Source organism: Aythya marila (genome assembly GCF_965140915.1).
Source record: "Aythya marila genome assembly, chromosome: 9".
NCBI classification, from domain to species: Eukaryota; Metazoa; Chordata; class Aves; order Anseriformes; family Anatidae; genus Aythya; species Aythya marila.
In genome coordinates this window covers 17,613,435-17,729,020 of record NC_139050.1, presented here as the reverse complement: position 1 = coordinate 17,729,020, position 115,586 = coordinate 17,613,435, and the positions used below count along the sequence as shown (strand labels likewise).

At 48.0% G+C, this 115,586-nt stretch overlaps 1 protein-coding gene across 3 annotated transcripts; it reads left to right on the top strand.

Moving 5' to 3' along the window:
* The first annotated feature begins 52,648 nt into the window (after positions 1–52,648).
* SENP5 (SUMO specific peptidase 5) lies at positions 52,649–103,272 on the top strand. Of its 3 annotated transcripts, none has more exons than XM_082767473.1 (9): positions 52,649–53,752; positions 57,174–57,279; positions 57,433–57,580; positions 58,215–58,262; positions 60,167–60,244; positions 62,868–63,005; positions 64,710–64,793; positions 66,185–66,235; positions 102,933–103,272. In XM_082767473.1, the coding sequence occupies exons 1-9, from the start codon at positions 52,795–52,797 to the stop codon at positions 103,005–103,007; spliced, it is 1,686 nt and encodes a 561-aa protein (XP_082623599.1). In that variant the 5' UTR covers positions 52,649–52,794; the 3' UTR covers positions 103,008–103,272. The 3 variants fall into 3 exon arrangements, with proteins under 3 accessions (XP_082623599.1, XP_082623598.1, XP_082623597.1); XM_082767472.1 differs by lacking the exon at positions 102,933–103,272 and adding an exon at positions 66,329–66,879; XM_082767471.1 differs by lacking the exon at positions 102,933–103,272 and adding an exon at positions 66,311–66,879.
* The last annotated feature ends 12,314 nt before the right edge of the window (positions 103,273–115,586 follow it).

The following is a 115,586-nucleotide window of genomic DNA, read 5'->3' as shown; positions in this document are numbered from 1 at the left end:
AAGGCATATTGTGAATTCAGGGCTTTGTAACATCAGTGAGGTGGTGAACGTGTTGTGAGAGGACTGAGGAGACGGGGCTGGTAGCAGCTATTTAGCAACTGGCTCCACAGCTGCCACTGCGAGGTGTTCTGCAGCCACTGCTCCGTGCCTGCGGACCAATGCCAGGAACCATGCCTAACGCTTCCCACTCGCAGCAAGCTCAGGGCAGCCTGGCAGGTGTCCATCAGAGGTGCTCAACCACATCTGTGACGCTGTGACAGGTTGGGGAAAGCAGGGCAGGCACGGAGAACGGAGCAGGCACAATTCCCACGTCTGCCCCTAAGGCATGGCTTGACGTTGCCGGTCGGCTGATGTAGGGGAGGTCCCATCCCCTGTTCCTAGCCACGGCCTCTCACCCTTCCCTGGCATTCGTCCGTCATTCGTCTTGCCATGCGGTGAAGTGATGCAGGGAGCCGTGCCAGCAGCACTTGAATCATTCATTATGGTAAGGTTAGTGCTTTGGCAGACCGAATCCATGAGTTGGGCTCACAGAGGTCCAGTGAGCAGCTCTGCTGGCACAAGGGAAATGACAGCGGCCAGCTGGAACCTGGATAATCTACCCACTGAGTCACCGAATCATAAAAATTCGTTTGGAAGGGGTCTCCGGAGATCATCAGGGCAAAGCGCCGACTCGAAGCAAGGATATCACCAGCACTACAATGGTGGTTGGAAGCACCAGCTCTTCTCAACTTGAGTTTCTTTGCGTGTGAAGCAGGGGAAGCTGAGGGACTGTTCGGTGATGTATCCGGAGACCTGTGGGTGAAAATACTGCCTTAGCGTGAAGAACTTCTAAGACCATGCAATAATGTTGGCTGCTAAGTGTTGGAATTGTGTTTTCCCTGGCCTTCGTATAAGTTTTGTGATATATGGACTAATGTGTTAGGTGCAAGGCTGAATTTGTTTGAGTATTGAGATTTCTAAGCAAGGCCTTTGAAAAAAATACAGTGATGTGTCATTGAAGAAGGGGTGATAAACAGCCCCATATATTCATCTGTGCCTCAGTAGGTTTAACATTAGTGGTTGCCTGGAAGCTGTTCCTAATGGCTGTCATATTTATCTACCTAAACACAGTGATGTCAGAAAAGAGGGACCTTCTTTGCTCCTTTATAGTAGCCGTTTCAGACTGGAGCAGTTATAACCAGTTCCTTTAAAAAAATATTTACTTTTCATCAGACGTTTACATAACATGTTCTCCAAGGGAACAAATACTGTGTTTCAACATAGTTTGAAACATGAGAGATGGAAAAGAAGTTAATGAACAACATTTAAGTCAACATCAAAGCGCTTTCTTTCTCTAGTAAATACCCAGACCATCACATTATGATGCAATAACAAGAAGTTCATGGTCAGCCTCTTTCAGCTCACTCTTTAGTACATTTTTGGGACCACGTGCAAAAATCCTGAACTGCCCATGAAAGAGTTAACTGGAGTCAGGGAGCATTAATGCAGACATACACCTTCAGCTGACCCCCATCTTCTTTGAGAGGTTCAGAGAAGACTTATGTTAAGATATTATAAATTATTTTTTATTTTTATTTTGTTTTAATTTGTATTTATTATTTATATTTTATTATTTTTATTATTATAAATACATAAGAAGGGAGAGCCCTAGAAGCCCCTCCAGAGGAGGGAAGAGCCTGGTGAAAAATACTGTGGGATTCTTGTGAAAAAAAGACTGCCAGGCTGGCAAGAAGACAAAGGGTTGGAAAGGAAGAAGTACTATAAGGCTGAGGACACTTCTGGTATCCTCAGCCCATGGCATGGGTCTTGCCTTGGAGTGTTGGGGAAGCAACAAAGCTTGTTTTCCTGTCTGGGGATGAAGATCTGCCCCTACAAATCTGTAGTCTTTGAATCACAACTGGCTGGTGTGAGGACACTTCATTAGCTGAGCAGACCTGAGGCTGAGTTAAGTAGATGACTGAGTCCTGAGAAGAGCTACATCTTTGTAGACGTGCAGGTGGAGTTTGTGATCCATACATGGACAGTCCCAAGCCATATAAGCCTGCCTTGAGTAGTACACAAACCTTTTGCTGCGGCTTTTCATTTTATAAGAAGCTGTAGCCTTGCTCCGACTGCAGCAGGAATTAGCAGCAAATTGCCTGCATTCCCCTTCCCTGAAGAATATAAAAGCTACTGGCAGAGGTAGAAAAGAAATTACCACAGCAAAATCTGGAGAGCTCTGTGCACTTTCATGGGGGGAAGCAGGATTTGGGGACAAGGTGCTTTTTGACCCAGAACTCCAAGAGACTGAACAAGTGAAATTGTTTATCCCAGGCATATCTAACAAATGGGACATTGGGCTTGTGGTTGGAGAACAGCAAATAAAAATTAACAATATTTAAAAGTACAAACCACAGGGCTGCTGAACTTGTACCAGTAGCATGTAAGGAATAGCATGAGAGAGGGAGGGAAGGGGAACAAGAGGAAAGTGAAATAAAATACAAGTTTTTACCAACATTGGGTCATGTCACACTGTTATTTTTAAGATACTCCATTTTGATAGCCAGAGAAAATGTAGTAGGTGTCCTAGGTTTTAATGAAGTGTTTGATAGCTGCCACATGGGGAATTACTGAAGATGTTACTTATGTGTTACAATTCTGGCTAAATGGCAGACAAAAATATGCTCTACAGGAAGGAATAATACCAGCTTGGAGGAGAGCTAATAGTAAAGTTTCCCGGTTATCTCAGGTTAGTCTTAAAACAGATCCTACTTTAATATATTCATTAATATCTTCAGCACACAGGTAGCGATGCACTTATGCAAGTTGCTTGTAATATTTAGAGGGTACATGAATAAGGAGGATCAGGATATTCTACGTGATGGGCCAGGTGACCTTGAGAATAGGAGTAACAGAAGTGGAATGAAATTTGACAAAGAAAAGAGGAAAGCTGAGCCATGTGGTTGGGGAGTTAGTGCTGTAAGCTCATCAGAAGCATAAATGAAAGTACAGGAAAATGTGGGCATTTGGCCTGATTTTGGGATGATTGGACTGTCAGCAGGAGGCGTCTGAAAAGAAATTCCATGTCTGATGATGTCTTGAGGAGCAGCAGACAGGGAAGTGTGAAGGCTACTGTTGAAGGAACTGGCATGACACCTGCAGCACCATATACTGGCTGCAGCCTAGGTGGGTGTAGGAAAAGGCTTCTAAGATGGACAGAGTCCCTTAGGGTCACTTATGCACAAGCAGACTAGGGAAGTACAGTTCTTTTATTCTTGTGAAATGAAGAAAAGGGTGAGTAAGAGCAAAGAAAGCTTTTTTTTTTTTTTTTTTTCTTTGTGGCATGGTATATCCTTTCAGACATTCTTAGTCACTAAAAGCTGGACAGATTGTACAGTCTGTCTGTCTGAAGCAGAGCAGTTCACCCATGCTTCCTCAGCCCGTGTTTGCGTTGTGCAGTCATCTGGAAGCTCCAGGCACAGGCCTGTCCCTGTAGGCCCAACAACAGCCCTCGTTAGAGCAAAGAGTCCTAATCAGACCCATCTTAAAAAAAAAAAAAAAAGGAAGAAGAAATTGTGGAGACCGGGAATGGCAATGTGGTGATAATTCCATCTCCCCTGTGTGGGAGGCCGGCGTGCAGTGACTGCAGAGCTATTAGGTATTTGTCTATGTATCCCTTAAAAAGGAGGGGTGGTAGATGCAGATAAAAAAAAAATCTCGTCGAAGATCTGCCATCACAGATGGAAAAAACAAATGGCTGTAAAGTCATGTGAGTGTATACCCCGTGCAGATCCTATGGCAAGGCAGATTTATGTACTGTGTCAGTAGGGATATGTACCTAAGTGCAATGGCTCCGAGTTGCAGGGGAAGGCAGGCCTGCGGCCTCCATTTTACAGACATGGGCCCGGAGCGACTGCCGGAGTTGGTGCCATTGTACCAGTTGGCTTTCGGCCCAGTATTTTGGTTTGCTCGACCAACTATCTTTTCACCTTTGCTCACAAACAGCAGCAGATAAAAGTTGGCCGTCTCTGTGCTCTTGCTGGGGACTTAATCCCCAGCACAGGCTCACTTATCGGACCTCTGTACCCGAGGCAGTGTTAATTGGCGCGGATCCACCCGAGCGGAGGTCCCTGGAGCTATGCTGATTTCTACCAGAGAGTGTTCTGACCTAGCCACTCCATTTCTGTATGGAAAAGAGCTAATCAGATGTTTCAGCGAGCTTAAATTAGTGATAAAAGATAACTCTCTGCTCTATTCATGAGCTGGAACCATATTTGTTGTGTGAGTATGTGCTGGGGAGGTGAGAAAGTTGTTCCCAAGACACCGCGATGGATTTATTCCATCTCCCCGGCTCTCTCAGGCCAGGCCGTGTTTTGTCTACACGCCGTGTTCACGTGTGAGATCCTGAGTGTCGGTGTCACAACCCCTGCTTAAGTGGCCTCTATTTTTATTAGCCTTGCCTTACAAGATAAATAAATAACCTAGAAAGATAAATAAGCGGCAGCACAAAAAGCACAAAACCCACAGATTTGTCAAGGTGCAGTACCGACTCACCAACAGTAGATGGTACTAACACATCTCCGGTAACAGCATTTTTCTGATGGATTTGAAAGGCCAAAAGAGGCTTAGATCTGAATCCGCTAAAAATCATACAAGCCAAAGGCTGTAGAATATCATCTCCTCAACATCAGAGGGTGTTTAGCAGCCCAGTCACGGCCATATGTCAGTCTGTTGAGCTTTGCTGAGTTCTCAGCTGAAAAACGACCATACAGGAGAGTGGCAGGAAGCAGAGCGGTTGTTATGAGACTTTGTGAATTTTAAATCTATTTTCAGGAGTTCATAAAAAATTCTCTCTAGCCTGCACTGGAGAAGCACTCTGAAAAATTATTGCAGAGATATGAAAGGCCAGGGTGGAAGACTTCTGAAATGCAGCAGCATAGGTTTTTACTCCTTGCTTTAACCTTTTTTTTACCCTAATGATGTCTTCATTCTCAATCTTAATTATCTCTGAAGGAAGTCCTGGTCTTTCCTTCCTATGCATATAGGATCCTGCAAATGTCATAAAGTCACATTGTTTCGCTACACTGGGGAGCCCAGGGAGCATTTCTGCCATCCTCCTGCATGTGATTGACACAGATTTTTGTAACGGGTAGCAGTTCACCTGGACCGGTTTCCATGGTGCCGTTAAGCTGGAAGTGTGGGATCTGGCACTCGTTTGCTCAGAGCCGATGAGGAGTTGAAAGGGATTTTTCCCCTTGACCTCTTTGCTGAAGGTCATTAGTGCTAATCAATTTCCTTATTGGATTTCAAACAGTGAGGTCCTCTTCTTAGCTGCACCCTCTGAAATTTGCAATAAGGGCAGATACAAGAGATCAGCTCTGCAATATGACAATTTCTTTCAGCAGCCACTGAAAGGAAAACCCAATACTTGCTAACCAGTATGAACTGCTAGACACCTCTGCTTCTCCAGAGATAAGGTGAACTATGTTCTGTTGCAACCAGCTAGCGACATTCATGCACAGTATAAATAGAAAGGGATGAAAATGCTAAAGAATAGCTTTGGTTTTGGCCAGGAATGGTTTCAGTATAGCTGGCCCAGCCTTTGGGCAGGGAGCTTATATCAGATTCTCTCTCATAGCCTGTTTTATAAGTTTAAAGTAACCTTCAACTATTCATTAAAATATGAGACGCATATTTTCTGTGGCAGTGATAGGAACAAAAAGCATATTTTGTTTGCCTGTCTATCACTGTAGGCTAATAAAGCTTTGCACTGTGAAGAGATGCACCATTTATGTGCACAGTAATTGACAGAGATGTGGTAAAAGCCAGTTTGCCAGTGTCTGTTGACTGATGTTTTGATCATGTTTTTGTATTGTCCTTGAAGTTAAGATTACCGAGCACTTACAGTATTGTGTGCTAGCCATTACATATATCCAGGTACGTGTGGCAAAAAAATCTAGTGCTTAAAATCAAAGCTAGCCATCAGTCCAGATCCCAATGAAACCAATGAAAGGTTCCTGTAGACTGTGGGAGAGGTTGGGCTTTCAGAGTCTGACCAAATATACCATTGCAAATATACCATGCAAGGTTGTTTATCCACTTCAGTGGGTGAACACAGCCAGGCTCTCTGCTTTCTCTGTACATATGCACCCTCTCTTCTGTACCCACACATATGTGTGTGTGTGTGCACATATACAGCTGCAAAAGACAGATCCCTGAAATCTATTCAAAAACATTTTTGAGGTTAGGACTCGTCTTCAAGGAGTTTTGCTTCCTCCTAGAACAGTCAAAATTAATAAACTTTTAGTCTAAGAACATACACCAGGTTTCAGTTTAGCAGTATCTGTCAGAAACAAATGCACTTCGTTAGATTTTTTTTTTCCAGATAGCTGTGAAATAAATAATGTAAATATCCTTACTTCCAGACAGGCAAAACATATTAAAGAAATGGTTAAATATACCCGTGAGAGAGCTACCAATCAACACTTTTTTTACTAGTTTTGTTTTGCATTCTTTTCTGACTAGTATATTCATGACCAGCTGTTTTTAGAGCTAGTAAAAATTCTCAAGCTCACATTAGGAAGGGTTTCAGTTACATGATCTGTAGCTACAGTTGTTAGAACACTTGGCATGGCATTTAAAAATGAGAAAATTGTTTTTATTGAGTAAAGCACCAAAGCTCTGAAACAATATTTCACTGGACTTACAGAAAATGTTTTTGAACTTTGCCATTAATGACCAACTGACAGGCAATTTGGTAGGCAGGGAGTTTTCAAACGTGACTTCAAGTAATGCCCATTTAATCTGGGCGAACGTTAGAAATTTCAGTGCACTTATATGGGAAGGACTTGTACCAAATTGCCCTTGACCAGTATTTCCTTATCCGCACTAATGTGATCGCTCTTCTGTCCCAAGAGTTGCCTTCATATGGCGGTGAAGCATACATGCAACAAAAGCCTCCCTTGTCTTTGTAGGTCACCTTAAATAGCGAGAATAGCAAAGTTTAGTCAAATTCTAGCAATTTTTGCTCTTCAATGTGCACTGGCTAATAACGTTTCTTGTTTCCTGGGCAGAAAGTACCTATCTGGTGTACCATCAGTCTGTCTCTGCCAGGCAGCTTGTGCAAGCCTCTGTCTCCATTACGGAGGGGAGCACAATAAGAAGCGTGTTTGGGCTGTGCTGATAGAGGAACTGGGGCCTATAACGGTGCAGAGGCTTGTTGCTCTCTCAGATTACTTCAGACTCCAGAGAGAAAATAAATACTGAGAGTTAAAAGAATGTATGAAATTCAGAAAGGCTACAGGAAAAACTAGCCTGCCATTCTCCGAGCAGCAAAACTAATGAAATAAGGATGGATGATTTTATCTACCACTGAGATTCATTAGGCAGGATCATTTCAGGATTCCTGAAACCATGAGGAGGGCACAAATGTCGGTGTTGTGTACCACTGCTTCCCCTGGGAGGGGCTGGGGGCTGGAAAAAGGGGGAAGGAGAAGGCAGTAAGGAACCTGCCCAGCTGAGGATGTGTGGGAAGGGTCCCTTGCTCCTTGCCAAAGGACTCTCCTTGCTCTCCTCTCCTTGCTAAATTATCTCTTTGTCCCCTCAGCCCTGGATTTCCATGCTGCCTGCAGCCCCTCTAGCATTGAGCACCCCTTCAGTCCTGAGCATCTGCCCCCCATCCTGCTGCCTGAAACACTGGATGCTCCCAGCCGAGGGCACACCAGCCTCCAAGCACTTCTTGCTGGAGTCCCAAGCTCCATCTCCATCCACAATCCCAGCAATCTGCAGGCACTAGCAGCCTCTCAGGTGGTGCTTGCCCCTGGGTGGACTGGCAGAGCTCCAACACTAAGGGGCTGGGATGGAGACGGGCAGCCCTGCAGAGCTCACTGGTGGTGAAGGGAACCTTACTGGCACGTCTCAAATGCCCTGTGATCAAATCCCAGCCACGGTATTTCCTCCTTGAAAATCATCCCTGGTTTTATGTCATAGTCAACATCTCCAAATGAAAATTAGGAAAATAAAGCCACAGAACCAAAACAGATCGGGGGAAGTAGTGTCAAAGAATCTGGGTGATAGTTTTATTTTTAGGGTGGAGGTGACCATGGCTTTGCATGTGAGCGAGCAGAGGATGCACGATCCATAAGGAAACCAAACACTTGGCTTCACGCTCAGACATCACGCTGTGTCTGCTCTTAACCAATATTGCAGCTAAAGGGATTGAGGAGTCAAATATTGGTGGGGCAGGGTGAGATGTTTTGGTGGTTGTGTAATGAGAATTGTGGCATACTCCTGCCTTTTTTTTTTTTTTGCACTCAGCTGGAGTGTAACTAACGTCTGTCATGGTACCACTAGTCGAGTTAAATACGCTGGAGTGGAACTGAGGGTGGGGGTGGGTGGGGAATCGGGAGGAATAATTCGGTCCTACAACCATCACTTCCAGGCTGGAAGCAGGACAGTATGGAGATGTGACAGTTCCCTGACAGTTGCTTTTGTCCTGCCAGAGACAGTTGTAACAATTATGCTTGCACTTAATTACTGCGCTTCGACTGTGGTAGGCTAAAGCATTCAGCAGGATGGGAGGTGTTAAGAAGCAGAATGCATTTTAAATTTAGAAAATCCCCTTGAGAAATATCCTTATTTCACACTTATTATTAGTAAAGCCAGCTTTGGAGAGAAAATCTTTGCTTCCGTGACTGGAACCAGTGTCTTCAGCAAGAAGCAGGTGTATAGAAATCTCTCGTGTGGGGACATCAATATTCCATCTGTTCTGCAAATCTAGGAGCTGCTGAGTCATCTCGTGCCGTGTGTATTTGACATAATTTTTAAAGGTTATCAATACTGAGACACCGAGTGCTTAACTGATATATAAATACAGGTTTTTATCCTACTTCATTTTCCTGTGAGCCTGAATGGAAATACTTGTCTGATCCTGCCACTGTTAAATTCAATGACTAAACTCCTTGTTTGTTCCAGTGGTGGGGGATTCAATGTTGCAGGCTTAAATAATTGAAATAAGTGACCCGTAGTGATACAAGGCACAGATCCAACAGACAGAAGGTCATTTTCTTCTTAAGCTGTTTAAAGGTGTGAATTAAGATGCCTACGAAAAATGCTTAACCATTTCTTCCATATTCACCCAGGTAGCAAAATACATGCAGAGCAAGCAGAGTCTGTAGCAGGAGGGCTGAAGCAAAAAAAAAAAAAAAAAAATCACCAGTAACATATTGTGCAGCTCACAGGCTTGGCTGAAGCTGTCAGCACCCAGCAGTTTCTGTTGGGCTGCTCACGGGCTGAGTTCTTGTTTCCTGTACTCGTTGTGCACCTTGTGTGTTAGGCTCCTTTGAAAATTTGGGTACTTGTTTTGCTGCCTAATTGGAAGCAGAAGTCGTTTGAAAACATATTTGCTTTCCCTCCAGGGATGGTACTACCCCAAAATACAGAGTATGCTTTGGCTTAATTTAATAAGTCATAATCTCTTCTGGTATTTTATTGCATTTTAGTGCGAGGTGATTTTTTCCAGAGATGACTCAAAATAATACAAAAGAAACAACCTTGTCCTGTGAACAACACATGAATTATAGCTGATAAAATCAAGATAGTTTGAAGGCTTGCCAGCACAAGGAATGAACTCCCTCAGATTCCTGACTTACAGAGTAATGTTAGCAGCCCCAGATTTCCCTAGTAATTTTGAAGTTTAAAGGAACCTTAAGGACACTCCAAGGAAATCAGTCGAAAGAGAAGGTTTCCTATTAACACAGAAAAGAATCACTGTGAAATGAGGGAAGGAACAAAGTGATTTCTGCCGTCCTGATGAAGACTCGCGGCTTACGATGCTCTTGGACACACTTAACCTGTGCCTTTTGGATGTGGATGTTGTTATGCTCATTGGGAACTGCCATCTCAAGGAAGCGTGTAATGCTGTGTGTAGAAATGTCAGCATAAGCAGAACGAGGTGTTCGCTTGGTTTTCTGAGTTTCTTGCACAGGGGATATTGTACTGAGGCACCACAGACTGCATTATCTCCCAGCTCCTTGCCAGGTGCTGTTCAAGATGTGAGCTCTGGCTTTTAAAGCCGTTTATGGGTGGAATACAGCATATTGTGCTGGCTCCAGTCTGTGAGCCTTCAGACGGGAGGTATAAATTCAGCGTGTAGCTATAACTGAGCATTCAGAGGTTTGCGTCGTGAATCTCATCTATTTGGTAGCCTGGTGGAGCTGCTGTTTATTTTTATGTTGGAGAGCATCCTTCAGTCAGGCTTTTCTACAAAGAGAAGTGGAACTGATTCAAAGAATGAATATATGGGGTTTTATAATATACTGAACTCATGTTTAAGGATCCCAATAAATTCATAAAAATTCCTCCTATAAAGATCTGTAGAGGAGTCTCTCTATAACCTCAGCAGTTTCTCTGTACCAGAATGCAAAAAATGAACTGATTTCAGTGGGGAGTATCACGTGTGCTGAAACCAGCCCCAGCTCAGTACAGAACAAAATAACGTGTGCAAACACTTCTACATTAAGGATGTGCTTCAAGGTTTTGGATGTAGGTGGGCTTGTGCATAAAGTGCAACTTGCACTTTGCTAAATAAGCTTATGTATGAAAGAAAATGGCACAAAGCACGTGAGACTGCCTCAGCAAAGCGCTTTGGTAAGGCTTCAGGAACTTTGTTTCACACTGGCATTTTTTTCTCACAGCACACGTGATGCATGGCCCTGGTATTTCTGGAATGACAAATAATGCTCAAAGCTGCTCTTAGGCCACAGCGGATTATTCATTTCTCTTGATGCCTTGCACAAGAGTTTTCAGAAGCTGCCCACCAGCTCTGAACCTCAGAGCTGCGTGCTCTGTTAGGATTTGTAATCACAGTGCTCCTCTGCCTTGGACTTCAGAGTTATGTTCTTGAATGTTCCCCGCCCATCTACTCTCCGCTGGTGATTTTTTGGTGCTTTCTAGAGAAGGGCCTCTCCAAAACTGTAATTCTCAGAAATGAGACACCTTGTGCCACTGGCAATATTTAAAAATGCCTGAAGATCCTATTCTAGATTCCCTTCATAGCCCTGGAATGTTATTTGGCCTCTCAGCAGCTTCAGTTTCTTCACTTGTGAAGGAAGCAGAATTAGATATGGTGCCACAGAAGCACAGAATCACAGACTGGGTTGGGTTGTGTTGGAAGGGACTTTAAAACCACCTATTCCAGCCCCCTGCCATAGGCAGGGACACCTCCCACCAGCCCAGTCTGCCCAGGCCCCATCCAGCCTGGCCTTGAGCACCTCCACGGATGGGGCACCCACAGCTTCTCTGGGCAGCCTGTGCCAGGGCCTCACCACCCTCTGAGCAAAGAATTTCCTCCTTCTATCTAATGTAAATCTACAGTCCTTCAGTTTAAAACCATTACCCCTTGCTCTATTGCTACAAGCCCTGGTAAAATGTCTCTCTCCATCTTTCTTGTAATCCCCTTTTAAGTATCAAAAGGCTGCAATAAGGCCTCCCTGGAGCTTTCCATGTTGTAGGCACGCTGTGCAGCTTAATTCAGAGACATGAGCAAGAGGTGCTCTGAGCTCCTGGGGTGCGGAATGCAATTAAACTATGCAATATTAGTAGTGCTGGAGTTTAACTAACAATAACGCTCATTCTAAGTATCCTGATCCTCTACTTTATGCAGAACTATCCGAAGGACCATTCACATCACAAAGAAACGTGCCCAGTGTGGTATGGGTGAGGGCTTACCTTCACGAAAATGTTACATTTGGGGACAGAATTCCACTTGATGGTTAATCTTCAACCTGTGTAAATCTGTGCAAGATCAAGGCTTCTATATTATGAAAATATGAGTTGTCCTTGATTTTTATAAGCCCTACAGATCCATTTATTAGGCATAAAATATATTTAAAAGGAGAAAAGCATAAATGTACATTTCAAAACAGTTACATGTTGCTGGCATATGTTAGTCTTATAAATAATTTGGAAAGATTATTTCAGAGGAAAGATTAATCAAAGTTCAGCAGTATCCCGGAGTTAATGATACTCATTACAACCACTGTCTGAAATCAGTATGTACTTTCTGAACTCTTCAAAGGACTGCTCCCTACTCCAAAATACTCAAAGCCTAAGTTGAGGAGAGAGAAACCCCTGAAAAAGAAAAAATGAAAAAAGAAAAAGCTTCTCGGTGTTTTTCAGCTGCTGAGATTGGAATTGGTTGAGGTTGATGGCAGTCTGCTAATGACTCTCTTATCCTTGAGGATTTTTTAAAAAATGAAGACTGCAACGCAAATGAGATGGAGAGATTGCAAAATCTGTGTGGAGGAATCAGTTCCCCGCTGCCACATTCTTAGCCTGAGAAGCACATCGCTACAATCTGAGGCAGACTTTTCGGTTCTCCCCGTGTAAGTGTAATAGTGGTTATTTTAAATGCATGCATCATACTGAAAGGTTGGTGGAATGGATGCTTTCTAGTTCAAGGTCTGCTGCTGAAAACATTTTCTGCTTTATTAGCTTTATGTGTGCTGTGTTGTCTCGCAGCGCTCGGGGGACTACTCTTGGGTGCCAGGATTTGCAGGATTCAGGCCAGAACAGGAATGTGAACTTAGTCTCTGAACCAGCACTTGAGGACACGCTGCAGACGTGCAGAAGGCAGCAAAACCACACTGGGTGCTGTTTGCCCCCTCCTGATGTCACTCGGAGGTTTCCCCTCCAGTCTGCTGCTGTACCACCAGCTCTAACAAATCACTTCTTTCCATCATCTGCACCAACTGGGGCCGTGCTCCCTTAGTTCACTAGCAGTTAATATTAGTGAGTAATTTTCTGTAACAAAGAGAGCCGCTTTTTCACGGGGAAACTCTTTATCAGCCTGGCAGCTTGTGAACTCCTTAGCATTTGATCTGCTGCAGCCAGTGCTCCTGCTGGAATCGATAGCTGTATTGATTGAGGAGCAACCCGAGGGCCGGGGCCTCAGGCTGGGCTAACGCAGCTGAGAGATGAAGTCGGTGATTGAATTGCTTTCAGCAGAGTTAGGAGCCATCCCCTAAGACAGGAGATTTTCTGCAGACTAGAGATTTTAGATGTCCTCGTATGAACTGCCATGTGTAGACAAGTGACCTCCCAATCAATCTTTGCATCCTAGGAGCATGGCTCTCCAAGTTCTCGCTGTGGCTCCATTCCCAAGACTGGCTCGGAGGTGCTGCCTCTCGTGCTTCTGCAGGCATTTTCCCCATTAAGGCTGACTCCCCTCGGCACAGAGCAGCGTGTTTCAGCTTGCTGTCTGCTCTGGCAGAGAAGCTGTGGAGTGACCGGGCACAGCAGGACCCCAGAGCTACCCCGGGTCATGCTACCAGGGACGTTACAGCCCTTTGCTCCCTTCGCCATGAAGGAACGTGGCTCTCCTTGCTGCATCTCCACATCTTTTCAGTGCCTGTCCAGTGCTTTCGCCTTTTTGTCTTTCAGAAGTAGCCCAAAAAATGAGCACTGCCAAGCCAGGAGAAACAAAGCGTTAATCGCCACGGTCATCTCAGGGACAATCCAAGCCTGGAGCACTTCAATAGCCGGGCTTCATAACCTCTCTGCTTGGTGCCAACGTGGCCAGCCTCTGGAGAGCTCACAGACTCATTCATCACCTTGGTTAACCAGCTTTATCTAGCAGCGTGGCTGGGGCCAGTTAAAGCTCCTGGCTTTGGATGAAGCTTCCCTGACCTCCCCTCAGCAGGACAACATCCTTTTTCAATACTGATAAAGGCCTTATTCTGCACACAATTACAGTTTTCCACTGGGTTGTTCTTGACTAACACCAGTGTTAGGAAGACACGGCAGATTTCTGACATGTTTACACGGGTTATTATTTTGTTTTGCTTCTTAAATTGATCCCAATTGATCGATACTTTTCCCATGGCACAGTGAGATTCAAAGCTAGAACTGTGCCTGTCTGTTTACCAATGCTACTTTTGTAGAGGAAGACAATATTGTTTGTTGCAAAGTACATGATATCTACAGGGTACCTAAGGCTTGTCTGTGTGAGAATTAAGCTGATGCACAAGTTTAAAGTTGGGTGAAAATTTCTGTGTACATACTTATTCTGGTGTATGAGAGGTTTGTCTGAGTTTAGCTTAAAGGGAAAATCAGACTTAATCTTTGGGTATTTTTCTGCCCTGAATAAAAATACTAATTTACTTAACTGCGTTTTCTGACTTAGTTAACTGCGTTTTCTCTGCTCAGGGCTCCAAATTCTGACCTCGTGTGAGGTCCACAGGAAATCTTCAGTTACCTGAGATCAAGTAAGTGCTCTTTTCCTCCACGGGGCTTTTCTTGCCCAAGTGGTTCAGGTCAGCTACTGTGATAAGCTGTGATCAGATATCTGCTTCTGGGTGCAATTGTACTTAAAAAAAAAAAAAAAGTGAGGTTATTGTCTCCCAGGCTTTCCTCCCGTCCCCGACTCCTCCCAGCGGTTTGTTGCTGTCTCCCTGCCAGATGTTATCACATCCCCAGATTGTTTGCAGAGATGTTCAGAGGAGTGCCTTTAAGATGCTTCTACTCAAATCCTCTGGGCTAGCAAAGAGCTCTTACTTAAGCCGTTTTAGGTAAACCTGTCTTGTTTTGATTAATAGGGATTGGGAAAGCTCAAATGATCAGCTCTTAGGGGCTGTGTGTCCTGCTACCTGGTGGCGGGGCAGTGGCAGGTAACTGGAGACAGTAACCACACACAGGTCTGCAGAGACCACCTCTGCCCAGCGTCCCAGAGTGACTCCTCAGCCTCGGTGACACCAGCGATGCTGGGCTGGGACTCCTGGGCTCTGCTCCTGATTCTGCTCTGCAGTCTCCAGCAGCACACTGCCTGCCTGTGCCTCAGTTTCTGCACCAAGGCACCATCATCTTCTCAGCAGGAGGACAGGGAGAGCTAATTATAAAGTGATGTGATCTCCTTGGTGCTGAGTTACAGGCAATCGGTGCTACTTTGGCGCTTCATAACAATTAACTTTCTTTTTGATGTCTTGAGTAAATGAGAAGCAAAATTTGTGTTCACAACGGGAAACTATACTTCGATTTGAAGAATGGTGTTTTCTTCTGATGACTCACTATCAGGGTTGTTGCTCTGTGAAAGGGCCCAGCGAGGAATACTCCTTTCCAGCTCTCAACAGAACAAGCACACAATTCCCAGGAACAATGTGTCAAACTATGTAGCTGTCCATGCGGAGGGCTAAAATCTTTTGTCTAGGTGCCCCTGAAATTCCCTTCAACTTTGTATGGATGGGTATGGTTAACATGAGTTCATTCTTCTGTGTATTCAATTAAAACTCACATCAGCTTCTCAGAGACACCAACAAAAGTAACACTAGAGTAAGCAATAGCAGCCCGAGCTCTTTAGCTGAAATCATTCTGACTTTTATTATTTAGCCCACAGGGTGATGTTAGTTGTTACTATGCAGAAGAAAAAAAAAAAAAGATAAAAAAGGAAAAAAAAAAAAAAAAGGTTGTAATGTGCTAGCTAAGTTGCTAAGGCTCTAATGTGTATGCAAGACAAATTGTTGATAAAACAACCCTACATGTTGGTGAGAACAGCAGAAAAGGAGTCCCTTCCCAACGTTACTACAAGTTAGGAACATTTTTTTTTCATTAAGACAGGCACATAAAGGCACGGTGCAGTATGAAATACCTGTCAGCAATGCCAGCAGGAGGAGTTCCCATCCCCGGGTGACTTGAGTGACACAGCATCATCCCTCGAGTGGCCACCTCTGTCGGCAGCAGGCTGCGGGGCTGAGGTGGGAATGAGCAGTCAGGGGTCATTTCACTGCTGAAGGAGGCAGAGGAGGTAACTACCCAAAGGTGGCTGCTAAAGCGGCGCACGGCCGTGCTGCTCCTCACTTTGATGTGCCTTCTCATAGCGCTCTGGCTTTGCAGAGCAACCTTGCATACATGTGGATGTCTGCAGCGTGCATGTGGTCTAAGTGCGTTCCACTGGAACAGCTGGGAGTGCAACACAGCTTGTCTGGCTGGAAGAATCTAGAATTGAGCCCTTAAAACAAAAATTAACAACTATCCCTTGGCGCTGGCAGAGGGTCAGTGTTCAAAGTGAGTGATTTGGTAAAACTGTTGTAGCGCAGGAATTAAAAATCTATTTTAAAGCAGGTATCCTTGCAGAAAATTCCCACTTTTCAAATTATTATAAGATGCTTTCAGCTCTCCCAGGATGATATGATGGATGGCAAGAAAAGCAAATTAAACATACTGAATTTAAGCTGGTTTACTGCTTAACTGTGTCTTTTACTGGGTTTACTGTTTTTTATTTTAAGCTGCAGAAGGGTTATTACCATCTTAAAGCTGTGAGCTCTAGGCTCCAAATCCGTATAACATCATGCAAAAGTAAATGGGACAGTTAACTGACAGACGCTGTCTAACTTACTGCTGGAAGCTCACACGAGTTTCTGGCATTACAATCCTGCCTGTGAAGGCACGGGCCAAATCCTGCCGTCACGCGAGGCAAGCACGGTTTGAGCACAGTCCCCCGGGTTACAGGACGTGGTTATAGGGCCAATGCTGTGCACCCTAAGGGCACCTTGGCCTCTGGTGCTCATCTGAGCAGTCACAGTGTGCCAGCCCCTCATGGCTGAAATTGTTAAAAGGAAAGATGGAGATGGGGGGTGTGGTGGGAGATGGGGTCTCCCGGAGCAGTCTGACCCAAGTCATTCCCCCAAGGGCTGGCTGGGGTTGCAGGACTCCCTCCTGGCAGCCTCCTGACGGTGGATACCATCCACTCTGGCCTCACGGCATCTCTCCCTCCCTCATCTCCCCCCTGCCAGGGCTCCTTTATAGAGCGCTGCCAGACGCCTGCTGGCTCCTGCTCCCTCTCTGCTCACTGCTCCGCTTGCCATGCAGCAGGGGCCAGCAGCACCTCGCACCACCTCAAGTGACGTTAGTAAATTGTCCTTTTTTCCTCTCCGTGGCTGTCTCCGTGGCCCCGTCATGTGGGTTTGCTGTGGCACCAGGATTCCTCCTTCCCCAGCAGGATGGAGCCACAGGGCAGGACCTGGGGCAGGGAGGACAGTGCAAGAAGCCTTTCCCCTGCTCTGCTTTCCTGACACATTTCTCCCTGCTCCCTACAAAGGCTCATTTTCTCAGGCTGGTTTCAGAAGCAGTGGGAGATGCCGTTGTGAAGCCAGCACTGTGAAAGCACGCTGAAACCTAGCTTAGACTTGGAGCCTGGCCTAGCCAGATCAGCAATAAAATTTTCAAAAAGAAAGAGGAAAAAAGCTATTTCCCATCACAGGAGCAGTGGGGTGTTTTCCATGGGAACAATGATGTTCTGGTTAAGTTCTAAGAACTTTTCTAATTATTAGGCAAAACCAATGCGAAAGCTGATGTCAGCAGGAAGAGCTGATGGGAGGAATTATAATTGTGTCTGGGGCCATATGAAAGCATTATACCATGTCTTGCTCCAGACTTTGCATGACTCATTTTCCTCCTGGTCAGGATCTCGTATTGAAGTGCAGACTGGCAGTTGTCTGGATCTTTCCTAATGCCAAAACTGCTGTTAAGTTGGTTTTGTTAGGGGTTTTTATTTTTTTTTTTTTTTTTTCCAGTGCCACTGCGAGAAGTGCCATCAATAGAATGTCTTTGCTGCGGAGGGAGCATCAAGCAAAGCACCACACTGCATGGGGCAGTAATTGCAACACTTGCTGCTGATTTATTGTCAGCAAGTTCTTTTGTGGAAGGAGTCCTTACTCAGTTCCAGCCATAAAACTCCGCTGGTTTCAGGAGGAATTGTGGCAGCTTGCCACTTCTGAGTGTCTGCCTCTGAGCATTTAGATCTTTGTTGTATGTAGATTTTCTCTAGAAGCCCATTTGCTGCTGAGACCTGTGTTAGACATCACAGCTTACAACTGTTCAAAATTGAAGTGTAATTTCCATCTGCAAAGCTGAGGTAACAGTTGTACCCTTCCCTGGATTAGAAAGCATTTTTTTTAAGAGCAGATCCACCAAGTGATCTACCTCTTTCCTCCCTTTCAGCTCATCGTAGCTCCCCGTGGTGTCACTGGAGAAGCACCAACTCCTTTCAGGTGGAGCTGGACTGGACTCCAGGATGCTCTGAAGAGCCAGTCACTAATTTAAATTTATTGATGTCGTCAACAGGTGGAACAGGTTATAAGACTGTGCAAATCTAAATTTTGTAGGAAGCAACCGAGCAAGCAGTTATGTTAGAGAAAACGGGCGAAACCTGAGAATAATCCGACAGTTGTGTCAAGCACTTCTCGCCACTGCCTTCAAATCAGAGAGAAAAACCTTCAGCTACCTTGTGATCCGTGTCGTTCACGTCCATCTGAGGAGTTCAGTCACCGCACCAGCGGCAGCCGCGTTCATTCACAGCTGCGTGGTGCTTGCTGAATCCTCGTGCTGTCTTTCTGGTGCATAATCTAGAAGGCTTTGTTGTATGTCAAGCCTGCTTAAATGTTTGTGCGCTTCAAATATTCAAATGCTTCTGTCACACCCACAGAGCACTGGCAGAGCTTCTCTGCCTCAAACCTCTCCTGGGCTGCTGTGGGAGAGGCTTGACTTTTTGGCCGTTGTGGGTGTTAAGTGCCTGCTCTGAAGTCTGGGCTCAGCCCTGCTATGAGGTCTCCGTTCACACTTGAGCAAAAATTTTCCCAGCCTCAGATGTGTGGGTATTCAGAACTTCTCAGTTTGTGCATTCAGGGATATGTAATTGCAAAAAAACCCACCAGCTTCACACAGGGCTTAAAAACACAAATGCTTTTTAGTTAGTAGAACAAAAATACACGAATATACAAACAAGAAAAAATAAACACCAACAGAATACCTATATTTCCTGCCTCTGTTTCTTTACCATCATGGGCATTACTCGGAGTCCTGTGAGGTGATCAGGTTTTCTTTGCAGTTCTTTTGACCCTGCAGCCTCTTTCAGCTCTGCCTTTTGGCTTGTACCTCAGCTAAACCAGAATATGTGCAGTGCAAAACATTCCCTTCTTCCTTGTCTTCTGCTCCAAATTGTGTGTGTATTGCTGCAAGTCTGTTTCCATTTCCCAAAGACTGATATATCTTGATTTATGGGTTTGGTTTTGATAAGTTTCTCTGCTGCAAACAGCACTCCTCTGTACAAGGGCTGGAAGAAGTGACTCTTCCTGCTCTGTCACATCTTCTGACGATACCTCCTCAAACAGATAAGCCTCTTTCCATCAGTCCTTCCCTTTTTTTTTTTTTCCGATGCAAATTCATAAAACTGGAATTAAAATTCATCCTGCTGCAGTATGTGGTGGTTTCCCTCTCGACAGTTTTCTGAGTGAGAGCAGCAAGTGTGAAGGTGTTGAAAAGCAGCCTGCGGCGCGCCATGTCAGCTGTACTTCTCTCGCAGGAAACACTGCCGTAGTGAGATCAAAAACTGATATTAGCATGGTGTCCGGGGCAATGCTGCCTGTTCTTTTTGTTCCGTTGGAGAACATGCTATTTTCTTGCTTCGTCGCTTCATCTGTAGCACACTGGCTGTGGCAACTGTCATCAGTAAGGGATAGTCTATCATGCTTTTCAGTGGAAAATTGGATTCTTGACAAAATGATTTTGGGGGGAAATCTTCACTTTTTATCAAAAGTCATTCAACAAAAGAGATTTTTTTTTTTTCCTGAAACTTTTAGTGATTATTCCTTCAGTGCATTGTTGATTTTTATGGGGCGTAAGGACGGATGTGTTAATATTTTCTGTCTGTTTTTACGGCACTGATTCTTGTGGTTCTTCAGAATACCTTTCAAGTGCCAAAGAACGAGCAGAGGGCCAGTATCTATTTCACACTTGTATCAGGATAAATCCATACTAGCGCCACTGAAGTCAGGGGAGTTTCTCTGTGTGTATGTCAGTCTGTCCGCAGGGCTTCTTGACTGCTGGAGCAGCGGGGGCAGAGCTCCCTCGTGGAGACACGGCTTGTATTGGCAGAAGAGCAGCGAGCCTTTGCCAATATACTTCAAACTAGTTTCTTGTACTGCATAAACTATGTCTGGATGAAAACTGGTTTCTGCTGACACTGCTTTTCTCAGCAGAAGAATATCCATCCTCTGCCCAGGACAGTCAAATGAGCAGGCACGGGGCTCAGGTGCAGAACCTGCTCCTGAAGGCCACCTGGCAGCCCTGTAAAGCCTTTTTTTTTCTCTTGTTGCTCACTTGTGGTAAAACCAGGTAGCACCACGGCCTCCCCGCTGTTTCCCCCAGTGGGTACTTGGGTCAGAGCTGTAAAGGTGAGAGCAGATTCGGGAGGTAAACCAATCCCCCCTGTGACTAGCTGGGTTCATCGCCGCAGCCTGCCAGCAGAACAGCCGTCTGTCTGCTGGGGGATAAACCACAAACCCTGGAGGTGCTCCTGGCACCTTCTGAAGTGCAATCTAAGGTGCATGTCAGCACTGATTAAATGGAAGCTTTATAGGAGGCGGTCTGGGCCTTGATTATTTCAGAAGCACCGGTAGGCAGGGAAGTGGATCGCTTGAGCTGTCAGCTGGGTGATTTACTGTGACTCCTATAGGGAATAATGAAGGTTGTGATAAACTGCAGTGTAAGAAGCCGGTAAATAACTTTTATGGTGAGACTGTATTTGGAAACACTGAATAACAGCAACTGGTGTCACAGATCTTATTGAAAGGCGCTTTCCAGAGTTAGGTATTTAAATGGACCTGGTGGCTCTAAGCTATGCCCGAGAACTCTGCTGCCATCGATAGGATGACCTTAGGCTTGATTGAAGAAAAGGAAATGCCATCTGTAACATTACATTTTTATTGAGAATATAAAACAATTAACTCATTTGGAGAAGAGGAGGAGATGTGTTTATGTTAATGCTGATTTATTATTTTATGGCTTTTATAGCAAAACAAGACCTCCAAACCATAGCATCCACTTTTTTTTCAATCTTGGCCTATTTATCATCAGTTCTTTTTATCATGAAGCCCACACAAATGAAGAGAGACATTTATTATGTTCTTTTATTTCACAGTGCATAATTCAAATCTGGAAATGCTGTTTTCCAGAAGAAATACACATTTATTTTTAATACTTTTCTATAATTTTATTTTCAATGCTTTATTTTAAGAAGTCATCACATTTGGATGTTTATTTTTATTGTTTTTAAATTCAGCCAACTCTCTAATGTCGAGAAGAAAAATAAATCTCATGTTCTAGTATTAGGTAGAATTAGATCAATGGATTCTTACTAAAAATTATACATGAGATTCCTTTTATGATTTCACGTGGCTTTCAGCCAACTTTCTTTGCTACTCTAGCAAAGTTTTCAGAGTAACTAACTGAAGTGACGCTGAAATGCCATTTGCTTTTGGCATGTTAGACCATGGCTGCTATACAATGGACGGGTGCTTGTACTGAGTGCAATTAGAATTTGGTTTGACGACAAAGTGGAGATAATGGTCCCAGAAATTTCTATGCACAGATCATAGGGACCGCTTCTCTGCTTCCCTGTGCTTTGGTCACTTAGGCAGCGTAGGAAGCTGACATTTTAGTTACTTGGTAGCTGTACTGACTGTGATGCATCACTGTGACATGCTGACAGAGTAAAAATTAGGAAAAATCCTAATTTGTCAAAATTGAAATGATTCATAAAGCAGGATCCTTTCCCACTACTCTTAACTCAGCCAAAGCATGGAGCTGCTTTGTCAGAATGTGCATGACAGGGTATTTTGGCATTTTTGAAACAGAAATCTTCATGTTTTTATATTAGTTGAAGCTACTTCCCACTGTGAGGTTTCAGAAAATGGAGACCAGAAAAATTAAATGAAAAAGGAAAAAAATAAATAGGAACAAAATGTTTGAAAATAATGACAACCAAGTGCTCTGAGTGACCTAACCTGAATGTTTTGTTCAGCTTCCAGTTTGACAAATTCCCATGTTTTCCTTACCTGACTGCAGCACAGAGAGCAAAGGAATGACAAGGCAGGATCCTTCGATTAGTGCAGAGGTTCCTCTTGCTGTGCAACAAGCATGTGAAATGGGGATGTAGCAACTCATCCCTGAGGACTAGGACTTAGACTGGGGCCCAGGGTGTGTTCTGACCTTTCCAGCAATTTTGTGAAGGAGCAAGTTTTGCTTCTCTATTCCTGCCTTCCTTGAACTACTGCAAATAAAATTTTTTCAGTTGAATTAGCAAAAGGCTTTTCATATGTGCAGGAAGGGATTCAGACAGTGGTAATATATATAAAATGTATATAAAAATAGAATAAGAGCAGGTTGAAAAATGGGCAATTGCAGGCCTATTGTTCTTCATCTGTTCCCTTTCTAAGAACTGCCTGGTTTTGGTCTCCTCTGCTGTATCGCTCAGTGGTGCTGGTGCTCTCTGTGGAGCCAGCCCCGTGCCTGACCAGCTGTGAGTTTCTGAGCTCCCTTCTCATCACTAAGCTGGGCGAGGCAGCAGCTTTTGCCTCTGCTCGTGCTCAGAGCTGCTAAGTGGATGCAAAATGTCCTGCAGAAAGATGTGCTGCTCCTGCAGTGTGAGCGTATTCGCCAGCCCCAGAAAACCTGTACACAGGTAAAGTGATGTAGTTACCCACTACTCTGGGTTATGCTGTCATTCTGTATTAAGACAAATTAGTGTACTCGGAAGCAATCAGAAGTAATTACTCTTTAAGAAACAATAGGCGTCACTCTGTGGCTTCTATGTGACAGCTAAAGAACTTGGCTTCCTGTGAAAAACCCATACAGCTTAATCTTCTTGTGTCAGATCATATTTCCCTGTCTTCTCTCAGTAAATGTTTACATTGCTGTGGTAAAAGGGGCACTGTGTGATCTTGGCTAACAGGGGACTTGTGTGTTTAGAGATAGTAATGGGATCCAGTATCTTTCAGCCATCACTCTCAAGATGAACGCAAAGAGGGTTTGTAGGTTCAGAATAGCTCCACTGCAGGGGCTTGAGTGGTCCCACTCTTAGGAGGAAATCCCGATTCCACGAACCCAGCTCCTGCTGTTACATGAGCTGACACCGCGACAAAACAATGATGGGAAACAAAATGATAGGAAATGAGCACAGAGTCCTGGCTGTTCTTTTGCTCTCCAGGTAAGACTGTGAATGATGCTTCAACTGGTTCACGTTAGGCATGTAAATATTTGCAATGAATCGTGCTTTTGCCACCCCTACTGCTGCATTTCCATCCCCATCACCTGCCTGTCATTTTCAGATGTTCCCTTAAAAATCAAACCCTTTCTGAGAGCTCCTGTGGGATCTTTGAACTGTTAGAGAAATTCGAAGTCAGTGTGTGAGTAAAGCCCAAATTTTATATTCTCTGGGAGGAAACATGGGATTCATCTCAGTGAAGACGGTGCCAAATAGTGGTAGATTGAGATCCAGGTGAGCTCCACAGTTGTAGTGATTGTCAAGTGTGCTTCTTTCTTAGGTAGCAAAGAGTCTAAACTTCAGATCCTGACAAATGCCATTATCTCTGTACTTCCTTTTTATTAAACAGTTTGCTCTCACCACTGATGCTGCCCACAGAGGGTTGTTTCAGCCTTTTGTAACTTATATTTGTGGTAGCTTGTGGAAAGGGAAGACTGAGTAACAACAGAGTGGTCCTGTGGTTAAAGCAGCTAGGTAGCGTGTAGGAAGTCTGGGTTCAGCTCCTGGCTTTGTTGTGGATGTGCTCTGTAATTGAATACACAGTTGCTGTTCACCTCAGTTCTCCTCCCATCAGATAGAACCATCAGAAGGTTATTGTGAGGATGCATTCGCTGGTGAGAGATTGAAATATTGCATGTTGTTGGGAATGTGGAGATAAAACAGTGATAAGCCAGTCGCATGCTGTCCGTAATTGGGTTTTGCTGTATCTGTGAGAACTAACAGTGAGACAAGACATTTAGGGAGAGTCTCTGTCGTCAGACTAAACTTAGTTGACCTTTATTGGTCTCCAGTAGATAGTACAACTCTCAAGAAACTTTGTTTTCCTTGATTTCTTCATAATGAGGGTAGTGTAGCACTGGAATGGCCAAAGAGGCTGTGAAATCTCCATCTTTGGGCATTTTTAAGATGCAGCCAGCCCAAGCCATGGCTGACCCGGTCTGGTGTTGGCAGCAGTCCTGCTTTGAACGGGTTGGTAGGCTGGGGATCTCCAGAGGTCCCCCTCCAACCACTGGTTCTGCGATTCTGTGATTCCAATGATCTTTGTCTGACATGGAAGTACCAGTTATTTTAGGAAATATCTGTATCTTTGCGCAGTCAAAGCAAACAAGATAGCAGTTTATTATCATTTATTACTAGTGCTAAGTGAGTATTCTAAAAAAGGCAAACACTTGCATAGCCTTGTTTTCTGTCTCTCTCAAAGCAAAATTAAGGGTAGACATTATATTTGATATAGTATTCACTATTCAAATTACTTTTTATATTTTATCTATTGGTTATATGTATTACCTAATACTTAATTTGATAACTGCATACTGTTATCACTTCTGTATAGTAATACCAAGACAAAAAATGTTCAAACATTAACTTTACAACCTTATTGCAAAATATAGCTTACATGAGTGACTTAGGAGGATACTTGAGGCTGAAATATCTTCTTTACCTACAGACATTTCAAAATAACACATATATGCTCTGCAGAGTTAACAGCTGTTACTATTCCACTAATGGGAGGTATTTACTCTTTCTTATGTAGAAGATAAAGCGTTATGCACTTCTGTCTTAAGCTCAAGGTCCATGTAGTCCTATCTCTATAAAAGAAACCAGCAGAACTTAATTAGTCCTCGCAAAACTTGGAGTGACTTGTGTGTATCCTCCTCTAGCTATTAGCACTAAAAGCTCTCCCATAAAGCACAAAAACTGTAGTGTAGTAATAACATGAGGTTCTCGTTTTATATTTTTATGTTTACTACTTGTTACTATTTCATGTACATGAAATGATATAAAAAGATGGTGTGCATGCATATTTACAAGAGCGCACGATGTAATGAATTCTGCATGTTCTATTAATGAGCTCTTAAATCCGGGTTTTGTCTGTGGAGGAAAATCGGTGCGTTTGCATCCGTCATTTTGTCCTGATGCTTATATGAAAAGGGCATGAATGACAAGTGCCAGGAATTAGGGAAATGAATGACACTGGAAGTCAAGATGCTGAGTGGATGTTTGTTTGTCTCGGCTTAGTCCTCCTTACATCTTACATCTTACACCATACATCCACATGAAATACCTGCATTCTCCACTACTACCGTCTTTGTCCTGAAAAGAAATGTAATAACTGTATTACAATGTGTTGTTTTTTTTTTTTCCTTTGATGTTAATCTGATAATTTCTTTTTAAGCACAAAGACTGGCTTGTTACTCTGCAATGTGTGTGCTGGGACAAAGTGGAAGGAACCTCGCCTCGCCCAGCCGTCCCTGCTGGGTACTGATGGGGTGCCTCTGGTGGGTGCGAGAGAAGAGGAGCAATGACAGTGACATTTTGCTGATGTTCTGGGAGCTCCAGAGCTGACTGCATGAGCTGCCATAGCATGAGCTCCAGCACCACAACTCCCAAGTGGATTTGTTTCATCTGTTTCGGGCTGGTAATGCACCACCTGTGGGACCCCGTCATCAGCTCCTAGAACTCAGGCAGTGCCCGCTGCTGGCCTGCGAAGTACCCAACGGAGGGCGTTCTCCTGGGGTATGTAGATCCCCAAGGAGGGAGACAGGGCTGTGAGCAGGACGTATTATGGGATTAAACTGAGATTCAGCCAAGACCAGTCACCTGTGGGTTGCCCTACGTGCTGTGGCTGGGTGCTCTGGCTGGGCTGCAGGAGGCAGCAGTCTCCTCCCTTATACAGCCTGCTGTCAGTGTGGGGCAGGGGAGGACAATATTTGGCAAAGAGGCAGAAGACCAAGCAGAGATACCAAGTCATAGTAGGCTCCATTCTTTTACCATGGGTTCTCCCCCACCCACCTTTTTTTTTTTTTCAAGGTGAATTCAGTAGACTGATCCCAGTTTCAAGAGGCAGGCAGCAGTGCAGGGTACTATGGCTGCTACAGCAACTTGGGCTGGCTCTGGAAGGATTCCTGAACGCAGAAACCTGAGTTATTCTGTTTTGTAAAGGTCCTTGCACCGTGCTTTCTGCCACAACATCCAAAGGCTGTGGTTTCAGCAGCAGAGCTAACAGCTGCCTCGTGTCATTTGCTTTCTTGTTCTCTGCCCAGGCGGGGAGTAGAGCAGCTTGTTTCAGCAGGGACTGTCTGTCTAAATGTGTACTCTGCTCCGTGTTTATGTTGGAAAAAGAAAGATCAAAGTGTGTGCTTTGAGCTAAAAATGGAGGCTGCGTGATGAGGGACCTCATCTCACTCCTGGTCACATACATATGTACATGTATGTCCCTGTACGTGCCCCTCATCACCACTGGAACCCAGGCTGGGAGCCATGGCCCTGAAATCAGGCTGTTCCTTTAGATGGAGATGCCTCCCTGAAAATCAGGCTGTTCCTTTAGATGGCCATCAGAGGTCAGGGCTGCCTTTGCAGGGAAGTAGACTTAACCTTATCTGTGACTAATTAGTTTTCTGTTTGCAATGAGGAGAGACTCAAGATCAGCTGATGATAGTGAGCCTGTTGAGTCAGAACAAAGCCCTGTCCAGCCTGGTGGCCTGTCTCGGAGAGTGCTGGTACTGGAAGGGTAAGAAAAGAGCACAAAAGGGGACACAAAGACCAGAATACTTTTTCTGATGTGTCTTTCCAGCTTCTGCTACACTGCATGGAGGCAATTCCTGAGCACCACGCTGCATCTGGACTGCCATATTTAATGGCTGTCAGTGGATTCCTTGAATTTATCTAAATTTTTGAACCCATTTATTCCTTTGGACTCTCTAACACTGAAACACTGACCTCCACATTCCACTACCCATTGTGTAAAAAGGGTTGCCTTTTTTTTTTTTTTTTTTTTTTTTAAGGCATGCTTTCCGATAATTTTATTGGGTGTTATAAAGATCAAAGAGTAATTATTCCCTGTTTGCTTTCTCCATTCCGCTCCTTGTTAAATATCTCAATCACATCCAAGTTGAGCTGTCTGATAAGCAATCAAGTCCTTGCCTGTGACACCCCTTCAGTTTTAGGAGCCATTTGCTACCTCTGAAGATCTTGCTGCCTCTCTTAACTCTACCTCTTTGAGATGGCATGACCAGAATCGCATGCACTGCTCGAGACATGGGCTCACCAGGGACTGACAAAATTGCAGAGTGATGTTTTCCATTTTGTTGTCTCTTCCTTTCCCATTTGTCCTTAGCATTGTGCGGGAGTTAACAAGCAGCTCTATTGTTAGAAGAGCCTACAGGGAGAGCCTCACAGGCTCCTCCTGGAGGAAGGATGCGGGTAACAGGACATGATTTATCTGTTTAATTTATGTTGGACTGTTTGATTTTGCAAAATTAACTTCCTCCCTGAAGAAGGATGTCAGATGAAATTTTCAGTTGAAAGGTGCAAGGGGAGAGCGAGAGATTAGCGTTCATAGCAGTGCAAAGCTGCATGCTTTGATCCTTCTTCATCCTTGCTGCTCTGCTCCACTGTGTATCTTGCCTACAGGACAAAGTTTGGGGGCAGGACTGGGGAGACTGCCTTATCCTGAAACTGCCAGCCAGATTGTTTCCCTTGGATCAGGCCCTATCTCGGCAGTTATGTCCTTGGCTTTTCACATGCAAAAGAAGCACTTTATTAAAAGAAACTGAATACTTCCCAGAGTCTGACGGCTTGCATTTTGAACTATCACCCCTAACAAGGGACCTTAAAACTGACCCCAAGACGTTAATTTAACCATTACAATTCCATTAGTCTAATTTGTCATGAAACATCTTTAACTAATTACCTGCATTTGTAAGTTAGTCCACATGTCATGAGATAAGAAGTCAAGCGTAGTCATAGGTCACTGCTCTCGGCTGCCATCACATAACACAGACCCTAGATGAAAGGGAATTTAGACTTGATAGGAGGAATCTAAATGACAGCTCCTCAGTCAGTAAAGGCAGTCGTGGCTGTAATGTAAAAATTGGACCACTGTTTTAGAAGGGGCGTTTTGGAAAGGAGGGGGCATGCCCTCATTAGCAGAATTAGGGCTAGGCAGACAGAGAGCATAATGTGTTCCCTACGAGCATTTGTCTTGAAGGTGGCAATTTGATAAATACAGGTCCCCACTAAAACCATTTGCTAAATGTGGTAGACAATAGTATCAAACATTTACAGCTGAATTTAGAACTGTCCCTTTTCAAAGAGACCTGATTATGTCCTAAATGTTGCTTTAAAAAGCTCATTTGGGAGCTGCTGTTGGTTTCCTTACATGACAAATGCCGAAACAGAGGGAAAGACCAATTAGGAGTCTGATTAAAGGTTGCTCAAGCCTTTCATTGAGTATTATGTTTGGATTCAGCTCCCTATTACTCGTTGGAAATCTGCCCGTGAGTTTATAGCAGGAGCTCCAATGTGCTGCGTGCCACAAACACTTCTCTCGCTCAGATTTAGGCAACCGTAAACTTCCCCTCATTTCTCTTGTTCCTGTGCCCATAACGTTCCCCTAGAGACCAGATGAAGAGAAGGATATGGTATATGATTAAAGCAAGACAAAGCGTTTGGAAAATTCTCTCACTCTTGTTTCTGCTCCCTTTTACACCAAGAGAGGGGGGTGCAGAGGGAGGTGGTTGAGAGAGGGTCCCCCTGCCAGCATGCCAAGTGTCATTGTCATATTGCTGGCTGCCTGTGCTGGGCATGAGGAGTAATTAAATCCCGGCCTCCCCCACCCCTCCATCCCTTAGCTGATCCTTACAGACAGCAAATGCAATTGAATTCCTCACTTCCATCACTCATTTGGTCAATACAAAGGGCCAGGACGACACAGCTCTACCGGTCCGGCCAGCCCTACCTTTGTAGTCCCTAAGTACAGGCTCTGTCCGAGCCATAAATCACAGCTCCTCTAAATTAGAGAGGCTGCCAACACATCAGAGGGCTGGAGCAGGAGCTCCCTGTGATCACAGCAGGGAGGGGAGGATAAGGAAGGCCCTGACCAAGCTGTCTTTGCTCTAGTCAGGAGCTTTATTCAAACAGCAAGGAACAGCGTGGGCCTGGGAGCCTCTGTGCTCCTCTCCCGGGCACCAACCTGCTGCCATGGCTCAGCAGTGCTCTGCTGTTACCTGCTGGCCTCAGGAAAAGCCAAAATCCTCTTTGTGCAGGCTGTAAGGCTGTCGCTGAGATTAGGAGGAAACTTCTGGTGCTGCAGACTTTATGCCTTCCTCCAGATGCCTTTCTTAGCATCCCTGTGCCGAGGAGGGGCTGACTGGTTTGTGCCCACCCCTGCCACCAGCCAGCACCGGGTGTGCTCTCTCTGCAGAAAGAAAAAGCAACTGCCTCGCCAGGCTGTCCCCAGCCCCTGCCACGTGGCAGCAACAGCCCTGCACTTTCACGTGATGTGGAGGTATGAACACCATGGTGCTCCTTCCTCTCCTCTGTTCCCCTGTTACTCTTCTACCAATATTCCTCCAGGTCTTTAAACGTAAATGAATCTTCAGGTCTGCAGATCTTTAGCCTGTCGGTGATGGGCATAAGGTATCTCCTGGGCTGAAATGAAAAATCACAGACAATCCATCCTTTCGATCTCCTGCTTTTATCCTAAGCTGATAAGAGAGGCCCTCCTGTGCTTGTCAGCTTTGCATTCTTGGTGTGTGCTGCATAGCTGGGTATTGCAGATTAAAGGTGAAGAGTTGAACATGGAAAAAAAGCAGGAGTGAAGCAACTGTTTAATGAGATAGAGAGGCTTTCCTCTTGAAAACTGCTTATCCATATCCTGTCTGTTGGTAATTGCCCAGAGTATTTTCTTTATGGAGCATGTTAGCACTGTTTTCACAGTTTAATATATTTTACCCTCTTGCAGGATCATCTTTTCACCTTGGTAGCATTAAATCATTCTTTACACAGATTGTAAAAAAAAAAAAAAAAAAAAAAAAGTCACCCACCACATTTTTTCAAGCTGTTTAGTTCTGCCCTGTGCATCTTTTGTCTTTTAATTACAAGTGTTCATGTATGCTGAGGAGCCAAAGCTGAGATGGTCTCAATCTGTCTCTAAGTTTAAGCCCATGCAGTTCCATGTTTGGAGACTCTTTTCCACCCAAGCCTGTAACACAACCTCTGAAGTTACAAAACCAGATATTGTGGAACTCACAATGCTAGGATGTGCAATGCTGACACAATCAAACCTTGGAAATATGAGGTTTTGGCAGTTCTTTTGGCTCAGTTATGTCACTGTAGGTCTGTCTGTCTTCCTGCTAGAGTTATTTTCATTTTTTGCAACTTCCTCCACGTGCCTTGCTCTGTTTTTCAGGTCGATCTTTGCCTCCTAGCGCCTTTAAGAGTCTCAGGTGGGACAGCGGCACCACCAGATCCCATGGCTCGCTGATGTTTTCATGTGCCGGGATTCACCTCCAGGAAGAGATCTAAGAAAGCATCATTAAAAATCTGCATAAGCTTATGGGAGCCAGAACATCTGGGAGCAGAAAGTTGACTGGAAAATGGCTCACGTATGTATGCTGCCACTGCCCATACTGCTGTCTTTGTTGGTCCCTGGAGAGGTGCTGGGAGAGTACAACGGTTGCTGACAGTGAAAAGTGAGAGAAGAGAAGGGATGCATTTATCAGGAAAAGATGCAGTCATGACTCTGGCTTGGCGTGATAAACAGCATGCGCTGCTCAGAGATCTGATTGCAGACAGGTCAAATTCCCCTGCTCTCTCCCCTGCTTGCTGCTGGATTCCGCTGCGATTGATGCGAAGCAGCCTGGCTCTGTGTCCCCTCTGCGCTGTGGGGCTCGGGAACAGGGACACTTTGGGGTTGGGAAGAGACCAAACTGGGATTTTTCTGATGCCAAAAGTTCCTGATCTCACTGGTATAGATGATGTCAGTGCTTATAGATGTATAAATGATTATTTATCATTCTATGATGATTATAAGGGGTGGAGAAATGGGGGGATCTTGGGTAGGGTCTAGGAGGGGTCTGAGGTGAGGTGGGGGCTTCTGGTATGGCAGAGGCTTGGGAGTGTGCTTGGGAGAAGATGGCAGCACTGGCTTGAAACGCATTGCCACAGTCTGGAGTAGGTGAGGACGCTGGGTTTAAGATCTAGGACAGAAGAGAGAGAATGTGTCTCACAAGGGATTGAAGGCGCTTATTTTGGGGATATCCAAGCAACTGTCCCTCCCCCGTCCTGTGCACTTGAGTGCACATCACAGTCAGTTTTGCTGATGGAAATGCGGTGGCTTTGTTTTCTGCCCCACCTTCACCTCCTTGCCTCTTTACTTGTCCGCACAGTATCATATATCCTGTGGCATCATATAATTAAAATAGATGATTATGCAGATGCAAATGAATCCCTACAGAAACCTAGCACATGGACAAAACACCACGAGCAAGTTCTAACTGATTATGCAGCTACAGAGAAGATTCTTTTTTAAATTAAATATACTTTTACATTTTTTTCATCTTTTTTAATGCTAACAACGGAACATTTTCCTCTCCAGGTAAAATCTGAAATAGATGAAAGGGAGGAAAGACAGCACAGAGTTACTTGGGGAAGTACAGGCTGTAGGTTTCTGGGCTCCAAAGAGCACAAAATCTTTCCTCCCATTTGCAACACCCCTCGCCACTGCATGCAGACTGCAAACCCTCTGTGCGTTTGGCTTCCATGTCTGTGATTCCCACTCCCTTTTTTAATATTGTTAATTTTCTTCCCAGACCCCCCAAATATTTTGGCCCTGCAAGTGCGCTGGATTTTTTATTACTGTGGAAACTCCTTCTTTTATTCCATTTCTGCACTGCTGCCTTCAGTTCGTGATTTCTGTTCCTCTGTGGCCTCAGCGAGTGCATACTGCGGCCTGAACGGGGGCGGTTTTCTCTGCAGTTTCAGTGAAACGCAGCTGTGTGTTGCAGGCACAGATAAGGGTGGTGGAGGGACTGCAGCCCTCTCGTTTGCGCCATTTCTTGTTACGTAGTGGAGAAGAGATGCTGCTTTTTCCTTCTCCATCATCAATCTGCTTTTATTCAGCATTTACAATTGCCAGGATGTGATGCTAACACTACCGATGTTTCCTTGTCCCGAGGCTTGATGGATACATTCAGTGCCCCTGTTAACCTCTCTCCTTTCTCAGTAACACCTTTGTGATGATTTTGCCTTTCCAAGCCACAGTTGATATCACAAGCCTTCACAGCAGTGCATCCAGCCTCTTTTGACTTCTTTCCCAAAGGTGTTGAGTTCTGAAAGGGGAAAACTTGTTGAGGATACTTTCCATTGATATCAGTGGATCCAGAATTTCTTCTTTCTTATCTACAGTGCTGCTCATTCCTTCTCCATTGCTTTCAGCAGGGAGGGGCAGATTCTGCGTACAGAATACGACCATCATTTTTAAGGGAAGTAAGAAAGAAAATAAAGAATCAAAAGCAAAACTATCAACATTTTCTGTCTCAGGATACAAATCCGGTGGAGCTGCCTTGACACTTGTGCTGCCAATTAAAGGACAGCATGTTATGTGAAGAGCAATACAGAGGCTTCTCTAAGAGGGAGTTTGCAGCATAGCAGGAGATGCCACGTCTGTGGGAGAACCAAGGATCAGCTGCTGCCTGAAGCAGAGACTGTGCAGACAGCATCTTTGACAGCATTCCTCAGAGCAACATCCAGAACCCTGGCAGACCATAGCACAACTTTTCTACCTCATTATGTGCTGAGAAACAACTGGTTTGTACTCATTAGACACTAATCAAGGTCACCCCTTTGTTGCTGAATGCTCTCCATTCACTACACTGTTGGCAGGAGGGCTTGCTCTGCTCCTGTGTGCTCAGGAAAGAAAAAAACACACACACAAAATAAAAGGACAAGAAATCCTTTGGTCAACCATCTGTTGGAGCACAGGCTGTGGACACAGTGCAGATACAAACGCCTCGATGCATTTTGCAGGTGTGCCCTGTGACCCATCTTTCCATGGAGGAATTCAGTGGGAAAACAGATTGCACTAGACTGTTCCTGCAACTGCAGTTAATCGCGCCTTTTCTATATTACTGCTACAGGATTAACACAAACATTGCTCCTATTTTCAGGCTTATCAAAGGCAGCAGCACATCTCTCTAATCTCCTATTTCCCTGCTCTCTTTAAAGTGTTGAAATGAATGGAGCGCTGATGAGCAGGGATGTGGTGCCAGCAGGGATGGTGTCATTTAATGCCTCGCTATTTATGCTATTTAATGCCTGTGTGGCTTTATGTGTCCTGAGTGACTTGCTAACCATCTGGCACCCTCCACCCTTTCATAGGGCAGACGGAGGTGTAGACAGCATCTTCATTTGTCTCCAGTCCAGAGTGACCAGCAGCAATAAAGCAGCATAGTTCTGATGTGCCCGTTTCAGCATAGCCTGCACCTGCTGCCGCTGAAGGATGAAGCTTGGCGGTTGTGGTCTGGCGATCCTCGCTACCAGGCAGTTTGAATGTGGATGAGCTATAGGCACACACCTCTATTTTTCTTGAATCGGTTGGCACGTGCAACCTGAATTTTATTTCTGGCTGTGAAAGGCCCAACACTGTCTGATCCGCAGGAGCACCTGTTTGTACAGGGTTAACTCGTGAAAAGCTTTTTGGGGGAGCTGGAATCAGCAGAATTGTATGTATCACATCAGCTTCTTGTCCTAAGAGCCCTACAGCTGGATTTACAGTGCCATTGAATCACAGCCTGAATCTTTAGCTTTAGTACTTTTGCTAATCACAAATAGTTGGGTTGTGTCCTCCAATCTACGAGGAAGTGGGCTGAGATCCACCCTACTGTTTTCACACCACTGTCAGCTGGCGTTAACTTTCAGTCATTTCTCTTTTCATGCCAGACTGAAATCAGTGACCTAGAAGTAAAATACTCTGTATTTTGTTAGCAAGCAGTCCCTGGAGTTGTGCAGTCTAAGTGGGCATGTTTTCTCAGCTAGCTCTTTTGTATATCTTGCAAATGTGGCAATTCTCCTGTAATTACCACCAGGCCTCTTTAGTAGCAGAATTTATTATTTCCTTTCCACTTTCTCCTATGTATTTCTGCTTGGATCACAGTAAATTAAGGACTTCCTTTAGTATTTGAGGGATCATGATATCCTACTCTAAAGCATTCGTTTTCAACGATGACATTCTGAGAGGTTATTTTACAGATTCACTGATATTTTTGCAAGGAGGGCAAACTGGATTCTGTCTGTTTGGCACTTACTGGGCTGTCTGTTAGCGGTACAGCTGTGGGATCTGACCCTGAAAGCGCTGAAGCCTGTGAGAGTATTTGCAGAAGTAAGGACTAGTCATGTGTGGAGCATTTTCACAATCAGCCTTCGTGTTTATTCGGAGCACTTGTGGACAGTGCTGATAGTCTGTGGGGAGGTGCTGGCTGCCCTTTCCAGAGATATTGCTGAAGGTTCACTTTATTCATCGTTTTATGGAAGTCTCCAGTTCACGTTGTGACTTTAATGCAGGCTGTTAATATGAGTAAGTTATATCACCATGGTTTTTTGGCATTCAGATTCAAGGTCAGATCCAGTGGGCCAATTTATGGGAGTATCTAATGAATTGCCAGCATCCCAGGAAGTACACAATTTGAGATTAGAAGCAGCACCATCTTATTACTGTGATAGTCAATTGTGAGTGAAAGTGCAGTGGAAGTAAGGACAGGGTAATGTAACATGTGAGTGGAACAGCACTCAATCCGTGTATTATGGAATTGTCATTCTCTGCCACGGTTCAGCATAAATGGACTAATCTTCAGCTTGAAAATGAGGAGAGCTTGACTGTTAAAGAATAGGTCATTTGGCTTCTGGCAAGTCGAAGATGCTGTAATATTAGCTGTAAGAACTTGTGCATTCTTAGTAGGGAGATAAAAATGATTAAATTGCACTACTTGCTTCTCTGTCTTCTGAAGTAATTCGTATTTGGCCCTGGATTCATCTAAGCATTTGCATAATTCCTAGGGCCATTCCTATTCAGAAATGCATTTCAGCTTGTGCTTAAACTTAAGCAAGGGCTGAAGTTCTGTTCGGTTCCTGAGGCTTAAACTTTGCTGAACAAGGTATTGGCCATTAGCTTCAAACATGTCAGGAACTTCTGAGATTGCTGTGATGTAGCAAAGGAAGGTTTGCTGTGCTCGTTGTATTATGGGCTGAATATTCTTTCGTGACTCAGTAAGGTTAGGGGTGAACATCTTGGAGCCCTAGAGAGGATCATTTTCAATAGAGTCCTCTGTTAGAAATCCAAGAGCCAGAGAGCTGGGGTCATGGCTCCCAAGAGTTTTATGGACTCTGCAAAACTGGCAGTCACACTGGCTGCCTTCCTTCCGCTGGGTCCTTCCTCAAAAGGAATGAGTGGAGCCAAGGGGAAGGTTTTGTTGGGCTCCTTGGGACGTGGAGTTCTGCAGGCCAAATTCTGTTCCGAATTATGTTTTATTATTGCAGAGTAACTTAACTTTGGTAGGGCCAAGCCAGGTGGTAGCCATTGTCGATGCAAATTGTAGTACAGTTAAAAATTTTTTGAAAAATTCCAGTATTTCCATATGTATTTCTGTCCGAGCTTGGGAGGAGGGTGGAAAAGAACCTCAAAATGCTGAATTTCTTTTTTTTTTTGTGGGTATGGGGAGCTCAAAACATATTGCCTGGCATTATCAGGCTATTATGTGTCAGTTGAGTTTAGCATCAGAACGTGTCAGCCACTGCAGCTCCACTGCTTCAGGAGGATGTGTGTGGGAACTGGAAATTTTAAACTAGGGTTGACCCCAATCAAAAATGAAATGTTCGGTTACAGCTCTTTAAAGAAAATACAATGAAACAATTGACTTTTTTTTTTCTCTCTTTTTTTTTTTTTTTTTTTTTTCCGTTGGAGAAAATCATTTTCAAACATTTGGTAGAAAATCCTCCACAGAATAGACTTATGGCCTGAAGTCTTGTTCACAGTAAAACTGGTGGGAATTTTGCTGTTAACTTTCATGTAGCCAGGATTTCACTGAGGTTTCTGTTGCAGCAGGAGGGATAGTGTGGCCCTTTATCTGGAGGCATTAGTGTAGCTTCAAAGCCTCTTGGCCCACTTAAGAAATAAAAAGCATTCTTATGTATCTCATTGATTTGTCAGAGGTCTTGGTCCACTGAAAGTAACACAGTTTTTGTCTCTATTCCAGGGAGCCACAAGGAGCTTAATCTATATTTGTTAAAATGAAGACCTGTAGTATGTTCTTCTAACGCACCAGTAGCAGGAGAAAGGGCAAATGTCCAGGTTGGTGCTCAATTTCACTGGGCTCTGTTCAGAACATTGCTGTAAAATGTTTGTTCTGTGAAGAGGAATCACCGCGGGTTCCAGATGTAGGTGTTTACAGTGGGACCGTGTTTCTGTTTTAATGTAGTGCTGTGCATCATGCTGTCACTGTTTGCCTGATCCCTGTGTACGAGATGATTCACCTGCTGCAGAATTTTTGTCTGTATAGCAGATTTTATTAACCCCCAGAGAGGCTTATTTGGAAGCTGATTTTCCATCCCAGACTGGGGTCCTGCTATTAACAATCTTTCGTGAGTAAGGAGCGGTTCGTTTCATTGCTTTGTTACCTCTTAACCTGGGACAAGGGTGTCAACAGTCATGAGAGAGGGAGGAGAAAGGGCTGGAAGAATCAGAGGAGAGGAGGAAATAAATGCTTCTAAGGGAAAAGGAGTTTTCAGTGAGCAATTATCATCTGGAAATTTGCTAAGAGGCTTTTGCAATGCTTTTTATAAGCAACATTAAATGTAATTTTAGTTAATTCTGGACTTAACCTGCCCACTCATCCTTGGATTTAGGGCTCACTCGAAGCAATTTACCAGTTTTGCACTTCAAGCTAATCTGTACCTGTTTTACCGGCAGGTTTCACTGCACTGAGGACAGTGACACAAAATAAAGCAGTACTTTTCAGGGAAGAAACGGTTCCTAGGAGGGGCCTAACAGCAGAGTTTGAAAAGCACCGTGTTCCCAAAGAAGGGCCAAGTTTTTCAGAAGGGCTGAACACCAAGCACTCCTGCTGTGACAGATGGCTGAGTATTTCAAAAGATCATGCCATTAAAGCTGGCTGGAAATTGTCTATTCTCTTGTTTTTGACAGGAACTTGGGTTTTCTATTAAAAATAATAATGGTGCAGAATGGGCAGATTTCCTTTCAGCATTCTATTTTTATGTGAGCGTTTTAATTGTTTTGGTCAGGGAAACTCTCCCTCCCATGGTACATTCCTCTGCAGCTTGCTGTGCTTGGAGAGACATGTGGTAGCAGCCCTGCAGAGAGGGACTTGGGGGTACTGATGGATGAAAAGCTCGACAAAAGCTGGCAACGTGTGCTTGCAGCCCAGAAAGCCAACCATGTTCTGGGCTGCTTCAGAAGAAGTATAGCTAGCAGATTGAGGGAGGTGATTCTCCTTCTCTGCTCTTGTGAGGCCCTACCTGGAGTGCTGCATTCAGCTCTGGGGCCCCCAGTAGGAGAGGGGCACAAACGTGTCGGAAAGATGGGGAGGGACTCTTTGTCATGGGGTGTGGTGAGAGGACAAGGGAGAATGCCTTTAAACTAAAGAAGGGTAGGTTTAGATACATAAGGAAGAAATTCTTCACTCAGAGGGTGGCAAGGCACTGGAACAAGTTCCCCAGAGAAGCTGTGGGTGCCCCATCCCTGAAATGTTGAAGGCCAGGCTGGATGGGGCTTTGAGCAACTTGGACTGGTGGGAGGTGTCCCTACCCATGGCAGGGGGTTGGAATGAGATGAGCTTTAAGGTCCTTTCCAACCCAAGCCATTCGGTGATAAATGTTTCTGAAAGTCTGATCACCTGTTCTGGTACCTCAGTGACAAAAAGCTTTTCTGAAGCTCTAGCCAAACACAAGTACACTGTGATGTGGTGGACAGAACATCACAGTGTGCTACTTGCCATTCAGGTTTTCTTGGTTCAGTTCCCATTTCAGTTTTTCAGAGTGGGATAGGGTTTGAAATATTCAGTTTGGAATCCTGAGCATATGAACTTCAGTGGGTGAATGCCCGTACTTGTGGCTGTTCACATTCAGGACTGGGTGTGCTCGGCCCTCTGGAAGGGCAGCTGTGTTTGTATGTAGCTGTGCACTCAGAAGATGTGTCTGGCAACTTGAAACCATTTCTCAAAATCTGTGCTTTAAGATTTCCTTGGTATAACTTTCTGATCTGTAAACTGGAAGTAATTTTCTATCCTCAGCAAAGGACTTATAAATACCAGTGTTTATGCATGCAACTTTGGAGAAGCAGAAATACAAAAAAATCCTTCTTTTCCATCGAATGTCTTGGAGCTCTTTTAAACTGCTAATTAATTGAGCAATCATAATGATACACCCGTGGGGATGAAGGGGGAGGAATAATTTACAGGTGGGTGAAATGAGGCATGAATGACTTCCTAGCCTTACCTGTGCCATGCCGTTAGTCTGTGTCAGATCCAGACAAATACCTTCTGTCCTGTCTCCTTTTTCATCTGTGATAAGTGGCTGGGAACATCAGCTTCCTCCCCCATTCCTCTTCTTCTGCAGAGGACTCGTTTCCTTATCACCATTCTGCTGTTTCATTGTGAGCACGAGGAGTCCATGTGGCCCATCTCTTGGGGGGAGCAGGCTTAGAAGCTGGGACATTTTAAGTCCCAAGTGCCAACCACTGGGTGGGACACAGCCGAAGCTCCACAGCATGGGAGAAAGGGAGTCAAAAAAAAAAAACACTCCAGGTGTTCTTAGCACAACCACACATCCTGCCCTGTCTCCCTCCTCCTGACTTTACGTGCAGCTGGATTATGATGTGCCATCCTCTGCACATCTCCCATGGTGATTCAGGTTCTATCCGTGCTGCACTGAGCAAAGTGCCTGAGGAATACCTGACCTGACTCTGAAATGGCAGCTGATCTCCAAGGAGAACACAGCCTCTCTTTGTTGTCCTCTCTCTCCTGTCTGCATCCTTGTGTCTGAGGTCAGTAGACTTCTGTACAGAAAACAGTGTGAATCTTCAGGAATATGTAGAATAAATGAGCACAGGGATGAAAATTTGTGGGAAGGGCAGGGTAAAATACTGCTTAGGCAAAGACCTGTCACACAATTTCACCTACAGCTTGGCTGTGGATCCTGCTTAAATTTAGTTCTTAAACACAGCTGTGAAGCTCATGAAGATGCCACGTTGGTTGCTCACCAAGCAACATTTATACCCTCCTGGGAAGGTAATAAAAACAGCAATAGTGAGCAGCAATTCTAACACAGGCTGGTTTGCCTCATTCTTCTGGCTGCTTCTTGTCATGCTCCTGCAACTCAAGTCATTAAGTTCTTCTTCTAGCCAACCTGGGTGCGGACTACATCTACCCTGTCAGTTATTCTTATGTGTAGAGGAAGAGAAAAATACTGATATAATTTACTGGTCTCTGTAACACAAGTTTTTTTTATTTAACTGACAGGGCTTATGGTTACCTTTAGACATAGCTTTTTGAATAGTTTTTCGCTGGACAGCAGTGATAAGCCCTTCAGGAAAAAAACAGTGGTAAGTGGTGGCTCGTGATATACATTTTGTACTCTTTTCTGTAGCAGTGTTTGCTATTCTATTTCAGTTGATGTATTGTGTAAAAAAAAAATCTGGTAAAGCTGCTATCCCATATGTGGTGAATAGAAGTCTATTGATTTCTAGCTTTCCTACTTGCATTTTACAGACCCCTACCGCATCTGGGACCAGAGCTTGAAAAGCCCTCTTTACTGAAATGGATTGTCTTCTGCAGGTCATTGACACTCTATATTCTGCCTTATCTAAATTAGGCAGTCTCTGGTATTCTCTGATCTAATCCCAAAAGTAAAGGGTGTGCGTTACGTGCAGATGTAATGGTTACACATAAATTTCCCATTGAGCAGTTATTGGAAAAGGAGATGAAAGCAGGTAGAGCTTGACCCTGCAGTTCGGTGCCCATGCTGTCAGGGATGCAGTGTCTGCTAACAGCTGGCTTTTCTGCACCTCGGCAGGTGATGGAGTTCCCACTAGTTCAGGAGTCCACTGCCAATGGTTATCGCATGCTGTTCTGAGAATTCCCATCCGTCAAAAGAGTCTCATAAATAATTTAGAGGAAAGCAATTAGCACACACAGCTGTAGCTGTTTGCAAAGTCACAGTCATACCTGCCAGGGCAATCTGGAAATGGAAATTGCAAAACCATGTTTTAAAGTAGCTAGAACAGTCTAGCTAGGAGCTAGGGTTGGTGGGTAGTTGTTGATGAATAAGGAATAATTGCACTTCCATGTCTTTCTGTGAGTAATGAAATCCAGGATGGAGAACTTTAAATATTTTTTTTTTCATACTGGAGAAGGGATCAAAGGGATGCATAGTTTGAAAAAACTCCATCAGTCTCCTTATCTTTCCGGAGGCTCTGCAACTCACTCAGCTTCAGAGTGAAGGGGATAAGTTTTATTAGAGACTTGAACTTGCATTTTGAAGGCTTCAGCTAGTTAATGCTAGTTTATATGTACAGACTGTCCAGGAAGGATAGGCAGGAGGAAAAGGAAGGAGGTATAGCTTGAAATTTCTCATCTGAGTATGCTTGCCTTGACAGATTGATGGGAATAAATTTTGAGAACTTCCGAGTAATGATAAAAGGCAGAGGAACCTGCCCTTCAAGAATCCCAAGCAACTACAGGGAAGGTGTGAAGACAAAGGTTTGTTTGTGCAGGTGAGCCATGGGAAGAGGATATCCATATTTAATCTAAAGATGGCAACAGGCTGGGGAGGGCGTATGGAAATGCATTTTAGGATAGGGTTAGAAATCAAAATCATCATGATCCCTGAACGCTTTTACATCCTTCCATGTGGTGCTGTCTGCCTGGCTTCAAATAAATCAAAGACGTAGAATGAACTGATGTCTGATCTTCTGCTGCATCTCTTGAAATGTGCAGATCAAATGATGCCCACCTCTATGAGATGATAGTTTCCAACGTGGAGTGGCCTCTAGATTGGGTCGAAGCATTTCCCTTTTACTTGTGACTTCAACTCAGAAAATGGAGAGATGTCTGAATAACAAATTTGTCATAACAAACATTTTCTGTAAGTGCCAAGTCTCCTACTAAATTGCTTACATTTTCTTTCCATGGAGTAATTTTTGAATAGAGATAAGTCAGCTATTTTGTTTGTCAGTACTAATTTGAAAAAGCTAAGTTCATTATGCTTCAAAAGCCTTAGATATAACAGACCAGCTCCAGATGACATTGCATCAGTGTCTTGATGCGACACTGGGAAAGATGGATATCCTTGTGGATTTCCATTTGAACTCCCCATTTCATCTTACTCTCTCCCAGTTGTTTAAAATTCTTTCAGGCTAAGAAAAATGCATAAACACAATTCCATTCGACTGATCTTAAAATATGCAGGAAGGTCCCTGTAGCGCTTTTCTTCCTCATTGGAGATGGTCTCAGCTTCTTCAGCCTCTCCTGATAATGAAGATTTTCAGTGACAGTAATGTCCCCATTTCTGTCCTACACTGCATGTTCTTCATCCTTCTTCATGGACGATTCCAGTGCTGCAATGACTGTAGCTATATACTGCTTTAGAAAGTGTTTAGCAATTATAGTAATGGTATCGTTTGGGGAAGCTGATAATCAAATTTCTGCTGCAGGAGGTTTTTGCCTCTTGTTCCTTCAAGTTCTAAGAAATTCAGTAACAGCTTTGTCCTGTTTCTAATTTATTCCTTATTCCATTTCACTCTTGTTTCTGATGAAACAACCCCTCACAATCTGATATGAGTGAAAGGCAACACAGCATCAAAAGAAATGCTTGGCTGCCAAGCAAAAGACAAAATGTACCAGTGGGGTGCTGTGCATCGGCACTGCTTCCAGGAGGCAGCCGTCTTCCAGATCTTGCCCTCAGAGAGAACACAACCAAAACGTTTTAATGAAGAATACTGGCAGTTGGCTACAAGAAACCACACTTACTCTTTCTGCAACACCATTTGGACTCGCATCACTTGTGCATGTTAAAGGGTGTTTGGATTCCTGCCCTGCCCTTCCAGCCTTGACCTGCCTACCCCGGCCTCCCGTGGTCCCTGTGCAACTCCAGAGGGGAACTGTTTGGTATTGCTTCCCCCTGCCATGTATATCAACCAAAGCATTCATTTTCCAATGAGCTTTCCAGTTGTATTGGCACAACTTTGGGGTGGTGGGAGAGAGCAGAGATACAGGAGTGAAAAAGAGTGACTGGAGCCAACAAACTTCCCAGCTGGTTTCGCTGCCTAACTAAACACATGGAAGTGAACCTGGAACTAGCTTTGAGTTAGCTGAGCAGCAGCCCTGATGAGCTACAGCGCAGCGCAGTCACCTGCACAGCTTCTGTTTCACAAGTGGACTCTGCAGCCTGCGCTGGTTTGGTGCCATGACAACACTGCCTGTGGTACCTGCAAGAGCGAGTTTAAATATAGTTTATCCGCGGTCTCAGTGAGCTCTGGTCTGTGCAGTGCAGGCAAACAGCAAGATATAATTACGGAGTATTCAAGTCGGAAGCTAAACACTCTGTTAAGGGCGCCTTTCTTTCACTTGCACAGTCCCTTTTACAGTTATCTCTAGGGCCTGTTGACTTCAATCCACTTGTTTTCAAAACATGCCTGCAGGGCAGGGAAGCAGCCCTGTCCGTGTCCTGTAGAGTGAGATCTGAAAAGCACCAGGTGTGGAAACTTGTTCACTTTGCAAGCAGCAAGAAAGGTTTGGAGCTTTACTGCTCCCATTTACAGCTCCCACCTGTTTGAGGGCACTCAGAGATCCACAGCTGAGCTGATGGGCTGTGGCTCTTCATTCTTCAGCACAATGCTGGTGGCCCAAGCTATTCTGACTTGCATGTAAGGTGGACTGGGAACAGAAGTATTTTCTGCCCTCCAGCCTGGACAACAGAGGCAATAGCCTCTAACTGACAAGTGCTGGTGGCTGTTGTGGGGTGAAGCACTGTCCTGAAATGCCAGGTACGGGAGGTTCAGGCTAGGAGGTTGTTGTGGAGCAGTGTTAATGCATGTCATCCTTGATTACTAAGCTTCCTTTCTCCTTCAAGAAGATTATCCTTCCCTCTGGAATCCTTGTCAGTGTTGTAACTATGAAAGTACAGATATTCAAAATTAGAGTAAATGTACAAGTGAAAGTGGTTTTCTACTCTAAAATCTAACTGTATTTACATAATTGGGTTACGGTCACAGAAGAGGAACTGAAAAATTCACCCTGCAATGATAGAAATGTCAGAGATTCCCTCACCCACGCATCGGCCAGAAGTTCCCTTGAATTAATTGTGCAGGCACAGAGCACACACTGAGATTGAAGCCAGCTATGAGGAGTCTGCTCTGAAAAAGCAGTGGTGTTTTTTTGTTGTTGATGGTGGTTGGTTGGTTTTTGTTTGTTTGTTTTAAACCCAGTCACTTTGGAGATCTGAGTCAGAGTTTACTGCATACATTAGGTTGCCAGCCCTTGCATCGGGGTAACCGGGATGTAGGTGAGATGAGCTGCTGGAAATTTCACAGCCTCTTAAGTAAAGTTTGCACCTATCAAACAGTGATGTGGGATCACAGCCAAGGCCCTCTTGGTGTTTCAAAAATGCCAGTCGGTGTAATACATGGATAGTGACAGAGAGCTTAAGCTTTATTAAGCCACTAATTTGAAGGAAAAGGAAAGACTGCTTTTTGTTAACTGTGAGACAGAAGCCATTGTTTGAATTGTAGGAGATTTGCCTCTGAGATATGCTGAAGTGATCTTTTTTTATCAGGAGCTGCTGTGCACTCGTCCTTGACAGGAAGGGCAAGCTGAGCAAACAGGGCAGAGGACGAGCATGTGAGGTGGCCGCGGGGGAGCCAGCAGCAGGGGCAGAGCTGCTCCGGCTGCTCGAAAATCTCTTCAGCAACTGGGCAGGGGCTGAAAGCACAAAGACAAGATTATGTTGTGAAGATGTTTCCTCACAGAGGAGTCTGGGTTATTTCTGTTTCAGTGTCGCTTCCTTCACACCTCTTGTATTGCTATGATACAGGATTAACATCTAAAAGTCTGGAGAAACTTCAGACTTCCCAGAGCATGGCCCAAGGAGTAGCCAATGCTCTGTTGTCCATAGCTGCATTCAGTTTAGAGTTTGCTTGCTGTGAATGTACCTTTTTTAAAAGCTTTTTTTGCTTTGTTGTAATTTAAGAACAACCCTTCCAATGTCTCTATTGTCAAGTATGTGCTGAGATGTATGGGTATTTCTGCCAGTATGGTCTTTCCATCGCAACTTGAAGCTATGGAATGTGCAAGAGTGGTCCTTAACTTTATTCCTATTCAGAAGTGGAAAAGGAGGCAGTGACAACAAAGAAAATTTTCATTTTCCTTCTAAAACCCCACCAGTTTGAACAATCTTTTGCTGAGTTTCCTGATGTGGCTGTTTGCATTCTTTTGTGAATTCAGACTGACTGTTAGCAGCCTCCAAATAAAACATGGTTATATGAAGATTTACCTTGGCTGTATTCTTGCTTGGCTACACGACACGCATGGCAGCTAACTGGTTCAGCTCATGCTACATGCCTTTTTCCAGCAGCTGCTTCCTATCCAGGCTCACTGCTGCCCAAATTAGCAAGATTGGTGCTTTAGCTCAAGAAGTAGGAGATTTAGTTCTGGTGTTTGTGTCAGTGATCAATGAAGCCAGGAAGCTGCATTTACAAAGTGTTCAAAGGCCCTTTTATTCTGAGAGAATCAAATCCAGGCTTCTGTTAAATGCAGTAAAGTCTCCCATCATTAAAACATTGAGGCTGCAAGTTTGGCCACAAAAATGTTGCAGTAATGCAGTTGGTATTCAGTCCTTTCTGTCAACATTGCCAAGTCTGCCTTTTATTTATTTATTAATTTTCACAAGTCTCATGTCTTTCATGCATTCCTTAAAGCCTCAGTGTTTACAGCGTGCAGTTTACAGTGTTTACTCATCTGAGAATCTCAGCTTCCAGTTTTTAAAGATCTGCTACTAGCCCTCGTGGACAGGGAGGAAGCAGAAACCTGATAAGACTGATCCTCACAAGCAAAACCAGAAGGCTTGTAAAAGAAGAAAACAATTAGAAAGTCAAATCATGATTTTTAAGAGGATCTCATGAACTTGGGCTCTCATTTATGTGCCTCAAGTGCCTGAAGTAGACGGTACTAATGATCGCCTGGGTCAGGCCACGACTCAAGTGCAGAGGTGCTATTAGAGAGCCAGAGAACACAGCAGCACTGCGATGGATTGGGGGAGGAATCCTCTTTCCATTTATTATATTCCTGTTTTACCTTCGCAGCCTGAGTTTTGCATTGTGCACCCAGTTTACTGTGTGTTTCATAAAGGCCAGAGGACTCATCCTGGTGCTCTGAAACTGCTTAGCCCATCTTTGGCTGGATTTACTGTACAGGAAGAGCAAATGGTTGCTTAGGAAAGCACGGTATTTAATGAGAGAGCTGGCCTGGACATTTTTTCAAACAAACAAATAAAAGCCAGCAACTCTCAGTCTGGCACTGACTGTTCTGTTCTGTTTGGTGCGTTACCGCATTGTCTTCCATATCCCTTTTTTTTATTCCTTTGTTATAGAATTTCACAACCCATGGCCTGGATACTGCAATTCCTGGAGGAATGCACAGCATAATGGATACTGCATGATCACAAAATAGTTCACGTTCTATAGACTTTTAGCAAAAATGATGCATCGTGGCTGTTTCCCAATTTTCCCTGCTTCAGTGCTTTTTCTTTTTTTTGGTGAAATTCTTTTAGCTTCTCCTCACAGGGGCTACCCACTGAGAGGAGTGAGAGGAAGTGCAACCTTTCTCCGCCCAGCAACAAAAATGGCTTTGGTGCACTTCCCACTTTCATGACATCTCATAACACAGCACAGCAGCCAAAACAGACGGTATGTTCTTCCCCATTCTTCAGGAAGGGGAAGCGGGATGCAGAGATGCGAAGTGCCCCACGGCAGGCGCCCAGGGAAGGGGACAAATCCCATTGCCCCCACCACAGCCAGGAGAAGGATCTGTGGTTGCAGGCTGGGTGGTTTTGTCAGGCTGCTAGGGCTGGAGGAGCTACAAGGGAACTCCTAATGTTATGGTGTGGTGGGAGGAACTACAAGAGAGAGAACTCCTCAAAGTATGGTGTGGTGGAAGTTACTACAAGGAAACTCCTGATGTTATGGTGAGGTGGGAAGAACTACAAGAGAGATAACTCCTCGAATTATGGTGTGGTGGGAGTAACTACAAGGGAACTCCTGATATTAGAGTGTGGTGGGAGTAACTACAAAGGAACTCAACGGTGTGAAACGGTGTGATGGGTGTAACTACAAGGGAATCAAGTTATGGTGCGATGAGAGTTAACTACAGAAGAGCTCTAAGTTTTGGTGTTTTATTTTATTTTTCACAAACACATTGAGGATGACGACCTCAATGATTATTAAGAAAAAAAGGCGACTAAGGCGTCCTGCTGAGGAGGGGGCACCCTGCAGGCCGCGTCCCCCGCCCTCCAGCAGCGTCGCCCTCAGCTGCCAGCTGCGGAGGGAGAGAGGCGGCCGCGGCCCCACCTGGGCCCGGGCCCTTCCTGAGGGGCCCTGCCCGGTCCCTCCCGGTCCCCCACCGGCCCCGTTCCTGTTCCCGGTCCCGGCCCCATCGGCCGGGCGCAGGCGCGGTGCTCCCGGGCCGCCCGTGCCCCCCGCCCCGTCGCAGGGCTGACGCGGCGGCGCCGGCGCAGGGCGCTCGGGCCCGGCGGGGCGGAGCGGAGCCGGGAGCCGAGGCCTTGGTGGCGGAGGCCGGGATGCGGCGGGAGGCACCGGCGGGCAGAGGTGAGGCGAGGCCGGGCTGCGGGGAGCCCAGAGCGGCTCAGCCCCGCTGGGTTCGCGTCGCTGGGGCCGGCCCCGCGGTGCTGGGGGGAGGGAGGCGGAGGCCCGGCAGAGCCCTCGGGGCGCTGGGGGAGGTGGGCGGCTGCGGGACGGGGCTCGGGGTGAGGCTGTTTCATCCCGTAGCGGCCCCTCGGCAGCCCCTGGGCACAGCCCCTGCCCCAGGGCTTCAGGTTCAGCCCTGCCCTCCCCGCCGCCATCGCCTCAGCAAACCCGCTCCGGTCCACAGGCTTGGAGCTGTGAGGAGGAGCCGGTCGCCCTTGGGAGAAGCCTCACCTTCGCTCTTACCTGCCCGTGCATCGCTAAAAATTCATTTTCTTCACCAAGCCCGGGGGAGATGTCTTTAACACTTGCAAAGATGTGCGTGTGTTTTAAGGAAAGGCTCGGGGAAAAAGTCAGGGAGACCCCCAGACACGTGCTGGGACCTTGGCTGAAATTCCAGTTCCCATCCCCTTCACGAGGCTTGGGTGAAAAAGCCTGGTGGATTTATTTCAGCCGCTGCCGTGCTCCTGCTTTGCAGGGGTGTTCAGGAAGGAGAGGACGAGGTTTGAGTGATGTTTCATTAGAATCCACCTGAAAACTGAAGATTAAAAATGTCCTCGTGCCTTGTTTGTGCAAAAGTAACCTTGGACTCTTTAATTTTGCTCTTTCATCATCCTGGGCTTTTGATGGTGTTGCTCTTAAGTGCTACGTTATCTGACATGCGTATCTCCGCTAATCTAGTTTTGCCTAAAGGAGGATGTTGCCATAAATAAACTAAAAAAAAAATAAAAATCTTACCAGGAATAAATTTAGCAGGTGTGTAGCCAATTGGGTGAGATTGTGGGCTAGTTCCTGAAAGCTGTGGTTCAGGGAAGGGAAGAGACCAAACCAACCGTGAGCACTGAAGCCTTGTGGTGGCTGCCTGTGACAACAGGTCACCAGCTCCATCCACGCCCTGCCCCACTGGGAGCTGGTCAGCTTGGACTTTGGCAACTTCTGCACAGCCCTGCGTTAATACGTTAGGGTTTGTCAAAGCGTGTTACCCCGGAGCTCGTTTCACCTCTGGGACAAAACTGACTGTTTGGATAGCAGTCACCGAAATGTGCTGAGCGGGTCAGAACAGAAAGCAGGGAGGGGATAGTTCCCGGTGCTGTGAACCCGCATTGCTTCTGCGTGTGGTAACTGAGCCATTTCAGGCTTCCTGACCGTACCAGTTCACTTCTGGCCTCGCCGTGGTTTCGAGAGACGCTCTGCCCAGCTTCCTCTCTCTCTTTCCAGCGCTGGATGCCGGTGGGGGAGGGAGGGCACCTTGCACAGCTCTCCAGCTCCGGCTGCTCTCCTTGCTGCTTGTCGCCTGTCCTTGAGAGCCTGCCCCACGTCTCCCCGGGGAAAAGCTGGGCTCGCGGAGTGCCTGAAGGAGCCGCAGCCTCCTGTGGCAGCAGGCGGGGCCTGAGTTACTCGTGCCCACGCAAAGCAGCGTGCCCAAGGCTGTTGGCCTTGTTTACCTTACTGATGCTCTTCAAAACAAGCCTACACTTTGAATTGTTGTCTACGCTTTGAATAGCAATACCAGGAGTTAGCGAGCCGGCTGTGACCGAGTTACTTGCTACACGTGCCTCGATCTGGTGCTCGCTGCCACCTACACCCCTTGGAGCTGTGTGCACGGACAGAAGGTTCCCCTGCTCTGCTGCTTCAGGTGGCAGTGAGAAGCCTTTGATTAGAGGGCCGGTAGCAGCAGTGCCTGGGGCTGCCTTTCCTGTTTGTGTTTGTGCCTTTTAGGTAAAACCTGGACTTTCTAAAACTGCCAAGGATTAATTAGTAGTTAAACTGCAACAGGTTTAAAACTGCTGAAGGATGTGAACGTGTAGGATCCTTCCCAGTATCTGATTTCACTCCAGGCTGCAACCATATAAGTTGCAAATGGAGTGTGCTGTTAATTGCTCTCATGAAAATGTAACACGGAGCTGTGTTACTGAGTGTAGGATCAAGGGCCTTTCATCCCGCTTTGTGCAGGTGTTCAGGGAGCTTTAGGCCAGTTTTATGTCACGTTGACATGAAGTTATGCTCTCTTGTAGCTTACCAAGAGCTTTTGGGATAATTCTCTGTTCTGAAAACTGAAGTACTGAGGGGCTCCCAAGTCTGTTTTTAAAAGAGGTGAGTGCAAGGCACGTGTGTAACCGGAGTCCACCATTGGTACAAGCTGGAGCTGTTCGGGATTGTCTTCATGTAGTGCAAAAGAGATTGTGCCTTTTTACAGTTAATCATTTGCAGATGGTATGCCAGGCACAGCTGAAAGGGTGAGGACTAACGACAGTCAATTTCTCACACTTATTGTCTTTGGAAGATACACAGCTGGGGATTTTCTGGATTTGAGACTCTGCTGGTATGGACTTGGCAGCATCCCTGTGTAGCGAAGGTGTGGCTTTTCCTAGCCAAATGACTCATCTGATGGTGAAAGGGTCCCGAATTCTGAGGTTCTTCACCTGTGCCAGTGTATGAGGTGAAGTGACTTCTTCAGGTCCTTAAACTTCGGGAGGTGCTTGCTTTATTTTGGGTCTTGCATCGTTTGTTTCAGTTTCTTTCCTAGCAGGGCGCTTTGAAGCTGTGCTTTTGCCTTGCTGGTTTACATTGCTAAGTAAAATCAGTAATACTCTCGTAGCACTGACGGAAAGTACGTTCGTCAAGCAGCACCTTTTAATGAAATATTTGCGGATGGATTATCTTTTGTCACTCGAAGTAATACAGCTATTAGCAAAGTGAACTGTTTCAGCTCCTAGGACTGGGATTAACTGCTCCTCGGAGGCCCTTGCTTTAAAGGAATCCAAACTCCACATTGATTATGTTTGAAAAAGGAGACGGGATGGCAGGAAAGGTTTGCTTGCATAAAATGCCATAATCAGACTCTTCTCCCTGTTTTTAGGCAGAAAGTTTTTCACACAGCAAAAAACTTTAAATGTAGAGAAATTGGTGTCTGCATCACAGACTAGCATGAAGTGTTTTTAATCATCTGAGCTGTAATGTCAAGCATTTCTGTAACAATCTCAGTTATAACGCGAAGCAGAGGAACAGGTGGGCACAGGAGCTTCCCTGAGGTCTTTCTTTGTTGCAGTTTAAGGCTCGATTTCGTGACACTAATGCATAAATGAGCCACTTCGATTGCTTTTGCAATTGATTGCACTGAACCTGTGGCACCGCTGTTGCCTCACAATGCAAGTTTGCCTCAGGTTCTTTTTGTTGCCAGGACTTATCTTTGCTAGGATCTAGCCGAGTATTTTTCCCACATGGGTAAAACAATGGCAGCTGTAGGCATTTCGGCCCTGAGTAATCCCCGAGCTGCCCAGAAAGCCAGGGGCTGCTCAGCCTGCCTCTGCACCTGAGGTGGTGTCTGGAGGGGATGCTTCTCGTTGGACTCCACTGTGAGAGACAAAGGAAGGATGCAGAGACCCCAGACCCTTCAAGAGTGTTCTTAAAGGCCAGCAGGTATGTTACTGGGCGAGTGCACGTGTTACTGAGACTGAGAAGCCGTGGCACGGGCACCTCGATGTGCTGGGCTCTTCCTGAAGTGCTCGAGACTCACGGTGCCGGCAGGAGCCCCTCGTATACGCGGTGCTGTTGGGTTCGCAGTGATCTCGGGTTGGTTTGTTTCACCTGGGAAGTGTGGCTGGAATAAGCTGTCCTCGCAAGAACGTGGTTTGGCGGGTGCTCACTGGGGCAACTCGAATGTTTTGTAGGTTAACGCGCACAATCGGCAGACGTGTGGAGTTCGTGGCATAAAAGCAGGCGTGAACTGGATCTGATGTGGAGTAATAAGCAAGTGCTCGAAGAGCAAGTGTGAGAAAATGGGCTGGATGGAATGTTATGTCCTGATTTTTTCTGTGATAACCAAGTTGTGTGGTGATTAGCAGGGTTGCAAAAGAGCTAGGCACCATTGCAGCGTTCACGCCGTGAAGCTGTGCGGTCCTGCACATCACATCGCTGTCAGCAGAGGTAGCCTGCTTCTGCCTGAAGTTGCAGGTAGTGACTCCTGACTGCTTTGTGTGGTGGGAATGCCTCACCCGAGTCCTAAATGATGTCCTTTATCCCCGTGGCCTTCCTGTTACCCTCCCACCCCTCCACAAAAATAAACAAACTAAAAAATTGTCACCTCCTGTTTACATATGAGATTAGTAGGGTGAAAAAATGAAGAGCTTCTCAAGCTTGACTTTAAATACCTGTTTTTGCAGGTGCCTGGCATTCCTATTCACCTCTAAGTCCAAGTGTTAACGCTTTATTTCCATGGATAAGCTGCTTTCTTCTCAGCTAGACAGCACATGCATGTCATGCTTGAGGTAGATGTGGCTATGGAAAAAACTTGTAATAACAGTCTGCAAGTCAGCATCAGGGGGTTAGAGGAGGGGAGGGCAAAGTCCATTTCTGGACTTGAGAAAAACACAAACTGTACTAAAATACAGGACACGATGTACTTGGTTGGGCTGCAGCAGCTCGCGTGCACCATCCTGTCGCGTGTCTGGCTGATGCCTTCCCCTTTGGGATACTTCCACCTTCGAGTTAATACTTTTAGCCTATTAACTGGGTGCCATGCAGGGAGGATGAATATATATTGCCTTGCAGGCTTTACGCTCCCGTGCAGTGGGAGATAGATCCTTACTGCACGCGTCGAGACGCGGGTTTTTATTGGGAAGGGTATTTTAAGGTGATTAACTGGAGTTCTGCTTTGCTAGTGCAGAGATGCAGCCGATGGCTTTGCTGTCTGCTGGAGCGTGCTGTTCCTGTAAACACTGAGGAACCACTTCAAAGAGGGAGCTGTGCCCTTCTTCGTGGAGTCAGAGCAGGAGAATTTCTGGGGTGGCAGCACGGACCCTGCCGGTCCCTTAGGGGAAGGATTTGTGTGAGTGTGCGAAGTGTCCTCAGAGTGCTGCTGGCTTTTATTGCACAAGTCAGCGTCTGTGCAAGGGGATGGAGTCGGGTACCTGCACGCACTTGTTGGCTAACGTGGACTTCAGAATTGTGTTTTGGTAAAGCCTTTTGAGGAAAGTTAGTTAATTGTGCCTGCTCTGCAACGTGGGTACTGAACGAGGTTTAACCTCAGGCCAGAGTCAGAAATTACATTTGGGAGTGTGGGCTGGGTGGGGATTACCTCTTTATTGCTTTACCTCGAGGGAAGGTAAATGAGGAGAGGCTGTTTACACACGAGCCATTGAAATTATTGCCTTTTTTTTTTTTTTTTTTTTTTTTCCCTTCTTTTGCTGTGAGTGAGAATGTCCTCGGGAACGTGGGACAGTGTTTGGAGGACGGGTGGAATTTTAGATAGGCTTGTTGCCTGAGGAATGTGCCTGGGTGTTTTGCTATTATGTTACAGTCCAGATAACTCTGAATTCATTTCCCTTATTCTTTCAGCTGATTTTCAAGATCATAATGCAGCAGAAAAATGAAAAAACACAGAAGAAATTTGCTTCTGAAAAGAAGTCAGTTGCTGGCCCAGTCTAGAAGGTGGACCACTGGATTTGGGGAGCTTGGGAAATGCTGCTTCCAAAGGCCATTTTTCCTAGCTAAGAAGAAAAGACAGAGTGCTCAGCTAATTGTGAGCTTAAATCACGACAAACTGTACGGAAGCCTGCAGTGCAAAAGGAAGGCTCTTGAGCTCCCAAGCAGGTTGGCTCCTGATGTGCATCTAAATGCAGAAATTTATCAAAAACCTGCTGTAGAGCCATAGAGCTTTCCTTACAAAAATACCGAGGGCAGAAAGATCCTGTCCCTATCAGAGAGCTGAAAGCCCGTCTGGAGAAGCGGTAAGAAAACTCAACAATGAATCCTTTCAGAGTGAAGATCCCTTGAACAAAGAATTAGAAACTGGCGCTACTCTTAATAGCATCTCTGGCAATATCCATTATGTCTCATGTGGTACACAGCATGGTGCTGAATTACCTGTAAAGAAAGGTGGCTCTGTATATAGCGTGGAAGAAAGCAATAATGGTGTGGGCAACACAGTCCTGGTAGTTTTCAACAACTATAAAAGGAAATGCTGTTGCAAAAGGAGTGGAATGGAACTTGTGGCCCCTTGACAACCAGAAAGAGGTCCAAATTTAGCCATAATACTGTAAAAAAGAGATCTTTATTTATGATGCATAAGAAACTTTCTATGGTTAAATTTCGGTATAGAATTAGAAAATCCCCAGAACTTCGAGCAAGAGGCAAAACCTGCAAACTGAGAAAAATCAAGCCGAGGTGGGTGGAGAAAGTTACAAGGGACCATCGAGAGACGTTCCAGCGGGATTTCGAAGGTGGATTGTGTAGTTGGTTTTCCTACTGGAAATCTAAAAGTGACCGTCTTTGGAACCGGTACAGCCTATCAGATATGAACAATAATACACCCAAATCTGCAGGCGAGGAGAAGGAAGTACGTGCACCTGAGACCTGCAGTGCGCAGGATGCGTTGCCGTGCGCCCAGCTGGGTTCTGAGGAGCCGGGATCCACGGGGCAGGATGGTGCTGCTGCTGCTGTGCTGCCCGCACCGCCTGCTGGAGCCTCCCCGGAGGCAGGGACCTTGCCCAGTGTGGAGGCTGCCGAGGTTTTGGCAGAGGATCGTTCCTCTGACACGTTGATCTCTGTGACAGGCAAGGAAATGGCTGTTTCGGGTCAAGATGATGCAGAACCAAGTGAAATTATGGGTGTAGACGGACTGATGCTGCTACAGTCCTCCTTGCAGGATTCTGCTGTCAGTGACAATTTTGCAAATGGACCTTCCTCCATGGAGCTGGCGCAAAATGAGGACAACTCTAGCCAAATGGAAGTGGAGGGCTCCTTAAACCTGGACGTTTTTAGTGCAAAGTTACTCGATCACCCGTACTGTAAAAGTCCTCTTGATGAGCCTTCCCTGGAAAGCACAGGACTGAAATCAGGAACTCAGAAGGGAGGCAAAAGGAACAGTCAGAAAGCTTCTGGGGTGGCCGACGAGCAGTTGGCAACGTGGCTTTGTGGTATACCTTTTACACATCTTTGGGCTCCCGGGAGTTCCTGAAAACTGCTGGATGCCTCGTGGAGTTCACATGTTGCTTTTAATTCCTTTATTGAAATAGATCCTTGTTTTGCATTGTAAAAGGCACTTAGCATAATGCTCAATGAAATGAGGCTTTATAGGGGAGAACTGCATGAAGGCCAAATTAATGCTTATCTGATAAGCTGTTTGTGAGGGATAGGTGGATAATGCCTCTGCTTTTTATTTGGAGAATGCAATGTAATTGAATTGGAATCTTTGTGGAAAATCGTTGGTAGACACTTTACATGTCTCTTATCATGTGGTTTCAGAAGATGATACAGGGTTGAAACTTCCAATTTTTTTAATGGTTGTTAATTATTATTCCTAACTCGGTATTTGAAAACCCTTAGTGTTCTAATACTTCCTTCTGGTGTTTTTCACTTACCTTTTGCTCTGTCTGAAACTAACTCATGCAATTTCATTAACCCAGGTTTTAAGAGCCAAGTATTGGTCATTATCAAGTGGTTTTCCCCATGATTGTTTGTGAAGTAGGTTGAATGAATCTTCTTAAAGAATATTTTTCTAAAAAGACAGAACTAGTCTCTCTGGAGCAGAGGCTTAGTAGAAAGGCTTTGGGATTTTTTTAGGCAGTGCTGAGCGTGCAGTATTTGATAGTTTCTAACGTGGATCATGGTAAAAATAGCAATTGGTGTCTTAGCTATGTATACCAGCATACTATGCACATAGTAAGGAGTAGCAAAGTAAGGTGATGTGCCACCTACTACCTTTAGTACAGTGTTCAAGTTCAGCAGGCTTCTGATGCCTGAAGTCCTCCTTTGGAGAAGCAGGCTTTGTAAATTCCCACAAACCTGCAGCTAGTGTCAGCTAGTGTTAAAGGGACTGCTTCAAGTTTGACGTGCTCTCATTTTTCTGCCCTCCTTTTTATCCTTGCCTAGCACTCTGCCTTTCCCTCCCCTGCAAATGTGCAAGTGAATCCCTAAAGCACAATGCGAAGAAGGACACTTTGGACCTCAGAACGTGATTTAGCTTTCCTTACCTGCAAGTTAGTGTGGGATGTGTTTTCTCTGTGACTGACTTCACGTGATCCAGCGAGGACCAGGCATTGTGTAAAAAACTGAGGAAAAATGGTGGTGCCACAGCAAGCAGACCACTTCTGCAACGGAGTTCTGAAGTTTGTCCAGCAGAAAAAGGGATGTTGGCCTTCTGTAACAGTCAAGAACCCAGCTTGTATCAGGGTAGTTCAAGGTTAAAAAGCTTTGGGGTCTGATAGGCCATCGTGTTCCTGTTTGTGGGAGGCCTGAATAGCTTCAGAAAAACAAAAAGAAGGAAACAAAAAAGCCAGAAAATGCACTAAACTTTCTCACTCTTTGGCAATTTTAACAGATTTCTTACCTAGCTTCTCAATGGAAGTAGGTTCCCATTTTCCTCACAGCTGGGGGCTCTTCTCTGAGGGCTGGCACCAGGTCTGTGTTATCTACACGTTCATACTTCTCAGTTCTCCCAGCTGAAAACTTGCAAAATATTGTAGTTTTGGTATAACTGTACATAATTTCTTTGTGTGTTTGGGAGTGATTTTAAGAATTAACTGCATACCTAAAAGATCCTGGCAGCCATTCTAGGGTAGATGCTCTTGAGTTTTGAATTCCTGTGTAGCAGCTGACCATGGGTGTTAATGGGCAGCAGCGTTTAGTGCGTTCTGAGGTACTGTTAGGTATCAAACAGGGCTCTGGTAAATCCTCTTTGTAGTGCTTGTATGGTCTTGTATCAGAGCTGAGCTCCATATTTTCCTCCTCGAGTTACTCACAGTTACACCAGCTCAAATGAGGTCAGAATTAGAGGTTTCCTAGAGCTCTGCTACTCTGAGTTGTAACTATGAGAACAATCCTTTTTGTGAGTATGAACAAACAGCTTTTTAATGTTTTATGTATTAAGAGAACTATGTACACTTAAAAGTCCCATACATCTTTTTATGTAGACTTCTAATCAGTGAGAAATACCCTTCCTGTCACAGTCTACTAAGATGTAAGGGATAAAAGTTGTAGGTAAGTGAGTGGCAGAGTTGCAGGGAAGGGTATCTCCTCGCGAAGGATTCTTTCTTGTTGTCTGCTCTCAGCCTTCAAGCCTCCCTTCCTTCTGTGACACCTCCAGGTGTAGTTCTTGCTCTATCTCCGCTGCTTTTCCTGCCTCTCTGTGTTTTGGTCTTGGTCTCTCTCCTTTCTTTTTTGTTCTTCCCTTACTGCTGTTCTCCTGGCACTTCCTTCTGTCAGGTGTTTCTCATCTTGCTTCTTCCCATCCTGATCTTTGAAAGTTTCCAGGAAATATCCTTAGAGTCTTAGTAAGCAGAGAACTAGGCACGTACTGCAGCACCCAGGGATACTCTCTCCCCTCACACCCAGGCCTGAGAAGGGTACTGGAATTTGGGCTAGTGCAATTTCCCTGGGCTCTGTTCTCACATCCAGCTTTCCCTCTGTACATACAACACATGTTCTCTGCTGCATTTGGAAGTTCATTTTCAGAGAGCTGCAGAACTTGGTCTTTTATTCCCTTCTTCACTAGTAAGTGTTGAAATCCTGCTTTCTGTTCTCTTTCATTCTAAAATTAGTTTTGGATGCTTGGGTGGGATTTGTGTCTCCGCTGTTCTAGTATTGTCTGAGGGGGAAAAAAAAAGGAATCTATTTCCTAGTTGTTGGGTTTGAGGGTTTTTTTTGGGGAAAAAAAGTCCAGTATTCATCTCTTGGTTAATTTCCAGCTAATATCTTGTAGTTTTGGTGTTAGGGTTGTCCAGTGCTTTCCCAAACAAGGACACTAGGACACTGGGGTGAATGAGTTAGCCTTGCTGAGGTCTGGCTGGTGTCCCTTCTGTTTGTAATGCTGGTGCCAGGGGAGCTGAACCCTGCAAACACTCTGCATGCCAGGGCTGTTAGCATTTGAGGAAAGTAATTCTGCATGCCATAAGGAGAAGGGACTGGCTTTTCAATGAGAACTGTTGCAGAAACTGATAGCTCTTCATGTTGTGGTAAAATTATTTAAGATGCTAATTGAAACAGGCAGTGGGCTGGATTCTCTTCAATGTACTGGTATAATTAGTTTGATGTAGATATGTGTGTATGTGGCATGAATGGGGTCTGATCTTTTCCTCTAAAAGCTGAATGATCAGATTTCTGCCTCTTTATTTTTGTCCTCCTCCCCCCAATCCGGCTGTTATTTATGTTGCCAATTTGAGCTTGTTTCTTTCCCTTTTTTAACATATACTTACCATGTGCGATGCTGTCTGTTGGTTGGGTGTGGAACCATTGCTGCTCGTACTAGGAGGGAGTGACTACTTTATCAGAGCTTGCATTTTTTTTTTCTTTTTTTCTTTTTCACATGTTTGTGCTTTCATTTTTCTGGTGTATTTAAAGGATTCCTAGATGAAGTTATGAAGAAGTATGGCAGTTTAGTTCCACTCTGTGAAAAAGATGTCATGGGAAGATTAAAAGAAGTCTTTAATGAAGATTTCTCCCATAGGTGTGTAGCAGTATCACGTTCTTGACTTTATAAAGGACAAATTGCTTGCATTGCTACCGTGTGCTCCGTGTCTAACACCTTAAGGATTAGAAGTTTGTTTGATATGACCTTGACATTGACTTACTTTTTTCTGCCTCTTCAATCCCGTTTTAGAAAACCTTTTATCACCAGGGAAATCATGAAGTATCGGGAAAAACATCCAAAAACCTCCACTTGCAATTTCCGGGTCTTCTATAATAAGCACATGCTAGATATGGACGATTTAGCTACACTGGAAGGCCAGAACTGGCTGAATGACCAGGTCAGAGATGCTCGGTGTTTACGTGGCTCTTTACCCCTTTTTAGCCCTTTTATGTCAGGGTGTCAGTTGCTCACCTTCTACATTATAGGTCGGCTCCCCTTACTTGAGAAATTAAAGAACATGGGGAGCAGCTTTTACAAGGGCGAGTGCAGTAATCGTGGTTACAAGCCTGGAAGACAGGAGGTGTCACAACTAAGCTGCTTCCTTTTGCAGAAATGATACCGCACTATTTTGAGAAAATAATGGCTACCCACATGTGTTTTAGGGTCTCCCCCCGGCCCCAAGCTCAATAGGAGAAAAGCAGAACAGCAGAGTGAAGCAGCAGGCTGGCCCCCAGCCAAAAACCCAAGAAGGCTGTAGTTCCCAGGGCATGCACTGGTACACTTAAATTGAATTAAACTGCATTTCAGATTGAAGCAGACTTCAAGCAGCCAGTTACAGAGTCTCTCTCTGGGCAGACCACTATTAGTTCCAGAGCGCTTGTCCTTCAGACTGCAGCAGAACGTTACTGTAATTGCTCGGCTCCTTATTGCTGCTTTAAGTGGGGAAGGCCCTGCTTTTTTTATGGGAACTTGTGAATTTGGGTTTTACGAAGTTGTTCTGTACATGCTCAAATATTTACTAACTCTTGCAGATAATTAACATGTATGGTGAACTCATAATGGATGCAGTCCCTGAAAAGGTGAGGGTTTTTGTTTTTACGTGAATGTGCCTAATGAGAGATTGAGAGGGAAGGGCTGAATATTTCAGGTACAGGATCGAGGTTTAGCTCAGTGATGGTCTGAGTGGTTCCATTACAATTTGTTGCTGTCTGTTCAAATTTTCTTCCTTCCCTGCACTAAAACAGTTTTCAGTGCTGCCACTCGTTTCAGGAATCTGTTGCATTAGCTCTGCAGGTGGTCTCAGTGCTAGCCTGATGTTACTGACCTACCTGTGGAAGGCAGGTGCCCCGTTTGCTCCCATCCCACAATCCTTTCTCCCCTGAAGGTTTCTGTCTCCATCTTGTCTGCTTCTAAAGCACTTTATCCATGCCCTTGTTCACCAGTACAGTGTTTTAGCTGAAATTTCCACTAAATACAGATCTCCGCTGAGATGACAGACCATGAACGGTGGAATCCGAGCCATGCACATGCGCTGCTTGTGCACATCCACCCCGCAGTTGTGGGGGCCACAGCAGCTCAAACTGCTTCTGCCGTCTGCCTGCTGAAGAGGAATGGACACAGAGTGGCTCCATGCAGCACTTGCTGGTTTGTGCATCCTCAGCAGAGTGTTTACTGCTATCCACCAGCAGTGTCTAACTGTTGGTGGCACTTAAAATAAAAAAAATAAAAAAAAAAAAAAAGGAAAAGAAAACAACAACCCCCTCTTCTGTCACTAAATTTGCAGCAGCGGCAATTATAAAAAGCCATCTGTTTACTGGTAGAGCTGAACAATTTTCAGGTGAGACCACAAAGGAAGAGCCAAACAAAGCCATTTTTAGATGAGCTCTGCAGAACCCAACGCTTAAAATCTTCAAGCTCAGAAGAAAGAGCGTTGTTGCTTTGATTGGTGGTGATGGTGATTCTTCATTAGTATTCTCTGTACTTCCTGAGCGTGCGCTAGGGTTGTGGTATTGGAGATTGTATCTGTTTGCTTGTGTCTGCTTTTTCTTCATAGTGCATAATTGAAATCCTCATGGGAGATTTTGTGCTGGTACCTCAGAATGTGGTTTTGAAGTCTGCTGGCATAGCTAATGGCTGTTAGCCTGCATTTTCAGATGCTGAATTTTCTAACTTTTTTAAAGTAATAACTCAAGTCTTCTACCACCTCTACACTAGCAGAATTATCAAAAACAGATGTTGCAGTTTTGCATTTGTATTAATCCATTCCTGTAATTGCAAGAAGCTAAGCATGGGGGATAACAGTGTTAACCTGGAGCTAAATAATTGTTTTTAACATAAGTCTGCATTTTTTTTCCATAAACGTAGGTTTTTAGTTACTCAAAAAACAGATGTGGTTTAACTTAAAAATGCTTTTAAATAGCACAATATAGTTTTTGTCTGAAGTCTGGAGCTGGTCATAGTAGTTGCATACAAATGACCATGTTGTTGGATTAAATCTCATAACTGTTTTGATGAAATTTATTTTGATTTTTTTTTTTTTTTGAGTCTCAGAGCTTCCAGCAACTAGAAGCCAAAGTTACTCCCTTTTTCACCACCCCCATTTTGCCAGCCCAATGATCTCTTCCTTAATCCCTGCAAAGAACAACACAAACTAACTCCTTGTCCTGGTGTTTTTCTCCCGGTCCCATCCCAAACAAAAAAAATTAAACATGATATGCCTGGAGATATCAAAGTGTAAATACAAATGCTGCAATGACTCACATCATATATTATGGGGAAAGAAAGCTTGCTTTCTTTGTCTGCTGAAGAACAGCGATAGTTTAGGCTTGGCAAAGCCTCTGTTTGTCCCTACTGGGGTTCTGTTTCAAAAACCTGCATTAAATAATGCCTCATTGCAAGTTGTTTTATATAAATTCTCCTGGGGGAGGGGGAATGACTGTGCATGAAGATTTCTGTGCTCATTCCTCCTCTCTCTCTTTTTTAGGTTCATTTCTTTAACAGCTTTTTTCATAGACAGCTCGTTACCAAAGGATATAATGGGGTAAAACGATGGACTAAAAAGGTATCGTTTAACTCCACGTTGTCAATGCTGTGGTTTTGGGGATGGGTTGAATCACTAACTTGAAACTGGGAGCAATGTGTTATCTGGAAAGGATGGGTTTGGAAAGGAGCTGTGCAAAGTGAGCTGTGGTCACTAGAATCAGTAGGGTGATACTGTTCAAGTTGGCTTGCTTACGTTGTGAAACTGTACTTTGAATAGCTTCATCTTCGGTGGTAGGTTATCTCTTTGTGTATGTTCATGCAAGCTGCTAATTTAGCTGCAAGAAATATCTCTTACTGCTCCTGACAGTGCCAGGTACACTAATCTACTGGAGAGCAAACTTAATTTTGCTTCTTCCATTTATCTCAAGCTCGGATTGTTTGGTTAAAATAAAATTTTTACTCCTGAGTAACATATGCAGGTATTAGCAGAAAATAGAGACCAATAATTAATAAGCCATACTGTTGTTTTCATAACGAGGACAGAATTTGCCTTGCTTTCTGGAACCCACACCATATCAAGGGTTGTAATATTTTCTGGGGTAGCTAATACAAAGAGCAGCACTCTTTTCTGTGAACATTTGTCCTTTCTAATGTGGGAGATGAGGCAAGACTAATCAAGGACCACGCTTGAATGTATGATCTTTCTGCAGGAGCTCTTAAGTAGCACACATCTGTGAAATGGTAGAGATGAACTCATTATCCAAATATAAAATCTATTCCTATAATTTATTAAAACCTCTTTAAAGGGACACTGAATATTGGTACTTATTACTGCAGGATTAAAAAAAAAAAAGTTCTCTCTAGCAGTCTAAAACCCAGGAAGTGAAGGTAGATTCCAGAACCAGAGCCTGTGTTCATGTTGCAGCTGAATAGGGACCAGACGAGAGCAGGACAGTTACTTAAAGACGTTCATACTTGAATTTCTGAGGACTCTCTAAAGCAAGGACAAGAGCTAGAGAGTTTCCCTTGGAAGGATTCAAGTAGACTGCCTCATTCTGCAATGTGCAATTAAGGGGAACTTGTTTCTGCTTTTCAGACATGCAAGAGCACTGTTCTGGGCTCTATAAATGTGCTCTTCTGGGACACAGGCAGCCAGAGCCCAGAAGGATGTGCTCCTCTGCCTGTAGCTGCTGTGCTTCCACAGCTCCTGCTGGTGTCTGTCCTGGCTGCTGAGCACACTGATGCTCCTGCTCCGATCTGCTGTTGTGTCAGCTACCTGGCGCTGCGCTGTCTCACTGGCACGACTCCAGGTTGCCACCATCATTTCTGTACACTGGCTCTTCATTAAAGACTCTTCCAGCTCTTGGCTGCCTGTTTCCACTCTCCTGCTACAGGTTTGCACGCCTGCAGCAATCCTTCAGCTAGGGCCACTTGAGGACTCTTGAGCTTAGCCGAGCTCTGCTGTTGCTGTACATCACAGAAGGTGTAGTTCATCTGTCTTCTTCCAGCTTTCCTTTGAGGGCCGGGCTTGCTGCTGGCTCACATCTCCTTCTCCTCTCTGAGGATGATGGATCGTTGTGTACCAAGCGTGCTGTGGTGTGGTCAGGAAGCAGTTGCTGCAGGTGGGAGCAGGGATGCTTGTGACAATCAGCACGCTGTTGGGAGCAAGGCTCTGCTGGTAACTGCTGTGAATGCTCAGACCTTTTTCTGCCTTCTGCCTCCTGCTGCTACTCAAAAAATACACTTTTCTTTCCTACAAATGACCTGCCTTGTACCAGTGTGCAGCAATTATGTACTGTTCAAATTGCACGGTGCTTTAAAAAAAAAAAGGCAATCTTTCCACAGGGTGAGTTAATTTAATTCAGTATTCTATTTCTGCTTATTTTCTGTACTATACCACCAAAAACCCAGCAATTAGACAACCATTTAGAGAGGAGCTGGGAGAAGGAAGATCATGAAAGGCCCTGGCTTGACTGGCTTCCAAAAGCATAAGGGCTCATCTGCCTCACAGACACGGGGGGTGTTGTATCTGATCTCCTTGTTCTGTACTTTTAAGACCTTCTCCCTCATTTGCCTGCCTTTGGCCACGGTACATCTGCTACGGCATGAAGTTCGAGGAGGCATGGATCTACTTTGTCTTCTCCCCCTCCCTTCCTCTGCTCACCAGAGCACTCCTCTCCTGCGTTCCTCAGACCAGGCACAGAGCCTGCCTCACGGCAGAGGGAGTCGAGCTCCACCAGCCTGCTGGGTTTGTGGGATGCTTGTCAGCACAGCTGCACAATGTGTCACCTACCCGGGATGTGGATCTCGTGAAGCCAGTGGGATTCATGCTGCAGGAATGCCGTTACCGAGATATGTGACCAACCCCTATTGAGTCTCAGCTGTATTCCCATTGTTACTCAAAAGCAATCCCACTTGAACGCAGTTGTTGAAGCGTAATGTGAGCAGACTTTTGCCACAAACACAGTGGTGACTAGCTCTGGTACTGTACAGTGCTCCTTAGCTACTTCCTGTGCTCTAACTATTTTTGTGTCTGCTCATAAGTTGTGTGCGAGAGAAACATGAGGAATGTACTGGAAGAGAACTGAAGAGCTTCAGTTAGGGGGTGGTGGGTGGGTAGGAGATCTGGGTATGATTCATCGCATGCTTTGCTGTGTTGTGCCTCTGGAATTGTCTCTAATGTGTATTGTTCTTCTTGCCAGGTGGACTTGTTCAAAAAGACTCTCCTGTTAATTCCTATTCACCTGGAAGTCCACTGGTCCCTCATTACTGTGAACATCCCCAGTCGAATCATTTCATTTTATGATTCCCAAGGCATTCATTTTAAGTTTTGTGTAGAGGTAAGAGTGGCAGCTGTTGGCAAAGTTTGAACTGTTTGCTTAAACCAACAACCCCCCTTTTCCTTTTCTCTCTTAAACTTTAAATGCAGTACGTCTGCTGTCCTGCTGTCTGTGAAATGAGAATCAGCTTGCTCTGCTGAGGAGGAATCTGAAGCACAGATTTGGGGGGTCCTAGAGTGAATCCACGCCAGGGAGTTGAAGTCAGATTGCATATTGCCTAAATAGCCTGACTGTGTAGTCCACACACCTCTTACTGCTCTGTCTTGCCACTCCCACCAAAAGCAGGGGCTTGAAGCCGCGGGCCGTGGGTAAGCAGGTAGTCAGGAGGAGAGTAAGAGCAGTTCTTTAAACTGCAAAAGGGCTTGCCTTTAGGAAATGACAAACTGGGGTCCTTTTTTGGAGGAGGTTGCCTAGGTGAGAGAACAGGACTGAAGATGCTATAGTGCTGCCCAGTGGGGTTTATGTGTTACTGTGCTATTAACAGTGTGTTGCCTTTTTCCTCTGTCCGCACGAGTACGGGGTGAGTACCTCTGATTATAAACCTGCAACCTTTTGAAGCTACTACCTGAACGCTGGAGTTAAAATATCAGTCTTTCTTGTGAAGAACAGTCAGGAAGTTTTTGCTGGGACTAGCGAATTGTAATGACCCTCTTACAAAAGCTAATTTTGTCGACTTAATTGCTTGTTTGATGTAGCAGCCCTCTATTTTTAACTGTGTGTAGTTGTTGGCTTACAGCAGAGTAGTAATTATTGTACCCGGGAGAGTTCCCAGCTAGGACTTCTGAATGAAGATACGAGCTTCCTTCTGGCATTTGCTGAAGGTGAAGCTGATGTTTGTTCGGGGAGTGAGAGACCTCCTGCTCTCTAGCTTCTGAACCTGCTGCGTAAACCAGGAGGCCCTCTCAGCAGCCCTGCAGTTTCTCCCGTGGCCTTGCAATGTGGCCTCTCCCATCCCTCTCAGGGCAAGGCATTTGCACTTAATTGACTTAATTGTCTTATGAACATGAAACACTTTTCTTCTTGCCCTTTCTGGGGAGTAGGGGGTCAATACCCAAAATTCCTCTGTGGTCCAACCATTAAGGTGAACCTCAGTGTGCTGGAGTGTGTTTAAATTGTGCTATAAACCACCAGCCTGTTTACAGAGAAGGAGAAGGATTTGCTTAACCCAAGACCAGAGGCTCATTTGTCTTGCCTCCTTCTCTCGTGTCAGATTATTTTTTCCTGTATGTCACTAAAACATTCCCTGGAGCTTTGCTGATTAGCTGCAGAACTCAAAGCTTTTTGTACCGAAATTTGGGCAGGAAAAGGCTATAATCCTGAAAGTATAGGCCTTGGTGTCAGCTGAGTAAGTCGAGAGACAGCACGTGTGGGACTGCATGGTGCAGCTCTGCACGTCTGAGAGCACTCTGATTTTGTATACAAGTGCCACGGCTGCCCCAGTATTAAGTATGCCAGCATGCAGTGGGGCCGAGGGACGTTAAAGTCTCCCTTGATGGACCAGAACAAGCCTTGGTGTTAGAAGGTGCTGATCTCTTTGTCTTCAGATCTGAGCTGAGCTCCTAATGCGTAATGATACCTGAAATTTGTCCTCATTGTTAAAAGGATGCCAACAAAGATGTCAATGTCTCCCTCCTGTTTTTTAGCTGGTGAATAATAGTGGGTTGTTGTTGTTTTTTTTTTTTTTTTCCCCTTTCCTTTATAAAGAACATTCGAAAGTATTTGCTGACTGAAGCAAAAGAGAAGAATCGCCCCGAGTTTCTTCAGGGTTGGCAGACTGCTGTGACAAAGGTAAATGGCAGCCCCTCGAGTCCTGGAGTCTGACTTTCTGGCAGATTTTAGGAGATTGCTTCTAAACCCATATATTTTTTATAAGTAGTGAATTGTTTCATGCTGACTACAAGGAAGGTGGTAGGAGCTACACGGGTGGTTACACATGGGAATTAAAGCTCTGTCACTCATTCAACTCCCTCCAGGTCTTTAATACTTTCTGCAAGTGACTTGGTGATCTGAGCCTGATCTCTGGTCAGTCACATATCTGTGCAGCAAAACCTGTAGCCAGTGCCGATGTTGGAGGAAGGTCAAGGACAGAGTGAGCTGGAGACTCAGCTTCCTAACTCCTCCCAAAAGGACTGTTCTGAACTATGCTAAATGGATGGGATTTGGTGAGGGAGGGAACAGGCGAATGCTGCTGCTGCCTATATTTTATATTTGTTATGGATAGAGAGCTTTGGTCTCCAGGGCTGTTTGTAGCACATTACATTTGATCACAAGTAAACAAAGCCTGGCAGCAATAAAAGGGAATAACTTGTGTGTAGTGTAAATGAGGGAGTATGTGATTTGCGTAGCCATCCCATAATGGCTCTGAAGATATAAAACAGGTCATTGCACACTAGACACTCCCAACAACTCCCTCTTTACACAGGATTATTTTTAGATGCTGCTACGATGATAGAACGATTCCCTTCCACACTCACCCGCACCCTGTGCAGCCAAGGTTTGTCCTCCTGCAGTCTGTAAGCCGGAAGATTTGGGAGTTGAGAAAAAACATTATTTTTCCCCTTCATGTTCCAGAGGCGTAGCAGCACTAGCAAGTGGGACTTCTTAGCCCTGTATGTCAGAATTCAGCATGTCTGGCGAAGTGACAAAGGTTGAAAATTATCATTTGAGACTGCCTCGCGGAGTCCTGTTGTCTGACAGCGTGCTGCCCTTTGTGTTCTTTGAGAACCTTTGGTGTGGCAGGGGGAGGAAAGCCACTGTCGGTAGCATGGATGCCGAGAATAATCTTCCTCTAGACCTGTGTGACTTTGCTGCTATAGTTCAATCCTGTGTAAAGCAGATAGTGCTGTACAAACATTTATTTAAACTAATTGAGGAGCTGTTCTGCATAGGTTGCTAAAAGAAAATAAACTTGAAAGAAAGATTTGTAATTTGTTTTCAGGCCTATACGATATGTTTTTCTGAATGTTAGGTGTTGTTCTAACATGGTGTTGAGTGTCACCTTGCAGAAGTTGGGATCAGAATCAGTAATAACAACTCCAGTTCCTGCTGCTGAACAGTTGGTTCTGGGAACAATGTACTTAATTGTTTCGCAGAATCTGCTTTTGGACTTGAAGCAGGACTTAAAGAATTAAAGGATGGGTAAGGATCTAACACGTCTATTCATGTTTGTTTTCCTTTAGTGCATTCCACAACAGAAAAATGACAGTGACTGTGGGGTTTTTGTGCTCCAGGTAAGAGAATTGCTTTTTAAAAAGTAATCAGTAGCCTGTATTGTTCACATTGTAAATGTCCTTTTTTCAATCAAGCCTTTTCCTTTTCCTCAGTACTGCAAGTGCCTCGCCTTAGACCAGCCTTTTCAGTTCTCCCAGGAAGATATGCCCCGAGTGAGAAAAAGGATTTACAAGGAGCTGTGTGAACGCCAGCTAATAGACTAATAAAATGCAGCCAACCTAATTTCTCTGGCATTTCTGACAAGTTGCAGCTGGTGTTTGTGTACTTGAATTTCTGAAAACTTCCGTGAATTTTGAGCGATTCTCAGCTGAGTGGTGTGGCCACTGTTGTTACCTCAATTTTTTGACAAGCTCTTTAACTGGCAGAACATAACAGAGTTGCCGTATAATATTCCTTATGTCAGTTTGGTTCTTTTATGTTCTTTCCTGTATTTAATATTTATTATCTCAGCATGCATATAGGCAAAGCATGCAACTAAACCATAAAACTGTAGATTTGGTGCACCTTTGAGATGTAGCTAGAAATTGACAAATACAGGTGAATTTGTCTGGAAACATAAAGATGCATGATATGTTTTCTGATGCAATAATGCTTTGAATGTATCAAAAAAACTCAATGCCATAAAAAGAACAGCTGGAACCTATTTGAGTATTCTGTTGTCCCTGATGTGGCCGTATAGTACCGAATTACCACTTTTTAGGGTGGCTGAACAACTCATCTACAGATTTAATTTCTGGAGACCTCTTTTTTAAATAGCTGAAGTTGCTAATAAAGTTTGTTCTGTTAACACTTAACCAGCTGTCATTATCAGCCTGTCACTACAGATAAAAAGCAGCCCTTGCACAAAAAGAAAGCTTCAGCCCTTGTCTGTATAATAAAAAGTGCAAAGGTGTTCAGTCAGATTGATAATATGTTCCTATATGCTGCAGAAGTCTCCATGGTGTGTGTATTAAGGAGAATTATAAACCTGGCCCTGAAGAGGCACAGCTCAGATAAGATACTAAGATAAAATCCTTGGCTGTAACTGTTTAAATCTCAGATGGCTTTGAGTCATTTTTCAGTTCCGCAATATGAAATGAAATGTACCATTTTGCATCTCCCTTCAGCTCTGTCTTCAAATGAATTCCCTTCTAGCTTGTTGTCTTTAACCTCCCATTGGCTTTTTCCTTTATTCAAATATAAATTAATTCATTTCTCTTGCATCTGCTATTTGATTGTCTCAAGCATCCCTAGCTTCGTTTGCGTTCAGTAGCACTCATGCTTGGGAATAATAGCACTTGTGGTGGGTAGGAACACAAAAAAATTGTTCTGCTCCAGAGGGGATGGAGGCTGTAAATCCAACGCTGAACTTTGCCGTATTGTTACACTGAGCAGGGATAAGTGAGAACAGTGGATCTTGAGACTTTTGTTTTTTCGCCTTGATCTGTAAGCTGTGGCTTGAAGAAAGCCCGTTTTGTCTGAAGAGGCTGCTGTATGGGACTGCTACAGCAGCAAATGCCTTCGCTGTGTTTTTGGGCCAGTTGAGGAAGTGAGCCCAGGGGAAAACTGTTCTCAGTGCTCAACGTCATCTGTTGCACAGATTCACTTTGACTCGGTGTCTGTCCATAGCCCTGACTTCTGACAAAAGAAGACCATGTTGACTTCCCTGTCTTGCAGATTAATTCTGGATTGAGCAAAGCCAGGTACAAATCCCTCCTAGGTTGTCAGAGGGAGCAGGGAGAAATGAGGGAATGCCAAGAGCAGTCAGGCCAGGAGATGGAAGCATGTGCGTGCTGCGTTGTGCTGGAGAAGGAGGTTCTGCAACCCACTTCCCTTGGTTGGCAGCTGGCAAGGGCTGGTTTGGTTTAGCAAGATAAGGAACATCTTTGGGCTCTTGGTTAGATAACTTAATCAAGGAATTTATGAATTAAAATTAAAAAAAAAAAAATAAATAAGACCTGGGCTGGCCAAGGATAGATTTGCCTATCGTATTGTGCAGAGGAGCCCACAGCACATGGTTTCTGTGTGTTTCTCCGAAGCGTTGCCTTATACAAACAGCAGCACCTTCTTGGGGTGAGTGTCTGGGAGCAGTGGAGGGTGACTTAAATGAAAATTGAAGCTTGGGATGCAGTTTCTCATGTGCTAGGCTGGAGCATTTAGGCTAGTGCTGCCATTCTCACCTTCTCTCCGCACTATTACGTGAATGGCACAAATGTTCATGCTGCAGTGTGGTGAGACCAGCTCAACTGATCTGGGTTAAAACTAAGCCAAAAGGCCCAGAGGAAAGAGGACTTCTTACCCCAGTGAAACTTTTCACTGAATGTTTATACCAGATGAGCAAGTGGAGCTATGTCCTCAAGCAAGACTCCCTGCAAAAGGTAACTGCAGAAGTGAGTTGCCTTTATATTCAGAACTTAAAACGTTGGTAAGGAAGTTTGAAAGATGTGCAGTGCCAGTGTGCTGGCCTGGGAGTGTCAGTGCCTCCAAGGAAGCCCCTTAGTTTTCATGAAAGATGTCATGTGCGTGGACATTTTTCATTGTGTGGGAATACGGTGGAGCTCTGGACCACATAGAGTCCTTTCCTGACACTTGGTACCTACAACTGGTTGGTAGGAATCTGTCTTCTCAATGTGGGAGTCTTTAATCCCGATCCCTTTATCAGTGGCAGCAATAAAAGCACGGTATTTCTGTGAACTTTGTGTTTAGCAGGAGTAGGGATGCTTTGAAGCAAGTGCATATGTGCACCAGATCGTGTGAGGGGAGGGGGGCTTGCATTTGAATCTGCTGCCTTGTGAGTCGGGGAACAGGGTGGGGAAAGAGGCATGTTGGAAAGTACTTCTTATGTGCTTCCTTGTCATCTAGAGGTTTGCCGACAAGTGTTCCAGTTGGTTATGGGGCAGTACAGAGAAGTTGAACTCGAGTCTCCAACTGTGAATACACCAGTGAGAGGCCTCTGAAAAAAAGGAGGGGAAATTGAAAACAGAGCTAATGTAAGCAAAGTATGTTGGTGTAGGGTGGAAATTAATCACAGGCCGTCAGAATCTCAGACTCTGTAATGGTGTATCTTGTGAAACTGGACTAATTAACTCCTCCTTGAGAATGTCTTTGATGCCTTGAAGGAGATGGACTCCATAATCTGCAGTCATTTTACCATTTCTTAAAACATTCAGAACTATGTAGAGTGTTTTTATTATGAGAGGCATATTTATGTGGATGTAGTTATGGCTGTTAGCTATTCCATTAATGTGATATTCAGAATTTCATAAATCACTCTGAACTGGTTTGGCTAATGCTTAAATTTCATGACTTGTTCGGAAGAGATTGTCTCGCTGTGCTGAATTATACAAATAGTCCCAGAACTGGTGAAGGCTCCATCTCATGCATGACAAATTCAAGCTACCTGAGTTGTAATAAACCTTAAACACAATTGGAAATAAATTATTAGTTTCCATTTTGTTTGCTTTAATCTATAGCTTAGAATGACTGTGCAGCTGATATAAATCAAACAAAAATTGAAAATGTGGCCTTGATTCTGCAGGGCAGAGAAATACCGATTGCTAAGCCTTTAGATATAGCAGAATGGAGGATGGACCTTTGTGCTGTTTAATGTGCTGTTGCTCCATTCTTACCTGGTCCTTTTGAGTGTGAAGGTGATATCTTGAATGTTTCGCTTGCACTGATCGCTGAGCCAGACAGGCTTGTGAAGAGTTGATGCCTTGAGTTGCATCTCTGGCATAATGTTCAGCCTATCTTTATTTCCTCGGAGGTTTGATTGGCATTATCTCCTGTAGCATTTATTCAAGTTAATGTGAAAACTTAAACCTTTGGAAGTGACGTAGACCGAACTCCATCGAGCAACATCTGTGTTTTGTGGGTGTGTTCTCGCATCAAATGAAGCCCATGTTCCTGTGAAGTAATAAAACTGAGTTTTACCATAAACCCTATTTTCTTTCAGCAGTTTGGTTTCATTTTAATTTTAAAAGCAACTGGTGTGATGGTTGAGGGAATGTTTGTAGCAGCTTGTTTTGGGATCCCTGTTGTATTAGGAGAAGCCTCTCCAGTTTATTAGTTCAATAACTCTGAACTGTACGCTAATGATGCTCTTTGCTCCGCAGCATCGCGGTGATATAGCTTACTGTGGTTTGAGCTGTGACAGCGTACAAGATTGGAGATGTCACATATTGCATAAATAAGGGTGGAAATCTTGCATTAGACACTTTCTACTAAGGTAGCATTTAAAAAAACACAGATCTGTCAACAGAACAGGTAGGATTTAAATTGCTTTTCTAGATCAAACTAAATTAACGCCCTTCTGGTATTGCTTGTTGATTTAGCTATGTAACTACGGAGTTAAATCTTGTCTTTGCTGAATTTTACAAAGCCATGCAGCTTGTGAATTTGTGATAATGGGGGGAATGAAGGCTTAGTGAATGACTCTTTAAGCTATTAATCATGAGACTGGCAACATCATTGTCTTTATTACGTTCATAATTTAAAAATCCTATCATGGAGGAGGAAACATGGATGCTTGTTAAATATATTCTTTCATTGGAAAGTGCTAAGAAATCAGATCATTAAAGTACAAAATCATAAGAGACACTAGAGCCTTGCCAGGAACAATAATTACTATTTATATGTAATAGGCATTGGGAGGGAAAGAGATGAGTCTGGTTTGCTTGCGCCTGAACTTAATGGATTTTATGAGTAACCAACTAGAAGAATTTGGGGATTGGATTTACTTTTCAGAGCGTGTAATATTACAAACTGCAGAGCTAAAAGCTGTTGTAAACGGAGTGAAATATCTTGAGAAATGAACTGACTTGTTTGCTCTGAACGCATGTAAGCAGGACATGTGCAAAGCAGCTCCCACCCCTGCCTGAAACTCTGGCAAGCTTTTTTTGTCGTTGTTAATTTCTGTGTTTGCCTTCAGCTTTGCTGGTATCTCATCTCTCCTGACGTGGGACTTTCTTGCAGTTCTAGACCTTACCTAATGCTTGGGTTACCTGAGCCTCCTTCCAGGCAACTTGGGGAAGTGGCTGGGAGGAGAAGGGATCGCGAATCTGTTTGCACTGCGTTGCGTTAAATGTGTCAGGGGCTGAAGGGCAGGGGAGAAACTGAGCTTTAAATAAGATGTATTTAACTGGATAATGTAGGTCAGGTCATGTTTATGGTACATGAGCTTGATACAGACAAGGAGCTGCCTTGTTTATGGAAACCTTTGGGATTAAGGAGAGAGAAATGTGGGGAAGAGATGCCTGCTGCAGGGACAATTGCTCTGCTGTGCACAGAGGAGGGTACGTCTTGCTTCGAGCCCGTGCATGTTAGATCAACTTAATGCAGGCAGCAACTGCAGCTAAAGAAGAAACTGCAGCATTCAGCTGAGCATCACGTTTGTTTAGGACAGTCGGGGCTTGACAATTTATCCTCAGCTTCTCTGACAGCTCCGGCCTATTGAAAGGCAGAGAGGCGTGCTCCTGCTCCGCTGCAAGCAGCAGGGCTGCCTGAAGGCTCTTCCAGATGAGGTTGACTCCAGCTCACCTTTCAGTTGCTGGCTTCTTTGGGTTTTCTGTTTTGTTTGTTTTAAAACAAAGGAGTCTGAGGTACAGAGAAGTTTTCGAGTGTGTACCTTCAATAAGTATGTTCTTTTCTCTTTCAGGAACCTGTCTTTGTAGATCTGCTTTCAGTGCTGTGTACTGAAGTGCTTCTGTTTCTCACACAATTAGTATAAGGAGGCAACCTTTAAGTGCTGCTATTAAAGGGCAAAGAAGAGACTTCAGGGCTTGATTTTTGGCAGAGTTTGTGGTTTTGTCCTCTGCTGGATCACAGTTCAGATGAACTTTTTTTTTTTTCCTTTAGAACCTAAATATAGCTTAAAAATGCCTAAAAGCTTTAGGCTAATGAAAAACAATGCCTTAAATTTATGGCCACCTAGCATTCTTTTAGACACTTGCTTGTCTTTAGAAGGGGCTGGGGGTGTAATTGGAGAGGATCGGTGCTCTTTAGAAACCAGGGAGCATACATGTTCAGTTCCCCCAAATCACCACTTGATTATTTTACCAGAATATCCATTAGAAACTGAACACCTGGGTGCCAGCATAGTTCCTGGCAGGGCTGTTGGCCTTTCCTGTGGCTCTGCGGGGTACCTGGGCGTAGCGGTGAGTCCCACGGCTCCTCCTGGGGTACTTTTTGACCACCAGATGTCACGCAAGCACCGTCACAGCGGCGTGCGCTCTGCGCGCCGGCTCCCTGCGCACAGCTTGACCGAGGCACGGTGTCTTCTGGTTGCGTGTCGCCTGCCACGTTGGTCCTTGTGTTCCTGCACGTTTCTCAGCAAAATCTGCACCACACTTGCAAAAAGAATGTGTACGTTAAAGCAAACACCGCCCTTCCTTCCACCCTCCATCAAATCCACTGAAAATCCCTCTGTATCAAACATGTAAGTGTTTGGCTCCGGCATGATTACTCCGGAGTCCCATCAATTTTACAAATTGACCGAAACATTTTTTGGTAGAGGAGTCTTGCATACCAGAAGTCTTTAGTCTGATCAAACTGCTGCCTTACTATAGATCATGACTGTTATTTTTATAGCTCTGTATTACCATGGCAAATGCTGGTGGTAGTGGGGGAGAAACCACATCAGTAGCTACTTCTGTCTGATTTGTGGTCATAGGCTCATAACTTGACATGGTTTTGCAAATAACTAAACAGAACCAGGAATTCGTTTAGGGGAAAGAAGAAAAAAAAAAAGTCCCCAAAAACTGCTGCATCAAATATCTTGTGTGGAGAGTCTGACTTGCTCTCAGTTTGGATCTTTTAATGGAAAATGGTTCAGAGCAATGGGAACCAGTTGCCCTCTGCTAGGCAGTTGGGCTGTGCTGTGGCTGTCAGCTACTGCCGAGTGCTGTGACAGCCTCTGGGCCATGAATTTTTTGGAATTTTGATTTAATTGCTGGTGTCTGCTCGGGCTTTAGCCTAAATTTAGTACCATTCAGGGCTGCTTTTTCTCTGCAATACCTTTATAAATTCCTGTATAATCTGATCTCTAATTTTAAAGCCATCTGTCATTTTTGAGCTGTATATTTTCTGGCTTTAAAAGGCCTCGTTGAAGGAAAATTTAAATTCAAGGCCTACTGAAAACGCATTTTTCTTTAAATTATTCATCGGTTAAAATGTCTTTGAACTTGTGTTTGTGTAGCTGCCGGGCGTAGGGGTGCAGATGGTGGGGTGGGGTAGGGTAGGATGCCTGGGTTCATACAGGCACCAGTGCCAGATGCCTGTGCTGCTGGGCCTCGGTGCTGAGCCCAGGGGCACCAGTGGGAGCTTGCTGCCTCAACACCCACCCCGTCACCAGCCCCTTGGGGATGTCCCCTGTCTGTCACATGCCGTCCTGCTCCTCTTCACTAGGTGGCATTGCCTCCTAGCCTAAAAGTTTCTAAATACTTCATTAATTATGCTAATCCACGCAGTGGACAGAAAGTGAACTGCGCTGCGATGGCTTTGCCCTTGTATCCTTTTTCCATCTACTTCACTGATGGGATTTCTCAGGTTGACAGAGGTCTGCAGCGTCCTCGTCCCAGTTGTGGCAGATCTGGGTCTGAGGAAGGCTTTGGCTTGGAGAATTTCAAGGAGCGCTTTGGGAAAATGCTGCACCTCCTGACCTTGCTGCTGATAGCCAGCTCTGCTCCACGGTCCCTAATGCGTAAGTCAATGCCCTTCTCGAGTTACTGATCTGCTCCAGGTTTATCATCTTCACTAAAAAATGTTAATGTACTGGCTGCGTGGGGTAGCTGGAGGAGGCTTGCCTGTCCTCAAGCAGGAGCTAAGCGCGTTGATGCAGGGATCCTTTCCGGCATCTGACGAACCGCTGAGGCAGGAGGAGATGCAAGGTGGATGCAAGGCGGTTTTGATGGAAATTTGTTCGTTTGTTCCCCAGGTAGCCCTGTCATCTTGCATTCTTCAGCCCTTGCCTGCCTCTTTCCCTCCCTCCTCCTCCTCTTAGCCTTAATTATCAGACCCGTCAATTAAGGGCTGAAGCACAGTGAATTTAAGATGCCTGTCTGTTGCCAGTGAGAATTAATTGGAGCCTTCGGTAGGCATTAAAGAGGAATTTTGACTTCAGGGGCCTGTTGTATCAGGACTGCGTGGTTCGCCCATAGGACAGCAAGGTCTCTGCAAGGTGTAGGTGCCAGGTCCCATCATGTGCGAAGCTGCAGGAACCTGCCAGGCTGCCAAGTGCCAAACCTGCTGGAGGCAACGGGTAGCAGGGTGTGCTCCCCTCGAGGAGGGTGGTAGTGCCGCTTCCCAACGGCTGTGTGTAAGTACCTCCCGGCCCTAAATTCCAGAGGGCTTCTCAGCTTGTGATATTGGTGCTCTCTCCCCTTGGCAAGCTGTGGAAGTGTAACATCTGAGTTTGGAGCTCCTGATGCAGCTCAGTCCTGAGCTGGGCCGAAAGTCGTGTGTTGCCTGGTGCTGGGGTGTCAGCAGAGCCACGCCAAGCTCACACGTAGCCCTGCTTTGCTCTGATGAAAAGACAAGGCAAAGTAGGTTTTGAACATGACTTTTCATGAACGAGCAAGATAAAAATAAATGTAAATTAAAGATCCTGTTTCTCATGTGCATTTTATTAAAAACTACAGAGTTGTTCATTCTTGCTGTGTAGTATAATTGCTAAAATATGATTTGTAACCAAATATAGCTGCTTGCATTAAATATGGCACTACTTCGTACTAGGGAGGATGATATGGTAAAGGAATGCTCGTTTAAGCAATTACATAGCTCAATTTTTGTATTGAAAACCTTAGCTTTTTCACTTTCGAAATGTGAATATTACATTTAGATGGTTTTTAGGCTGCATTTTGTTGAACTGCACTCAGATGAAGATGGGCATGCAATTAAAATATACACAATACTTTAAAACGGTAAATTCAGAAATGAAGCTTGTCAAACCACGTTTTGCATTTCTAAGTGATTGACTAGAAGGCAGTGAACATGACAGATTCTGCTCACAACAGGACACATTTCATCAGGTATCTGGAGACTCTGTAGCTGTGAAGAGGATTTCCAAAAATCACTCACGTGAGAGACCAGAGGTGTGTGTTTACTGGTTGGGTGCCTACAGCTTTTTGAAATGGTTTGTGTGGCTTTTCTTTTCTTCCAAGAGTCTAGAAATCGTAGCTCTCATCCTTCCCCAGGGACTTGCATTTCCTGGGAGAGCAAGGGCAGGAAGACTCCCTGGTTCCCCAGTCCAGAGCTGGGCTGGGTGGAAATCCCCTTGCCTTGCACTTAGTGGCTGGACTGGAAACTGGTAGAGGAGATGAGCTTTCTGCATGATAAAATGTGTAAATACTTGCATTCAACTATAAAAATTCATGCCTTGTTCCAGTCTAAAGACTGACACTGACTGCCAGCTGTATTATAAAGTTAAGGATGCTTCCTTTCTGATTATGCAACCCATTAAAAATCTCACATCCCTGACACCCTGAAGACTGAGTGAAAGCAGCATATCTCCATTGATTTAGGTAATTCATTACATTTCATTCTTTGCTTTGATGCATGCTGTTGCATTCAAAATTAGAAACAGGATATTTTTTTTAAAAAAAGGGATGCAAATGTTTGATTCAAATCACTTTGTTAGGCCTTCAAAAAAGAAAAATCTAGTTGTCAGTGACCTGAGAGAAGACAGTGGAGGCTGCGAGTTGGTTGCTGCTGTGCTATTCGTGGCACAGCTCCCAAGATCTCCTTGTTTCTCCCTTAAATATTTGCTGGCTGAAGCTCGATGTTGATTAGCAAGTCAGTGTGTTGTGGCAGTCCTCGAGTGCAGGAAAATGCCTTTTCAAACCTCCTCACTGGTGTTTCCCAGGGACTTCAAGAGCGAGTCTCATGTTCGTATCTTTAATTCCTAAGGACCCCTCTTGTGAGAGCTAGATATAAGCTGCTTCAGAGATGTGGCTAAAAATCAATAGTCCTGGAAAAGAGTAAACAAGTTCCCTCTGATCTGAGATGAATGTCTCCAAGAGCCTGCGAGGGGCTCTGGGGAGGACCATCAAAACCATCGTCACCCGCACCCCAGTGCAGGAGTTTTCATCCAGGGAAGGGAACAATTGCATTTAATTTGGAAAGCTTTGAGGAAATGATCTCTTCCCTTAGAGTTTTTTGGGTCGTTGGGAAGTCTTACGTAATTTCAACCTTATCTAGAAAAAAACTTGCCTTTCGTTAGGTGTCTCCAAAGCCACGCTTCTGAAAGCTCATTCAACAAAATGTTTTAAGATTTTATTTCTGTCCCAAAGGTGAAAAAAAAACATCTTCAAAATGTCAGAAATGCTGTTACCTGACAAGCTCTGTTTTTTGTAAGGTCAAGAATAAATGATGGATACCGTAACAAGTGTTTGCACTGCTAGCTTTTAAAATATATATATGCAATACCCAGGTTCATAAGTGGAGTGTGCCTTTTAGAAGCTGAAAGACAGCAGTGGAAAGTAGGAGTCCTTGGTCTGCTCCTCTTTGTTTCCTCTGAAATTGATTTTTGGTTTAAGTTCTTGTGGTGTAAATGATTTTAATGGAAAGGAGAAAATGACTAGGTAGAGTTTATCATCTGGAATATATAGGCTTAGATGGCTTCTTGAAATACAGAAGGCAGGTGAGCAGAGCTGCGAGTGCCCTGGGGAGATGGTACCAACCCTTTCACAAATAATAATAAAAGATCAGTCCTCATCCTGCAAGTTGGCTGTCTGGGTGCAGCCCTGAGGGTTGGGGCCGCTGTGTTTCGGCCATCCCACAGCCCCGTTGTGTGCGGGAGGTGTGGTGAGCTGGAGCTGCAGCCGTGGCCTCTGGCTGTGGGAGGCTTCGTGGAGGCCGGGCCCCTTGCCCACAGCCCTGTGAGAGGTGAGGAGATCCCTCCGGTGAGGGGCTCCTCCAGGCCTCCCTCTTGTCCCTGACGTGCTTTCTCCTCCCTGCCAGCAGTGGTTTGCCCTCCTGCTTTGTGAAGCTGAAAGCTGGGCAACCCGTCGTTCCCCTGCCAAAACTCATGCTTAGTCCTCCCCACCTCGTTTTCTCAAAAATGAGATGGGGGAAGCACGTGTTTGTGGAGGGAAGGGGAATTAGGGTCCTTGAGCAAGGTCATGATCCATCCCACGGGGTGCTCCGGCATTACAGGCCCAGCTCAGCAGAGCATTTGCATTTGGCCTTCAGTTCTGCCAATTCCTTGCTTGGATCAGGAATTTCTTCCATAAAGCATCTTTCTAATGGTGATTTCAGAGGGACACGTCCAAACGCCTGCTGCAATTAGCAGGGACCGAGGCGGTAGCCAAACACGGTGTCTATAGGAGAAAGCTGTGGGGAAGGCGAGGCTGGTGAGCCTCCAGCACTGCTGCTGAGGCTTGTCCTCCTGGGCAGAGGGGGGCAAGCTGTGACTCCCCTTCTCTGATCCCCTGCCTGGTCACCTCCACATGGATTTGGCCCAGGGCTGCCCCGGTTGGTGAGCCCGTCCTTGGGGACGCTTCTGCTGCTTCCTCCGCCATCAGCACGGTGCAAGGCACCTCCGTGGCCCCAGGCCTCGCTGCAGCCAGCAGGAACCTCCGCTGACTCCAGCGGGCGTTAGAGGGGGTCCGTAATGCTTTGCAGACCAATTTTCTCTCTGTTATTGTTTTAAACTCCCTGTTAGCCATTCCTGCTTCCCAGGTTTCCGTGTGTTTCAAATTATTTTCCCTAGAGGCATCGACGGCATTTTTCCAAATTGAATCTCATTTATTTTCTACCCAGGTTTCCAATCTCTCTGGGGCCCTTTGTATTATTTCTCAGTCCGCACTGCCGTGTACAATATATCCTAATTTAGTATCGTCTGTGAATTATATTAGCATGCCCTTTAGTTCCTCTTGTATTTAATGAAGATATTTCCAGGAAAAAAAAATCTAAACTACATTTTATTAAAATAAGAAGGTAGCGTCTTAAAAACTCCTTTGTAGGTTTCCAATGTGAATTCTAAATCTTTTTCAAAGAAATCTTCAACATTTTTAAGAGAAATTAAAACCTTCAAATTATGAAAGTTGATAGGTATAAAAAATTAATCAATTTTTCAATTAGCTGAGACCTCTGTCCCTGCATAGTGAGCTCTGCACAGTGCAGTCTCCAAGGGTGATGGAGACACTATCTGTGGTTTTGCAGCTTTTTTTTTTTTAACCAGCACCAAATATATGTTTGAATTTCTCAATAAATTTGTTCGCTTTCCCTTCGTGACCTTTTTGGGTTTGCTCTCTGTGGCTGTTCTAGCAAACATGTACACTGGCAGGAATGATGCTGAAGCAGCATGTTTTAATGCAAACTGTGCAGGCTTATTCATAGGAAGTGATTTTCGAATTCATAATCATGAATATTTGCACTGTAAGGTTGATTCTGTTGTGAGCTTTTATTTATAAGCTAAGGAGCGCTGCCTGTCGGTGCCAGGATCGGAGAGCATCGTACCTCAGTGACAGGGAACGAGCCATGCTATGGGAGCTGTATGTCCTAGCAAAACAGCTCAGATTTCTGGCTGTGAATAGGGAAATAGCACTGGCTGCAGGCAATTTGCTGGAGATATGTATACTGAAATATTTGCTGCATAATTTCTAGCAATGAGCAATTTCATGGAGACTATGATCTGCTTGTGAACAGAAATAAGGTGTAAATTGGATGAATAAATTGTTGTCTGCAAATGGTTTGCAAGCACTGAAGGACTTTCTGAGAAGTGCTGCAGCTCACTGGTGTCTTCAGTCCTCTGTGTACTGGTGGTTAGACCCTGTGTGTGAACAGATACTGGGGAGAGAAGTCTCAGATGCCTCGTACTCTGGCATGTGCTGACTGCTGGCCCCCCAGCAGTGTCTCTGCACCTCTCAGGTGGAGGAGGCCGCGCTGAGCAGGGCTGTGGATGCTGCAGGCAGGCAGTCTGGTGGTCACTGGCTGCTCAGAAAATTCCTGCTCTGTTTTATCCTGAAGCACAGGGATAGGTGTGAGTTGGGAATAGCAGTGCTGTGCATCTTCCCTGCCCTCAGGGAGCAGGGACGGCTGCTGTCAGAGCCTGCAGGCTGGCTGGGCTAACGGGATTCAACGCCTGGGTTTCTGTATCCCCTTTACATTGTTATTGCTATCTTCTGGCATCACAAAATGAGCCTTTTCCCTGCAGATGTAAGGGTTTCCCCACCCCCCAGGGCTGTGGCACTGGGGATGTACCAGGGACATCCCTGCTGCCTCTGAGGGCTGGGCTGGGGACGCTGCGGGTGCTGCCGCCGGCTGCTGCTGCTGCGCTGGTGTGCAGCAGCTGTAGGAAATTAGAGGAGCCATGGGGTTATTCTGGGAAACACCAAGGGAGATCCCCGAGGTTTCCGGAGAAGAAAACTGGCTCGGATCTGCCTCCTGCCACACCACGCGGCTCCCTGCCTGGTTCCACATCAGCCCTGCCTGGCGTGAGGCATCCCCCGGACAAAACCACGGGATCCTGCAGGAGCAATGCCATCGGGAACAGCAAGGGGTCCATCCCTGGTGCTCGGGGACTGCCAGGTAGGTCCTTGCTGGGATGTCCCTCACTTCTCACTGATGTCCTGTGGCACGTTGCTGGGTGTGCGGGGCCTGATGGCAGATTTGGGAAAAAGGTGTAGGGTGTGTGTGCCTGCTTTCTGCCTCAGGAGATGTAACTGCTGCATTACCTCGCAGGGTTTTGAAGGCAGTAAAGCTAAAACCTTGCCCTCTTCACCGTTACCTGGTAGAAACTTGAGGCCTGCAGGACTTTTTCCCATCTGTTTCTTACTTGTGCCTGCAGAGAGAGGCCTGGCTTTAAAAAGTGCAAAAAATAAACCAGCTCATCTTGTGAACAGGGGCACGGTTCCCTTTAATTTCACCTGAGCAGATGAGAGCCCAATTGCTTCTCCCCAGATGCTAATTCCTGTCTTTCATGCAGCTAAAACCTTCCAGAAAGAGTGTCTAAAAGCCACATAATGCGAAGTGGAAATGTTTGCACTGGGACTCATACGTTAGTGTGTACAGGTGTGGAGGGAGCAGGGCCCAGCTATCTCCTTAGCAGCTTCAGGCCTGAGGAAGCTGCTCCTCATTTGTTCTCCCCGCAGGCTAGGACCACCTTTTGTCCCCAAACCACCTTTTCTGGGGGTCAATGTGGTGACAAGAGCTCAGCCTGTGGGGATGGTGTTGTGTCCCGTGAGCTGGCCTGCCTGTGGCCTACACCCTCCGTGGGGTGGCTACCCAGTGCAGGCAAAATGGGGTGAATTCCCAGCAGGCTGGTTTAGCAGACCTCGTCCCCCATTTTGAAGCGGTCCCAACAAGCAGGGAAATGTCACCAGGGGCTCCCCACACCCATCCCTGCCCAGTCGGGTGATCCCTTGGGGTGCAGGTTGCTCCTGTCCCGGAGATGGAGCCAGACCTGTCCCCCCCCCTCCTGGTGCTGCAGGCCAAGTATCGAGTTCTCCGACCGAGTGTCCTTCCTCCCCTTTATCAATAATTTTAATCGTTTTAATAACGTCCCCTTGCACGGATAGGATTACAATTAGAAAATGTCAGAGCCTTGTTATCATCTAATTAGAGTCACATTTCAGCAGAAGAGAAAGGAAAATCTTCAAGCGCTGCCCTGCGTGGGGAAATGGGAAGAGCGCGATGATTCAAACCAGCTGCGGGCCGGGCCCTGCTTGGCCGAGACGCGGGGTGCGGAGCAGGACGGGGCCGTGGGCCCCGGTCGCAGCCCTCTGAAGCAATCAGCACAAACTGCTCCCAGACCACTCCTGCAAAGCTAAAAACTGCGCTGCAGTCCAGTAAAAACAATCACGCTGTCAGGTTCGCCATCTAACAGCTCCAACAGCTGAGGGGGTCAGAGCAGCAACACAACACAAAACCAAAATAAACACCACCTCGCTCTGCCAAAAAGCCTTTATCACTCTTCTGGGAAAGAGGGAGGCGTTTTCAGACGGCTTTAACTTTTTTTTTCTTCTTCTTTTTTTTTTTTTTTCTATTATTTGTTTTTGTATGCTTAAACGTGAGCGGGGAGCCTTGTCCCGCCTTCCCCCCCGAGCGGTGTCAGCACGTAGCGGTGCGGGGTTCCTTCAGGCAGGAGGCCTCTCCAAGCACCCGCTGCCAGGCTGGGACCGTGCCCCTTCTCTCCTCAAAGCTGCCAGCTCTGTTTGGCCTTGGCTCTCCCGCTGGTCTTTGCAGCACATCCAGTCTGGGGAGGAGGGTGTGTGACCCCAAAAGGCCTCTTATCCCCAATGTGTTTGGCAACCTGAATGCTTCTATGGGTCTGGCCTTAACCTCCCTCCCCAGGGATGAAACACGTCCCCCCTCTTTTCTCTTGCCTTCGGGAGCCCGTGGAAGGGGCAGGAGCACCGCAGCCACCTGCTTTCATGCCGCTCGTGCGAAGCTCGCCGGCATTACACCAGCATTTCGTGATGGGAACACCTGCTGTGCAAAGGGGCCCGGACCCCGGCACCAGCCAGCCCCACGTAATAAATAACAACAGTAAAAATAGTTACCGCTTATATAGCGCTATACATCCTCAGGATGCCGTAAAACCCCAACGGCTTAATCGCAAGCCGCTCTCTTGATGTTTACAGCGAGCTGAAATTTTTGGTCTCTGAGCAAAGCGTATTTTCCGGTGCCAAGAGCTACGTGCGGCTCAGTCAGCAGCTCTGGCAGGCAGCAGGATAATGCTGCATTGGAGGCACTTAAAGCTCCTATGTGACAGCGGCGAGTTAGAGGTGTCAGCCCACGGCCTGGCGCAAGGAAGCGGGGGACGTTTGTGTGACAGCTCCTGGCGTGGGACCGGCTGCCTTTGCACAGACGGGTGGGTCAGCAGGATGCGGCCCCGCACCTGGTGGTGACAGTCATCGAGGGTGGCAGGGGGCTGCCAGCACCAGCAGCGCCTGGGGCCAGCGGTGGTAATTCTGCCCAATGGTAGGGGCTCATCTCCACCTCTGCTGCTAATTTTACACAAGCTGCTTGTTTTAGAGGAGCTCTTCAAGCCATCATCTGGACGGAGAGCCCTTGGTGAGAGCCCAGGCTTGAGCCCAGCCAGGGCCTAGGCATGAGTGGATCCAAATCTCAGGTCCCCAACATTTCGGGGCAGGGAGACCCACTCACTTCTGCAAGCTGCGATGAGCAGAAGTGGAATAGGGGGTTTGGATGTCAGGGATTTTTCATTTGTTTTTTGTTGTGTATTTTTTTTTTTCAGATCTGTGTGATCCAAATGCTTTCCAGAGCCTGGGGAAGGAGAGGAGAGGGGCGTTTCTTTAATCGAAATGAAAACCATCTCTGATTTCCTTTTAAAGCGTGCTAAAACATTTCATTCGACCTGATGCAAAGCGTTGCGTTTCATTTTGAGTTTTAATTAATTTTGTGATCCTTTAATTAAGCTAATTTCAAAGGAAAAATGTTTCTCTTAAAACTGAAAGTCAAAACATTTTGAAGATCATCTCTGCCTCTAAAACACCGCTTAAAAGCATCAGATGTTCTGCTCTCTTTCTAGAAACACAGGTTAATTCCTGCCTTTACAGAGTCTCCAAATGCTTTGGGAGTTAAAACTAAAAAGAGGGCCTTGTTCCTCCGCAAGTGAGCACTGCTGCCTGTGATCCTGGGATGAAAGCGGAGACGGTCTCATCTCAGACCTTGCCTACGCCTGAAAACATTCAGGGCGCTGGAAGGCAGAAAGGGAGCCTGAGCCCTTCTGTGGTTGAGGGCCCGAGGACCTGAACCAGCCGGGGAGATTCCTCTGCTGGCCCTAGGAAGGCTCACCACCCACACTGCCTCGCCGGGGAAAACACCAGTGGTGATGGCAAAGCACCTCGCTCTGCTCCGAGTCAGTGCTCGGACATGGGCACAGCACAGGACATGGGATGGAGCCGGTGGAGATGTTTCCTGCTGGAGAGCAGAATGCGTGGTAAAAGGGGTTTTGTCTCCCTGTATTTCTTGGTTTCTGCAACGAGCTATGGGTGTTCTCACGAGCACAGGAAAAGAGCTTCAGCTCGGCTGTCAGAGGGCTGAGTCCCTGCCAGCTCTGGCATTGAGCACTGCTGGCACTGCAAGTACCTGAAATCGTCTGACGGTTTCCCAGCTTTTGGTTTTGCTTTAATGCATTGCCTTTTTTCAGTCAATTAAGAAAAAACAATCACAGACTTTAAGGTATGTAAATGTTTACATAATATTGTGGCCAATAAATCTCACTCTGAGGTCCCATGCGTTTCTCTGAGGCATCTGGGCACACCTGAGCTTGAGGCAATTCCTATGTGTAGAGGCCAAAACAATAAAAGCATTAAAAACTTCAACAGTCTGCACCATGGGCTCAGGAGACAGATGCTTGGCTGCTGCTCTTCTGCTGTCCCTCAGCACACAGAAATCACTAATGCCAGCATGAAGGAGACTGTCAGACTCGGCTGAGCCTTCAAGGAAGGAACCACTCGTCTGCTGGCCACTGGCACAGCAACCCCTCACCAGGAGTCCCTGCCCCGTGCTGGTAGGCTCAACCAGAGACAACCTCCAACTCCACAGTGCCCATAATTCCCAGTTAAAAGACCACAGGTGATGGGAAAAAGGTGCTGGGCTGGGGGGAAGGTGCTGAACCCATCAGATGGAGCGAGACTGCGTGGAGCTCGGAAATGATTTGGGAATTCAGCAGTAGCCATGCCCCCAGAGGGGTTGTCACAGGGCTGGCAAGGTAGGCTGTTGCTTTGTCTAGATCCCATGTTGGTATTTCATGGTATGAGAAGTTCAGGTTAGAGCTGGACAGCCAGATGTCCGTCCAGCTTTGCATCAGGCAAAATGTCTTGTTGGGACGCCAGGAGGGTGGCGATGGAGCAGCCGACCCCTGTTGTACATCGCTGGTTGTATGTGGCATTGAGGGGAGAACAGGTACCAGGTGCACCACCTACATGGGGAAATTTGGCACTTCCTTAGCAGGAGGTAGCCTTTTGCCACGTGCATTTTGGCATGGCAGAGGCATGTGGATGCACGTGGTCCCTTGGCACGCACAAAGCAGCGTTTTGCCCAATGTGTGCCGCTGGGAGCACATCTACCCGTGCCATCGCTCTGCTCCGAGCCCAGCCCTCAGAGGCCTTTCTCTGTGCCAGCACTCCTGGGTGTGTTTTCTCCGCTCAGATGATCAAAAGTCAGCACTCAGAGGCTGGCAGAGCAAAACACCTTCCTTGGGATGGCATTTGCATTTGAAAGGCAGGATGCCTGTTTCAGGGACCTTGCTTATTTCATAACCTCCTTCTCTCAAGCCTGCTGGCTGCCTCCTCTCAGTGCTTAACTTGGGGCTCCGTGCTCTGCTCCCAGCAACCTGCGTCTGGCTTGAAGCCAGCCCTAATTGTCCTCTCTTGGGGTGTTCTGGGGAGCCACTGAACTCTGGCACAAATTGCCGTGCTCGGAGGCCGACTGTAATTTCTGTCCCGCTGCCCCCAGTTCCTGGGAACTCTCCTGGCAGTCAGCAAACGCTATGAGTCACGCTCAAGGAAGCCAGCTCCACTTCAGCCTAGCATGATATTTTGGTTAGTAAGGGGCTGGCACGAGAGCTGAGAGGTTCCTGCGTCTGTGCCAGGCTGCATGCTTTGTTTCCCCTCTGTACTGGGCTCTCGCTTGCTGCCATAGCCTCGGGGGGACTTTAGGGTGCTGGGGGGCACACTCACACCCCACTTGTGATGCTCAGCCCCCACAGGACAGCGGGGTGCTCGCAGCCCTGCTCTCTGTGCAGCGCTGGACCTGCAGCCGGTCCTTTACAGCCCAGCCCCATCTGGCCCTCGTTCCAGCGCACATGAATTTTACGGCTGAAAGTTTTGCTTTATTTGCTTAGAAACCCGGGCAGCTTTGCGGGAGTGTGACTTAGGTACCCAGACGTGTGGGCGAGATGGGAAATTGCATACGCTCACACCTACATACGTGTGTGCAAGCTGGTACGTGCTTGGAAATGCAGCCTTCTATCGGCTGCGCCTACTTCTGGAGATGCCTGGTTAATTTATCAACCGAGGAGCTCCATCTCGCTACAAGTCTCATTTCCATATTCTTTCCAGATGGTCAAGATGCCACAGAGACAGTTTCTAAGCAAATAACTCGCTTCTCCATGCAGCCGACCATCAGCCTCGCCACTTGCTGCCCCAGATGGCTGGAGAGCCGGCGACGGTGCCTGGGCGGTGAAAGCGAGCGCGTCGCCGCGTCGGTACCAGGAGCGGGGTGGCACGGCGCGGTGGGACGAGACCTCTGCCTCGCCTCTCCTGCCTCAGGGTGAGCAGCAGATGCCGCTGGGACCTGGAATTGTCCTGGGGGCTGTCCGTGGGTCCCTCGGAGGGAGGCCGGGCGCGAGGCTGGGCGAGGCGGCGGCGTTGGGGCGAGGCTGAGCGAGCCGCGGCAGGTCGGGGAGGCTCAGCTCCCGCGGAGCTCCTCCGCTGCCTCCCGCTCGCGAGTTATCAAAACCGAGAGGTTAAAAGCGTTTAATTATGCTGATGCTTTCCCCCCTTGGATTAAACAAGAGGATAAATAGACTACAGCGTGTTTCCTTGGATTCGATTCCGATTCTTAAACAGGCGAGGGGAGGCAGGAGGCTAAGGATCCTTGGCAGCTGTCACGTTTCGCTTTTGATGGTGTCAGTTCTGTCTGTTCGGAGGTGTTTCTCTTGCCACTGTCAGCATTTTCCGGGGGAGGATGAATTCATTGATACAGTCTGTTTGCTGTCCACATATTCACAGTTCATGTGTTACATTTTACATAAAGTAAACTTAGCAAGGGGAAAACTAATTCTGCAATTCTTCAAAGCTAATGTAGAGTAAATATATTCTGACACTGACAGGTATTTCTTATTAAATAGCTCTGAACTGCAGTACTAGGTTTTGCTTAAGTGGCATTATTCTCCCTGAGCAAAGACAGTTCATTTATTAGTCATTCCAAAAACCAAATAACAAATATTATTCTCTAAGCAAACTAAACAAACCATTTAAAAGGGGCCTGTCTGAAATGATTAAAGTACAGTGTCTGAAAAGCAGCTGACATTTTAGTGCCAAAATACCATATGGAGACTCAACTGCTTTATTAACATGCTTTGACCCAAGCTGCAAAATCTCCCAACACCTTTGAGCGGGGAGGAGCAGCCTTCCTGTGTGCACGGGAGAAGCAGAGGCGAAGCTTTCTGCCAGTTCTTAAGATGTCATTTTGGCACGGCGGAGAGCGAGGTGCAATAATTGAGGGGCTGGATGCGAGCAGATTTCTCAATTTCTGCCAGAGATACGCTGTAAAATAATTCAGCGAAGCTGAAAGCTTGGGCTTTCCATTTACGCCATAAAAAATAAATATACCGTGTTTGCCTTGCCTTCTTACAGCTCTCTCTTTCTCTTAACTAAATATTTCCTTTCTTCTGAGCATCAGACGTTACTTCTAGCTTTCAGGCATGCAAAATAAGAGTGCACGCGCTTGTAGGTGTTTATTTACGGTCTGTGGGGGGCTGTCCTCCTGTGTTTGTGGATCCCCAGCTCTGCTCTGAAGATTTCCTTTGCGAGCTGGCCAGGATGGCAGCAGCTATCCGCTGACCGAGGTGCACCCTGCGAGGGATGTTTGCTCCCCTTCCCGGTCAGTCCTCCCCAGCCTGGCCTGCGCACACATTGCTTGCGTCTGGCCTAGGTTTTCCTTTCGTTTTTATACCAATGTTGTCATTATTTGAAAGAATTCATCACAGAGCGAGAGCAAGTGAGTTTTAGCCTGAGGTTTGTTCACAAAATGTCGCCCGCGGATGTGTCCTTTCTCGCTGGCTCTGAGCGGGGCAGCTTGAGTTGGCAGGGATGAAAATAATGTAGGAGTTATGCAAGGAGTTTAATAAAAGCGAGCTGATACCGAGCTGCCGTGCGTTATTAACTTGCTTCTCTGGGATTAGGTAGTTCTGGGCAAACGAGGAGGTAGTGGTCCTGGTTTGCTTTCCTTCGGTGTTGTCCCAGTGACAGAAGATTACTCCACTTTGGGGATTAGCTGATGACATTACATCGCCAGGGTAACGATGCACGTGCTGATGTAATTCCAGACGTTTGGTCGGGTCCAGCCCTCCTGGTGCAAGCCTCCCCCTCGCTGAGCACCCCACGGCACGTTTCCAGGCTCGCTGCCCAGGCAAGGAGCACAGGCTGCCCACAGCCCCTCCTCTCCTCCTTGCTGCGAGCCCTGGGAGGCACGAGAAGTGCTCGGAGCTCCTCGATGGACAGACGAAATGGTTCAATGCCACGCTTTAAGGAGTTCCTCTTTGGAGAGAGGGTGAAAAGGGCACGCTGGCCATGGCGGTAGTGGTGCACGGTGATGCCAACAGCAGAAGCACTTTGTGCTTCCAGTGGTGCTGCTGGAGGGAAAATTAAGGCCGATGCCTTCTTGAGCTTGGGGAGGGGTGCAAGGCACTGCCGTGGTACCAGGGGATGTCACTGTCCTGTCACCCCGGGTACAGCTCTCCCTCCCCTGGCCGGGCAGGAGGCAGTGGGACGGGAGCGGTGTCAGCAGCCTGCAGCACCACGAAGGAACAACTTCTTCAATCTGACATCGAGACCAAGGGCTGCTAATGAGGAGCCCGGGCTTCGGTTCCTATGGCAACTTGTGTTCCTGAAAATGCAAAACAAAGTGCGAGAAGGCGCCGGTCCTGCTCCTCGTTCCCCTCGTGCCCGGTGCCCGGCGCACGGTGCAGGCTCTGCGCGGTGCTGGCGTGGTGCTGGCTGCAGCCCCGTGCCAGCACAGGGATGGGGACATCCAGCTGCACTGTGGGCTCGAGCGACTGCGATTGCAAGTGGCAATTTGCTGCTCGCTCCTCAGATAGCATCTCTGGGGCCAGCTGGGTTCCCTATAAACTTTTATAGAAAATATAAAATGACATCTGGAAACCTATGGCAGAGAGGTTTTCATTCCTCGTGTAAGCAGGGAAGAGCTTTGCCCTCTCTTAATTTCTCGCAAATGTTATTGTCAAGCTCGATGGAGAGGAAAAAAAACGGTAATTGGGTAGCCTGGCTGCTGGAAGCTCTCCCTGCTCCTGCTCCAGCCTCAGAGCCGTTCCCCGCTGTACGGCTTTTTGGAGAACAAGTACAACCTCCAGCCATGCAGCAGCCACGCAGCCGTTTGCAGCCCCCACTGCAGGTACCAGAGCTCATTTCTGATGTGCTGAGCCTAAGGCAAAGCCAGGGTCTGGGCCGGGAGCGCTGTTTCCCATCCCTCACTGCTCCCTGGTGTGGGGGCATCCTGCTCGGTGCCCAGCAGGAGCCTTAAATCCAGGTTTTCCCCAAACGCACCCGCTCCCAGCAGGAAGGCAGAGGAGGCGCGGGCGTGAAGAAGCATTCCAGCTGATTTGGCCTTAGGGAAATCCGTCGGTAAGCGAAAGCCTCTGCAGCAAGCAGGAGCTTGGCGTTAATTAAGCTGCAGCGGGGCTGCTGGCACAGAAACCTGTCGAGCTTTGGGGGGATTATTTCATCTGGGGGATGCTGAGAGATGCAGAGGAGCAATGGGGTCAGCCTGAGGCATCTGCGAGCGCCGGTGCCGGCGTTCATCAGCCAAGGCATTGCCGTGTGCTGCCGGGGGCAGGTGGGGGGCGAGCGTGTCAGACAAGGGATAGGAAGAACAGGCATGCAGGAAAACATAGTAAAGCAACACAAACGAAAACCTACGCAGGTTTGTAGAAGGAGCGAAGCTTAGAAAGTAGATGCATTAGCAGCCAAAATAAAAAATATATATATATATAAAAAAAGAAACCACCAAGACTTTGACGCAGCAGACGTTTCCGACAGATGCTGCAGGAAGGAGGATCAGCCGCCTGCTACGTCTGCGCATTGCTGGGAGAGGGGGAGATGCTTCCACGGCAGCGGGAGCAGGGAGGGGTTTGTGGGGTGCCTGGTGCCCGCCTTGTGCTGTTGAGAACGTGGGTACCACCCCCGTCCCCCCACTTCACCTCACTGCCTGTCCCCACCCCTCTGATCCCACGTTGCCTTGTAATTTGTGTGCCCGCCGGTTGCTTGCAGCCCTCCCCAGAGGGCTCAGACTCCCCTTTCCTCCCCTGATGCCCCTTTCCTCCCCTGCCTGGCTGGGATTTGCCTTCTCCCTGCTCCCCCTGCTTCGTCCTGTCTTGCCCCTGGCAGGATCAGGCCCCATTCCCCATCTCTCCTGCCCTTCTCCAACCTCGCTCGTGTTTATAAGCTTCAGGAGACCAGCTCTGGTGGAACGGCTTAGGTTTTTAAATTTTCTCCTTTTTGATGAAGTCAGGGTCTGGGAAGTCCTTGAGGACTGCCTCAAAGGAAGTGTTAGTTTTACGTGCAGAACGAGGCAAAAAATAATCATCTCATTTTTCTCTCTTCGGAGCAAGAGCTGTCCTCTCTCTGGCTTGCCTGCCCTCCTCCCTCCGTGTCTGGGAACAGAGGACAAGGTGTCCTGCCACCGCCCGGCATTTCCAGAGCCTGCAGCCGTTCTCTACAAGCCTGGCACATCCTTGGACCTGCAGCTCCTCCGGTGTCCCTCAGGACTTGGAACAATGGCCCCAGCTGTGGGGTTTGTAGGGGTGAAAGCTGCTGGGCTGGGCACAGGCTGCCCCGGTGCTTGGCCAAGGAAATGGTGATGCTTCAAAAACCGGGCAGGCAGAGCCAGGGCATGGAGTGCTGCCCTCTCCAGCCACAGCTTGGAGCATCACCATCTCTCTCAGGCATCTTGTGGGGCATTTACTGATGGGTGCCCTGTGCTGTCTTCAGGAGCCAGCAGCTGAATCATGTCCCTGTGCTGCCTGAGCCCTCCTGGGACCCCCCTTCCCCGTGTGCGCGAGCAAGCTGCCCGTGCTGGGGCGAAATGTGCCCCAGCCTGGCACCGGGCTCACAGCTCCCCTCCGCCACTGACAGCATCCATCACTCTCGTGCTGCCTGAGCACAGATTTCAGCCGAATGCTCGCCTTCCCTGTGACTCAGGGAGCTGACAGCTCGCAAGTACATCCCAAGGAGGAATCAAAAGCGACGGAGCAGGTAGCGCTATCTGCAGTCAGCCGGAGTCTCGGCGAAGGCAGTCTCAGAACCGTCTTAGCGGCCAGCGGATGCCTGTCACGGCCACTTGACCTGGAGGCAGATGGTTACTGTCTCGCTCACGCGCTGTCTTTGGGGCTTGATAGGCACTTCTGAAGCGCAGATAGACAGAGAGCCCTTGCTGGGGACGGGAGGGAGCTGGATGCCAGGGCAGCGCCATAAGAACCCACAGGCAGATCCCATGGCAAGCAGGGAGTGCAGTGAGGGCTTTTTGGTGGGGGGCAAGTCAGCAGCCCCCGTCTGTGCTATGGGCATTGCTCAGATGGGGCCAGAGGGGGCTGCAGAAGGGTTTCGTGAGCCGGGGGAGAGCAGGAGCGTGTCACGGGGCCGATGTCATCCGGCCGTGATGTCACTTCTTCAGCAGAGCACTTCCAGCGATAGCGGAGCTTCTGCAGTCTGTCTGCCAGCCTGGCACTCTCTCTGTACAGCGTAATTAAGCAAATGTATTAATAGAATGGGAGCCTGGGCCTGGGTAATGTTCTTCCGTGACAGACAAATGCGGAGACAAAGCAGACACTTTCTTCAGAAGTACTGCAGGATGCTATTAGCGGGCACAAACTCGCATCCCGTTACTGCCGGCGCTGCTAGGCAGCACCGAGACATTTGCATTTTAAACGAAGCTCCCAGCCCGGGATCAGCTCCGGCAAGTGTGCGAGGCCGTCCCTGTGCTGGGGGGATCTGAGCCAAAACGGGCATCCTGTGTGCTCATCGACCACAGAGCCACCCCGCAGAGGTGACAGCAGCGTGCCACGCAGCGACATGGCCCTGGCCCTGGCTACGGGGACGATTTCTGCACGTTGGCATCCCTCACGAGGACAATATGCTCCTGTACAGCCCATCTCTGGTAAAACAGCTCTGCAAGCCCTAAAACTGCCAGTTTTCCATCGCTGGCCTCCGTGATGGTCTTAACAAAGTATGACATAAATATGCCAGGAGGAGGAAGGTGGCTTTCGCAGGGAATTGGGAGTGTGGCCGAGCACAGCTTGCAGAGAAGGGGTCTTTAGTAGAAAGGGATTCATTTCAGGGGATGGCACTGCAGGAACCAGCCCTTTGGAGGGGTCGGGAGGGGAGTGGGACACGGCAGATGAAAACTGAAGGGCTAATTGTGTGAGTGGTGAGGGGATGCCGTGGTCAGAGCTCCCAGCACGCTGGCAGGAGGTTGCTTGGCTACTGCAGCCAGGCAGGGCGAGCGAGCGTAAACAGCCGGGAGGAAGGAGGGTCATTAAAGCGTTCCCTAAAGATGCCTAACTAGCGGCAGTGGGAGGAAACAAATAAGGAGGAAAAGTTGGTCCGAGTGCCAGGGAGGAAGCAAAGCTGTTAGGAAGACGGCTGATTTTCTGCTGGAAGCTGTCCCTTATTGCTAGCTTCAACCGGAGACGTTCTCCTTGCGCAGTTTCTCTCCAGCATCCCCGCTTTCATCCTCTCTCTGCCACTTTCTCATTGAATTCCTCCCCTAGCAGGAAGAGGCTGGGGAGCTCCCGCACGCACGTGGGGCTGCCAAGCCCTGGCAGGCACTTGGTTGCCTGAGTGTGGAAGTGCCCGTGAGCGGCTGAGCTGCTTGGTGACCCTCCCCGCAGCACAACCATCGCCCAGAGCCACCTGGGCCCGCAGCCTGGCTCTCACATTGACCCAAAATCCTTAACGAAGCCTTGCCTGTGTTCTGGTCTGTCCAGGCAGAGCCCCAGCCGGTGGTGGGCAGGGACAGGTTCATCGTGAGCCACGCCGACAGCACCGGCGCTGCACCACAGTTAGGAGGAGAATTGTTTTAATGAATACATTTCCTTTCAATTGTATGCGAGTAGCGAGATCCCATTAGATCGGGGAAGCAATTAGAGCTAATAAAGATGAACGCGCAGCGCTCGGTGCATGTGGAATAACAAACAGCGAACAAAGGATTCACGAGAGAGCTGCCTCTAATCCAAACAAACGCGGGGCGATGAAAGGCAGGGCGGCCGGGCTGCCCGGCGGCACCGCACGCGGCCTCGCCACCGCACCTGCTGGCAGCAGGGGAGCAGCACTCGGCGTCAACCTCGGCCACGGGGCCACCAGAGCTGCCGGCCCGATCACTCACAGCCCCCAGAATGTGTGTGCCACCAGGCGGGAGGTGGCTGTGGGTCCCCAGCTCGGGGCTGGGCTGGGGGGACAGGGGGCCATCGGCTCTGTCCTGGTTTGTGGCTGGGATGGGTGATTGGCAGCGAGCGCCTGCCAAAATTCACCGCCCCGATGGCAGGGAGCAGCCTGAACCCATCATCAGTGCCACGGCTAGGTGGAGCGGGGAGGAAATAATAGCCTCTTCACAATGAAGTATTTACACAGTAGGCTCGCAGGAAAATTGGGTAAACCGATAATTACCCAAGGATATTATTGGCTTTGGCAGAGTTAATAATAATTAGTGCTCTTCCTTTTCCAGGCTCCTTACAGGAGAGACCTTTTATAATCCGCAGAATACAAAAGACCCAAACCACCAAGAACAGCTTCCATGTGTGCCTTGGAGGAAAAAAAAAAAAAAAAGAAACAAACCACTCCAGTCCTTCTGACAGGCTGCAAGGTGAAAATCACCCAAAGACACCAGGCAGCTGGACTGAAAAATGATAGTAATAGTGCTAGTAATAATAATAATAACGATAAACAATTTTGTGTGCTTGAAGACAATCCCACGCCGGGACTGAGCTTGCTCTTGCCCTCTGTAGCGTGGCGGAGCAGAGATAAAGGATAAAGGCAGCGCTGACACTGGCAGCCCCGCGGGATGCCGGGCACTGCCCTGCTGCTCCTCGTTTGCTCTCTTGCCCGAGCTGTGCACTTGCTTCCCAGAAAGCAGACATTTTCTGCTGGCTCTCGCTGCATTCCTCGTCCTCGCGGTGTCTCCGTGCCTCTTCACGCTCCCCAGTCCTTGCTAAGCCTGCAGCTCTGTGAAGTTCCCGAGCCTGCAGCCGCTGCTGGCACCTGAGCCCTCCTGATTAGCGCAGGCTGAGCACGCATCCTGCCCGCCGGAGCTGTGCGGGACACAGGGACACAGCCTTCTGCCTGCCTTGCCTGCAGAACAGCCTTTGCTGGGTCATTGCACCTGGCAGTTTGGGTTAAGTGGGGTGAATTTGGTTTGAGATGTGCTGTTGGAGGAGCGCCCCCAGCCCCTGCCTGCCTGGCGGAGAAGGGGAGCGTGGGGTGAGTGGGATCAGCCCCGTGACACGCACGCAGAATTGCGATGTGTGATCAGCCGTGTGATGCCACGCCGACGTCTGCACCGCTTCCTCCGTGCTCTGCGGGCTGGGTGCTGGAAGGGGCAGCTCTGAAAAGGGGAGGGATTTCTGTAAGAGCAAGGCACGGCTGGCCAGCCTCCGGCCACCTCAGCCCACCGGAGACATCGCGCTCTGCCGCTTGTGCCGCTGCTGTGCCACCCTCCTGCCCCTGCCCTGGCACGGAGGATGCTGGCTGCTTGTCTCACGATGGGCAGCCTTCAAACGATCCCAAATCACGGGGGAAATCCCCCCCCCCCACCCCTTCCCTGCCCCTGCCCCAAGCTGGCCCATAAATCACAGCGTTATAAAAATAAAACAGCTTTGTGCCTGCACGCACATTTCAGGTTGCCTTTTAAACCTGAACTTGTTTCTCACACGTTGGCAGAAGAACAGAGGGGAGCTGGAGTCAAAAGGCAAGCTCGAAAAATAAACGCATACTTCTCTCTTGCTGCTTGTGAAGGGCTCCCATAGGAAAACAGAGAAAACCAGGGCAGGAAGAGGCCCTGGAGGGGTCGTCGTGCCCTTTCCCCAAAGCAGGAGCCAGCTCCTCCCCGCAGGCGGCAGGCCAGATCGTGCCCAAGGCTGTGGTGATGGGGGGTGCAAGCGACTACCCCCTGCTCTCTTGGTTCCATTGCCCTCCTGATTTTCCCCTTTCCCCATATTTCCCCTGCTTCCTCGTGGCCCTGTGCTCATCCCCTGCATCTCTCTGAAGGATGAGTGGCTGCCGAGGGGACGTGGGGACATCCCTGCTCCTGCCGTGGCCATCCAGCCCAGCCCCAGCCCCGCCACGTGCGCGCTGCTGCAGCACCAGCCACCCAAGGAAGAGACTGAAAGTTGTGCTGTCTTAAGCCACAGTTTAACATAATTAGACATCCTGGCTTGAGGGCAGTAATTACTTTTATAATCCTTAAACTTTTTTTTTTTTTTAAATAATTGCCTCCCAATTCAATGCCTTTCAAAAATCCTTTTAAACGGCACTGCCTTCTTCAAACAAAACTCAGCCAACAGTAATTACAATAAATTATTCTCAGTTCTAAAAAAACATATAGAAATTAATCTATGTGCGCAAACTGCTAACCAGTTATTGTTTACCTCCCTCCCACCAGCCTGCTGCTTCCCTGCTCAGCACCACACGCTGGCCCGGGGGCTGGCACCGCGGCTGCCCCGGGGGAGCCGCGCCAAGCCTGGCACGATGGGCTTGGACCTGGGGCAGCCAGGATCAGGGCTCCCCTCCCGGCTCTGTTTGCCTTACAGAGCACGGCCACGGGCAGAGCACGGCCAAACCACCCAGCCCTCCCGGCAGAACAACGCTCAGAGCCGCCAGGCAAAGGCGGTGCACGGGCTGGCCGCCGCATTTCATCCTCAGCTGGGACAAATAAGGCGTAATTCTGCTCGAGTCAAAGGAGAGGCCGTGATTCACAGCAGCTGAGGATCTGGCCAAGAGTGTCAGCATCACGACAATAGCGTAATGTTTTCATTATGCATTGTTTTTTTCCAAATACTTAAAAAATTATCTAGGAATTACTCACACATCCCGTAATAGTTACCAGTCTTGGGTGTTTAAGGCAAAGGTTTCTTGAGACAGCAATGGGGCTGCAAAAGCTTTAGCCATCGCTGCTCCTGCTCCGTGCGCTTCTCCTATCACTTCTGCTCTCCTCCTCCTCCGTGTACACAGTCCAGTAACCTCTCCCTGACAATCTCCAGATCCTCAAAATTGCTCATTTGGAATTTTGCAGTAAATAGAAAATTGCTTCGCTCCTTTCTCTCAGGACAGCACAGAAAACGGATCCAAATGAAAAAAAGCGAGCAGCGTGTATCTGGTAGACATAAACAGTGAAAGAAAGGCAATTCTGCTTTTCAGCCCCGCTGCAGAGCGAATGACCTTGGAAACAATGAAAGGCCTGGGGCCGGAGCCCAGTTCTGCAGCAGCGTGAGCTGTGTTTGGGGAAGGACTGGGGAAGACAACCTGGAGGAATGGGCTCGTGCAGGCGTGAGTCCCCACCAGCTGAAATATCGCAGCTAACACTGGGGGGAAGGAGCTCACAGCCCCCAAACTGGTGCTGGCATGGCTCTGCCTCAGCCACCCTCCTCCCCTCTGCCCACTCCTTGTTGTGTGCTGTCCCGTGTTTAAAAAGCTGTCCTCGTGTTTAAGATGCCATCCCCGCTTGGTACGGCGAGGCGATGCCACATGGCCGGGGGGAGCAGCCTGAAACCTGCTCACCCCCGCCAACGTTTGCAAGCGATGGAAATGCGGCAAGGAAATCAGAGCTAATTCACACGTGGGGGAGGAAGAAGGGGCTAAATTTATAACTAATAATTCACCCCGTCCTAATTGCACATCAAACTGCCTCACCAAAAACTGGCCAAATGGAAAGCATGTGTCGGAGCTCAGCCCGCAGCCGGCGGCATCGCCCGCGCCCCCCGAAACCACCCGCATCCCCTGGCTCCTCCGCGGAGGGGAGGCCGGGGGGGAAGATAACAAAGGTTTGGATTTGATCACGCTTTATGTCAGAGGGAAAAGCTGCTTTTCCTGCCGGAGCTGCCAAGGGGTTGATACCACCCAGCACACGTCTCGCAACACCAGGCAGCCCTCCTGAACGGCTGCCATCGGCGCGGCACGGCGCGGCTTCCAGGGCGAGCTGCTGGGGCCGGGGCCTGTGTGCTCGCCAGTTCTTTGTGTGCTGTGATCAGGGAGAAAAAAAAAAAAAAATCTTCTTTTTTTTTTTTTCCTGCATTGCTTCTTAGAAACGTCAGAAAATTAAAAAGAAAGGATATATATGAATATATATGTCTAAAATCCAGGGCAGACAGCCAGCAGCAAGGATGTGTTTCAGAAACACGGGATCCTGGACAGGATCCTGGAGCAGAGAAAAAGGGCAAGGCGTGCACGCCGGCCTCGGCGCAGTCTGCTTGGTGCTGGGGATGTTGTGTCCAGCTGTGGGACAGCTTCGCAGAGCTGGACAATGGGAGAAGAGCTGGAGATGCTCCATCGCTCCTCTGCAGCCTGGGCTGGGGTTTGGGCACTGTTTTTAGGGCAGAGCTGGGGCAGGACGCAGCCCATTTGGGTTCCAGCCCCAAGCAGCTGGGCAATGACCCGCTGCTCCTCTGCACCCCTCCCCGACCCCCAGGGCTTGTGAACTCAGTTGTTTTTTTTATTTCATGGAGAACTTTTCAAGCTGAGCTTTGGAGACACAGCTTTCCCCTGCAAGAAGCAGTGAAACAATGAGGGGAGAAAAAGGGAAAAGCAAACCCCACCTGCTTCCTGTTTTTATTTCCCCCATCCCCCTCCTCTCTTTATTTTTTTAGTGCTCCCTGGTTATTTGGTAGCTCCTGCAACTTGTCCAGAAATACCTCTGCTAGTTCAGGGGCGTTTTGGAGCCCAGGAATTTAAGGAGGGCCTAGAAATTCCTAACCCAGCTTTAAACTTGCTAAGGACGGGTGAAGCGGCTCCCCGCCTTTCCAGCCCGCATTTCTGCTCTCCTCAGAGTCCCCCTTCTCCTCTGCTCCCCAGGGGATGCTGCCCTGGGCTTTTCCTCTCCCACCCCTCCACGCGGGCAGCGCAGACATTTGGTGCACATCTGCGGCCATGAGGTTGGGCTGCTCTCCTGCAAACCGTCCTCACACCCGAGAAGTCCACAGCTGGGAGCACGTGGGCAAATTTCCATCCTGCTTCACCGAAGAGGGTGAAATCCCTGGCTGTCTGGCTGTGGCTGCAGGACTGGTTTGAGATATCAGTCTGAAGATACAAATTCGCTCTGATCTCTGCCGGGTGCTTTGGCGTAGGAGGGGTGGTGCCTTGCTGCCCATCGCGTGCTGTCAGCAGCACTCATTTTGGGACGGGGGGGGTCCCTAAGCTCTGCATGGCTCAGTGAGGAAGAGACAAAGTTCCCCACTGGAAAGAATCCCTGAGAAAACGGTCACGATGGAAACTCACCCTGCAAAATCACTCGTCACCTTCCCACCCAGAAAGCTCCATGCCTGGAGGAGCCAGGGTGGCAGCGCAGCGGGAAGGATGCTTCGAGACGCTGCACCGCTACCTAGAAACCAGCACGCATCTCCCACACGATCTGCACCGCTCGCCTGACAATAAACCAATATATTTTAACTATGACCCGAAATGTTGCAGAGGAACCTTTTGAGCCAGTCTCTTTGGTGCAATACAGATGCGTCCAGCCTGATTGTTATTTTACATGTCAGGGCTGTCGAAGCGCGGGATAAAGAAGGCCATTGTGCGCCCACGGAGGGGACGGCTCGGATGATTAATGACTGCTCCCTCAATTCTCAGAAGAAGAGATGGAGGCAGGATAAGGCCTCTGCTCCGGCAGGGGCAGAGCCCCAGAAGACATCCGCCGAGCAAAAAAAGCGAGGAGGGCGCTCGGCACAGCGGGGCAGGGACCAGAGGCACCAGCCCCAAGGGTGTGCAGCCCGTGCCGGGGTGCTGAGCGCGGCGGTGCCGGCGGTGCTGCCGCTGGTGCTCCTGGCTCGTGCCACCAGCCCTGCTCCAGCCGATCTCCCCGCTGCTCTGCTCCCTCTGCACGGAGGGCAGCGGGTCTCGGCAGCGTGGATCATTGCCCATTGAGTAAGACGAATGGCAAAAAATCAGGGAAATTGCAAATTGATCTTTGCCTAACACACACGGCGACTTTGTTACCTATTTTTTTGAGCCTCTACGCAAATACCTCCCAGACTAATTCTAAGGCGTGCCAAAGTAAATTACATTTAGTTTGCCTTAAATAAACAATGACTCTTCCAGGAAAGGTTTGTCTCTTCTGGGCACTTGCATCATTTATCATTGCTCCACTGTTTTGAGTTGGCTGCCCTTTTAGGGTGAGATGTCTCTTGGTTTTAGTGTGCGCGCAACCATAGAAAGGACAAGGTCTTACCCCAAGAAAAATGTACTGAGAAGATGTCATTAAAGCTAATGAGAGTCCAGGCAGCTGCAGCTCATTAGAGATTGCCTGGGGCCAATTGTAACTGAGACCTTTAAATATACATCATAGTCAAATAAACAACATCATATTCGATCTGCAAAGTCTCTATCAGTTCCTGCATGGGCCTTATCGCTCAGCCTCACTTTTTGCTGAGAAAATGTTCCCTGTTCAATAACAAACTCGGAAGCGAAGGAGCCCATCGCACTTAGGAATGATGCACTGAGGAATGGGGGTGGGAGGAGGGACCTCTTTTTCTGAAAACACCATTTGAAGCTAATTGATTGCAATGGTAGGAGACACTCGGGGCTCGAGCTCTCCGCCCTGCCCCAAGGACTGTGGGAAAACAGGTCGAAGAACCTGCAAAGATGCTGAAGATTGGTGCTTTGAGCCGTGATTGAGCAATTTTGTTGTTGTTGTTGTTACTCCTTTCTTTGGCCCCGGGGCATGACTTTACTGTAAAAGAAAATGAGGGGTTTCTGACAGCACTTTCCACGTGTTGTTGTTACGAAGCGTTTAGCGAGGAATTAGGGATTTACAAGTGGTGGGGGGGTTCCCCCTCCATCGGCAGAGCCCCCAGCCCGGCTTCCCGTTGTCGGGAACGCCGCTGCTGCTTCCTGTGGGGCCGCAGCCGTGGGCAGGCTGCGTGTTTCCGTGCGTCCTCACCCCAAATAGCTCCACGTGTGATTATTAAGTCCTTATCTCCGCAAGGAGTCACTGACACCGGGCGGCTTTCCAGGGAATGTTACTCCCTTAATAGGCCATTACATCTCGGTAATAAGGGCTAAACTCTTCTGGGGGCATTTAGTTATAAATTAAGTAAAATAACACCACCGATCCTGCCCTTCTCCCCGTGCTCGTGAGGGGGTTTCTGATGTGGATGCCTCCGACGCTGCCCAGCCAGGGACGGTGCTGGGATGTGCAGCTCTGCCTGGGTGGTGCAATGTCCCGTCCCGGCGCCGCCTGGGCGGCTGTAAATAACACAGATAACAATAAAATGAACAGTGGAGAGGCCGTGGCTGGGTTCATTGACTCCCGGCCCAAGAGCTGCTTCCCAGCGGAGGTCTCTGCACGCTCCCCCGACGCAGGGAGTCTCCCCGCTCCGTGCCCAGGACCTCCATGGGGTCCTGTTCAGCTGAGCACCCCAGGATGAAGCTGTGCCAGCGCACCCCAGCACTTCTCTGTGGAAGCACCAAACTGCCCTGCAGCAGCCTCATTGAGGATTAGGACTGGCATGTGAAGGACGTGGGTGGCAGCAAAAGGAAAAATCTGGGACCAGGGGCACGGGGCCGGCCACACCTTCCCACCCAAGCCTCACCTAACGCTGGCCAGCTGGAGCAGCCTGGCCCCGAGCACGGAGCTGGGGCAGATTGGCTGCATCCTGCCCACATACAGGAACACCTTCCTGCTTGCTGGTGCTGCCGGGTCAGCTTTGCACTGGGGTGGGATCCCAGGTGCTGCGACCCTGACCAGACGGAGACCTTGTGCGCAGAGCTGGGGGTGGGAGGCAGGGGACCCTGCGAGCTGCTGGTGCTTGGGACATGTCCCTGTCCCCCGGGAGCCAGGCACCAAGTGCTCCCCTGCTGCACGCCGTGTCCTTGGCCCTCATTAAGAGGAGGCTGCAGCTGCACTGGCCTGGGAAAGCCCCGCGGCCGCACGGCGTGCTTGCAGCGGAAGCCGCAGCGCTCCGGCTTCGGCTGGCTTTAAAGCCCCAATCTGGTGAGAGCCGCGCAAACCCTTCCACGGAGACCCTCCCATCGACCGAGAGCCAGGTATATTGATTTAATTTGCACCTGTGCATTTCTTGGCACGGAGCAGCCCGCTGCAAGCCAGGAGTAAATTCACTTAGGAGACTTCTGGCAGCAAGCTGCCCCGGCTGAGCTAAACCAGCGCGGAACAAAAAGAGTTCAACGCGCTTGGCTCCACGTGAGCCGTGCCTTCAGCCCTGCCCTGAGACGGGCGAAGAGAAAAGGAGGTGAAGGATTTGGGTGAAGGGTTGTGCAGCGTGCCACCTATGCCTCCTTGCAGCAGCTCCTTGCTGCTCCCAAAGGCAGGGGGATGCCCTGGAGGACCCCCCGGACCCCTCCTGCAGGGAGGGAGCCTCCTGCTGCTGACCTCCCCCTGGGGTCTGGGCAGCACCGTGGGGCTGTGGCAGAGTGCTGAGGCTCGTCCTTGAGGTTTCATGCTCTGTTCCCTTCTAATCCCCATTTTCAATTGCTCTTATGTCATTTGGGCTAGAATTTTCCAGACGTGAGCCCCTTGAAAAGGTGGCTCTTTCCTTCCCCCCCCCCCCCCTTTTTTTTTTTTTGTAACCAAATGAAAACATCCAGCCAAATGTTTTGGCCGTGTCCATTTTCTTTCTTCTGCATGCATTTTTTTTTTTTTCAGTGAGCATACAGCGAGCACAGATTTTTCCCATTATGCATTAAATACGGGAGAGCGTCACCTTTCCTGCTGCGGTGTCAGCGAGGAGAGGGCCCCTGGCTGACCGCTGCGGAGCTGGCAGTGGCAGGGGATGCTGCACCCACACCGAGCTCGGCTTCTCCAGCTCACCCAAACGCTGACCCCCTGTGGAGCCCTTTGGGTGCCCAAAAAACCTGCCCAGGACCCGGGCTGCAACCCTTTGAGGAAGGCACCTTGCAGAGCCATGAGTGCTTCTCCTTTATTAATTAATTCTTTGTGGAATTGGAGCAGCAGTGTTGGGAGGCTGGCTGCTTTTTAGCTTCAGCCTGGTGTAGGGGCAAGTACAAAGCCCCCCGGATGTCTGAAGGCACCGGTTTCCAAACAGTGTTGGAAAATCAGCATTTTCAGTGTTTGTGGATGTATTTATGCTGCTGCTGCTCATCCTCTCCCCGCCGCAGGGAGCTGGTTCCCCCGGTGAAGGCACCTCATGAGCATCCCTGCTTGGCTCACTGTGGCGCAGCGGGGCTGGGCAGCGCCCATCTCCGACCCCGCAGAGGATGGTTCCGCAGCTGCTCCCTGGCAGCAAAGGGGTTAAACCAGTGGGGTTGAACTGGGGGGCTGGGGGGTCCCATCCGGGTGTGCGGAGCAGGATGGAAGCAGCCCCCCCGTCCCCGCCACCCCTCTCCATGATGTCACCTCCCCGCTCTCCCCGCAGAGGCGTTAAACGAGCCCGTGTGCTAATTGGGGCCACGCAGGTGGGCAGCACCTGGAGGGGCAGGGGGGGGTAACCTGGGGCTGCTGGGGGACCCCAGCCCCGCTGCCCGCCCCACCGGCGCCACGTGCCGCCCCCAGCCACCGCAATGCCCCGAGCAGGCGGTGGGCGAGGGGGGATCGCTCTGCAGCTTGGTTCTGCTTTGCTTCTCGCTTCCGACACCTGATGGGAATCTGGAGCAGGCGGCGGCTGCAGAAACTCCCCGTTACATTTTCCAGGCGTGAGCGGGTCGCCTGACGGCGCAGGGGTCGCGTGGGGCAAGCCCCAGGTGGAGGAGGCATTACTTCCCTGTGCTTTTTTTTTTTGTGGTGAGGACAAGCACAGGGCGTCACCGCTGTGCCTTCTCCGTCCCCGTGTCGGTCCCCATCTGACCTTCGCACGCTGCCCCCACCCGATGCTGCTGGTGGGTGTGGGGTGGCCCCAAACAGCCCCTTTCCTGCAGCCTCCCCTCCTCTGCAGAGCAGAAACGCGCACAAAGGAGGATCCTGCGTTTCTCCAATTAATGTAATTAAGAGAATTAAACTTTTGGAGAGAGAGAGTTTTTCATTTTCTTTTTATTTGATTAGGGAAATTCCCACTGCGTGCTTTGTGCAAATGAAAGCCAGGCTCCTTTCCATTGTTCAGCGGCCCCGGGAGGACGCCTTACCTTTCAATCTCGCACGCTAATGTGTTTAGAGTTAAAATCCCCCCCCCGCCCTGGGCAGCCGAAGGAAGGATCCCGAAGCCTTGATTAAAGCACGGCTCCCCAAGCCGGGCTGTGCACGTGGAGCTGATGGCGAGTGCCCGGATCCTGCGTCCTCACCTGCAGAGCTGGCCGAGCCACAACACCACGGCAGGGGATGTCCTTGAATCCTGGGGCCCCCAGCCTTCCCACCCATTTAATACAGGGCGGTGCAATAAATACTGACAAAAAGGAAAAGCAGGAGAGATTTGGGGTCGGGTACCAGTGGAGAGCTGTCCCAAGCAGCCTGCCCGCGCTGGCTCTGGTGACAGGGAGTTTTCTGCGGCCCCATCAGATGGTTTGCCCCATGATGCTGAAAAGTAATTATTTTTGTCAGCCTGAATATTAAAATCGTTTCTCCACGAGACTGGGTTTAGCTATCAAGGTTACTGAAAAATAAAACATGGGGAAAAGTCTTTGTACAATCCCACCGTGAGGCCACGGGAACTTACGCTATCCCACAAGTGCTCAAAAATTACGAGCCAGGTCCCCAAAATGAGATAGGCTTAAAAATCAATAAGAATAAAAAATACATTATGGCTTTTAATTTTTCTTCTGCTTTCCGAGCTTTCTGGGCACACAGGGGACGTGTTACACATTAATGAAAGCTGCTATTCTCATCTAAACACAATTTCAGGTGGTCGTAACTTTGGAAACCACAGGAGACGTCACCAGGTCCGTGGTGCGTAGCGGGGCCGGCGATACCCACTGACACGGATGGATGGCAACGGGAACCAGCGTGGAAAGGGAAGAGCCCTGGATGGAGAAGAGCAATCTGAAAATTGGTGCAGAATAGCTCCTTGAGCCCCCCTGGGATTTCTCGGAGTTTCTCGCCGCAGGAAGCACATCTAGAGCCAGCCAAACCATCTCCTTTTCTTTTCTTTTTTTTCCCCCCAGCAAAAATCTGCTGACCCAGAGCCTGGGTTTTCCAGTTCCTCCCAATCAATGCACTCAGTCGGAGATCCTGGAGTGCTGCCTGGGACGGGGGAAACCACAGGACGGCCCCTGCAAACTGGGTCCAACTTCCTCCATCCGTACCCCAACCGGGTTGGGGCTGGGTCCGGGGGTGGCAGAGGGGGGATGCTGCAGAGATGTGAGGCTTGGGGTTCCTGGGGTTTCTTGGGTTTGTTGCCCACCCAGGAAAAGCCATGCAGATCCCCCCCAGCAGAGGAGCGGGGCTATCTCCATTTGGCAGAGGGCTCTAGCTCTCTTTTCCCCTCCAACAGCAGAGTGGGAGCTGCTCCCTATGGTCAGGAGCTAAACGTGAGGATTTAAAGCCCATCAGGTTCCTGGGCTCACAGGGCACAAACCTGATCATATCATTTTTTGATTAGGGGATGTATTTTTCTCCGTTAATCCCTAATTCCCCCAGGGTCACCCACAGGAGAGGTGCCATGGGGAGGAGGGATGGGTTGGGCAGTGCCATGCTGGCTGGTGGCAAGGCATGGGGACCACGGCATGGAGAGCCACAGGCACACCTGGAGGTTTCCTCCCAGCCCTCAGCTTGCTCTGTAATTCATCCCCACGGCAGGGACACGCTGGGGACAGTCCCACAGTCCCACTGCTGCTGCTACCCCAAGCATCTGCGGAGGGGAAAACTTCCCAGCATAACACCCGCAGCCTCTCAAGTAAATAGTCTTTAATGTTTCACTCAAGGGTTGTAGCCTTAATACGTAAAATCTGTTCAGCTTTTTTAATTCCTGGATCGTGCTGTGGAAAGTTCTCCCCAGCTCGCCTCCTGGCTTTCCTCCTCCAGCCCGTGCCCTGCGAGGGGCCGCGGCCCCAGGGTGGAGATGCCCTGAAGAGGGCAGCAAGGCCACGGCCACGCACGGGACCACAAGTGGGGTGCCCAGAGGTCCCACAGAGTGGCCTTTGAAGCTAAATGTTGGGTTATTTTGTTGGTGGTGTTGTTTGTGTGTGTTTTTTTTTTTTATTATTTTATTTTATTTTATTTTATTTTATTTTATTTTTAAAGACGGCAGGAGGAGCAGAAGAGCTTTATAATAAACCCCAAAATAATACGCATGGATCTTTCTGCTCTATCAGGATTGTGCTCACTGCAAACACCTGTGATTACAGGCAACCCAGCCACCCTGGCACTCCTCAGCCCCTCAGCCCCCAGCTGTGTCCCCCCTCCCAGCCCCAGCTGAGCCTTTTTAAGGACCAGGCACAACCAGGTTGCGTTTTTCTGACGGTGTGAGCTGTATAAGGTAAAGGAGTTATTTTGGGGGGGGGCCTCAGTCTTTTTTTGTGCTTGTAGGCTTCAACCGGGCAGTGTCAGTGCTACTCTGTGGCTGCTCAGTTGATTGCAGAGAGGAAATTTTGAGCTGGGGGCCTCCGAGGCTGGGTACTTGGCTCCCCGCTCCTGGGTGTGCGTGCCATGGCTGGGGCTGCTGTGTAAATATGCAACTACAAGAACAAGCAGTTTTTAGCCCAGAGACCTCCCGGCCTTAAATTAGGGAGGCTGAAGCTCTGTCAGAAGATGATGGGTGTCACCAGGAGAGGCACTGGGGAGTGTGGGGTCAGGGCGCTGCAGGTGGGTGAGCTGCATCGCACCACGCTCACCTCCTGCCCCGGGGAGGCAGGGAGGAGGTGGGCATCCCTGGAGGATGGGGATGTGCAAGCTGGGTGCTGCAGCTGGGGTGGGTGAGGGTTTTGGGGTGGGAATGGAAAGGCCCTGTAGGTTCCTCATAGCTCAAGCTGGAGAAACACAATGGTTGCTTGATGTCTTTGGGGAGAAATCGGCCTGGAAGGGGGGTGTTTATGAGCTCAAAGGGGAGCGATCAGCAGCAGTGATGTCTACCTCACAGCTGAAGATCCTCAAGCATCAAGGTGAGGCTCCTGGTGGGTGTAAACAGCCCCAGAGCTGGTGGTTGGATGGAGGAAAAGGTCCTGGGCAGGTCTCGCCCTGACCTGAGCACCCTGGAGGATGTACAAAGGGAGCTCTGTGTGCCGGAGAGGCAGGACAGAGCCCGCAGACAAGCTGGGGGAGGACTAGGCTGAGATCATGTAAACTCTGCAAAGGTACGGGATGTGAGAGCGAGGCATGAAACGCACGCAGGCAGGCGGCCAACAGCAGCTCCACATGTCTGCCTGCAAACACAGGGGGCTTCAAAGGAGGAGGGGGAGAAGCAGCGTGCCTGGTGCGGCAGCGGCGCTGCGCGGGGCGTAGGGCTGCGAGGGAAATCCCATGCTCTTGCTCAGACAAAGGTTTTCCATGCAACAAGGTGCTGGGCTGAGGGTGGCCGGAGCGGGCACTGTTAGTGTGTGTAATAACCTGCAGCGTCAGCATCCAGGGGGGCCCCGAGAGTCAGCGCCTGGTCCCCTCTTCTTGGAGCCCGGCCAGCCCCGAGCGATGCTTTCCAGTGCATGTGGTCAGGCCGTGTGTCAGGAGGATTAATGATAAAGGCTTCTTGGGGCTTGAAGAGATCTGGGTCTAATTTAAAACCAAAACAACACGTAGAAATTTAGGAGGAGGGGAGTTGCTGTCCTGAGGCGAGCATGGGATGCAGCTCATCACGGATCCTATCTTGCAGTAACATGTGCCAGGACCTTCAGAGAAGGTACAAGCAAACACCTGGTACACAGGAAAAACCCAGCCTCCCAGGGGTGCTTTCTTCTTTGTCTTTTGCTATTAGTCATTAGCTCATGCTCCGAAGCACATGGCCTTATCTCCCCTCTAGGCATCTTCCTTTTATCTACCTTGACTCATGGAGCTGCAGAAACTTTTATTAGCCACATAAATGTCGGATCTTCTTTAAAATCTTACAAAACTCTCTGCCTCGCCGTATCTTAGGGCGATGAGTTCCACGCATTAATCACGTGTTGGTGTAAAAATGAGTTTCTCACCCATTTTCTGCCTTTGGATTCAGCCGTGGCCACAAAGCATCCCCGCGAGCATCCGGCCCCAACGCGGAGCCAGCTGGGTGCCGAGGGGAGCTCCAGCTTCCCCTGATGTCTGCTGGTGATGAGATTTAGCAGCTTGACAGCGAGCCCCCTTGTGCAAAAAGTCCTTGATTTTCTTGATGGGGAGAGGGCTCGCAGGACGGCGTGCAGAGGGGATGGGGAGCTGGGGCTGAAGGTGTCCCCGAGGTGAGGGCTTGGGGCTGTGCCAGGTGATGGGAGGTTTAGGAAAGGGCTGCAGGGCCCAGCCGAGGGCTGGAGGAAGTGTGGAACAGGCGAGCGTTTGTCTTGATTTAATTTGACACTTAAACTGGAAGGAGTGATTTGTAGCTGTGTACATTTTAAAAAAAAAATCCTCCTCAAGACAGGGAAATGGAGGCAACAGCAGGTTTTGGTGCCAGATCAGATAAAACCATGTGGGTAATGCCTCTGCCTTCCTCCTTTATATCCAGCTTTGTCTCCAGGCTCCTAAAAAAAATCCTGATGGCTCAAAATCCTCCACTCCTGACTCTTTCCAGCACCTCTGCTGCAGTAAGGCGCCTGAACCCCATGGGACAGGAGCTGTTGCAGTGACTTAGCCTGGCGCAGGGCTCCCTGGCCTCTGTGTCATGTACCCAAGGGCAGTTTGGTGGCCTGGCTGCCTCCGAGCACCACGCTGCGTGTGGTGAGACCATGCAGTGCAGGGAAGGAGGCAGGAGGCACATCCCAGCCACATGGAGGTGGCACCTCGTGGGTGTGGGTGAGCCTGAGTCAGGCCCTCGGTGGGCACCAACTTGGCCAGGAGAGCGCATGGGGGCTCAGGGAAGCATTGGGAAGGGATGAATGTGTTTTGGCACAGGCCCCAATCCTTTCCTGCTGATTCATGGAAAGGAATTTCCAATAGGAAGTCGTAGGGCTCCTATCTGCAAGCCGGAGAGGAGAGCTAGGGATTTTTACCACGTGATTCACAGTTGCTCCTTTCATTTAAATAATGGAAAAAAAAAAAAAAAATAAAAGAGCAACTACTGACAACCCTCGGCTCTGCCACGTGGCTGAGCTCTCCCGGGTGCGATGGGCAGGGTGAGTGGGTGCTGATGTGACTGAAGCTTTGGGGATGGGTGAGGGGATGCTCCCCATCCCCTCCCCAGCTCTGCGCGGAGTGGCGGTGGCTCCTGGGGCTTCAGCCTGGTCCCAGCTGGTGGGTGTTCGCTGGAGCTTTCACAGCCCTCTGGGATAGAGACAAGCTCCTCAACCAGGGATTTGTTATGCTGAGCCTTTTCTTGCACCAAAACTGGGGTTCTGCTCAGCGCAGCTCCAGCCCCTTGCTCCCTGCTGGGAGCAGATGCCTCCCTCCTGCAGCAGCTGGGTGCCTGCAGCATCTCCCAACAGATCAGGTTTGCCAGGCCTCTGGCACACCTCCCCATCCTTGGCCGTGCTCTCATTGTTTATTTCCCACCTTTGCCACACGCCGGTGCCCAGAGCTGGGCATCTTCTGTGCCGAGACCGCAGCAGGGCTGGGGAGGACGCTGGAGGCGAGATGCTCTTCTTATCTCAGAACAATGCTCCTTTTTTTAATCTTTCTGCTGCAGTGCAGCTCTCCTGCCTCGCGTCCAGCCTGTGTTCATTACAACCCCAGGCCCTGCTCTGTGAGCAGACACCTCGCCAGCTTTCTCCTGTATTTATTTAGGCATCCCCCCCGCCCCTGGTGTTTGCTGGCTCGAGGTGTGCTGGTGCTGTTGAATGCTCTCCTGTTTTTCCTGGCTCCACAACTGCTTTATCGAGACCACTTTGAGCTCTGGCCCTGCCTCCCCGCATGCTGATGGAGCAGCCCTGGCTCTGACAAAAGCCGTGGCAGCTCTCCAGCAGGTGAGGAGGTGAGTTTTGATCCTTTGGAGCCACGCACAGCTTAAGGATGGAGCCAGGGGCGCTCGTCCTGCTGCCCCCGCGTCGCTTCCTCTTCCTCTGACCCCTTCCATCCTCATTTCTTTAACAAATGAGGCTGGTCCACGTGGGGCGAATACCCAGGGAATGCTGCTGCTGCTTGAGGACAAAAAACAAATAAAAAGATCGGCAGCATGCCCGGGGAAAAGAAAACATCCTAGAGACGTCGGGAAAGGGGCACAGCACGGCTTTGCCCTGGGAAAGCCTCCCCTCCGCCCGTGTTGTTATTGCTGTTCCCTCCTCTGACCTGAGCAGTTTGCAAATATTTTCAGTCCTGCAGGTTGTTTCCATTAGGAGGAAAAATCAATGATACAGCCAAGAATCTGTGGCAGAGCCTGCTCTTTGCTAAAAATGGCCTGAATCCTGCTTTCCTGCGCACAGAGGGGTGGGCTCGTTTGCTCCCGGCCCCGATCCCATCGCTCCCCAAAAAATACCCCAAAAGCCGCCTCTCCAGGTTGGGGCTTCCAGCCTGCCCCAAAGCTTCTCTGGCAACTCCCCCTCTCTCCTACAGACCCCGGGGTGTTCCCGACACCGTGCCCAGCCCCGGCAGTTCCCGCTGATGGGGGATGGCTGCTATCATTTCAGCCAGCCACCGGATAATTTGCCAGGAATGCCTATTGATTTCCTGCACTCCTCTGTGCAGACAGGGGTAAATAAGAGCCATTCGTCATTGCATTATGTATCGGTAATTAAAAATTACTAGGTAACTTCAACCAAAAATTGAATAATTTGAAGTAAAATTAAATAATTCTAGGTAATCAGTACTAAATGAGACCATTATTTTACTTATCAGTGACTAAAAATTACCAGGCATTTTTCCTCGTTTGGACGCTCTCCCTCCCCCTCCGTGTCAGTAGAGCCTTTCTAATTTGTTTTAATTGTTAATTTTAATGAGTAGTGTTTTTCTGATAACATTTTAGTATGCTTTCTGTTGTTGTTTTTTTTTTTTTTTTTTTTTTTGAGATGGCTTTTATTGCATTGTGCAAAGCCTGAAGCACCTCAATGTGGGAGCAATTTGGAAGCTAAATTATTATTATTTATTTAAATCAAACCCTCCAGCCTCTTTAACCATTTGGCTGATTCTGTAATTGCTGTGCTGGCGTGATGGAAATGCTCCGTGCTTGCCTCTCCCTGCCTCAGAGCTGATGCAGAAGGGGCCTGGGTGCTCTTCTCACCTTGGTCACCCTCTGCATGCTGCATCCCCTGCCACCACTCCTGGTTTTGGGGAGGTTTTGGGGTCCAGGTTTTCTTTCACCCTGGCTTTGCAAGGTCTTCCCCAGCCGTTCTTGCTCGGGGAAACCTGGTGGCAGCCCATGGGGCTAAGCCTGCAGCAGTATCTCCTTGCCCAACCAGGGCAGAAATGAGTTTTGGGGCCAGACTGACCATTTTAGACCCGCTTTTGTCTGGCTGTGAGCCAGATATTTGAGGCAGCTGGGCAGGATGTGGCTTGTGGTGGGTTGTTTTTGCAAAACAAGGTGTTTCTTGGACGTGAAGCCCCTGAAATGTTTCCACTGTGGGCATCCAGAAGCTCTTCCAAGTCCTCCTCCTGCCAGTTTTTGCCTTGGATATATGGGTTCTCCGTCTCCCTAAAGCCACCTGAGCTACCCCACTACCCTGAGAGGCGGCCAGGACAGACCCCAAATTACCTGAGGCAATGAGCAATGCCTACTCTGCACCCAGCCTCTGTGTCAGGCTGTGCCCACTGTCCCTGGAGGGACAGCAGGGTGGGATGGGGACTGCACTGGCACCGGACCTCTGTGTCCCCCCGCAGAGGGACAGTTTGTCACCTCCCTGCTCCGTGGCACGCGCGTTTGTGCACTCAGCCAGGAGTGATGCTGGCTTGCCTTGCTGCTGCTGGATTGCATTACAGCCTCCTGTCTGCGGTAATTTGCTATGCACCATCACCCCGGGGGCATGGCAGGCTCTTCTCTTCGCCAGGTTTCTCCCCAGGAGCCTCGCAGATGCCTTCCACCCACGGGACAAAGCATGGGGAGTCCCTGGGGTACCTCACCGGGCACATCCAGGCGTACCCTAGAGGTGCTGGGGTCAGGAGCCTTCCAGAAGTGGGTCTGGGCGTGTGGTGCTTGCTGTTGTCCCTGATTTTTATTTTTAGATTTTTATTTTTTTTCTGAGCCCTGCTAGGAGCACAGCCCTGTCACCCAGGCATCTCTGCGGAGCGTGGAGCTTATGAAACGTCCTCACAGCATCCACTTAGCAGGGAGCAGCCCTCAGCCCGCGATAGCTCCTGCTGCATGAGCTGACCAAATAGGAGAGCAGATGGAAAGAGCAAATCATTGGAGGATTTTTTTTTTGCTTTTCCTCTCTTTTAATGAGACCCTCTTCCCTCGCCTTCCCTGGAGCGCTTAGCAAATAGCTGCTGGAGAGCTCAGCCTGCTGCCGGTGCCACGGCGTGTCCCTGGTTAACCCTAGGATGGGCCCAGCCGGAGGGGCTGGGGGCACTGGGGCAGGGGAGAACCACCAGGATCATTTTGTTTAGCTGAAATAAATCAGGATGGTGCCTTCCTGCAAGCTCTGCTCCTCTCCATGTGAGTGACGCCCAAAAGCCGAGAAATCCAGCAAAATCTGGGACTGATGGGGGATGCCCAGCTGAGGCTGCTGTCGGGGGTCCCCCAATTTCTCCTGCCCGCTTGCCCGGCCTGGTGGCCCCAGATGCTGACTCTGTGGCCAGCCCCTGCCCTCTGCTGCTGAGACCTGGAAGTGCCAAGCTGAGGCCCAGCAGCCCAAAATCCGTGGGGTGCACGGCAGGCCCATGTGCCAGGGGTCACGGCACAGCTTTTTGTTGGGGTCTGCACGGCCCCGGAGGGGCTGGTCCGCGCCTCCTACCTCACACCCAGAAATATTTGTGCGCTTGGCATTCGTTTCCCTTTCCTTAATTCCACCCCATTTAGAGCTAGTAAAACTATTCCCTGCAAGCAATTTACTCGACAAATGTAGCTGGCACTTTCTGTTACTGGGTTGTCCAGGAAGAGACCGCAATTTTTAATGATTTTTTTTTTTTTTTTTTTCCATTCAGTGAATGCTCTTTATGACCGTATTTGAGCTCGGGGTTGTTCATGAATGGCAGCAGAATAAAAAAAATATCCGGTGGCCTATCTGAGCTGCGGAGCCGCTATTCACACTGTGAGGCCGGGCACCTTATCGCATGGTGCATTGTTTCTGTCCCCCGAATAGGAGCCCTCAACTACCTCCACTTCCACCGAGAGCAAAATTAATTTCATCACCCAAGAAATCTGCCTGCTGGGTTAAATGAATCCGTTGCCAGCCCTAAAAGATCTCGCAGTGAGCAGCGTCTCACTGCTGGCTGAAGCCCTGCTGAGCAGCTTCATGCAGGTTGCACACAGAGGTGCTCCGAGCTGCCCTCATGCTGCAAAACCCCAAAAGTGAGCTCCTGGAGGTGTGCAAGACTCCAGTGCCCCCTACCCAGCTCCCTGAGCCCGATGCTCCCAGCTGCACCCAGCCAAGCTCAACAGAGCAAGCCCCTCAATTTTTTCCTTGGAAAACAGTCCCGCAAGCCCTTTAATCTGTCACAGGGTGCTTTTTTTTTAATATTATTTATTATTCTAATTGTGACACAACCGTACAGGAATACTCGCAGTTGCTCGCCTAGGGAAGGGTTTGCCAAAACCTTCCTATTCTGGAGTGGTTTTATGGGAACTGTGTGATGAGGAAAAGATGGTGAGGGCTCGCCATTCTAATTAGGATCGTTTCTGTCTTGCAAAAGGGATTGGAGGGTAGTATTTATGAATACGAGTAGGTTCAGAAAAATTCCTAGCACCATCTGTTTGAGAGAGAACAGGAAGAATTTCAATATGCTTTAGACCTTGAAGAGTGATGTTTGTATAACAGGCTCATAAAATCAATTTCTAATAGTTACAGGTACCCCCTCAGGAATTTAAATAGTCTGTTAACAAAGTTATTCCATCTGCCAAGCAAACACATTAAATATGCACGCACCGTACTGTATATAGGGTTGTGGGCTCCTCTCTACTGTACGGCGTGCCCTCGAGCGGGTTCGCTGCTGCGTTACACCTGGACTTTCCCTGGGGCACGGGCTGGATGTCCCTGTTTAAGCAGGAGCTTGCTTACCCTCCTGTGGCTTAGCAGATAAATCAAGTATACGGCCACTTTATCCACTGGAAGCCGAGCACTGGGCTGCTCCACCCATCCCTGTCCCCTTCCCTCGGCTGCCCAGTGGTGCTGGGGATGGGACCGGCCGTGAGGCTCACAAAACCTGCAGGCAGCTGATGCTGTTGGGCTGTTTGGGGTCGGGCTGTTTGGGATGGGGCTGACAACACACGGCACGTGCGGCTGAGCTGCAAACATGTCACCCCGCTAATTACACGGTTTGCACCGAGCGCTGCCCGCGGAGCTGCGCGGCACCTCGCCGGGTCTGCGAGGATTGCGCTCTCCGCGTTATCGGGAGTGATTTATGGTCAGGGTTAGGTCGCGCATCCAGGATATCGATTGAGGAGTTTGCTGCCTGTTGTGTTTAATAGCTGTCGGAGCCCCTGTTTGCGGTGCCGTGCTGTTTGCTGCCTGCCAGCCCGCGCAGCCCCGCCAGCGGTCTCCAGCAGGACAGAGCTGGCGATTCCAGCACGTTGGGGTGGCCACTGGGCAAGTGCTGTGCGTGCCCAGGTAGCCCCTGCAGATGGGCAGCACGTGCCCTGCTGCAGCCATGGGCACGGCCACAGCCCCTGCCCAGGGCATCCCCTGCTCACTGCGCAGCTTTGCCCAGGGGAAACTTTCCTTTGCGCTCTTCCCGGCGATTATCCCTCTGCGCTGGGCGGTTTCTTCTTCTTTTTTAATTTAAAAATCCGCATTCCCACTTCCACATAGCTCGTTATCTCGGGGCGTGTGATGAGGTGTCCGGGCCCTGTCCCGGCAGAGATGATGCAGAACACATTCGCGCAGGCTGTGCGCTTGGCCCCCCCCCCTCCCGCGGGGAGCGGGTGGTTTTCATTTCAGCCTCTTCCATTAGGAGCTCTAAGGGGAGCTCCATCTATTAACTGAGAACTGCAGGCCTGTAAATTTTGGCAAGAAAAGGCCCTTGGAAGCAAATCGTCTGTATTTTCTCAGGCCTGTTTGTCCTCCCTCCTCGCGTGTGCAGCCCTGGCCGGCCGGGAGGCAGGTACCGCTGCCTCCTGCTCCGCGCGTGCAGATTGATGGTGTCTGCTCCGGAGCCCGCGCCGCCTTCCCTCTCTCTCTCTCTCTCTCAACCCCCCTCGCTCTCTCTTTCTGTTTTTGTTCCTTTCCTTTTGAGCTGTTTCTGCTTCGTTTGGGAGACTCCTTCAGCTGCCAAGTCCTGATGTGTATCTGTTCATTTCCTAGGGCAAACGCATTGATCTGTGATTTCTGTTATGATACTGCAGATTTCTGCTCCCTTTTTTCTTTCTTATTATTTTTTTCTTTCTTTAAACTTTATCCTGCCATCCAGGAGGCGGTTTCTGTGCTGAGGAGAAGTGCAGTGTTTCTAGAAAATGTTCATTTCCCTGACTCATAGCTGTGCCTAATTGCGTACAGAGCCAGCGTCCATCCCTCTTAGTTCCACTGTAATTGTTTGCGGTGTGTTCCTTTGTGATTGCGTTATTCCAGTAATAACAGGCAGTCTCCTTCCAGATATTTATTCTTTTCATGAACATCAGCATACTGGCAAAGGGTTGGGCTTTTTTCCATCTTAACGCTCTACTTCATAGCTCAAATCTGGGATTAATGCTGCAGGGATCTCAGAGAAGACTTTCCTCTTTCCCGCTACCTCTTTCCAGAAGCGCCGTCTTTCTGCACCGGGATTTGGAGATCTTGGACGCGTGCTGCTGCTGCCGGGGATGCTGCCCAGCACTTCGCTATCTGTATTTACTGCAGCCTCTTGCTCTTTGGTTTTGTTGTTCTCCCTTTTTGGCAAAAGGGTGAAGCGTTGGTGAAGTAAACGGCAGAGGACCCAGCCCCAGCCTCCCCATGTGTCCCTGAGTGGCCAGGGCAGGATTTGGAAGCGCAGGCAGGGCGGGGAAGCCTCCCAGATATGCTGCCTACCTGTAGTGCACCTCTGCCTGTGCGGAGCATAAGGCATTAGTCTTTCATCTTGGAAGACCTTATTTTTTATTCTGGGTTAGTTTTACAGCACCCTGATGTGTGCTCAGCACTTTACGGCGCAGGAAGAAAGATGAGGTCCACGCAGTGAGGAGTACGCCGTCAGATTTACCCGGCATTAAATCCTGACCGAGTTACAAGCCAAACGAGCTGTGTCGCTGTGCCCTGGCCTTTCTTCTCCCTGCTCCCACTCGGAGCAACCTCATCTTTTTTTTTTAGTGACGTGAGGGGTTTTCTTGCCACGCAGCCTCGCCTCCTGCTCCTCACGTTTCCCCCAGCATCTGCAAACGGGACAGCAGGGACAGAAGCTGAGGCAAGGAGCAGGCATTTTTGCCTGTAAAATCAGTGTTTTTCAGCTCTCTGGCCAGGTCAGCTGCACCCGTGCACGCTGCAGCTCCTTGGCTGAGCCACTGTTTTTGGTGGGTGGGTGGCCCATGAAAGCTGCAGCGAGGAGGGCAGATGGTGCACGGCTCCCAGATGGGGCCCACAAATCCATGTGGCACCAGGGCTGTTTCCCAGCCTGGCTCAGCCCTCCCAAGCCACCTGTGAGCGAGCAGAGACCTTTGGTGCTGGATGCCCAGAGCACTGAACAAGCCCAGAGCCTCAGCTGTGCCGCAGCCCGCTTTGGGGCACGGAGCTGTGCTGGAGGAGGGCAGGCAGCCCAGGAGCTGTGCTCCATCTCAGTCCACTTCTCCGTGCCCTGCTGGGGGGTGGCTGGCTCCTAGCAGCACCCTCACCCTGAAACCCATGCAGGAGAGATGCAGCCTGCAAGGCACGGCCACCGCATCCCTGCCCCGGGGGCTGCCCACCCTCGGTGTGGCAAGCAGGCGGTGGGCCCTCTGCCACGGCCCCGGGCGCTGCCGTCGCCCTCCCTGGCTGCGTGGGAACCGCTCCTGGGGCCGGAGCATGCCGAATTTCACTTTTCAAACGGGGCTCCTGGCGCCCCGCCAAGCAGCGCTTCGTGTTGTCAAATATTTTGGCAAACGGCATCTCTGCTTCAGCCTGAGAGCGTCTTTTGCTAGGGAAACGGCGTCGAGGCGAGCAGTGAGCCGAGCCCCAGCATGCTGGGATGGGACGGGACGGGACGGGACGGGATGGGATGGGATGGGATGGGATGGGATGGGATGGGATGGGATGGGATGGGAGGTGCTGGCACTGCTGCCCCGGTGCCATCGCATCCTGGCTGGGATGTGCTCAGGACCACAGCTGGGCAGGGTGGCTGCAGCCAGCAGGGAAGGGTCCAAAAAGTCTTCCAAGGTGACCGAAAAGATTGGTGGAATCAGGCCGAGTGGGGCAAATCGTATTGACAAGAATAAGTAAACACTAAAAAGTGATTTTCAAGTTGCTATTTTGGCTTTTTGTT

Excerpts from the sequence above, each read along its gene's own strand:
- SENP5 (XM_082767471.1), top strand. The coding sequence starts at position 52,795 with ATGCTGTTGCAAAAGGAGTGGAATGGAACTTGTGGCCCCTTGACAACC. Across the intron at positions 53,753-57,173 it reads GTTGGCAACGTGGCTTTGTG|GATTCCTAGATGAAGTTATG; the intron begins GTATACCTTTTA and ends GTGTATTTAAAG. Across the intron at positions 64,794-66,184 it reads GGCAGACTGCTGTGACAAAG|TGCATTCCACAACAGAAAAA; the intron begins GTAAATGGCAGC and ends GTTTTCCTTTAG.